Source organism: Phyllostomus discolor, chromosome 5 (assembly GCF_004126475.2).
Source record: "Phyllostomus discolor isolate MPI-MPIP mPhyDis1 chromosome 5, mPhyDis1.pri.v3, whole genome shotgun sequence".
Lineage (NCBI taxonomy): Eukaryota > Metazoa > Chordata > Mammalia > Chiroptera > Phyllostomidae > Phyllostomus > Phyllostomus discolor.
In genome coordinates, this window is record NC_040907.2 from 63356061 (window position 1) to 63500239 (window position 144179).

Genomic DNA, 144179 nt, shown 5'->3' on the forward strand with positions numbered 1-144179 from the left:
TTTTAAAGCTGAATTTTTTGCTTATTAATTTTTCAGAATGTAGTTTTGATGTATCTAACTCTGTAATCACTGTTAACTGTCTCCTTTGCAAATTAATGGTTTATTAAACAGATGGCTGCCCTTTTATTAGAGACCTAGAATTCAAAATTATATTAAGGATCAAATTATGCATTAACTGCTCTTGTATTATTAAAGCTGGTTTCTAAAAAGGCATACATTTTAAAACTCACCCCAATGAGGGCATTGTAAGAATTCCAGGATTCTAGAGAGGTATCTTCTAGAATAAAGTATATCAAAAAGATATCTTTAATTTGGTGTATATATATGATTTAATGCTATTTATTGAAGTTTCTATGTATGCTGGGCAAAATGTCACAACCACAACACAAAACTAAATGTGCTTTAAAAGAGATGACCCTGTTGCAACACTGGTGCATGCTGACACAGAATCTTACAACGAACTTCCCCAAGTAGTGAACTCATTGTGCATGTGCCTTTTCAAGTCAATGGGATTTCAAATGCAGAGAAAGCAATTTACCACAGAGTCAACAGGTTTCTTCTGATCAGCATGATGGTTAAAGGTCAGACTTTGGAGGCCAACTATCTAGGTTCAAATCTAGCTCCCATCAAATGCCGTATTTTGCCATGTATAACGCACACCCATGTTTTTGGCCCAAACTTTTAGGAAAAAACTCTTTCATTTTAATATTTCTAATTCCAATTTTTATTTAATTTAGAAACAAAACCAATTATCATATGCCAGGGTATTATTTTGCATACAGATATCATTATTGTTTTCTAGAGTTACACTTTTAACACATAAGCATAAATAAAATAAAAACATTTATATAGGTACGGAATTAGTATACCCATGTATAATGTGCATCCTTATTTTTCCCTCAAAAATTTGGGCAAAAAAGTATGTATTATATATGGCAAAATATGGTAGCTGTGTAACCTGGGCTAAGTTGCTTAACTTCTCTGTGTCTCAGTTTGCTTGTAAGTAAAATGTAGATAGTAAAGCAACATATAGAGTTCTTGAGTTACTATTTTTATAGTACTTAAAATATAGTATACATAATATAAACACTTGTTAAACTCATTTAACAGAATTGGTAGTAAAAAATAGCAGGAAGAGCTTACTGATACACTTCTATTATTACCATTCTGTCTTTGTCAGTAATGAAAAAGACTTTTTAAAAATTTTAAGGGGGATCCATGATGGCAGAGAAGTAGGTGGAAGGTACACTAACCTCCTCCCAGGACCAATATGGAATTACAATTAAATTATAGACGAATCATCCTGAACAACCAACTGAACATTAGCTGGAGAGAAGCCCTATAACCAAAGACAGAGAGAAGAAACCACATCACCACAGTGAGACTAATAGGAAGTGTGGAGGCAGGAGAGGGCTGGCTGGGTTCCCATGGGAATTTCAGGCAGCTGAAATTCTGGTGGGATAGTTCAGTGGCTGGCCAGGTGTACCCCTCAGAAGTGTAGGGTCTCAACCCCAAGCTGGGCCCCACAGGGTAGAATACCAGAACTGAGAAAGGAATCCAAATAACATCTGGTTGAGAAAAGCAGCAGGGTGTTTTCTCATCAGGGAGAGTTGGCTCGAGATGCAAAGAGCCTCTTCAAGGGCCAATGCACAAAATTTTGTTTGCAGCCACTTACCCTGGGCTCTGGCAGAGGTAGGGCAGAGTGGACTAGAGGCAAGTTAGTTAAGTCTGGGGAGAGAATTGAAGGGTCAGCTGCCAGAATCCCTGTGCTGAGTCATTCCCCATATTGCAGGAGCCATCTTTCTCAGGCAGAGCACTGCTCTCCAAATGTCATGGGCCTGACAGGAAGCAATAGCCCCACCAGCAGGAATCCTTATCACCCACTCTGTGGAGCTTACACCTGGAGAAGTAGAGCTGGAGGCTATTTCAATGACAAGCCAAGCATAAAGCCAGACCAAGGCTGATCTCTGGGAGCTCTGAGACTTTAGCTGACCCTACCCCACAGGGCCCAGTGCTGGCAATAGCCTTAATGAGCAACTTGGTCCTCTCACCACACACTCAAGTCCAGTAGAAGGAGCCACATGCAGTGGATTACTGATAGCTCAAACAGGTTGCCCAGAGCCAGTCACAGGCAGCATCTGTCTTAGATCTGTACTACAGTCTGTGCAGATCTACCCAATACATAGAAACAAACACAAAGATGCAGCCAAAATGGGAAGACAAGTAACAGATCCCAAATGAAAGAACAAGAGAGTTCTCCAGGAGAACTAAATGAAAGGGAGGTAAGCAATTTATCACATACAGACTTTAGAATAATGATTATAACAACACTCAACAGCATGAAAAGACAATAGAAACCATAAAAAAGAACCAGCCAGAAATAAGGAATGCAATATCTGAAATAAATAATATACTGGAAGGAATAAACAGTAGGTTAGATTAAGCAGAAGATCAAATCACTGATTTGGAAGACAAGGTAGAAAAAAACACTCAAGCAAAGCAGCAAAAATAAAAAAAAATTTTAAAATGAAGAGTTTAAGAAACCTTTGGGACAACATGAAGCATAACAGCATCCATATACCCACATTATGGGAACACCAGAAGGAGAAGAGAATGAACAAGCGATCAAGAACCTTTCTGAAGAAATAATGACCAAAAATTCCCTATCCTGGAGAAGGAAAAAAGTCACACAAGACCAGGAAGCATAGAGTCCCAAACAAGATGAATCCAAAGAAGCCCACACCCAGATACATTATAATTAAAATGATAAAGGCTAAAGACAGGGAGAGAATCTTAAAAGCTGCCAGAGAAAAGCAGTTAGTTACCCACAAGGGAGACTGTCATCTCATTTTTCAACAGAAACACTTCAGGCCATAAGGGTTTGGCATGGAAATATTCAAGGTGATGAAAAGCAAGGACTTACAACCAAAGCTGCCTCACCCAAATGGAGGCTATCATTTAAAATTGAAGGAGAAATAAAAAGCTCTCAGACAAGACAGGTATGTCTGTTTTTACCTCTTACTGAAGATAGTACTATAAGTCCTAGCCATAGCAATCAGAAAAGAAGAGGTAAAAGGTATCCAAATTGGAAAGAAGTAAAACTGTCTTTATTTGCAGATGATATGATACTATACATACAGAACCCTAAATATTCCACCAAGAAACTATTAGAACTGATAGATAAATTCAGTAAAGTAGCAGGATACAAAATGGATATCCAGAATCAGTTGCATTTTTATATGCCAATAATGAACTATTAGAAAAGGTGTTGGGAAAATTGGACAGATACATGCAGAAAAAATGAAACTAGACCACACACAAGAATAAATTCAAAAGGGATTAAAGACTTAAATGTTAGACCCAAAACCATAAAATTCCTAGAAGAAAATATAGGCAGTAAAATCTCAGATATTACTCGTAGCAATATTATTTCTAATATATCTCCTCAGGCAAGAAAAACAAAAGAAAAACATTACAAATTGGACTATATTAAACCAAACGGTTTTTGCACAGCAAAGGAAACTACTAATAAAATAGTCAACCCACTGAATGGAAGAACACATTCATCAATGTATCTGCTGTGGGGTTAATATCCAAAATTTATAAAGAACTTATAAAACTCAACACCAAAAAACCAGACGACCCATTTAAAATATGGGCAAAGGACCTAAATAGACACTTCTCCAAAGAGGACATACAGATGGCCAATAGACATATGAAAAGATGCTCAATGCCACTAATCATCAGAGAAATGCAAATTAAAACCATGAGATGTTGCCTCACATGAGTCATAGTGGTGATCATCAATAAATCAACAAACAAGTGCTGGCGAGGATGTGGAGAAAGGGGAACCCTTTTGTACTGCTGGTGGACTGCAGACTGGTACAACCACTGTGGAAAGCAGTATGGAGATACCTCAAAAAATTAAAAATGGAACTGCCTTATAACCTAGCCATTCCACCTCTGGGAATTTATCTGAAGAAACCTGAAACAACACTAATTCAAAAGAACATAAATAGCCCTACGTTCATTACAGCCTTATTTATAATCAACAAAACATGGAAGCAGCCCAAGTGTCCACCAGCAGATGAGTGGATAAAACAACTGTGGGACATTTACATAATGGAATACTATCAGCAATAAAAAAAGAAGATAATTTTACTCTCTGCAATAGCATGAATGGATCTGGACAACATTTTGCTAAGTGAAACAAGCCAGTCAGAGAAAGGCAAATGCCATATTATTTCTCTCATATGTGGAATCTATTGAACAAACTGAACTAACAAGTAAAATAGAGACAGACTCATAGATAGAGAGCTGGCTGACAGTTCTAGTACAGGGTTAGGGGTGGACAGACAGAGCAAAAAGGAAAAAGGACTCATGGATGTGGGCAGCAGTGTGATATTTGACAGGGGCAGTTATAAGGGGGATAAATGGTAATAGACAAAATACAACGAAAAAGTTGACATATTTCCTCGATTTACTTTCAAGTCACCAGGTATCCATTAAACACCTACTGCCTTGGGGACACAACATAATTTATGTGGTCTCTGTTCCTCGAGTAGTTAGTCTTTTTCTTTCTTCCCTTTTTTTAAAAAAAAAATTTAATTATGTATTTTTAGAGAGAGAGAACGGGAGGGAAAAAGAAAGGGAGAGAGAAACATCATGTGTCAGAGAAACATTGATGGATAGGTTGTCTCAAACATACGCTCCAACCAAAAAGCCGCAACCTATACTTGAGCCCTGATAGATTCCAACCAGAGACCTTTGGCTTTTAGGGATGATGCTCAACCATCGGAATCATGCTGGTCAGGGCGGGAAGTTATCTTTTTTACACTAAAGAGAAAATAAATGCTCAAAGTGCACAGTTCAAACAAACTTGCAACCAAAAATTAAGCTAGTGCCACAGAAATTACCTGTCAAGTAAAGCTGTTCGCAAATTTAAGTTCTCTAAGATGTATATTAATACAAACGCAACTACCAATTGGGAATGCGTTTATTTTGACATCTACACAGAAAACTGCTACATACAACGCAGGACATCAATAGGCATTCTGGAGAAATTGTACATTTTTTCCTTTGTCACCGCCTCAGATGTCTTACAAAACCTGTGACAAGGATCCGCGAAGCCAGGGCGAATGAAAACTTGCACTGGAGACATGAACTGACTCGTGTCTAAGAACTGGGAGGACAACGTGGTGGACTCAGCGAATACCTGCATCTGCGAGGCGAAGAGAAGCGCCGGATCACGATTATGAACGAGATTGTTTCCGCAGCTGCAGAGGCGGGAACCAGGGACGTCACCTCGAAACTGACCTACCCCACGGTGCGGTTATCTCTGGCAGAGGCTGTGGGCAGAAGGCGGCCTTTGGCGGGGGGTGGGGAGGAGCAACCGTGATGCGGGGCACAAAGCAACCCAAGTTCCTGCAAGGCTTCCTATGGCGCCGCTTCAGGGCATTGAAGACTCCAGGCTCTCGGGTCGTGCAGCCGGACACCAGCTCAGACGACAACATCCGGCTCGTCGGGCCCCGGACCACCCAGTCCAGCCTCCCCGGGTCCAGCTCCGCTGGGTCGACCCACCGCGGCCGGCTAGCCGCGTCCCGGGCCTGTGCGTCACTTCCGGTACACGCGCCCGCCGGCGGAGAGGGACCGGGCCGGGCCGGCGCGCGCCGCTGCTCTGGGGCGCGCAGGAGGGCGGGGCGGGGGAAGGGGGAGTGTCTGCTTGCGGCCACCGGTCGGTCCTTCGGCTGCTACCGCCGCTATCTGTGCCGCCGCCCGGGCTGGGGAGTTTGGGGAAGCTCCGCGCTCAGAACCAGCCCAGTGTTCCCGCTGGTACTCAGGGTATCAGCTCCTGGAGGACTCACCGCCCTGACCTGTGCTGAAGCGGGAGTTGCTTCTGCCTGTGGAGCGGCGGGGACAGCCCCAGCCCCCATTCCCCTTCCTGACCCCTTCTTTCTACTGCCCCAGTCATGGGGAACGCGGCAACCGCCAAGAAAGGCAGCGAGGTGGAGAGCGGTAAGTCAAGGGCCGGGACTGGGGACCCTCGGGACAGGCCGGCGCGGTGCGCTGAGCGCCCCCCTGGGTTGGTGCCTCGAGGCCGCCGGCATGGTCCAGGCCTCGCAGCCAGGATCGGGAGTTGCTTGAGGGGGCTTTAGCGACCAGCTACTTTCCTGGTCTACCTTCCTCCCCCCAGGCGTGAGGGCTGGCCGGGAAGGGCCACATGTAAAGAGGAGGGAGCGAAGTGGTCCCTGCGACCCTCTTCTCAGTAGAGAGAGGGGGGACTCACTCATTCTGAAACATTTCCCCAGATATGGTTCGAATAAAGAAGTACCTTGTACCATCCCGGCCCTCGCTTTCCCCGCCCCCCACCCCTTCTTTGGGAGCCACAGGTAGTGCTTTGGGCAGAATTGGCTCTTTTCCCTCCATCACTATTGCAACCCAACCTTATCACCTGGCTCTCGTAGGTGACGTTAATCCTGAATGTGAAACGATGTTTTAAAGATCCTCCCTCTTCAGAATAGGAATGGGAAATATGATAAAACTAAACTGGCAACTTTGTCAACTAGAGGGAAAAAAATGCAGTGCAGGCTTGTTTTTCTTCGGGCATTCAAGAATCTGCTACAACTTAAAGGTCACTGGGAGTTGAAGAGCTTCCAGAATACTGTGGATTTCTTCTGAGATCTGAAAGTGCAGAAGGCCACACTTTATATCAAACAGCAAAAAACAAAATGAAAAAAAAAAAACCATGGAAATGGAATTTTTGTACGGCTATACAGATACACAGTGGGAGTAAAAAAAAATAATTTTCCTGCCACCTTCTAAGTTCTCCTAACTGGGCTAATAAATTCACTTGAGACAGATCAACAGGAGAAAATCTCCAGGCTTTTTACTGATGTAGATTTGCAGGTACCATAACATATGAAACCTGAAGACACATCGGGCAGTTGAGGTTTATATGCCATTTTAGATAAAGAAGTGGGCAGAGATCTTGGATTTTAAAGGGAAAGTAGGCAGTTTACGGGTAGATGAAAAGAGCAAACGTGGTAAACAAATTCTTTCTGGGCCACCCAGAAACAGTGGGACATAGAGGGAAGTCTAACAAACAGGCTTTGCTACATTTCTCCCTGTCTGACACTTTTAGTTTATATTAGGATGCTAAGGTGATGCTCTTTTCCAGTGAGCGAGTTTTTGTATCTGAATTCCTTCAGTCAGGTAAAGTAGGAGGGTGAAACTTTCTCTCTGAGTCTTTTTTTCTTTATAACCAGCTTAAAATGTGCCTATATCCCAAAAGGCACATTTTGGAGTGGCAAAACTTTGGTCCCTCTCAATATATAGTAAGTATATCAGGATTATTGTGTAAAAAAATTTATTTGCCTTTGTTGGGTTCAGCTCAGATTTTAAAATTCAGAATGACCAAGTAACAAATCATATTTGTTATATCATGAGGAGTAAATCACATCTTAGCACCTGAGGGAATGCCCGATAATTTATTCAAGTTTGTGTAAACAGTATCTTTTAATGTTTCTATGTTTGTAACATGTTTAAGGCTAACTTTGTAATTTAGCATGAAAGAAATAGTTTTTTCTTTTTTTTTTTGGTATCGATAAAGCAAAATTGATTTGGGAAGATTTAGTCATTCATTTTGTTCAAATAATGAGATTAGATTACATGGTGTATGTTTCACTAATAAGGGGTTGGGGATAATTTTCAGGAGCTCCAGAAAAGTTGGATGTACAATCATACGAATTATCAATGAACACACTTTAGTATGTGATATGGGGATTTTAAAAAGCCATTGTAGAGGTAGAACTTTCATTATCTTTTTTCAATTGTACAAATGCAGAAACTAACTGTACTATATTATAAAATATAAAGAATGTAGAAAGTGTTGAGTCAATTGTGCCTGATGAGTTGTCATTTTCCCTTTTAATTTAAAGCTGTGTAAATTTAAGCTAAATCGTGTTAATTGTATTACAAAAAGTGTGATTGGTAATTGAGTCATATCAGTGATTTTTATCAGCAAGTGCTGGCCTGTACAGTGTTCATATTGATAGCAGACCCTTCTGTGACCTGTATACAGTAGCCTCACCTTATTGACAGTTGCTTTTTGTCAGTTACCCACGGTCAACCGCATCCCAAAAATATTAAGTAGGAAATTTCAAAAAAAAAAAGAAAAACAGTTGATAAGTGTTAAATTTGTCCTATTCTGAGTAGCATGGTGGAATTTTGCACCATCCCACCCAGAACACGAACCATTCCTCTTGTTCAGCGCACTCACTGGGAGTGGCCATCTTGGATATCAGGTTTACTGTTGTGATGCCACAGTACTTGTCTTCAAGTAACCCGTATAGCAGCCTAAAGCTGTGTCACAATACGTAGATCATTCCCCTCACTTCATCTCATCACATAGGCAGTGTACCATCTCATGGTATCACAAGAAGGGTGCATGTAGTATAATAAGATACTTTGAGAGACGGACCACATTCACCAAACTTTTATTACAGCATATTGTTGTTATTTTTATTTCATTATTAGTTACTGTTAATCATTATGCCTACTTTATCCATTAAACTTTATCATAGGTATGTATGTACAGGAAAAAATGGTATATATAGGGTTCAGTGCTACCCACAGTTTTGGGTACCCACTGGGGGTCTTGAGAATGTATACCGCATGGATAGGGGAAACCACTGTATTTCTGTCATTAAGTGACCAAATCAATTCTCCCCTAGATGGTAATAATCTGAAGCTCATAGCTATGGGATAATGTTGGATATTTGCAGAAAACCTAAGAGAAAAAATGTTTACCTAAATATTTTTAAATTGTTCCAGTGAATAACTTATTTCCTAAGATAACTATTAGTGATATCTTGGTACTTATGTTTGCCAGCTTTTTATGTAAGTTTATTAATGGAAACCAAATGTCATTTTAGTACTTTGAATAAATTCTGTGAGGTGATAATAGAAAATATTAAATAGTTGTCCCATAGTTGTCCCTATGAGACAACTATTTGAAATACAACAGGTTGATCTGTCATTTTTATTTGGGGCAGTGTTATCAGGTGCGTGTTGCTGCTGTTCTACTGTAGTGAACAAAGCCGTGTTATTGATATATATTGATATATTGAAAAGTTAATGAGAGAACTTGACCAATTATATGTTTGTGTTCTTTTAATTACTCTTGAAAATATATACCTTTCAAAATTTGAATGTACTTATTTAAACTTAAGTGGATACATAAAAGCATAAAGTTTTAGGAATGTAAGTGATCTCAGAGATCAGCCTATGTAATCATTCCATTTCAAAGCCAAAGAGCCTTACCTCTGAAGAAGCTGGAGTTGAGAACCTACTATTAGTGATATCGGAGTGAGGAATTGTCCTGACTCCATTCTGCATCACTAAATAATCAATTAATACGAGGTCTGTCCAAAAGGTATCCAGCCATGCAATATGAAAAATAGAGACATTTATTAAAGAAGATACAAGATACAAGAAATATTGTACATAGGACAATATGCCTCAGCCACCTTCAACATAGGTACCTTGTGATCTCACACAGTTCCCCCGGTCACCCTCAGCTGCCTCATTTTATTTTCCTGAATCTCATTGACAGTTTGAAAGCTCTTCCTTTTTAAAACTTTTTAAAGTTTTGGGAAAAGCCAGAGTCACAGGGTGCCAAATCTGGGCTTTAGGGTGCTAAATCACCTGAGTGATTTGATGTTTTGCCAAAAAATCCTGCACGAGATGTGATGCATAGGTGGGTGCGTTGTCATGATGAAGCTGCCAATCACCAGTTGCCCATTGCCCATAGCTGTGGCCTTCTGAATCATCGCAGAGGAATGTTCATACTTAACACAAAATTTGATGCAGATTCGTTACTTTACTTACTCAGTTATTTTGAATTGGGATGGCCACACAATACACATGCTCACTAAACTGGATCTTCTTCCCCTCTCCCCACTGACTAGTACAGTGAAGTCATCATTGTTCACACACACATTCCAGTCCACTCTCCTTGGCTGCCAGGTTACATCAGTGTCGTGCAAACGTTCTCTTTATATTAACAATGGCTGGACTTTTTCCAGACAGACCTCATACATATATTTTCAAAATGTCTACCAGGTATATTAGTTTCATTTGGGCATCCTGTGAGTAAAAGCTCAAGAAATTTTCTATCTAGTGTTAAGACTGAATATGAACATATAAAAGTTAACTGAAAAGCAATATATGATAGGTGCTAACCTCATAGAGAGTGAAGTTAGACCTCTGAAAACTACCGATAGGAAAATGTTTGATTTTAAAAACTGATATTAAAATATCAGGTTGATTGAGATTTGAGGTTTGATTTGGACTATGTTTCATATAGGTGACTCTGGAGCTTAATTTTTAAAAGTATTCCAGAAGACGAAACTGGGCATAAAAATATCTGAGAACAGTCTTGGTTATCTCAACAACCTGGTGCCTATATCGTATTCTGTTGAAATTTACTCCTCTGCTATTAAAATTAAACATTTTTTGGAGTACGACTTAAAAGCTGGAGAGATTCCATTCTCATCTCTACAATTTCAGGAGATGACATTAAGTTAGGCACCTGTGTACTGTAGTGAACTAGAAATTTGTATTGATATGTCTTAAAACTTAAAGAATAACTCTTATCATTACATGTTTGTCTTTTGTATTTTTAAAAAATTACTCTTGAAAATAAATATATGCATTTCAAATTTTAAATGTAGTTGTTTAAACTTCATCTAATATGGAAAAACATTAACATTAAAAAGCAAAGGGTCAAGTCAAGGAACATGTATAAAGGACCCATGGACAAAGACAAGGCAGGGGGAGGATTAAATGTGGGAGGTAGGGGTGGGTAAGGCAGGGGAGAGTAATGGGGGACAAATGGGGACAACTGTAATTGAACAGCAATAAAGAAATTTTTAAAGATATAAGTGAGTATATAATTTTCTGAGAAGTTTTAAGCTCTTGTCATTCAAAATTGTTTTGATTATCCAGTCTCTTTTTCATTTAGCCACAGTCACCAACATAAAAAAGACGTGCCACTTATTTTAACCTGTTTGTGTTTTTGTTAGTTTGTTTATTTCATTAAAAAAAAAATTATACCCCACAGTTTGCCTGTATGGCTTTATATTGCACTCTCATGACAAAGGTGTTAAGGTCTGTGGGTGAAGTGTTGGTAGAGATTTGGATGTAAATCCTCCTCCTGTGATTACAAGTGGTAGAGCACACTGTGTAACCTAGTGTTTACATAATGATCTTTGAATGTTTTCCAGAGTATCTCTCTGTCTTAAGAACTTAAAGAGAATAGAAATTAATCAGTGTCACCAGTAGACTAGGTTCAAACAAAATGCAAGTTTCATAACAACTACATTTTTAATTGATTCTGGAGGGATGGGAAGGAAGTAAGAAAGAGGGAGAATACATGGATTGGTCAGTCACCTTTGGCATGCTCCCCAACTGGGGACCAAAGCCGAAACTCTGGCATGTTCCCTGACTGGGAAGCAACCTTTCCGTTTGCAGGACAACTCCCATCCAACTAAGCCACACCAGCCAGGGTATAACAACTACATTTTTTTGAAGGCTTACTGTACACCAGGTTCTCTAAGTGTGGTGCATGAATAATTTCAGTTGATCTTTTTAATCCTATGAAGTAGTTTATTTATTTTTTTTATTTTATAGTTGAAGAAATGGAGGGTCAGAGAGCCTAAATGACATGCTTAAAGTTGCAGGTCTAGTAAGTCACGGTGCAGCACTTGAACCTAGGCAGCTGAGCCCCAGACCCTGAAATCCTAGATACTGTGCCAGACCGCTGGGTTCCCTGGTGGAAAAGCTGGCCCTGAGACACACAGCTTAGATTTTACGTTGTTTCAGTTCATCATCAATTATAGAAATTTTGGTTGTTTCAGTGGTGCCTGTTTTTGGATATATTAAATTAGAGTTGTTTTTTCCTTGTAGCATTCTCTAGATTCAACTTTTTTATCTGTACAATGAGGACAAAGAATTAAATTACCTTGAAAGTCTTTTCAGATTCAATATGCTATAATTTCAAATTAAGCCAGGTAAAATTAATTTTATATACTGAGTATATTTAGTACTATTTGTATTTAATTATTTTTTTTTGGTAAATGTATGCCTTTCCCTCCTGTTAAATACCCAATGAAAAAATTAGTATTTGAACTTGTATTGCTGTTTTTTAAGTATTTAGAAACTTGGTTTTTGCCATAGTTGAGAATAGCACTATTTGACTGACTTTCTGCTGTGATGGAAGTGGTCCTATCTGTGTTGTATAATGTGGCAGACACTCAGCAGCATGTAGCTATGGAGCACTTGAAATGTGACCAGGGTGACTGAGGAACTGAATTTTTAACTTATAGGTGGTTATTAGTATTTGGTATGTTGGACAGCACAGATGTAGAACACAGCTGTCTTTACATAAAATAAAAATGCCAATGCATCATTCCATCATTTTGGGGGATTTGTGGGTCCTTGTAAGTGTAGTGTAGATCAACAAAAATCTGGATTTGTATTTCCTTGTACTAGGAATTGACTTATTTCTTCAGCATTTTCTCTGAATAAGCATTTATAAGCTTAGTGAACAAATTATTATAGTTTAGTAATTTGTAAAGTTAATTATAGAATTACCTTTTGGGCTTTACTAGAATTAAAATTTTATAGCTTTTAATACTGAATCTCAGTGAATATATTTTTATTGAAAATTTTTGTAGATTTAAATGTTGATTAGGAACAAAGTGATCTCATAGCTTACTCATATCTTTAAACTTTTCAATTATAGACTTTTTTAAAAATGAAAATGAGTAGCAGGTATTTGTTCTAATTCACTGGATTAACAGAAGCATTTAGGAATAGTCTTCCTTGGGTTGCAAAATAAGAAAAAGAATAAAAAAGTCAAAACAAACAGCAGTGCAATTTCAATAATAAGTACATATTATCTCATCCAGTTTTGTAATTCATTTTGTGCATATTATCTACTTTATAAAGTTATTTTCTGTTCAGGATCCATTTTTCTTGTTCTCCTGGTCAGTGACCTCCACTTAGATATAAAAGATTTTGGTTTTTCACTGCCAGCAGCAGGGTGACTGGAGGCATGAAAGCCAGCTTAGGGAAGAAGCCAGCCCTGACTGAGTGGCAAAAGCTGCACATGAAAAGATCCTAGGTGAGACAGGGTACCTATTCAGATCCTGTCAGTCAGGAGTGGACCATAAACCATTCTGATATCCCATTGAATTAATAAAATAAAACAATTAGTGTAACTTATGAAATTATATACCTAGGTGATAATAAATGTTAGTACACATATGAGATCAGATTTCCTCGGGGGAAATAAATCTTGTTTTTAATGAAAAAATTATGTTAAATAGAAAAATATGGAATTTATGGGAGGTAAATATACCCGAGTCAATATATAATTTTGAGTATTTTGTCTTAATTTTAAAAATAATTCCTTCAAGAGTATCCTATATGGTTCTTTTCTTTGTCCATCTATTATTTATTCTACATAGTTGAGCTTCTAATATAACAGCTGTTACAGTGCTTTCATAGAAGTTCAGTGGGGGAACCTATTGGAAGTATGGTCATTTATACTGGGGTGGGGAGGGGAGGGTTCAAAATGACTTCAAAGAGGAGGTGAGCCCTGAATAAGAGCATTAAAAATGGTAAACGTTCAATAGCAGGACTGATGACAGGAGAAACGTGTTCTGAGTAGAGGGGGCACAGAGTGAGCAATGATGCAGAGGAGTGAAACAGCATGGCATCTTCAGGAAAAAGAAGTAAGCTGCCCATTAGGACGAAATGTTAGAGGATAGGGTCAGTGGTAGGGAAGAGGGGAGACTGTATGATAAAAGGTGAGACCAAAGATATGGACAGAGGCTGTGTAATGGAGTTCATCCCATAGACTGCAGGTGGCAAACACAAGGCCTGCGGGCCGAATCTGGCCCTCTACCTTGTTTTATCCCACCCAGCACCTTGTTTCTATCCGGTGGCAGCGCCAAGCTCCTTGCCCCTAGTTAAGGAGTAGTTACATTTATACAGTCCTAAAATTACATTCGACCCTTTGAAGGCAACCACGAGACTGATGTGGCCCCCAATGAAAATGAGTTTGACACCCTTGCCATAGACATTAGGGAGCTATTAGAGTCTTTGAAATAAGGGAGAGACATAAAATTTGGCTTTAGAGGGATTGCTTTGGTGGTAATGTGAAGATGAGTCACCATGGAAGGAGGTGTGTGGAGGCAGGAAGATTAATTAGCAGACTTTCTTACTCACAGGAGGGGCTTTCAGGGACTAAGTCAAGGTGTTAGAGGTAAGGATCTAAAATGTGGGAAATTTGGAAGAGTAAAGTGAGCAGACTGTACTTAACTGATAGCGTGTGGGGAGTTAGGAAAAGAAGGAATTAGAAATAGCTCCCAAGTTTTTAGCTTCTGTATCTTGGTGGGTGGATTGTGATTCCAATAGTGAAGTCAGAAATGAATATATCGGGAAGAGCAGATTTGGGGGGGGCATACTGAACTCAGGGTGCCGATGGCATTTTTGAGAAATTATATCTTATTGGTTATTTAAATTTTTAAAATTTTTTTTATTTATTTTGTTTTTAGCGGGGAAGGGAGGCAGACAGAGAGGGAGAGACACCAATGTGTACTTGCCTCTCGTGCATTTCTTCTGAGGACCTGGCCCGCAACCCAGGCATGTGCCCTGACTGGGAATTGAACTGGTGACCCTTTGGTTCACAGGCTGACACTCAGTTTACTGAGCCACACCCGCTAGGGTTGATTGTGGATGTTATTTTAGTTGCCCAACCATGGTCAAGGGGGTGTGACTTTGGATGGTCAAGGGTTCTTTTCTACATTTCACCCTCATTTTGTTCCCCTTTTTAAGTCCCCCTATTTAGAAACTATAAAACTATAATATCTGATATAAGTTCTATTAATATTAGTTAAGAACTATAGCTACTAAAGGTTTAACTTTTTTGTTTTGAAAGAGTAAAAGCTAAAGCACTGATGAGAACAGTATAAACTTTAAAGAATACAAATTAATTTAAAGTAAGATGAAATATTACTTTCATAATTAAAGTGTGCATCCTGTAAAATATTGAGCTTTGTAGTCACGTGGAATAGGGGAAAGAACATGTAAAATATAATACAAACATATATTAAGTAAATCAGTTTTCTTCCTCTAGAATCTTTTAAAATACATACTAAAAAGTTAAGGTGTAATTTAAGATGGAACATGAACTTAGACTAAGAAAAATCTACCTGTTTCCTAATACATTCTGTTACTTCATTTTGGACAAATATTTTAATGTCTCCAAGCTACACTATAAAATTAAGAAAGATGGGTTTGATAGAGGCTGTGATGTCTTTATAATCCAACGATTCCAGTGTATTTATTAAAAGAAAAAAATGTGCATTTTAAAAGGAGCAAGTCTTGGGAATAAATTATAGAAGGTTCTCATAAAATAATGCAGGTAGAGAAGTGGTAAACAAGTCTCAGTGTGAGCAAATATAAGTTAATTATTTAGGGAAATTTTTTGATGTACTTAAAGAATGATAGTCTCTAAATTTTGACTTAAGAAATTTCTGAATCACTGTCTTGGCCTTTGAAGCTAGTCTCATGTTCTACAGATAAAGGGACTATCTTTAATTTTTGGTCATTAGAGTGTACTAGAAATAAAACATAGCACATTCTACTCTTAATATAAACCTTTACAGTACAACGTGTAGTGTGATGTTTTGTGTATAACAGATCCAGAAAGTTAAGATAAGGGGCAGCTAATAGGAGCTAAGAGAAAGGAGGGTCTATTGTATGAGGATAAACTAAAGAAACAAAACAAAACAGAACAAAAAACTTCAATCTAGAAAGATTAGGGCTACATTATCAAAGTGTATAAATCAAGTAGTATAGGCAGAAAAATATACTACTTTAATAAATCAAGTAGCATATAAAAATATACTCCAAGGGCTTGTTCACCTAAATTTGAAACACTAGATCTCATAAGCTATTCCTCAAAATTTATAAAAGTTAGTTGTAGAGCAAATGAAAGGAAGTACAGTAAAACATAGATAAACTAAGCTTAGAAAATAAATATATTTAACTGTTTTGCAGTCATTTATGTGATAAGTAAAACATTTGTGCTTATACATTTTGTTAGTATTTTCAGCAATTGCTAGGAAAATTTATCGGGGTTTTTTTTTTCTCTTAACGGGTTTTGTTATCCCTTCAGCTTTTACAGCTACTGAGGGAGTTATAACTATTAAAAAATAGATCTTCACCTTTTTCTAATATTGAGGCTTATTATTATAATGCAAATAATAAATTTTTCCCTAATGTGGAGGTATAGCATAAATATTTATATTTTAATTTGCTATAATAAATCCATTTAATTATTTTTAAAAGTTTTTAGATGATGGGAGCTAAATAGTTGTCTTTATGTAGCTCATAGACTATTGGAAGATCTAGATAAGTAAATGAGAATTTTTAGGAAGTATAATATAGTATGTTTCTTATAGTAATAATATGTTTCATGTTTTGGTTGTAATGTAAATTAGCTTCAGAAATGCTCTGTATCAATGCAGATGGTTTTCTGAATCAAATGTGGGACTCATAAAAAGAAATATTCACTAGTTGATAATTCACAGTGATGAATGTATGACTCACTAGCATATTTGACAATAGGCTGCCTTAGGAAATCCAACATAGATATCAGGTCTTTGTCTGACTTGCTATAACCAGCTAGTAAGTTCCAAGCTTTATGGTCACGGTTTAAGGTTGTATTCTTTGTTGCCTACTATTTATATGGTGTTAACTTTTCAATGACTCCTGAAACTTTTCTTTTCCTGTAAGGCAACTGTTGAATCTAAATCTTGAAGTCTTTGGCAAATCTGTATTCCTATCTGGACTTTGTCTTCAAAAAAACTAAAGATACTGTCTTGAGAGCTCATTATTTTAGGGCTTTAACAAAATGAGTATTCAGTTTCTATACCATATTATTTTTAAGTATTTTACTACATAGCATCAGCAGACTATTGTGCTATGTGAGCCACAAACTTGAGAGAACATGTTTATACAGATATTACTTAGCTTCTTTTGTAGGAGCCAGTTCTACTGATAATTTAGCTCCTTCAACCTAATCCTAGCTCAACTCTCTAGATGAGTAAAAGACATGAAAAGTTAAACCGGGGAAGAATATGAATTCCTGTTTGGGCTGTAGTCTTGATGTTACTAAATAAACCATAGTTTGACAGATAGAATGACACAGAGACATAAAAGTCTATTGTTTGTTAGTCATTCAATCATCTTGTCCTTCTCAGCCAGTACTTACTGAGTGCCTACTTTGTACCAGGTGCTATGCTCATCTGGAAATGCAAACATGCAAATGAAAGTAAGACTTGGTTTCTTAAGCTGTGGGGCTAATACATACAGATATTTATGGTAAAGTTCACAATCATACGCAGGCACTTGAGATTGATACTTGGGTAAAAATAAAACAACAGCTTATATAGGAATAAGTATAGAATTTCTGAGATTGCGCTGGGAAGTAGGCTGTAATTGACTGAAATAGAAACTGGCTTTGAGTCCATTTTGGATATATTTACATCTGTAATTGTAGCACTTACACCAACATTGATTTCTCAGCTCTACCTCCTACTACACATTGTGATCTGTAAGGGGAGAGGCACTATCTACATTGTTTAATGCTTTGATCCCTAGAATTTGGCACAGTTCCTAGCTCATAGTGGAAGCTAAAATCATGGATAGTTAAGTGAATAAAAAGTTCAAGCCTATTTTAGAAGTATTTAGCCCCCACCCCTCAGTCGGCAGGTAATTTCTCTGTAATGTTGAGTATATTGATTATTTGAGTATAGTAGTCAATTTACTTGATAAGAGGATACCTCTTTCCTTCTCTTCTTAGCACAAAGTTTATTTGACATTTATATGTCAAAATTATATCACTCTTAATTGGTAGGGAGAGATTGGCCTCACTCTTCAGAGAGGAAGACATTAGATTAGGGAAAAGCATTGTATTCCTAATCGCTGGGAAAATTCCTGTTCACTTGAGGCCTGCTGTGGTCTGAATGTTTGTGTCTCCTGAAAATTCATGTGTTGAAATCCTAATCTTCAAGGTGATAGTATCAGAAGGTGGGACCTTTGAGAGGTGATTAAGTCATGAGGGCTCTGCCCTCATGGATGGAATTTGTGTCCTTGTTAAAGAGGCCTGAGAAAGTTCTCTTGCCCCTCCTGCCACATGAGGATACATTGAGAAGATGACTGTCAGTGAGAAAGTGGGCTTTCCCAGACACCCTGTCTGCCAACCCCATGACCTTGAACTTTAACCTCATCAGAACTATGAGAAATAAATTCCTGTTGTTTATAAGCCACCTAGTCTATGGTACTTTGTTATAGCAGCCTGAACAGATGAAGCTGCTAACCATTAGCGTACTACCACTGCTACGTTCCCATCCTGTTGCTGCCATTCACCAATCTTTTGCAGATTAACATACAACTGAGTTTAAATACCTATCTTTTCTTGAATGAAAAAAATATATATAATTGCATATTTAAGTGAGAATGTATTCTTACTGTCTGTGGAAATGTAGCATTTATTAACAGCAAATATTAATTTATCTAATTGAGAAAAACATCAAATTATTCCCCTTGCCCCCTTTTTAAAAAATAAATTAACTGACTGTCCTTTGAGAATTTAGAAGCTGGCTACACAGGTGATCAGAAGTTACTAACCCAGGTACTTAACATTGTTATCTGGATCACGCTGAGATTCAGAAAATAATAAAAGTGTTCTCAAAGAGGCAATAATGGGTGTTACAATGTATTTATATATGCTCACTGTTACTTTTAAAATCTTTCCTAACCTGCAAAGTAGAGATAGTGCTGAGCCGTGAGATTTAAGTATGTATGTTTCTGTTGGCACCTAGAATATGATAATAAATAGTAAATATAGCCCTGGCTGAGTGGCCCAGTTGGTTGGCACATTGTCCTATACATCAAAAGGTTGTGGGTTTGAGCTCCGGTCAGGGCACATGCCTAAGTTTCAGGTTTGGTCCCTGGTTGGGGCACATACGGGAGGCAACCAATCAATGTTTCTCACTCACATTGTTTTCCTCCCTTCCTGTCTAACATCAATAAATATCTTTGAGTGAGGATTAAAAAATAGTAAATATAATGTTTTAAGGGAAATCCTTAACCACTGTTTATATAGAGTGAACACATTTTTTAAACAAGTTTGATTGCCAGTCAATGGACAACTAGAAATAGTAAATACATCTAATGGAGTAATTACACATTATAAGGAGATAATTTATGTTCATAATCTCATGATCTCCTAGAATAAAAAGGTATAAAAATTCAGGGAGGAATTTTAGTTATCCATTAGAACTTTAAAAATTATATAAAATAGCTTATTTCTCACAATAACCTTATGTAATAGATACTATTATCATCATTTTTTTCTGGTAAGAAAACTAAGACTTAGAAAAGTTAAACAAGGTTACACAGCTAGTTATATGGCACAGCTTCATGTAATGCAGCTGAGTTGATCTGATTCTACTCATAATCAGTGTTACACTGTTCCCCTAACATGATGATGATAATTTTCTTTTAAAAATTGTGCATTTGAAATTGTTCTAGAATCCAAAGGGCCCTTAGAGGATCCTTGTACCTGCCTATCACCTTGTTGGAATATTAGTACTTAGCTTTCCCTGTGTGCCAGGCAGTGTTGTCAGTGCTGCATGATACCTCCTAATTTAACTGCATAATCTGTTGAGGTGCAAACTATGATTGGTTATTTTTTAAATTTTTTATTTATTGATTTCAGAGAGAGAAACATTGATTTGTTGTCCCTCTTCTTTACGCATTCATTAGTGGATTGTGCCCTGACAGGGGATTGGTTCCACAACCTTGTTCTAACCAACTGAGTATCTGGCCAGGGCCTGGTTTTATTTTTTATACAAGAGAAAATATAGGTGCAGAGAGGTTAAGTAGCTTTTCCAAAGCTACATAGTTAGTAAGTAGTAAAGCAGGGGTTTGAACCTAGGCAGTGTAACTCTGAAGTCTTTGTTCTTACCCGCATGCCATGTTGACTACTTTTTAAAAACTTGTACATTTTTTTACTTCATTTACTTATCTCTTTCATCATAATCTTTCCAGTGATAGTAAACTCATTACTCTACAAGGCAGTGTAGCAGCCGGGTTACACTAGAGAAATGATGTCAAACAAATATATATTAGCAGGTGTATTGCAAAGAATTGACTTAATGATTGTGAGGTCTGGCTAGGCAGGTCCAAAATTCACAGAACATGCTGTTAGGAAGGGCAAGCTGGAACTCGGGCACAGACTGAAGCTACAGTCCACAGCTCAATTTCTTTAGGGAGCCTTCAGTTTTAAGCAAAACTGAATCAGGCCTACTGAGATTATCTTGGATAATCTTTACTTAAAGTAAACTGATTATGAACTTTAATCACATCTACAAAATACCGTCAGAGCAAACCTAGGTTTGTGTTTGATTGAATTGCTGGAGACTGAACCCTAGTCATGCTGACAATGAAAACCAATCATCACATACTTTGGTTTCTCTTCAGATGGTAAAATCTTCTGCCTTTAAAACTGATCATCACAAATCAATAGATAAAACAGATTATCACAGGCATTTTTGTTTGTTTGTTTGTTTGTTTCAACCCCAGAGTGTGTATAGGGAAGAGTGGGGAAGTGGATTCATTTTCCCAAGCTAGAAATGGAATCTTTTATTTTCTTTTCGACCTTCATTTATTTCTTGATCACTCCTACCACCTCCTCAACTCCACCCTGACCACACAGTGTACATAAACCACATTACCTTTAAAAAAAAAAACACAAGCCTCAAAATAAAAGGTACAGAAATTACTGAACCAGGAAATCTATGCTGAAGCTACTGTGTTTGAACATAAAGTTGATCACTTTTTATATGGCAATGTAACTGGTTTTGATGTTCATGGATTTCTCCTAAGAAGCTAGAAATTGTGAGGAAATCCAGAGAAATTTCCAGGCAGATTTTATTTAGTTGATGCTCCAGCAGGAGAGAGTCAGCACAGAGGAAGGAAAGGCCCTCTGAACTGAATTGGGGGCTGGCTCTGCTTGGCTTGCTTTTATAAGATGGGGATGAAGCGGGCTTGGGTGAAAAGGCAGGCTTTTAGAAAAGGGCAGACTTCTGGAATTTTCCATTTCAGGGTTGGCGGTGTCCTTTCCTAGCTGTGCTGCCTGGTAACTATGGCAAGATGGCCGACTGCTCATTACCACCAACCTAGAAAATGTGGGTAGCATTAAAACCTTGATCAGCTGTGCATGTGGGTCAGCAGTTTAAGCGGGCAGTTAGAAGTGAGATAAAATCAGCTACCTCAGAGTTTTTGAGTAGAGAGTGGAGGGGTGATGACATTTTGTAGTCAGCTTATTCTGACCACCTGGTCTTAACTTGGCTTCCTGGCCACCAAGTATTTTGTGTTCCCTGCCCCAAGGCCTTATGTTGCCTCAGTAAGGGAGTCACACAGTGGAATGTCTTTCTGAATTCACTGACATTCTAACAGGAAGTTAGCATGGAATTCTTACAGGAATTTAACTTATTAAATACAAGGAGCATTGGCCCACATAATTGATGAGATAATTAGTGCTTAATAAAATACAGAATTCTCTCTAGATTTTTAGATGCAAGGAGGGTTTTAGAGAGCACTGCCTGCAGATATATATGTGTATATAAAATATTTATATCTTTATATTTATTATTTTGATAAATAAAATTTAAAATGCTCTAAGATTCTTTTTTTATTTTATCTTAATCATTGTTCAAGTACAGTTTTCTCCCTTTTACTCCCAATCCAGCCCCCTCTCCCAACCGTCCCCACTTCCCTCCCATTACCACCCTCCCCCTAGTTTTTGTCCATGTGTCCTTTAAGTTTGTTCCCGTGAACCCTTCTCATTGTCCCCTGAAATTCCCTCTTCTCCCCTGTGGTCACTGTCAACCTAAACAACAAAACAAAGAAACAAGCAAAATATAACCAAAGACACTGAAATAGAGGACAGGCTGACAGGCTCTTGGATTCTTTACTAAGACATAGATTTAAAGTGATGCAAAGCAATGTGTCATAAATTTTCAACTAGACTAAAAGGCTATAAGTTTAAGTGCCACACAGACCCTCTCTGTTAGACAGTTGGGGTTTCTAGAAACAAGGACATTGTTCTGTAGCAGTAGTAGCCTTACCTGTGGCTCAATGTAGAGATCTTCTCAGGAAAAAAATATAAGTGTGGCTTTTGTCTATTGGAGTTGATGTAATTTGATCATAAGGAACCTACAGAGTATTTAAAGGAATTTTATCACTCAGATTGAAAGGGGCAGAGAGCTCATAATGGAGGAAAAAAGTCTCAGGGACTTTAGCCTCCTGTGGACAGCAAAGAGGCTGAGAAGCTTGTCAGCTCTAAATATAGACCATTTCTTATGGAAAATGAAAAACGACTCAGGATGCAGTCTAGAAGCCACAGAGTGGAGCTGAGAGATGGAGAACCAACCCGGGACTAATCAGGGAACTGGTGACATGTGCCCCACTGGATCTCAGAATTGCTATTGACCAATGACTGTTATGTGCTTCTTGTTTCTCCCCTTTTGAATTTCCCATTGTGTTTTCTATTCTGGTCTCACTGTTGTATCATATATTTACTCTGTGTTGGGACGATAACTTGAATCTTTAGTTCACAGGTCTTCAGATTAGAAGAATCATTCCTGAGGAGCTGCATCTAAGAATCTACATCTGAAGGGCCTCATCTATACCTGTCTGCATCTGATGTAGACTAGACCCTGGACTTTGAGCCAATGTTGTAATGGGATGAGACTTGTAGGGGCTGGGGGGTTGAATATATTTCGAAAATGGAAGAGTGTAAACAGTATGTGGCCAGCGGGTAGACGGTGATAGAGTAGAGAAGACGGCAGATTTTTAACCACCCTTTTCAGTCAGAGGCATAGTTGATTTCTTCACCCCGTTGAATCTGGGCTTGGGCCATGATTGTTTATCCAGCAAAATATAGTATATATGATGCTGAATCAGTTGTAGGCTTATCCCTTTGAGATAACTGGCAGCCTCTGCTTTCAAAGAAGCTACCTCCTATGTAAGAAGTTTGGCTATTCTGAGACCAGCCTTTGTTAGAAGCTCAACTAGCCCCTTGGAGAGAAAGAGAGGAAAGTACACATGAGGGGAGAGAGAGATTGAGATTGAGAGAGATTGAGATTGGCCACATGAAATAGTAGCACCTGGCACTAGACAAGTGAGCGAAGCTTTCTTAGACCTTGCAGTCAGGTCAGCCTTCACCTGAAGCCAATTGAGTGAGCGGCTCAGCCAGCAGTGAGGATTGAGATTTGAGATATGACCTCAGTCGGGCTGTTCTAGCCATACTCTAGCTGTTTTAGCCACCAAGTTTGGACCCCAGACCCCAGAGAGAGATGAAAAATTCCTACTGTACCTTGTCCATTCTTGAGCCACAGAATTGTGAGCAAAATATAATTATTGTGTTAATAGTAAATTTTTGTATTTGTTACATAGCAATGGAAAACTGAAACACAAACGAAGAAACTGCAATACAGAAAAATTCTATTGCCTGCCCAGAGACAGTAAGAACTATTGTCATCAATTATATTTTGAACTGCCTATGTCCCTGTTCTTTCCAGAGGACCCTCCAGAACCTCTGTCCATCATTAGCAAACCTGTCTGTACCTACAGCTTTTCCATGTAATGGAAGTTTACTCCCTAGCACCTTACATTTGATAATTGGACAGTTATAGGTAGCATAATTCCTTGACTTAACTACAGAGTAATAATATAATTTGACTTATAGCTGGGTATTAGTTTTTAAAAATAGCACTGTTTTTAAAAATAGCTGTAGCTGGTGTGGCTTAGTGAATTGAGTGCCAGCCTGTGAACCAAAGGGTCACCAGTTCCATTCCCAGTCAGGGCACATGTCTGGGTTGTGGGCCAGGTCCCAAGTAGTGGCACTTGAGAGGCAACCACACATTGGTGTTTCCCTCTCTCTCTTTCTCCCTCCCTTCCCCTCTCTAAAAATAAATAAAATCTTTAAAATAAATAAATAAAATAAAATAGTGGTACCTTCTCTTCTGAGCTCTTTGAAAAACAGGTTCCTCACAAAAGCTTTTAGTTAGCATCTGACTTAAAATTTCTTACAGGAAATTCAAAATAATTTATATAATATATAAAAAAGTAAACAAGTTAGTACTCATAAAACATTGAAGTTTTTCATCAAATGTCCTTCTAATTGCACTGTTGATTAGAAGTCTTCTTCTTGACCATTCCTAGAACAGAATTCTACCCCAGTCACTTCTCCCTTCTGGATAGTTTCTTCTGGAACATCCAATTCCTTCCCACCTTCTTAATATGCAGAGAAACTTCTCTCACAGGAAAATCAATCTGATATCAAGGTACTGATACTTGACTTCTTTTAAAACCTGGAGTGAGTTTATTAAACTTTTTTTCTCAAAGGAACTTTCATAGTAACTATTATGAAAGTGAAAATTTCCACTTATCATTACTTATATATTAGAAAAAGAGAAGAAAATCTCAACCAGAATCCCACCATTCTCAGATAACCACTGTTAGCATTTTTTCTTCAATATAGTAGTCTCCCTTTATCGGCTGTTTCACTTTCCATGGTTTCAGTTACCCACAGTCAACCACATTCCAAAAACATTAAATGGAAAATTCCAGAAATAAACAGTTCATAAGTTTTAAATCTTGCACCATTCTGAGTGGGTGATGAAATCTACGTCCTTCCTGGGACGTGAATCATCCCTCTGTCCAGTGTGTCCATGCTGTGTATGCTCCCTGCCAGCGAGTCCCTGAGCAGCCGTCTCGGTTGTCAGATAGACTGTTGCAGGACTGTAGGGCTTGTGTTCAGGTCACCCTTATTTTACTTAACAATGGCCCAAGCACAGAGGTAGTAATGCTGGCAATTTGGATATGCCAAAGAGACACCATAAATTGCTTCCTTTAAGTAAAAAGGTTCGTATGGATGGGAAAAAACTTAGTATGTATAGGGTTTGGTGCTATCCTTGGTTTCAGGCATCCACTGGAATTCTTGGAATTTATCACCCATGTATAAGGGGGAACTACCATATATCCTTTTTAAAAATACATGGGTGAGTTTTAACAAAAATGGGATTATGATGATGATAGTATGTGCTCATTATGTGTCAGGCACTATTATAAATGCTTTAATCAGGTTTATTCCATATAATCTGTGTCATAGTCCAGTGAGCTCTATACTTTTATTAGCCTCTTTTGCAGGTGAAGAAAGTGAAACAGTTAAGTAGTTTGCCCAAGCTCACATAACTGGGATTCAAATGCAAGAAGTCTTAAATTTAGAGCCTGCACTTTTTAACCATTAACCTAACCTGCCATCTGTATTAATACAGTGACTTATACTTTAGTTTTATTTATTTTTTTTAAACAGATAATTTTTTTTAAAGATTTTATTCATTTATTTTTTTTAGAGAAGGAAGGGAGGGAGAGAGAGAGAGAGAGAGAGAGAGAGAGAGAGAGAGAGAGAGAAACATCAATGTGCGGTTGCTGGGGGTTATGGCCTGCAACCCAGGAATGTACCCTGGCTGGGAATCAAACCTGGGACACTTTGGTTCCCAGCCCGTGCTCAATCCACTGAGCTACGCCAGCCAGGGCCTATACTTTAGTTTTATTTTGTTTTCTTTTTATTTTTATGTTATGAATTTTTCCATGTAGTCAGATACTATTCTGTAGGAAATTTTTTACATTCAATATATTAATTTTTAAAAATAATAACATGTATAGAACTAATTTTTAAACTTCTACTTCAATAGTAACCATTCTGTCTACTTCCAGTAGCATTGGTCCATCAGTTTTGCTCGTTTTGTGAATTTAATCATATAGTACATACTCTTTCATGGCTGGGTTCTTTTGCCTGACAGTTTATAGAATTCATCCCTGTTATTGAGTGTAGTTGGAAATTGTCCGTTCTCTCTGCTGTGTGGTATTCTATTGTTGGAGTATATCACAACTTATCAATACTGTTGTGGGGTGTGATAAGTGTCCATTTGGAGTTAATATAAATGATGCTGCTGTAAACATTCTAGTACATGTATTTTGATCACTATACATGTGCATTTCTATTGAGTATAGTTGTAGACATTAAGCTTTAATACAAATAGTTTTCTAACGTGGTTATATCATTTTGTATTACTACCAGCAATGTGTGAGAGTTTCGTTGTGCTACATTTTTACCAACTTTCAGTTTTTCTTTCTTATTTGCTTTACTCATTGTGATAGGTGTTACAATGACATTTTAATGATACATGGTATTCCATTGTGTAGAGACGTACCATCTTTTTTAAAAAGCTCTTATTGCTAGACATTTAAGTTATCTCCATTTTTTGAAAAATATAAATATGAGGTTAATATTCTTGTAGATTTATTTCTTAAATTTCTGGTACATGTTTCTAATGCACATAATTGTACAAATAATATGACAGTTTGTTTCACTGATATAAGAATGAGTTATAACTTTTACAACTTCAGTTACTTGGTAAAAGATGATATCTCATACTTTATTTTTTAATTTTATCTTTAATGTATTTTTTACCATTACCATTTAGTTCCCTTAGGCCTGCCTCCTCCCAGCAATTACCACACTGTTGTTCATGTCTATGAGTCCCTTTTTCTTTTATCTCAATGCCTTCACCACCTAACCTCCTGCAAGCTGTTATCCTGTTCTCCATCTATGAGTCTGTCCCCATTTTCCTTATTTTATTAGTTCAGTTTGTTCCTTAGATCCACATATGAGTGAAATCATACAATGGCCAAGATTTTGAAGCAGCCCATGTGTCCATTAGTAGATGAGTGGCTAAAACAACTATGGGACATTTACACAATGGGATACTACTAGGTTGTAAAAAAGAAACAACATTTCACCCTTTGCAACAGTCTGGATGGACTTGGAGAACATTATGCCAAGTGAAATAAGCCAGTCAAAGAAAGTGAAATGAGATATCTCATATTTTAAATTTAAATTAATTTTATTTCCAGCAAAAGTTGAAGAATATATTTATTGGTAATTTTATATTTTTAATAAATAACCTGTTCTCTTCCAGTGCTTATATTTCTATTGAAATGGTTGTGAATGTCTATTTGTTACCACTGTCAACCCTTTCCTGGCTCTATATGTTAGAAACTTTTCCTATTTACCTTTAAATATTATAAAAAGTTAAGTTTTTATATAAGCAAGTTTATATCTTAAGTTTTTGTCTTTGATATCATACTTTAAAAGGCTTGTTAATATATTCAACTCTAACATTCTGCTCTCTCATTCCCATTAGTGTTGTATATTTGTACATATGCACGTTAGTTGTGTATTTAATTTTTTTTATTTGAAAAATAATATGAAAATGTCAACTTACTCCCTCTCTGCTATATTATTTTCTTTTTCTCAAATTCCTTTCAAAACAAACTTCGTAAGTAATAAGCAAACTTCACAGCTTCCACTTTCTTACTTTCTGTTTACACTTCACATCCTTAGTTTGATTTTTATTCCTACCTGCTCTGGCAAGCATCATCAGTGATCCTCAAGTTGTTTCTGTTTGCGAGGTTTTTTTCCTTTATAATAGAGTTTCTTCTTTGTTGTTGTTAAGAAAATTTTTGTGCTTTTATTGTGTCATGAGGCATTGAAACATCGGAACAAATCAATATCTGGGTGGTGAGGCAGCTTCTTCGTCCTTCACTTCTTTGGGTTACTAGAGCAACTTGTCAGTACATTAAAGAGAGAGAGAAGGAGAGAGAGAGCGAGAGAGAACTTTGTGCTGGTACAATACAAACCTCTCCTGTCAGCTGTAACTAGTGTAGCATCCAAACATCATGCACAATACCCAGGGAGCAGTGGCGCACTGCACCCACTCCCACTGCAGCCCTGCTCATTTATTCAGAGCGTCTGATATTTGGAGCATCTGGAGGAGTGTGAATAGTGTTGGGAAGAGGAGGGAACAGGAAACAGCCTGAATGCCTGGCTGGGAGGAGGCCAGGCAAAGTTGTGCGGGGCAAGCCTGAACATTGGTGCAAACCCAAGCATTGCTGATGTCCTTTAACAGGAACATCTGGTGGCACCTCATGATACGGTCTTCATCTGCCTTAAGCTGGCCCACAGCCATACTGATGGTACAGCTATCTGTAATGGGCTGATGGTCCTGTGCCACGATGCTCTGCTGGACTTTCTGGATTAGAAGGCTAGACAACTTCTCCACAATGGCAGCTTTCCCCTGGAATTGGTGTCCTTCCCACATAAGGGATGATGTGTCAGTGTAAATTGCACCTAGCTGGATTCTGTCATTGTCAGATAACTGATACTAATATTGAATGAAGCTGGATCCATTCTGCTCCCAAATTGGCCTGCCTCCCATTCCAGAGTGTCACCCAGCCTCACTGAGACCTGGGGAGCTGGCACAAGGCGGCGGTGGCAGCGGCAGCAACCCCATGAGTTTCCTTACTCTGTTGTGTTTCCCGAAATGAGTCATCCACACAAGTACTTCAACTACCGCTACATCGTGTTGCTGTATTCTCAACTTGGTGACCAGTTCATATCTTGTGTCTGTTCTCCAGGCATATCTGATTTTTACTGGGCATGTTCCTTGAAAAATCAAATTGAGGAAAGCATCTTTTCCCTAAATCTATAACCCCTATTTTGGTACAGATGGGGAAATTCCCTGTCATGTAAGTCAGAAATCTGGGAGTCCTTCTTAGACTTTTTCATTTTCCTTATCCCAACCTCTCATTGGTGATTGGCTGTTATTACTGATTTATCTCATCATTTCCAATTATACTTCTTCTAGTTTCGTTAAGATATTTATCATCTCTTTCCAAGATATCTAAAATAGTTGCTTAACATTCTCTCCACCTTTATCTTTACCATCTCCCTAATCTGATCTGGTTACTCCCTGCTTGCTTTTATGCTTTCACTGGGCCCGTATAGGATAGGGTTGACTGTGGTGTGTATAGGATAGGATTATTCTTAGCCTGGCATGTAAGGCCTGTCATGATTTGGCCTCTTTCTCTTGTTTGATTTCCTTCTTCCCTCCTTTTATAGTGCTTTTTACGACATGATTCCATGTGTTCTCATAAATATGTGGACTCTAATGAACAAAATAGAAACTGAGGTATAGATATGTGGAACAGACTGCCAGCTGTTGGAGGAGAGGGGAGGGGACTGGAAGAAAAAAGGCGAAGGGATTAGCCAAAGAATATATACACATGACCCATGGACATGAACAACAGTGTGGTGATGGCCTGAGGGAGGTGGGGAATGGAGGGCTAGGTGGAAGTGAAAAAAGGGGGGAAATGTGGGGACAACTGTAATAGCATAAAAAATTTAAAAAATAAAGAAAAAATATTAAAACTATTCTTTCCTGACTGATGTGACTTGGTTGAGTGTTACCTTGCGAGCAAAAAGTCACTGGTTGATTCCTGGTCAGGGCATATGCCTGGGTTAAGATTCATTCCCCAGTCAGGATCCGTGTGAGAGGTAACCAGTGTTGCTGTCCCTCTCTTTTTCCCGTCCCCCCCAAAAATAAATAAATTAAATTAGGCACATGCACACACAAAAGCACAATAAAATATCGTTGTTACTATGATTTCACTGGCATTGTTGCTGACTTTAACACTGAAAGTTGTGTTCAGAAATGTGCCCCAAACACAAAATTATTCTTTCTCTACTGCTAGTGAATGTTCATTCAGATATTACACATCAATTTTTACTAGTTTAAGTAAAACAAATCAATTTACTATTGGAAAAATATATGGGGTTAATTTAAAACTAAAAATGATTTTGTCTCTGGTTTCCTACTTGATGTTATCCATATTGATACCTTCCATTAGTATGGAATATTGAAGATTTGATTACTATGGATTATTGAAGAATAATCCATTAGTATGGATTATTGAGGATTACTGTACCTGATCTGTTCTTCCAGTATTTGACATTATAGAAAATCTCACAGGAATTAACCAAAGATATAAATAGTGTCTATGCATAATTACCAATTTATTTTATTTTACTTGGTAAATATGCTTCTTTTTAAGCTATAATTTTTGAAATGCACCCCCATTCTTTTCTTTCATAAGGCCTTTACCCGTCTTTTCTCCTATCTGGAAGTCACCTTATCTCCTCTCTTTCTGTGTAATTAACCCTTCGTCACATCCTTTGCATTTCATTCCAATCATTCTGTTTTCAGGAAGGTGCTCTCTGATCTTCCCACACTAGGTTAAGGTCCTTTCTTACATATTTTCATAGGATCATGCCACTCTTTTCATAGTACATTCTTTCTCACTGAACTGTTATGTCTGTTTTTTCTCTTCATGAAATGTAGCACATAGTACTGTGCTTGGCACATAGTGGGCACTTAAGAAATCCTCAGTAAGTAAAGAGCTTCTTGATAGGCAAAGGAAGATAATCAGAAATATTTTTCAGAGAGATGCTTTTTAAAAATATAGACATAACAAGACATATCTAAATGTTACTGTAAAAAAATCTCTACTCAACCTATGAAATGATATACCAACTGGTACTTATATTTTTTATTTTGTATTTACCTCTAATATAAGATTGGGAAGATTGTCATTAAAACACTTCTGCTTTGGTAGAGAATATTAATTATTTCCCTGGAGATAATTACAACTATGTACTTCAACTTCAGGCCAGGGTTTATTTGTTCTATTAAGAGCAATATGTTAATGAGAAACTAATATTATAAGGGAATTTGGCTCAAAGACAGTGAAATGGAGATTGTTTTGAAGAATTGAGAATATATTGGTATAGCACTGAATGTCTGTTGTCAGCATTGCTATCAGCATTGGAGCTGAGTGTCCATTTCATAGTAGATAATGTCTTAAATGGATTGCTTTGCAATGTGGCTTGCCTCGTTTGGCTTTTGCCTTAATCTCATTGTCCAGTCTCCCTAACCATTCTAGAATGTACGCATCTATTTCACATGTCCTCCCAAGAAAGGCAGCTAGGGGTCTTATTTGTATGTATATTTCATACAGTTCCCAGGAAACCAATGCAAAGTACTCCTAAGATGGATAATTAAGGTCCTAGGTACAGGATTCAAGGAGTATGTTCAGAGAAGTGTTCTGGCACAGAACTCAAAAAGATGGTGCTCCAAATTCTCTAAGAAAAGAAATTGACCGGAAATATTTTCAGTGCATAAAACTGACAGGATTAAGATCCAGAATAAAAAAATATAAGTTGATGAAAAATGAGGAAGAAAAATATAGTCAAGGATATGAAAAGATAAATTACTGAAGATAAAATTCAGATGATCAGTTGACTAATGAAAAATGTATTCTACTTATATCAGTGAAATATGACTTTAAGTGAGATGTCTTTTTTCATTTACTAGGATAAACAAGTCACACAATATCGTGTATGGCAAGCACATTGAGTGTAGACTGGGTAGCTGCTCCTGAGATGATTTGGTTGTATCTATTAAACTGAAAATGGCTATAAACTGTGACCCAGAAATTCACCTTTTAGGTATCTTCTGGTTAGAAACACATATATGTGCCCAAAACTGTGTGTTAAAAAATAAAGAAAATGTTAAGTATTGGTGAGAACATAAAGAAATCAAAACCCTGATACATTGCTGGTGGATATGTAAAATGATGCAGCCACTTTGGAAAACTTCTGGCAATTTGTCAAAATGTTAAGCATTAAATTACCATACCAAGCAGTTTTCCTCCTAAAAATTTATCCAGGAGAAATAAAAAACACGTTCACACAGCAATTTGTACATGGATGTTTATAGTAGCATTATTTATAATAGTCTTAAATTGGAAACAACTCAACTGGTGAAACAGAAGGTGGTTTATCCATATAATGGAATATTTTTAACCAATAAAAAGTAAAGTATTGGTACATGCTCTGACATGGACGAACCTCAAAAACAAGCTAATTGGAAGAAGTGAGACACAAAGGACTGCATGTTGTGTGATTTCACTTATATGAGAAAAACAAAACCTGTAAAGACAGATAGTAAATTAGTGGTTGCCCATGTCTAGTGGTGGGAATGCAGAAGGACCACAAATGGGCATGAGTTTCCTTTGGGGGTGATGGGAAATGGTCCAAAATTAAGTAATGGTGATGACTGCATAAATCTATAAATTTACTTTAAGAACCCCACTGGCCCTGACTGGTGTGGTGCAGTTGATTGGAACATCATCCTGCAGACCAAAAGGTCATGGGTTCAATTCCTGGTCAGAGCACATATTTAGGTTGCAGGTTCAGTCTCCAGTCAGGGCACATACAAGAGACAGCTGATCAGTGTTTCTGACATTGATGTTCCCTCCCTCTGTCTTCCTCTCTTACCCTTTTGCTAAAATCAATAAGCATGTCCTCATGTGAGGATAAAAATAACAACAATATTAAAATAAAAAGTTTAAAAGTTATACACTTAAAACTGGTTAATTTTATGGTATATAATTTAAAGCTCAATATAATTGTTAAAATGGTTAACAGTTGGAGATTTTATAAACACTGTAGCATGAGATAATAAGTCAACACTTGTACAAAGGAATAACTGAAAGAGATTATGACCAGAGACATATCATGACTTTCAGAAGAAATACAGATAATGGAACACAGGGAGTAGGGGAGAGATGGGTGGGCAGGTGGGGAGAAGGTGAGATACATATGTTCATTATCACATTCTTGGTAATAATGGAAACTGAAATAACCTCAAGACCCATTAATGGAGAACTAGCTAACTAAAATATGGTGCATTTGAAAAAAAATCTGGCAAAAGGATAGAAGGAAGAAGGTAGGGAAGTCAGGAGGAAGGGAGAGATTCAGATGTTGATTATCACATTGTTTGTAATAATAGAAACTGAAATATTCCAGCCAAGATGGAGGCATAGGTAGATACACTTTGCTTCCCCTCATAACCAAAAGAAGGACAACAAATTTAAAAACAAAAAACAACCAGAACTGCCAGAGAATCAAACTGTATGGAAATCTGACAACCAAGGAGTTGAAGAAACATTATCCAGACCATTAGGAGGGGCAGAGACAGGCAGCTGGGGTGGAGAGGATGCGTGGCAAGGAGTTGGCTTGGGGACTGGGTGGTCCCACATTCATGTGTGGATAAGCTGGGAGGAACAACTGGGGAGCAAGACTGACTGAACAACCCAGGGTTCCAGCACTGAAAACTAAAGTCTCAAAGCCTCTGGCAGTAAAAGTCTGTGGGGGTTACAGCTGCAGGAGAAACTACCAGCTTCACAGGAGAATTCATTGGGGAGACCCATGGGATCATAGAATATACACAAACCAACCCACCCAGGAATCAGCACCAGAAGGGCCCAATTTACTTGTGGGTAGTGGGGGAAGTGACATTGTTTTCTCTCTGACCCCTCTCCCACATATAGTACCACAATACAGTGAAGTGAGTTGCCTCGCCCTGGTGAATACCTAAGGCTCTGCCTCTTACCAATGTAACAGGCACATGGAGACAATGAAATAGGGCCCAAATGAAAGAACAGATCAAAAGTCCAGAAAAAACTAAATGACCAACCTATCAGATGCAGAGTTCAAAACAATGGTAATCAGGATGCTCAAAGAAATGATTGAGTATGGATGGAAAGTAGAGGAAGAAGTGAAGGCTACACAAAGTGAAATAAAGAAAAATACAAAAGGAACCAACAGTGAAGGGAAGGAAACCAGGACTCAAATTGATTTGGCACAGAAAGATAAACACTCAACAGGAACAGAATGAAGAAATAAGAATTCAAAAAAATAAAGAGAGACTTAGTAACCTCTGGAACAATTTTATATGTCCCAACATCCAAATCATAGGGGTGCCAGAAGGATAAGAGGAAGGACAAAAAATTGAAAACTTATTTGAACAAATAATGAAGGAATACCTGCTCAATCTGGCTAAGGAACTAGACATGCAAGTCCAGGATGCTCAGAGAGTCCCAAAGAAATTGGACCCAAGAAGAAACACACCAAGACACATCATAATTAAATTATCCAAGATTAAAGATAAGGAGAGAATCATAGAAACAGCAAGAGAAAAGGAGACAGTTACCTACTAAAGATTGCCCATAAGACTATCAGCTGATTTCTCAAAAGAAATATTGCAGGCAAGAAGGGGCTGGAAAGAAGTATTCCAAGTCATGAAAGGCAAGGACCTACATCCAAGATTACTCTATCCAGCAAAGCTATCACTTAAAATGGAAAGGAGGAAAAAGTGCTTCCTAGGCAAGGTCAAGTTAAAGGAGTTCATCATCACCAAACCCTTATATGAAATGTTAAAGGGACTTATCTAAGAAAAAGGAGATCAAAACTATGAACAGTAAAATGACAACAAACTCATGACTATCAACAACCGAACCTTAAAAAAAAAAAACTAACTAAGCAAACAACTACAATAGGAACATAATCACAGAAATGGAGATCACAAGGAGGGTTATCAGCAAGGAGAGGGTAGGGAAAGAATGAGGGAAAAAGTACAGGGAATAAGAAGCATAATTGGTAGGTACAAAACAGACAGGGGAAGTTAAGAGTGGCATAGAAAATGGAGAAGCCAAAAAACTTATGTGTGTGACCCATGGACATGAACTAAGGGGGGGGGGGGAATGCTTGTGGATGGGTGGTTGCAGGGAGGAGGCAGATAAAGAGGAGAGAAAATGGGACAAGTGTAATAGCATAATCAAAATATACTTAAAAATAAATAATAAATTTTATTTTTTTCTTAAAAAAAAAGAAACTGAAATAATATAAAAGTCTATCAGTAGAGAACCAGCTAAGTAAAATATGGTGTATTTGTAAAACGTAACTTGCAAAAGGATATATAGAGCATGATACCCTTCAGGTATATTTTTAAAAAGTAGTAGATATTTTTTCTGTAGAATTATGTAAAAAAGAGATTTGAAGGCCACAAGCAAATTTAGAGTAGTGCTTGTTTCCAGGGAGCAGAGCAGAGCAATCGGGATGAGGGTAGAAATCAGGAGGGCCTTTGGTATTGTATGTAATGTTTTAATTTCTGAATAGAGTCTGTGTTCAAAACCATGTAATTTTAAAAAGTATAAGCAGAAAAATAGACTTGAAGCAAATATTTTAAAATAACAATATTGGTCTTTCTGTGTGGTAGGAATAAAGATGAGAAAACCTAAAATCTAAGAAAGAAACACAAAAGAGCCATCCTTCTCTTTGGTTACCTAATATAGACCGATAAAAATATAAAAATTGAAAATATAAAGGCCCAAAAATGGCAGTGATCACTGTGTGAGCTACAGCACACCCAACAACAGAGCAGGAACAGAACAGCAGTTGACCATCAAGGTCACTGTATTTGGAAAAGAGCATCAGTAGCTACAACCAGAAAACCTAGGGCTCTGCCTGCAACCAGAATAGTCTTAGGGATCATGTATTTTATTGGTAGGAGCCATAATGTTATAAGCAAACTTTCCAGACCATAATACTTTGAACATGAGGCATACTTGCTATCCTCTTCTACTTCTCATTCAACAATAACCTTGCTTATAAAATTTGACCATGTCTTTCAAACTACACTATTCACTTCCTCATTTGAGGAATGGAGAAATTCAATTTTCTCATTACTTAGCTCTTAAAATGAGTTTACATATAGAAAACAGTTTACTTTTGTAAAACGTTGGATAATCCAAACAATTATAATTGTTTTGGTATATGTATTAAATGAGTGTCTTTGGGTTGCAAGAGGCAGAAACCCAGTTCAACCTGACTGAAACACAAAGAGAATTTTCTAAAGTAATTTTGAAGTTCAAGTGATGAAACTGACTTTAGGCCCTGAGTTACTTGGATTTTTCTGTCTCTGTCTTCCTGTGTGTTTCTTTTTCTGTCTCATGTTACTGATATGATTTCTTTCATGGTTAGAAGCTAGAGCTGGAAGTCACTGAAATACTGTTTCTGGGAAACTTTATTTCCATGACCATGCTTGCCATAAAAAAAATATACAAAAAAGGGCCCTCTATCTTCTAAATATTGTAGAAGTGTGTCTAATGGGGAGAATTTCACTTGCATCCCAAACTTGCAGAGGAGAGATCAGGAAATATATTTTGTGCTTTGCAGCCCCTCCTACTATTACAGCATAGAAAGGATGCCAGATGAGCCAATTTACAGCACTCAACATGGTCCACCTTGGCTGTTCACCTGTATGTACCCTTTCACTGACATTTCTAGACAACAACGGCAATCACAAAATGCTACGTCTAATTTAATGCTACTATCCTTCATCTGAAGGAAAACGTTCAGCTTCTACCTCCAAATCTGTCAGTCCCTGTATCAGTTTCTGGACAATACTCACCTCAGTTTAGCCATAATATCACAGTGATTCTCTGCTGCCCTAGTGCCAAATTATACAGTTGGCCACCACCGTCACACCTTTCATTTCTGTATCGTTCTCCAAATAATTGTGTTTTTATGACTGTCATGGCTAAAAAACTTGATGTAGTTTTAATATCAAATATCTGAAGAAACTCTAGTACTGTGGAAAAGCCAAAAGTAGTTGTATAAAATGTAAAAATTTGTGTGAAGCCTAAATGGCCCCATTCTGCCACCTTCTGGCTGACTTTGTATGTTATATTGCTATGAACTGAATGTCATATAACTGTTCTGCCATGGTTGGCACCAGGTCATATTTTAGGGCCTGGGGGATTTCAGATGGGGTCAGTCTAAGCTATAACATGGGTCTAATGACGTTTTCACATACATGTTTTTTAGTTCTATAATGTGTCAGAGTTTATAGAATCGGGTACCACATGATGATGTATGGCGTTGTTTCCTCTAGTTGTATGTAGTTACAGCTACTTTTGGCTTTTCCACAATACTAGAGTTTCTTCAGATATTATTTGATATTAAAACTGTGTTAAGTTTATTACCTATCACAGTCACAATAATAAAATATTTTGGCGAGTGATACAGACATGAAAGTTACTGAATCATTGCTAAGTTCTTATAAAGAAATTAATGTTGTATCCAACAATCACTTATTAGAACTCTAAAGGAGAAACCATATACACGTTAGTGAAATCTTAGTACTGCATGTCCTTAATTTTGTGACTCTTCAGTGTATTTTTATTCAAAAAGGAGGTTTATTCAAAACCTCTATTTTGATAGAGGTTTAAAACTGGAAAATGTAATTTGTTTAAAATAAGTATGATATACTTCTTGGGAGGAGGTAAGGGAAAAGAATTAGAATATATAATATTGCACTTTTGTGACCTTTTCAACACACTTTACATCTGTGTCTCTGGAAAATGAGACAATAATACTCACCTTAGAGGTAGATTGTTGTGAGAAATAAATATGTAATTTACTTCCTGTCAAATGCTTAGAATAATGCTCTATGTGTAATAAATTAGTGTTATCAATCTTACAACATTTAGAATTTATTACATATTCTTATATATATTATAAGTAAATATATTCCAAGATACCCTGAACAATGTTTTATATTTTTTACACTTTTATATCCAATGTTAAAATAAAGAAATTGAAGATAGTGGAAATGCATAGCCTTCTAAAGCAGAACCACGTATGATACACTGGGGCCTAACAAAGGCCCCTCTGTCTCTGTCTGGGACTCATCACTTGAGAAACTTGAAATTATCTCAGGAAAGAGCTATGGTTTCTCTTAAACATTTAATCAATTCAAAAATATATATTGAATGCTTACTGTGTGATCATTGTGTGGGATTTTAGAGGTAGACAATTATGGGTGAAACACACAATAAGAGCTAGATGTATAAACATGTAATTGTGCAGTGTGGTCAGTATAATAATGTGGCAATTAATGTATTTTAGGACCTAAAACAGGAAGTAACATCGAACTAGACTTTGAGTAACAAGTAGGAATTTATCAGGAGAAGGTCATCTTATATATAAAGTCATCTTTATATATATATATATAAAGATGTAAAAATATATACATGTATAAATATATATGTGTATGTGTATAAGTATATATGTACATATTATAAATGTGTGTGTGTACTTAAAAATAAAAGGCCAAAGAGAAAGGCAGCAAGTATTTGAGATCCAGAGAATAGCTATTCAAGAAGCAGTGATTGAGGCAGGAACCCATATAGTATTCTGCCGAAGAAGTGAAAGTAAGGAGATTTTATAAGAAAGGGAATGGGAATAAATTATATGAATAGAAAAAGAAAGGAATTTCTATTAGGGTTAATAAGTTAAGGAAGAAACTTCTATAGCTATACATGGTGGTGCTAACTCTAAAGAATGTCTTTTTCGGTTTGAAAGTCAAAGTGTCTGCTTTCCTGTCAGCTTTGCAAACAGCTGTTTGAAATGCAGTGTTGCTTTGGCCCAGCCCAGTGCTGGTTTGCTCAGTTCAAACATTCCAAAGGTTTGAGGAGTTAGACCCATATGGCACATCTGGGGTGGCAGTGCCGATTCCGTTTATATTATTTTTCACACATAAATTAGACTTTGGTGGTTGACTTTTAGCTACTAGTTTATCTGCACATTCTCACATTTTATATTGGTACAACTGTACTGCCTTTCATGTCCAGAATACTTTGACACCCATCTCCTGAAAAATCTTCAAGCTTTGGTATCTTAGTGAGGAAGACCAGGCTTCCTTCATGGTAATTCTTCATAAAGGTAAACTGTATTTTTCTGGGTGGGCATTTGTACTGCTGCCATCTGAGCCTATAGGCCCCTTTGTTCACTTTCCTATTCTGTGGAGCCACACCTCCCACTCTGCGGTCAGATACCTGATGCCTGGAGCTTGCTCTTGTCTGTACTGATGAGGACTCTTGTGTGAATGCAAGGAGTGACTCCATTGGTGTTGTGGTAATGAAAGTTGAAGGAATATGTTTCATCTTCCCTTCTGCATCAGGGGTTTATTTAGAAAATAAACCTCCTTGGAGATTTGGATATCCTGCCTGACCATAACATTGGCTAGTGAGTCAGTAGTGATTCAATAGGAAGGTTCCATCCATGTCAAGGGCTATAAGCTCTATAGGGGGACAGTGTCTGCATCAATCATGATTAGGAGTTTCATATTTTCGTATTTCATATATTTTAACACTCTGAAAATAGAATCCCACTTTTCTTACCCCTGTTACCTTATTACATTGAATCTTGTATTAGTGTTCTATCACTGCCATCAAAAGTGACCATAAATTTGGTGGTTTGAAACAATGTTCCTTTATTATCTCACAATTCTGTAGGTCAGAAATCTGGTCAGAACTCTTAGCTGTAATTTCTGGGGAAGAATCTACTTCAACCCTCATTCATAGTGTTGTCAGAATCTAGTTCCTTGTGGTTATAGAACTGAGGTCTGTGTGTCCTTGCTAGCTGTTATCTGGGGGCTGCCCCAAGCTCCTAGAGGCCTTTCTCTGGTCCTTGCACACAGACTCTAGAATCTCAGAGCCAGCAGTAAGGTGCTGAATCTTTTTTGTGCTTGGGATCTGATAGTTTCCTATCCTGGCTTGCTTCTGCTTCAGACTAAAAAGATTCTCTATTTCTAAGAGGTAATGTGATTAGATTGGGTACCCCTAGATAATCCATTAGAACCTATTTTAAGGTCATTAATTAGTAACCTCATTACATCTGCCAAGTCCTTGTAGTCATCTCTTGTAATGTATTTACAGATTTCAGGTAAGAGATGGAACAAATGGGTACAGAGGAGAGGGCATTCTGCCTATCACAAATCCCTTGTTTGATTTTCAAATATGGTTTTGAACCAAAGCTGGAGATCATATGTGCAAAGACATGGAGTTAAGAAAGAGCATGGTGTACTCAAGAAGTGAAAGTTAAGTTAGTATTATTGTTTGTGATATAAATTGGTGAGACAGAGCTGAATGGAGTCCTGTTTAAGGTTGGCAAAGGTCCTTGATTACTGTGCTAAGGGTTTGGACTTCATAGGCAATTGGAAAGCACTTGAGTTTGTTTTTCTTTGGAATGACAGAAGATTGTTTTAGAAATATGATTGTGTTTTTATAAGATGACAAATATGATGAGTGGGAACTAAGACATTGGTAATTTGGAGAGAAAAGCAAATACAGACAAACCGTGACCTTTGGTATTCATATCGGACTCTGTCAGCATTGAGAGGGGGATTTATTTAGTATTTAAAGTAAATTTAAGGTATTCTGTCTTCTCCTGGACAACCAGAAATATAAGAGTTAATAACAGATATGCATATGACTAAAATAGAATTTAGCATGCAGTGATGTGTTCCAGATTCATATCCAACTTTCTTTTTGAAATCTCCAATTTGATGTCTAATAAACATGTTCAACAAAATCTTTCTTTGACTTCCAGTCAAGATGGTTAAACACAGCTCACCTACTCACAAAACCACATCAAAACTACAACTGAAATATAGAACAACCCACTTGAAACAGTCAGATATTGAGTTGAATGGAAGTCTGATAACTATGGAATTAATGAAACCACATCCATCCAGACTGGTAAGAGGAGCAGAGACAAAGAATGGGCTAGTCCCACATCCATGTGTGGTGATAAAAATTTGGGAGGGATATCTCAGGAGCAAGGAGTCCCACACCAGGCCCCCCAGCTGAGGGTTCCAGTGCCAGGAGAATAAGTTTGCGTAAATTCTGGCTTCAGAACCAGTGGAGATTGAGTTGGTGGAAGAAACTTCAGGAGTCCCAAGCAGATCCCCTTAAAGAATCCACACAAGGACTTAATCAGACTCACTCCCTCTGAGTTCCAGCACTAGGATAGTAGCTTGAGAGGCACCAGTGGCATACAGGGAGGAACTGAAGTGTCTGACATCAAGGTAGGTGCTGGGGGACAACTTTCTCTCAGACACAAAGGTAGGCAGAGGCCATTGTCCCTTCTCTGAACCTGCCCCCAGTAAAACCACAGAGCCAGCAGGCAGGTATCTGGCTAACACTTGTTGGCCCCACCCTGGAGATTCCCTGTGACTCTATCCTATCCAATTTATGGGCCCACCCAAGCTGTTTACCCTGACTTTGCCATATGAATTGCTGGTCTTGGCTCATGCTTCACAACTTCCTAAAGCCTATCAAGCAAGCAATAGCCAGCCTCAGTCGTCCCCCAGCCTTCCAACCCCTTACTAAGTGGCCCCAGGCTTGGCACTAGGAGCAGCCAGCCTAGATTCAAAGCCTGGCTTCACCTGGGAATCTCCAAGCCCAGCACAAATAGCAGCCATCCCAGATTGCTTTATAGCTCAGGCAGGGTGTCTCTGGGTAGAACACAGGTGGCAGCTGACCTTGGCCTGCACCACCTGGGGAACCCTAGGGCCTGTGCAACCAATGGACAACTACAAACCATGTCAGAGCACCACTACTCTGCCCCTGCACAGCTGATTCTCCACGGAAGTCAGGGTTTGGTGGTCAGTGGTCACAGCCAGTCCTTGCAGCTGATTGACCTGGGTAAATCCCTCCCATTGACCTGCCAACAGCTATAAGGCTGTACTACAAAAGGAGGGTGTATTCAGCTCACACAAAGGGTGTGCCTCAAGTACGCAAGTAGAGTGATAGGAGAGGCTGTGCCACTGGGCCCTATAGGTTACCTACTATGTTAGGCCACACTACCAAAACAGGGAGTCATAGCAGCTCTATGTAATACATAAAAACAAACATAGTAAGGCTGCTAAAATGAGGAGACAGAAATATGGCCCATTTGAAAGAATAGATCAAAACTCCAGAAAAAAAAAACTAGACAACATGAAGTTAAGAAATCTATTAGGCACAGAATTGAAAGCACTAGTTATTAGGATATTCAAGGAACTTAGTGAAGACCTCAACAGCATAAAATGATCCAGTCAGAAACAAAAGATACAATAATCGAAATGAAGAATTTACTTAAGGTTGATTTTGAGATGAGATTATCCTGGGTTATCCAGGGCGCCCAATCTAATCATGAATCCTTAAAAGTGGAGAATGTTTCCCAGCTACAATCAGAGAGATGTGGTAAAGAAAGAAAGGCCAGAGAGATGTGATGTTTCTGGCTTTGATGATGGAGGAAGGGGCTACCAGCTAAGGCATGTTAGCGGTCTCTGGGAGCTGGAGAAGGCAAGGAAGCAAATTCTACTTTAGAGCCTTCATAGTGGAATGCAGCCCCGTCAACATTTTATTTTTATGAGACCCGTGTCAGGCTTCAAAACAATAGAACTGTGTGGGAATAACTTTGTGTTAAAAAAAAAAATAGAGGATGAAACCAAGAATCACATTAATGATTTGGAACATAAGGAAGAAAAAAAATCACAACAAGAAGAAAAAAGAATCCCCCCAAAAAATGAGGATCATGTAAGCACCCTTGGGACAACTTCAGGCATTCCAATATTTGCATCATAGGGGTGCCAGAAAGAAAAGAGAAAGAGCAAGAAATTGGAAATCTATTTGAAAAAAAAATAATGAAAGAAAACTTCCTTAATTTGGTGAAGGAAATAGACATGCAAGTCCAGGAAGCACAGGGAGTCCCAAACAAGATGCCTGCAAAGAGGTCCACTCCAAGACACATCATAATTAAAATGCCAAAGGTTAAAAATAATGAGATAATCTTAAAAGAAGCAAGAGAAAGGCAGTTAGTTGATGTGGACTCTGGCCAGTGGTGTCCATGGTGTTGTGGATGTGACGAACAAATTCACACGGACTGCAGAAGTCCTGTGTAGAAAAGGGACAGCATGACTACTCTCTGAGTGAGAGAGCGCCCCAACCCTTGCCTGGACAGGCTTTTATTGCTTTTCTGGGAGCATTACATCAAGGAAGGTCCTCATTCATTATGCACAGGTTTACTTTAGGTTATTAGTTTTTACAGATAACAAAGAAAAGGGTGTTGCAAAAGCAAGGGAAAAAGTGGTTGAACTGGTTACACTCCATCCTTGGGAGGTTTAGCATAGACTTTAGGAAGTTACTTCAAAGATAGGCATTAAACATTTGCTGCCTTAATTCAGAGTGAGGGAGTTTTAGCAAAAAGAAGCCTCAAAGAGTTCTAGATATAATGCAAGCCTGCTTTCCCAGGGGAAAGCTGATCTGTGGACCTGACTCCTGTGTGCTGCCTCTCTCCTGTTGGTTTTCCAAACCAGGGCTGAGCTACATTCACCACTGCCATGCGGACCAGTTCCCTATAGTTAGTTACCTGCAGAGGGGTTCTCATAAGACTGTCAGTTGCTTTCTCAAAAGAAACTTTGCAGGCTAGAAAAAATCAGCAAGAAATATTCAAAGTAATGAAAAGCAAGGACCTGCAGTCAAGATTGCTCTACCCAGCTAAGCTATCATTTAGAATGGAAGGGCAGATAAAGTGCTTCCCAGACAAGAAAAATTAAAGGAGTTCATCATCACCAAACCATTATTATATGAAATGTTAAAGGGACTTATTCAAGAAAAAAAAGATCAAAATTATAAACAATAAAGTGGCAATAAATTCATAGTTATCGACAATTGAATCTGAAAAACAAAGTAAGCAAACATGAAGAACAGACAGATTCATGGATATGGAGAGTGCTTTGATGGTTGCCATAGGGGAGAGGAGTGTGGAGGAATTGGTGAAGAGGTGAGGGGATTAAGAAGTATAAATAGCTAGTTACAGAATAGCCATGGGGATGTAAAGTACAGTATAGGAAATGCAGTAGCCGAAGAACTTATACACATGACCTATGGACACGAACAATGGTGTGGGGATGGCCTGAGGGGGTGCTGTGTGTAAGAGGACAAAGGGAAAAATTGGGACAACTGTAATAGCATAATCAATAAAATATAATTTAAAAAATAACCCCCCCCCCCCAAAAAAGAAGAGAAATACCTAAAATCAGTAAGGTATGTTTTCACTTTAGGAAACTAGAGAAAAAGGAGCAGTTTAAGCCCAATTCATGTGAAAGAAAAGAAAAACTACAAATTGAGGGAAAAATCAACAAAACAAAATGAATAACAACAAAGTTTAATACACAATATTTTGTTCTATAAATAGTAAGATAAAATTGTTAAACATTTAGCTAGTCTAATGAAGGGGGAAAAAGAGAGGACACATATTACCAATATCAGAAGTGAAAGCCATATTATCACTATGGCCCTTATGGGGTTAAAAAGTAATAGAGGAATACTATGAAACACTATGCCCACAAGGTTGATAAGTTAGATGAAATGGGCCAATTTCTTGAAAGACATAAATTATCAAAACTCACACAAATAGAAGTAAATAATCTGAATAAGTCTGTATCAAAATTAGAATACATCTTAAAATTATAATTAACCAATTTCCAAAAGAAACTCCAAAGCATCAGGAGCACATGGATTCACTGATGAATTCTACCAAACAAAAAATTGTAAGATAATCTTATTAAAAGGTGGGAAAAAGATCTGTACAGACTTCTCACCAGAGATACTGTTGACACATAAGCATGTGAAAATACACTCAACATTTGTTATTAAGGAATTGCAAATTAAGCAACAATGGAAAACCACCATACATCTTTTAGAATGGTTAAGTTTAATACACACAACTGACTGCCCATTGATGATGAGGATGCAGAGCAACAGGAGTTCATCATTGTCTGGGGTGATTAAAACAGCCACTTTGAAAGACTCTTCAGCAATTTCTTGCAAAGCTAAACACAGTCTCAGCATACAGTCCAGCAGTCACACTCCTAGGAGTTTACTCCACTGATTTAAAAACTATGCCCACAAAAACTTGCACATGACAGTTACAGCAGCTTTGTTCATAATTGCCCCAAACTGGAAACAGCCAAGATGCCCTTCAGTAGGTGAAGGACAAACTGTCATATCCCATGTAATGGAATATTATTCAGTGGTAAAAATAAATGAGCAATAAAGCCATAAAAAGGCATGCAACAATTTTAAATGCATATTACTAAGTGAGAAGAGTCTGAAAAGTCTGCATAATGTATGATTTCAGTTATATGATTTCAGTTGGAAAAGGCAGAACTCTAGCAATGGTAAAAATGTTGGAAAACATTGGGAGATGCCAAAGATCAGGGAAGCACAGATTGCTAAGGTGGTAAACTATTTTGTATGATATGTAATTGTGGATACATGACATCATGCAGTTTTTTCAAACACTCAACATTTACGTTATACAGAGTAAATCCTAATTATGCAAAACTTCCAATAATTATTTAGAATGTTGAGGACCCCAGAATGAAATGCAAAATGTGGCAGAACAATCTAACTGTATTACAAATATATGAAAGTGTCACAGAAAATGAGGCAAAAGGTGCTGCCCTAAGTAACTTTGAAAATGAGTGGAAGTCTGTAAGACTAGAGGCAAAAGAAACTGTTCATAGTAGTGTATTCTGGTTGACAAAGGTGTTCCCCAAGGGGATAAACATATTAAACTGTACCAGGCTAACAGCTCTGCTATTGCCAAATGTATATACTGAAATTGAACAAGTAAGTAAGTGTATGGTGGAAGCCAGATTGCTCACTGTCTGGAATGGGAGTTTTCGAATAAGCAAGAGGACAAAGCTAAAGTGAATCATGAAGTAATGAATAAAGTTGGAGACACCAGGAAGAACTTAGCATTACCCTTATTATAGACAAAGATGGTTACATGTAGAAATACTTATAGATATGGGTATGCACGGATACATGAGGCCTGTCCAGAAAGTATCCAGCCATGTAGTACGAAAGACACGTTTATTAAAGGAGGTACAAGAAACAGTATACATAGGACAATGATGCCTCAGTCCCCTTCAAAGTAGGCTCCTTGGGACCTCACACAGTTCTTCCCATCAGCTACCCTGTTGTATTTTCCTGTATCTCATTGACAGTCTGAAATCTCTTCTTTTCAGAGGTGATTTTAGTTTTCAGAAAAGCCAGAAGTCACAGAACACCAAATCTGGGCTGAATGGGGACTGGGTCACCTGGGAGATGAGATGTTTCCCAAAAACACTCTGCACAAGACATGATACATGATCAAGCACGTTGTGATGAAGCTGCCAATCACCAGTTGCCCATAGCTGTGGCCTTCTGAATCATCCTAATAGTTTCTGTGGAGGAATGTTCAGAATGTTCAAGCTTAAAGCAAAATTTGATGCAGATTCATTGCTCTCCCTTGCTCAGTCAGTTTGAATGTGACAGTCCACACACAGTACACATGCTAACTCAATGGTGTCTACCATCCCCACTGACTAATACAGTGAAGTTGTCATTGTTTACACATGTGCATTCCTGTCTACTCTCCTTGGCTACCAGGTTACATCGATGTCACTCAAACTGTCCTCATATTAACAATGGCTAGACTTTTTCCAGATAGACTTCATATTTCTTTGTCAGCTGAAAGGGCCTAGATGCAACAACATCCCACTAAACACACCTAGTTCCCAGGTCTTGGTTTCTAATACTATTCTTGAATAAACAGAATGAGGGTTCTTTGACTGGTTCTAGGACTGGGGCAGGAAGGACAGAGAATGAGCATGGGATTTTATCATGCTGGAAAAGTAAGTGCTCCAACACCCATGCCCATACATTACAAACAATTCAATATCAAAGGGATGTGAAGGCAGTCTGAAGAGTTACTTTATTGAGTATAAGAAACCAGTATTTTTTGGTATCTTATGGCAAGCAAAAGAGGTTCACTCTGAATATTCTTATAATTTCTAAAAATAATATAGAATGAATAATAAGGATTTTATAGCCTAAAGTTGAATACTCTCTAGTTTATCATACATATTTAATTAAACTATTAATAAAGTATAAGATCTATTACAGCAGATTTGGGGTACATGATTATACATCTTAGTACAAATTAAAGTTGTGAAAAAATCAGGGAGATTAACAAATAAAACACTACTTAAGATTAATTTGAATTATGAAGGAATTGTTTTAGTGAAAGCTGTAGTTGTTTCTTTCTAGCAGTAGATGCCAGTAGAGTTCTTTTTTAATAAAAAATCAAATGCCCAAGTACTTCCATAGCAACAGCTTCCTGGTCACATAGCCATATATAGAGACATTGCTCTGAGAACTGAAGATTCTTTCTGTAAGCACTTTGTAACAAATGGAAACTTTTTTTTTAAGTACAAATGTTAAATGTAGTGTTTTCTAGATAACCATCCAGTGAGGCTTACTTCCTTTTTTGTTTCTGTAGTAATTTTGTTGTAAAGTTTATATGTTTAAACAATTAATTAATCTTAGTGTCCTAGTTAGGAATCTGAAATATCTGTACTAAACTCAAGCAACATTGAATATAAGTCTGGCTAGACACGTTGTGTTAAAAGTGAATATGGTGAGGCTGAAATGTTAGGATTAGTTGGTGCATTTGCTGAGGGAATATGGTGAGTATAATATTTGGGGGAAGTTAATATGTCAGAGATGAGTGATTGAAAGGAATGACTAGAAGCAGAGAAGACAAGAAGTTATTTTAGAAATTCACATTTACACTAATAAAAATAAAACTCAAAGAATGAATAAAATTTAGTAACTGAATATAGGGAAAAAAGAGTTAAATGACATTATTTTTCTTATTGTTGTTTATGTATAAGAACAACTTGGTGCTTGTTGAATAATTTACAACTATGATCCTGTCAAATAAAATTAAAATATTTTTAAGTGTTTTATGATTTAACTTAGACCTTTAATTTATAAAAAATTGATACTTCAACATATATTTATTATGTAATACATGCATTGTATTTATGAATTTAAGTAATTCACTATTTGAGATATACGTTTATAAACAGCAAATTTTAACATGAAATTATAAGATCAGTGGAAACCAGAGAGAGCAGTTTATTTTTCTAGTAAGTATGTGGAAAACTTCAGTGAGGAGGTGACATTTGTGGTGAGCCTTGAGGGTGAATAGAATTTCTCGAGAGAGAGAGCAAGTCAAATAATTCAGGAATTTTATCTATTCCTGTCCATACAGAGTCAGTCCATGCTCTGTAGTTGTTTAAAGACTGCAGGCACTTGTTGGGTGTCTGTTTCGTGTTAAAGCACTGTCAGATGTTAAAACAGATTATCTGTTGTTATATACACATTTATAAAGAACGCTACAAATTTAAGTTTAGTCTTTGAGATACTGTTATTTGTTTAGATTAATATTAATTTTATTCTATAAAACAAAGTGTACATAAATGAGCTGTTAATTGGCAAAATTCATTTCACAATGTTTCGTGTGTTGTGTGTTGCTTTGTTTGGTTATATTTTTGTTTTTATGTATTCAGTTTGTCATTATTCCAATTTATTCTATTTGTCAAGTAGCTGGCAGGAAGCTTGGACTAAGATATTTTTTAGATACATTTTTTAAAAAGGTTCGTTCATGTTCTCTTCCTCCGTCTCTTCCTCCTTTCTCTCTTTCTCCCCCATTCTCTCCCTCTCACCCCATCTCTCCACCTACCTCTCTCCTCCCTTCCTTCCTTCCTTTCTTCCTTCTCTTATTTTGAGCTTCTAAAGAGAAAACCACACAAAACCTTTCATTTTTAAAAAAAGGTTTTATATATTTATTTTTAGAGAGAGGGGAAGGGAGGAAGAGAGAGAGAGAAACATCAATGTATGGTTGCCTCTTTTGTATCCCCTAATGGGGACCAGGACTGCATCCTAGGCATGTGCCCTGACTAGGAATTGAACCAGCAACCCTTTGGTTCACAAGGCAGACTCAGTCCACTGAGCCACACGAGCCAGGGCCAAACTTCTCATTGTGGAAAAAGGGCAAGTACTCAACATCATTGTCATATGTCACAGGTTACTTTTTTCCCCTACAAAGTGGACAGTAGTGAATTTTATTTACTTTTAATGAAAGGAGACGTTTCAGCCCTGGCTGGCGTACCTCAGTGGATTGAGCGCGGGCTGGGAACTAAAGTGTCCCAGGTTCGATTCCCAGCCAGGGTACATTCCTGGGTTGCAGGCAATAGCCCCCAGCAACCGCACATTGATGTTTCCCTCTCTCTCTCTCTCTCTCTCTCTCTCTCTCCCCCCCTCCCTTCCCTCCCTAAAAAATGGATGAATAAAATCTTTAAAAAAAATTAAAAAAAAAAAAAAAAAAAGAAAGGAGACGTTTCTAAGTGAGACTCCTAACTCACGGATAAGATAAGCTATAGTTTTCCATGTTACGTTTAAAAGTTAATATGTTTTTGTCAACTAGAATGATTTTTTTTCCTCTCAATTAAAATTCCTTGCTATGGCTGATTTTATATCATTTTAAATCTTATTTTGGTTCTTTAAAATTTTTTAAACTTTTGTCCTGGCTGGCATAGCCCAGTGGATTGAGCGCAGGCTGCGAACCAAAGCATTGCAGCTTCGATTCCCAGTCAGGGCACATGCCTGGGTTGCAGGCCACGTCCCTAATGGGGGCCACTTGAGAGGCAACCACACGCTGTTGTTTCTCTCTCTCTCTTTCTCCCTCCCTTCCCCTCTCTAAAAATAAATAAATATATTTTAAAAAATTTTTAAACTTTTAAAAATATGCCACTTACAGGATTTGTAAGCAGATTATAAATTTGATAAGCAATACTAACATACTTAGTTTTTGACATTCTTGTATGTATTAGACTTAAGTAAATGAGCTAGCAACATCCAGTTCTTCTTTAAGTGCTAGTTCAGATTTTTTCTTAGTTAAAATATGTGTATTATAAACTTGTTTGACAAGTTTTGTAATATCTATTCCATACCAGTTTTTCATGAAAAGTTAACTGCTTATAAGGATTCACAGAATCTATACATTAACTGCTTTTCTAGAAAAAAAAAACAATTTTAACATATTTTATTTGGAGGGTGGTTTGACCTTTAGTTGTTTGTATAAGGTTGTTATACATATTTAGCTAGTTTTTCTTTTTTAAAAAATAGCCATATACATATATATGTAAATATACATATACTTAAATATTTAAGTATAAGTATGTAAGTATATATATTTACATAATATGAAGTTTTATATTTAATGCTCTCATTAACTTGAATAGTAATAGTAAAACTGTCTTCAACACAGCATTTTTAGGTCAATATTTCAAGTCTTTCAAATCCTCATCTCTAGTTGAGATGAAGAGTTTTGCTAAGAAGGCTCAGTAATGTGCTGTTTTATATTAACAGGAAACAGAACAGCAGTAGTGGTTTGAATACCCTGCAAACAGGAAGTTTGACACATGCATAGCTCTTAGCTTCTGTGTAAGAAGTTGTTGAGCTCCTTCTGGAAAAATTTTTAGTTACTTTAAGTAAAGTGTAAATACACATGAATGGCAGCTTACAGAGAAGTCTCTGGTAACCAGTGTACAGGTACAACAGCTCTTCAGAAATTGGAAGGCTTTGCTAGCCGATTCTTTCATAGACACTCTAAAGGCACTGCACATGATCAGAAAACAGCTCTGGACAATGACAGCCTTCATTTCTCTGAATATACTGCCTTATGGGACAGATCAAGTAAGTTTTTTTTAATAATACATTATAACTAGAAGCTAAAATATTAATTGGAGTTTTAGGATCAAGTATAAAGAACTATGTTTTGTTTGTCTTTTTATGATTTGCACAAGGACATTTTGCAAGATGAAGTTGAAAAAGTTCCACAGAAACTTGATTATAAGTTGAGCCGAGCCACGTAGTTCATTGTTTTGTTTTATCTACAACTAGTTATGTCGAATAACAGTGGGAAAAGTCTGCAGAATGTTTATTACATCATTCCTGTTGTGTGTTTCTGGGTTTTTTGCTTTTTTTTGTTCTTATATAAAAGTGAAATGGCTAAATTTTAGAAACAATGATCAGTTTTGTTTTTTTTTAAGTGGGATGTAAATAAGTCTTAAAATTTGAAAGGAGCATAGGAGATTCTTAAATGTCCAATTTTGTTTGCCAACTTTTGTTTTTAAATATATGTGTGAAAGTTACTTCAGTTTTACAAGCAAGATTTCTAATAGCAAAGTATGGTATGATTAGTCTATGTGAAATTTTATAACATTTTAAAAATAAAAAACATAATTATATTTAATGTTACTTATAATTATGGTTAAATGGGGGAAAAGTTGTTTGTGCATGTATCACATTCTTTCCAGTCATGTTAAAATGTTTGGACTTATGCTTGCTTTGCTAAAATGGTGACATGTACTTTAAAAGATATATTTCACACATAAACAATACCAGTGCTTCCATTTCACATACCACTTTGAGTCCTCCCTGAGGTAGTTTGTCACAGATTAAAGGAACAGTAGAATTACCCTTAAGTACTCTATTGCTCTTTTTATGTTTGTTTGATCATCAAACAGCCGTGGGTTTTGCCTCTTTTTTTAAATTTATTCCATAGCAGTTGAGGAAGGAAACTCAGTTTTAACAAAAAACAAGACTGGTTTACAAAATTTACTTCTTGGTTTATATAGTACCTTCATAGATCTGTAGAAGCTTATTGAATCATTTTGTTTTACTCCATCAGAATTTTGTTTTCCCTTCAAGCTGTTTTAGGGAGAAAGTAAAGAATTTGTATCATATTTTTTTACTGTAGGGGTTTTTATTATTTGTAATTAATTCTTACTATACAGTAAGTTAATAGATGAGGAATCTCAAATATCTTCAAGTTAATGAACTAATGAATATTGAAATAATAGTTCATTATTAAAATTTTCCTTGCAACAAAAGTTTATTATTCATTCTGTTTGCCCTATTCTGTTAAATTGCCATCTCCTAGGGCCTTTTGGAAATCTTTTTTATACATTTCAAAAATCTTTAAAAGTTCAATGAGGAATGAGGACAATACTGAACTAATTTCTGTTCACTAAAATACCTGCTCCTCCAAATAGTGGATATTTAATAAATGTATCTTGAATGAATATCATGGGCTTTTAATAATTAAAGGTAATATTTGAACCATACTTTTACCATTTTTAAAATGTATGGGACCTCTGATGTTTTCTGAAGCACATTTTAAAATCTAACAGTGGAAGATAATATTTTGAGCCATGATGTCTTTTGGAAAAAAACTGATAATATACTGTTAACATTTTTAATTGTGATGTCACCAAATATAATAATTCAGAGCATGTACACAAGTAAAATTAGAGGAACCCTGTAATTTGCTATTAATAGTATGATATAAGAAATAAACAGAAGCTGAGTGTTCATTAACCAATATTGTTTAGCTCTCTTCTCTCTTTCATATCCCCAAAATATCGAATATACACAGTGACTTTGTATGTGTAATGTGTACAGTAAGCTTGGAGCTCTTGTTTCCGATTGTGGAATCTGTTGATGTAGAGGAGAAGACACTGATACAACAGAAACAGGAATTCTATCGTTGCAAAATTCGAAGATTTATTTTTGTGGCAAAAACACCCATTTTTATTCATTTATAGAAGTAGTTATGGAAGGAGTTTTGACTGTATGATGATTTTACACAAACCACATTCTCCAAAGCTACTCAAAGCAGCTTACTTGAATGACTTGTTTGACAAGAAAAAGTAATGTAATATCTTCTGATAAATAGCTTGAATATGATTGTTTCAAAAGTGCTATTTTAAGAAATAAACTAATCATAGAAGCTAAAAAATTAGGTTCATAAACTGTGGAGTAAAGATTAATTACCAATTTAGGCATGTTTGGAATGTAACAAGTTTTAATCCAAGTTTCTTCTGCAGTGACCTTAAATATAGAAAGAATGCACAATGAAGGCCACAGTGGTTTCCAGGTGTCTTAACTGTGTTTCATCTTTTACTAAATTAAGTAACAGGAATTCCTATTTGATAACATAAATATTTAACAGCTGATTCCATGCACATATAAGTACATAAAGTTGAAAAGAAAAACATGGAGGAATTCTGCTTTTTGTTCTGATTCAAAATGAATGGGAGTAGTCATTGAGTTCTCTTTCTAGCAGATTTATTACAGTGAACTTTTAATAATTCCTTTGATTGTAAATGGTGTATTTAAGTTATACAATAATGGATTTGATGGAGTTTTGTACATTTTAAATTTGGACTTTATACACTTACTGTCTAATTATAAGATATTTAAGGACTGACTAGGTGAATAGCATCAAAGCCTTATTCCTCATTTTCCATGAATTGGCAGACTATTTTTCTGGCAGATACAAATCCATATTAGTGAACCTTAGATTTAAATACTATATTGAACAAATGAGCAACTTTGTATATGGATTTCTTCAGGTAAAATCACTTAACTAAAATGTTATAACAGACCGCTTTATGTAGTCAGTTTTTCCTTTCCAAAGCTCATACAGTCTTTAAGACAATTCACTTCTATGCTTATTCCTTGGCCCACTGAATCTGTAGCATTGTAACTTCTAAGCTAGACGACCTCTCACATTACCTTTTTATCTGCCTTTTCCACCTGCAACTATTCCCTTAAGCTTCTGAATAATAATCAATTTTTATTCATTCAGTGAACTTTTTTGAGTATTTATTGTATCAGCCTATAAGCAAGTCTCTGGGAAAAATAAAACCTAGTTCTTATCCTCAAAAACAAGAGTAGGAGGAGCAAACACACAAACAGCAATTCAAGGCACAGTGAAATGGTTGCTTAAAAATGTGTAAATACAGCCCTGGCTGGCGTAGCTCAGTGGATTGAGTGTGGGCTGGGAACCAAAGTGTCCCAGGTTCAATTCCCAGCCAGGGTACATTCCTGGGTTGCAGGCTATAACCCCCAGCAACCGCACATTGATGTGTGTCTCTCTCTCTCTCCCCCTCTCTCCCTCCCTCCCTTCCCTCTCTAAAAATAAATAAATAAAATCTTTAAAAAAATGTGTAAATACTTTGCTGTGGGAGTTTAATGTAAGAAGGAATTAACACTGAAAAGATGGGGCCTTCAAGAACTTGAAGAATGGAATAGCATTTTCAGACTCAGGAGCAAAAGATTATTTTATCATAAGAAAATAACATAAATTTTTGAAAATATGAAAATTTAGCATTCTTAAAAGATAAGATATTGTCCAAAAAAGTAGTCTGAGGATATGATGTCAATACCATGGGGTATTGGGAAGGAACAGCCTTGACCCATCTTCATAAGACTAATTTTGTTAGAGCATTCCCCCAAGGTGACGGATGCCTACCAGCCTTGCATCTATGCAATTAAGTTGTCCACAGCAGTGATTCTTCCCAATAGTAAAGGTCTGCTTGAAGCCAACTGTCTCTAACTAGGTAGAGAAGCACTTTACAACTTTTTTTAATTGAAGTATAATTTACATATCATAAAACTTACTGTAAGTGTATAATTACTGATAAGTTTAACAATAAATTCATAGAATTGTGCACTTGTCACTGCAATTCAGTTTTGGAATATTTCCACCGCCTCAAAATTTCTTTTGTACCCTTTTGCAATCAATTTCCACTTTTCTCCCTGGCTGGCGTAGCTCAGTGGATTGAGCGTGGGCTGCTAACCAAAGTGTCACAGGTTCGATTCCCAGCCAGGGTACATGCCTGGGTTGCAGGCTATAACCCCCAGCAACCGCACATTGATGTTTCTCTCTCTATCTCCCTCCCTTCCCACTCTGAAAATAAATAAATAAAATCTTTAAAAAAAACAAATTTCCACTTTTACCTCAACCTCAGACAAACTCGGACCTGTTTTCTCTCCCTACAGACTTCTTTTCTGGACATTTTGTATACATGGAATTATGTAGTATGCATTCTGTTGTTTCTGTCTCTTTGTACTTAGAATTGCCTTTTGATATTCACCCATGTTACACAGCATTTCCATAGTTGGTTCCTTGTGTTACTGCTGAATTATACCATGTTGTTTGTATATAATACATTCTGTTTATCAACTCAGCAATCGATAAATTTAAAAGATTGTTTCTAGTTTGAGCTTATTTGCAAAACATTGCTACAAACATTTATATACAAGACTTAGTGGACATATGCTTTCATTTCTCTTGAGTACATATCTAGGAGTAGAATTGCTGGGTCATGTGGTAAGTTTATGTTTATCTTTTTAACTTCCAGTTTTGTTGTCTTTTTTTTTCCTAAGTGGGTTTACCATTTTACCTTCCTGCTGTTGGGGTTACAGTTTCTTCACTTCCTTGTTAATACTTGGTACCAGGAGCCTTTTTTATTACAGCTATTCTCATGTGTGTGAATTGATATTTCATTGTGGTTTTCAGTTTGTATTTCCCTAATGAGCAAGTTTCATTAAATTGATTCCTAAGAATTTTATTTCTATTAATACCATTGTGAATGAAGTTGTATCTTAATTTCATTTTTGGGTTGTTTGTTCCTACTGTGTTAAAATGTTATTGATTTTTGTATATTAGATCTTACATCCTGTAATGTTGATAAACTTACCTTTTAATTCTAGTAGATTCTTTGTAGATGCCATAGAATTTTCTATGTATAGACCTATGTTATCCACAAATAGACAGTTTTATTTTTCTCTTATCAATCTTTATGCCTTTAATATATGTTTTTCTAAGCACTGCACTAAGCACTCCCAACTGGTTAGAACCTCCGGTACAAAGGTGCTTTGAAGTGGTAAGTGCAGACATCCTGCCCTACTCCCAGTCTTTGGGGGAAATCATTCGTCTCTCACCATTATACAGGGGTAGGACAAAGGAGGTTTACAGTTGGGAGTACACAAAACATAGTTTACTCTTGTGTTAATATCTATTAATTATTGTATTATTTATTTGTGGGGAAACTGTAAGCCTGCTTTTGCCCACACCTTACATTTATGATGTAAGTTGTACCCATCCCCCACCACCATGCACACACAAACACACATGGCCTTTATCTGCTTGAGGAAGTTTCATTCTAGTCCTAGTTTGTTAAGAGGTATTATCACAGGTATTGGGTTTTCTGAATGCTTCTTCTAAATATATTGAGGTGATTATGTGGCTTTGTTTTTTATTCCATAATATGGTACATTCTATTAATTGATTTTCAGAGTTGAACTAATCTTGCCTTTCTGGGATAAATCCCACATGATCATGGTATATAATCCTTTTTATATACTGGTGTACTATGTTTGCTAATATTTTGATAACTATTTTTGCATTGTGATGTATTGGTCTATAATTTTCTTATTTACGTATTTATGTACTTTTAAGTTAAACTTATTGGGGTGACATTGGCTAATGAAATTATGTAGGCTTCAATAATTTCTATAAGTTCCAGAATACATCATCTGTATATTGCATTGAGTGTTTACCACCCAAAGTGAAACCCCTTTCTGTCACCATATATTGACCCCCTTTACCCTTTGCTGTCTTCCCCTCAACTCCCTTCCCTCTGGTAACCGCATACTGTTGTTTGTGTCTATTAGGTTTTTGTTTGTCTGCTTGTCTTTGTTGTTCATTTGTTGCTTCCAGATTTATATCCCACATATGAGTGAAACCTTATGGCTATTGACTTTTTCCATCTGACTGATTTCACTTAGCATGATATTTTCAAGATTCATCTGTATTGTCACAAAAGGAAACATCTTTTCTTATCGCTGAGTAGTATTCCATTATATATATTTATATATATATATATATATATATATATGCGCAATACCATGTCTTTATCCAATCATTTATCGAAGGATGCCTCAGTGGTTTCTATTTCTTGGCCACTGTGAGTGATGCTGCAGTGAACATAGGGGTACATACATCTTTACAAATAAATGTTTTCAAATTTGGGGGGTGGATACCCAGAAGAGAAGTTACTGGGTCATATAGTAACTCTATTAATTTTTTGAGGAATCTCTATATTATTTTCCGTAGTGGCTGCACCAGTTTATGTAGTTTTCTTTTGATCTTTGTCCAAGTTTGGTGTCAGTCATAGAATAAGTTGGGAAGTATTCCATCCTCCTCTATATCCAGAAAGTTTTTGTAGGATTGGTGGTATATCTTGGAATGTTTTATAGAGTTCCCCATGGAAGCCATATGGACCTAAGCTTTGTGGAACAAAATTTCATTACTAATTCAATATATTCATTTTTTTGTAGGTCTTTTCAGACTTTGTTTCTTCTTGGGTTCTTTTGGTAATTTGCGTCCTTCTATGAATATCTCCATTTTATCTAAGTTATCTAATTGGCATAAAGTTGTTCATAGTATCCCCTTATAATCCTTTTAATTCTTTAAAAAAAATTTTTATTTTTGTTCAAGTACAGTTGTCTCCATTTCCTTTCATCCCCCAGCCATCCCTACTTCCCAACCTTGATCCTCCCCTTTGGTTTTTGTCCATGTGTCCTTCATACATGTTCCTGAAAACCCTTCCCCTTCCCCCCCCCCCATTATTTTAATTCCTTTAGCATCAGTGGTGATGCTGTCTTTTCACTTCTAATATGGTAATTAGTTATTTCTCTGTTCTGTCTTATTTTGTCATGTTTTGTTTTAGTTTTTGGTCTGTCTAGCTAAATGTTTATCAGTAAGACTTTTGAACTCATTTTTTTCTGTTGTTTTTCTATTTTACTGAATTCCGCTCTGATCTTCTTCTTGGTCTTGGTTTTATTTGCTCCTCTTTCTTTGAGTTTCTTATGATGGGAGTTTCAATGATTGATTTGAGACCTGTTCTAATATAGGTATTTAAAGCTATGAATTTCCCTCTAAGCTCTGCTTTATCTATATCTCATAAATGATGATTCCCTGTAGGTTTTTTCCCATTCAGTTCAAAATATTTTCTCATTCTCTTTGGGATTTCTTTGTGTTTTAAATCCAAATATTTGGGGAAAATTTCTGTTGTTGATTCCTAGTTTATTTCTGCTATGATCAGAGAACACATTTTGAGTGGTTTTTTAATCATTTCAAATTAATTGAGATTTGTTATATTGCTTAGTATATGGTTAATATGGAGAATTTCCATGTGTGCTTGAAAAGAATGTATATTCTGTTGAGAAGGTACTATGTATTATAAATGTCCAGTTCTGATGGTATTATCCTTGTTGATTTTTCTGTCTGTTTTTTTCATGAATTATTGAGAAAGGAATATTGAGATCTTCAACTACAGTTTTGAATTATCTAGTTCTTTAAATTCTGTCATTTTTGTTTCAGTGTTTTGGGGACTCTTGTATTCAGTCTCTCTCAAATTGTTAACGCTCTCAGATGTATTGGCCATTTTGTCATTATGAAATGTCCTTTCTGTCTCTAGTAATATTTCTTGTGTTTAAAGTCTACTTTGTACTTATATAGTTGCTCCTGCTGTCTTATGGTTACTGTTTGCATGATACATCTTTTTCTCTCTTTTTAATTTCAACTTATTTATATTTTTAACTCTTAAGTGTGAGTCCTGTAGACAGCATATACTTGAACCTTACTTTTTTAAATCCAGTCTGATAATTACTGCCTCTTAATCTATATTTATTCCACTCACTTGTAGTACAGTTATCTTCCATTGTGCTGTTTGTTTTCTGTGTATTTTATAGGTTTTGCTATTGTTATTCCATTTTTTGTTAAATGAATATTTATAGGGTTTCATTTTAATTCTTTGATTTTTTAACTAAATAACTAAAAGTATTTTCTTAATAGTTCACTTAGTTATAATATGTATTTTATCTTATCATAATCTCCTTTAGAATAATACTACACTTAATTCTAGTAAAGTATAGCTACTTTGAGTTCGTATAGCTCAATTTCTTCTGTAATTTTGTCTCATTTTTACATATATTACATACATTTGTATAAACCTAGCAATGCCGTGTTATAATTACCTTATCTTAAAATGTTAAGTCCTTTGAGAAATTAAGATAAGAAAACATAAAAATATGTATTTATATAATCTTTTTTAAAAATTTTCACCCAAGGATATGTTTATTGATTTTAGAGAGAGAGAAAGAGAAACATCAGTGTGAGAGAGAAACATGGATCAGTTGCTTCCTGTACCAGCTCTGACTGGGGATCAAGCCTGCAACCTCTTGCTGTACAGGGCGACACTCCAACAAACTGAGCCACCCAGCCAGGGATTTCCATAACCTTCTACTCCCCTGTTTACCATTCCAGTCCTTTTCACTTATTCCTGTCGACTTGAATCTTGTCTAGTATCATGTCATTTTCTTTTAGACTGAAGGACTTTCTTAAGTATTTCTGCTTAACAAATATCCTCAGTTGTTGTTTATCTGGGAATTCTGTATTTCACCTTAGTTTTTGAAGGATAGTGTTCCCAGATAGAGAATTGTTGTAAACTAGTTTGTCTCTGTTTTTTTCTAGTACTTTGAGTATATCATTCCACTGCCTCCTGGTCGCTCTTATTTATGTTAAATTCATGATTAATTGTATTATTTTTTTCTTTTTATATGATTAGTCATTTTTCTCTTGCATCTTTCAAGATTGTCTCTTTTCAAGTCTATAATTTTTGTTTTTTTGTTTGTCTATAATTTGTTTTTTGAATAGTTTTTCTTTCTATATTAAATCTTTGTTATATCATTGCCATCATACTTTCCTTTAATTCCTTAAACACAATTTCCTTTTATTTTTTTGATATATTTATAATAATTGTTTTGAAATCTTTTGACTGCTAAATTCTATATCTGAGCCCATTCCAAGACATTTTCTATTGACTGCCTTTTTCCTACTTACGGGTTATATAATATTTGTGTAAAAAATTGACATTTTAAAATAATATTTTAGCAGCTCTGGTTTCTGACTTTTTTCTTCCCTGAAGGGTATTTGTTTTGTTTTGTTTTGTTTTGTTTTAATCTATGGACTGCATTTCCCATGGTGTCTGGCTGCTGAATTCTCTGCTAGGGACTACCCTGTGCCTGCATAGTTTTGTTGTTAGTCAGTGATTGACCAAGGGTTGTACTCATCTACTTTGAGCCAGTCTGTGCTGATGGAACGGTGTGGGTGGAGAAACACATTCAGGTTTCAGGCAACTTTAAAGTTTATACCAGCTGTAACTTTCTGCTGGGCTCTCCTGGGTTTCCCCTATGGGACAGCTTTCTTGTCATTCAGGAGTCTGAGGATATTCGGAGAGTTTGTCTGGGCCCTCTCTGCCTCTCTGATTTCCATTTTCTGTTAATTTCTTGCTAGACCACCAGTCTGCTGCTCACCCCAACCAAAACCATACTTCAGACTGCCAAAGCTGGAGAATTCCCTGTTCTTATCCTGCAATTTGCTTTTTTAAATTGACAATATCACTTATTGCGGGGCGGGCAGGGTTGGCCTCCTCTCCAAATCAAGTCAGCCCTCCGTGGCAGCAAAGCGGCTTGTGGTCATGGGCTCCCCCACCGTGAGAGGAAGGAGTAACGTACTGAACTAGCTGTGGGGGAAGAGGGACAGCACCAGGCAAGACCACCACAGGGCCCTACCATTCATTTGCAGACTTCAGCAGTTTTTCATGAATAAATGCCTCTCAATACATCATTTGTGATTGCTGAATTTCCAGAGCTATGAAGTTGTTTTTGACAATTTTGTCCAACGTTATAGTTGCCTCTTGGGGAGAAGATTTGCTGACGTACTTACTCTCCCATCAGTGAAAGTCCCGTCTCACTGACAACTTTTACAATGGCGAGTTCACTTGCTGAAGTGAACGGCACCATTCTGTGGATCATTTGGACCATTTTGGTACAAATTTTAGGACTCTAGGAGTCCAAAAAGTCTGTTCACCATTTTATCCAGTCTGCCCACCTTGCCATACCATCTGTCTTGCTATACAATTTTAATCCTGTGTGATGTAAGGAAATTTACACTTCAACAGGGATTGCCAGTAACTTTTTTGTGTATCCCCCCTCTTTTGAAAACTACCTATGTGGCATTTGACACTGTTTGTAATGCTGAATTTAATGCAAGTTTATAAATAAGTTATTTTAAGATCCCCTCTACAAATAAAAATATAAAGAATTATATTTTGTCTCGTCCATAATACAAAATGTTTAAATGGTTAACATTTGTGCTGCAGTATAGCTTTCTGGCTCATGAAAAATGAAAGCTATCAGCGATCTGGGCAATAAGATTCATCGCCAATAGTCACTAGCAACAGCACACAGCATTTTAATATCAGTGAGGTCCACGGCTAGCAGTAAGAGCTGGTGTGATTGAAAGACGTTTAGGTGCAATCATTCTGCTGTTTGTTCCTTGCCAGGTTCGACATGGGATTGTGTGAGTATTGGAGGAAAAGAGCATTTTTTTTATATCTTTGAAACTGTAAGGAGGATAGATAAGTGCTTAAATTTAAGAAATGTGGTAATTTTAAAATCATGTGGCTCTAAAATAAAGAGGCATTTTATTTGTCTTGTTTGATTAAAGCTTTAGAAAAGCTACTCCATGGTTACAAGTGAACCGATAATTCTGGTCTAATGTTGCCGTGGTAACAACTCATGCTGATATAATTGAGAACATCTTATACATCCTGGTTCGGATATTTTCTCTCTGCCATTTTGAGTTGTTCTAGTGGTATATAAGGAGGCTAGGGTAACTAGCTTGAAGGAAATTAAATCTAGCTATATATATATATCATTGGCATTAATTTGATGTTTACTAGTGATATCTCGTGCTGGGCAGTTATGCTTTGCTTCTAGGGGCTTTGCTTTCTAAAACAAAAGAAAGCTCTTTTCATTTGCTGTGTGCTGCATGTTCCAGTGTGTGTGTTTACACCATAGGCTTCTACCTCTAGAGATTAGCATAACTCCCTTTGCTGCTGGATTGTTGTTTTGAGCAATATGTTTTGGAAAGGTTGGTTTTCATCATGAGTGGTAAGTATGCTCTCTGAGACTCTGCGGCTATCTATTTTTTAGAAATGTTTAACCAAAGGAGGAAAAATATATTTCAAAGGAGCAGTTGTAAAGCCAGAGCTACAGTGAATTACATTTTCTGTTGATGCTTTTGCATTTAGGCATTATACAATTTGCTTTTAAAATCCGTTAAGTACTGGTGAACAGTTAACACTATTAATAGTCAATGCCAGTAATCAGCTCCTAAATTTCTTTAGGTTTGATTTGTTATACTTATTAGGTACTGTTGTTATTGTATTATAAATTAGTGAATGAAAGACCCACCAGGATAAGAGGCATTTTTTTTGTATCTGATCCTGAAGATAAACTTTTTTTATTAGCTATGTCATTCTAATACTAATTTCTGTGGCTTCTTTTTGATTATATAAAATATTAAAATATCTTGAATAAGACATTGGCAAAATTTTATTGATGTATTTATTGCCTTTATAAACAGTTCATTGAGACACAGATTTAATGATGAAATAAATATATTTTGTTTTTGGAGGCTTTGTTAAATGTTTAGATATAATAGTTTGGGGAAAATAATTTATTAGAATAAGTACTACTATGATAATTGGTTTCATTTTTCTTTTTATAACATGACTCATTTTAAAAAAAAATTCCAAAAATGTTTTTTGAGAATATATACTATCATATATGCTGCAGCTTATGATAGGGTAAAAGCTATTCACTTTAAGCCAAACCTGCAGCTAAAAATAGATATCCTGTTGTTAGTGTGAGGAATATTTGCTTAGAGCATAATTCATTAGTATCTTTGTGCTTAACTAGAAAAGAGAATATTGATAAGTTAACCTTTGAATCAGATTTTTAAAGGAAGTGTTATATGGTTTTTCTTATAACAGCCTATAATTTACACTTAAAAGATTTGGAATTGGAATTCAGAACCTGAGAGAGTTGAATTTTTGCTGTACAAAGATATAATTAAAAATAAAGGAACCTTTCTTTCATAACTGAAGATCATCTCATTATTGCCAATAAACACTTTTTATTCAGCTACAGTATAAATGTAAGCGTCATCCACACTGTTAAATGTTTGCTTAGAGAATGATATTAGATATTAAATGACCAATTTTATATGCAAGATATTAAGAATTATTGTTATTATCCTGTTAGATTGATATTTCTGATCTAGTACTTTAAATTTGGGCTAATATCACAAAGTCAACATGTTAACATTTCTTAGATTTCTATGAGTATCAAAATTGTATATACCCAGTAATCATATTTAAAATATTAGATTTCTCTGAATCTGGTCAATATGTATTTTCTCTTTTTAAAGTTCAGTGTATAACAGACTCTTAAGTAACCACTGAAGTGTTATAGAGGTTTGACAATTGGAAGTGTTGGTTTTAGCTGAAGAAAATTGTTGCTGCTTCTTTATTGCTTTATTTTCTTTCAAGAAAGTGTAAATTAGTCAAATAGAATTTGATATACTTGATCATATTGGCATATCTTTATAGCTCTTTCTACTAGAGGAAGAGTAATCATAACTAGACATTCTGACTTTTTCAGGATTGTTCGATTTTTACTCATGTTATAATTAGTGAAATATTTAGCCATTTCAAAATGTGGAACATTACAAATGGAGTGTGGTTCTGTTTGTAAACATAAGTAGATGCTAAGTCTACAGCTATACATGTGGTAGTGCATGTGGTACTCTTTTATTTAAAGAGCTATTCCTTTTCTCCTTCCTGACTAGTAAGTATTAGTTTTCTTAGGAATCTACCTTTGTCCCTCTTTTAAAGCTACATTCCTTCTGAATGATTTCATCCATGCTCACATCTTTATTCTCTCTTTTCATCCCAAGTCTGCTACTTTTTCATTGATTTTGATTTTTGTTAATGATATCATTGCCCCTGCAGAAACCGAAAACATAAACCTCATGGTCATTCTTAACTTGTATCTTACCTCCAAACACTCACGCAATCATTAGTTTCTGTTGAGCCTACGTCAGAAATGTCTCAGAAGTCCCTGTTTTCTCCAGCCTCACTGGCACTGGGAATGCTTTTAGATCAGCATTGTGTAGCTTCTCAATCCTATTGCAGCAAATGCTTCACTGCCTCTCAGCTTTTAGTTTTATATGCTTTCAACCATTTTCTATGCTACCATTTTTAAAATATAGATATACCCATTTCTTAACCCAGCATGAAATTTTAGTTACTCCTGTTGTCCCTCAGATAAAGGTTCAGTTCCTTAGTAGGGCATATAAGATCAATGACCAACCTTTCTGGCTTTATTTGCATCACTCATAAAATTCTGATATAGCTATATTATCCTACATATTATTATTCCTTGCTACCTTTCTATATTTATATCATATCATAAAAGTTCTGAAAATCACCTATGCTTAGTGCCTCTCTCATTGACTTTATAGAGTTGGATGCTCCCCCTGTATGCCCAAAGCAAGCTTGTAAACTGTAACAGTTGTTTATATTATATTGAAATTATATATCAGCATGTCAGTTTCCAATCTCCAACCTTTGAACTTAAGTAAGGGAGTGCCATGTTGATCTGTGTGTTTTCAGTAGTTACCCTTGTCCCCCAAACATAGCAATAAACTCATAAATTCTTGTAGTATAAGTGAATAACTAAATATTATTCATTTTTTACATATTTGAACACTTTTGTTAATATTATCAATGAAAAATATTGGCCATTTTTAATTTTTTATTTCTTTTTGGTTTATGATGCTTACTGAAACATAACTAGCATCATTATACCAACATTCCAGATGAGAACTCTGGCTAGTCTACCTGTAGATGAGGGCAAATGTCAAAAAAAGGCATTAAATTTTGCAAATTACAGAACATTATTAAGCACGAGCACTTAATTCCTGTTTCTAGATCTTGACCGAATATGAGAGAACACAAAACTGGGAAAACTGTATTAGTTCTGAAATTAAAGGACACTTGCCCAGAAATGTACAATGTCAGACTGATAATTAGATACCAAACTTTAACTAACAGTTTTACTTTGAGAAGCTTGCTTCATGGAAAAGAAATAAACAGTAGTTTTGCCCTCACTAACTTAGAGGGATGAGGCTTATAAGAAAGACTGTTAGGAAGAGAAGTGGCAGATCCAATATACTGATTACTTTCATTTAAAACAGTTAGGATGGGACAACCAAACATTTGTTAGGCTATTCCAAGTGGAAGAAGTGGTTTTCCTTCTTCTAGATGTGAGAGGGCTCTTCCTTGAAGTGGATGGGTATCACCACTAGTAAGGGATGCTTTGGCTTCATTCCCATTTTGGAAAGTCACTGTATTATTTTACTGATAATGTAAATATGTATCAACTAAAAGATCTGAGAAGTTGATTCTGACACCTCCTATTGGAGATGAGAGGATCCACTTTATTGGGAGGGAACAAAATGTAAAGTTTTGAAAGGCTTCTCATTGTTTATGAATGAATAAACAAGAAAAGCGACAACATGGAGCCTATGAAAGAGATGGTGTGTCATTAAAGGATAAAAATCACAGCCTTCATTGGAGGAGAGTGGAACCTATGTCTAGAAAATATTTGTGTGGGAGGGTTAAAAAATAAGAAATTATAGATAGCCTCTCTGTTGAATTCTTAAAATTTTCAAGTGAACATGGGATTTATGAAATAAGACAAGAAAGATAAGATAACACAAATGGCTAGAATGAAGAGAGAGCTGGTTAAGAGGCAGAAATAGAAAAGAAGCAGTAATGATATAAGATAAGATTATAAGAAAATGAACCTGGCATTTGGAGAATATAAAGCAGCATTAGAGGCAGTAAAGATTGAAGTAATCACTGCAGGAAAGGAAATTAATGATGTGAAGAACTAGCTTAAGAAAAATGAAAATGGAGGGGAAATGGACAGGATAGAAATGATGAGTGAAAATCATGTTAGATAAAAGTAGGAGACTCTACAAATGGAATGGGTAGCATTCCCAAAGGACAGAAAATGACTCAGAAGAGAAGCAACAACAAAATATATGTATGATTCAGGAAAACTTCATAGTTGAAGAAAAACTTGAATCATTAGATTGAAAGAACTCATTGTGTTTGACAAAGATTAGCAAAGAAAACCCAACAGCTAAATATATCCTGATGGAAGTGTTGAACTTCAAGGATAAAGCGAATTTCACAAACATTCAGGTATCTTTGCATCTTACACTTAACACAAACCTTGCCTTGTAAAGAAAAAAGAAATCCAGCCCTGGCTGAGTGCATCAGTTGGTTCAAGCATTGTCCTATATACATCAAGAAAAAAATTGCAGGTTCAGTCCCTGGTCAGGGCACATACCTAGGTTGTGGGTGTGATCCCCAGTCAGGGCATGTGTGAGAGCCAACTAACTGATCAGTGTTTCTCTCTCTCCCTTCCTGTCTTTCTTAAAAAAAAAAAAATCAATAAACATATCCTTGGGTGAGGGGAAATAAAGAAATTAGAGACTAGATAATTTGAAAATTCTTTTAGAGCAAAAATTAATGAAGATTGAACAGCACCTAGAAATGCAGAATAAAATATAGCAAGCATCCCTTTAAATGAATGCCTGAACTTACAAGAACACAATATGAACCCCCAGTGTGCAAAAAGTGAAATGATAACTGAAAAGCAGAACTACAAGAGAGAGCATACTTTGACTACTCCAAGGAGATTTTCATACCTTGGTAACTAAATGACTTTGGTTTTTAAATGGCTCACAGAGACAGAATACAACTTCTTTGATCCATGCAACATGGGATTTCTTAGACCCCTATATAAAGCCAGGATCCTCAAAGGATTACATCATCAGTAAGAGAATAGATTAGAAATTAAAACCTCTCCACTGACACAGGGAGAAAATAAGGAAGCTTGTATTTCCGGGCTTGAATTTCTAGGGACTGGGGAGGGGTGTGCATTCGTGGTGTGGAATGCCTCTCCTGAGAGTTTATAATCAATTGCCTCTCCTCCAGTACATTTCAGGTGTTAATCTATATTAATTGTGTGGTCTAGAATTGCCAATAAGATAAAAACAGATTTTCAGCCTTTTTCATCTCATGGCACATGTAAACTAATTACTAAAATTCTGCAGCACACCAAAGAATATATTGTATTTTTTTTGATCTGACAAAAAATAGATATAATTTTGATTCATTCACACTGGACAGCTATTGTTGTGTTGGTTGTTGTCACTTTTTAATTTGACAGTCTAAGGGAAAAGAGGTCAGTGCCCCTGGCTAGACAGTCAGGTACTGCATGTTTTAAAAATGCTTGTGGCACACCAGTGTTCCGTGGCACACCGGATGAAAACCGCTGAGATAAAATACACCATTGTGATAGGGTGCCAGACAGGAAAGTACAAAACATCTTCTGGTCAAGCCCTGCAGGTTTTTTAGATAAGGCCCCACTTTGGGGCCTATCTTTGTGAACTTTGAGTTCACAATCCAAAATCAAACACATATGCACACAAATCTATAAATGATATTAGACAGATACAACAGGATTAGACCCTCCCAAGAATATCAGAGAGTAGATTTGTCACACACACTACCATTTAAAACCAATAATCACATCAAAAAGAAATATAAATTATGAAAAAATTGTATGCATCTTTAGCAGAACCTCAAAATATGTAACACAAAATTGACCCATTTAGAAGGAAAAATTATAAATATATAAGATTTATAGATATATATAAAGAAGCCCAATCCAGTTATTGGAGAATATACAGAAAAATATAAAACACAGAATTGATAATACAATTCAAAAATTCAAAATATTTTAAAGAATTGATATATAGGCTGTGGTGTCTGATCACAAAGCAGTTAAGTTTAATGAATAATAAAAGACTAATTAAATAAACACACAAATGTTATATGTGAAGAACTAAAAAGCTCAAATAACTCACAGGTCAAGAATTAACTCAATATAAATTTAAAATTCAACTATGCAGCAAAACTTTCGGGGTGCAGCTAAATCGGATTTAGAGATAAGATTTTTTTTTAAAGGTTAGTTGTTTTTTTAAAAGATTTTATTTATTTATTTTTTAGAGAGGGAAGGGAGGGAGAAAGAGAGAGAGAGAGAAACATCAATGTGAGGTTGCTGGGGGTCATGGCCTGCAACCCAGGCATGTGCCCTGACTGGGAATCGAACCTGCGACACTTTGGTTCGCAGCCCGCGCTCAATCCACTGAGCTACGCCAGCCAGGGCTAAGATAAGATTTTTAATGCTTATATTAAGAAAGGAGAAAGATACTCATGATGTAAGTATTCAAGTAAACAAACTATAGAAAGCACATGGTTAGTCAAAAGAAAAAATACCTAATAAAGACATGAACAAAAATCAGTGGAATAAGAAGTAAAGAAGATACATGAGCGCCAAAGGTCAGTTCATGGAAAACAGTTAAAATAACTGACTAGTGCTTTACCTATTTAAGATTTAATCAGTTAAAAGCCTTACTCAAAACTTACTAAAATTAGGACAGGACTATTTTACAGTCAAATTCTAAGAAATATTCAAATAACAAAAATTGCAATATTGTACAAAATCTTCCAAAGAATTGAAAAAGAGAAGATATTCTTAATTTATTTGAGTCTAGTATAGTTTTATAAGGCAAGTGTTGAAAAAGAAAACTAGAAACATTTTCTCTCAAGTTAAAAATAGGAAAAGAATGTTCATTTTCTGTTCTGTAGTGTTAGCCATAACCTTCACATTAAGACAAGAAAAAGATGGGAAGGAACAAAATTGTCATTATTTAGAAGTGATATGTAATTTTCTATATAGAAAATTCAAGAGAACATACGAATTCTGTTTTAGAATTAATAACAGAATCTGGCAAGGTTGCCAGGTACAAGATCAGCATATAAACATCAACAATGTGCTGTACATCGGCAACAAACAGAAACAGTAATTTCAGAAAATCTCCCTTTTGCAGAATCAACCAAGCTCTTAAGAACCTATGTATAAATCTAATAAATGAGACCTTTAAGGGAAAATGATAAAATTAAAGATATTTACCTAATCTTTAACAAGAAGATATGATTAAGTAGCCATTAGATTAGCAGAAATTAGAAAGTCTGTGACATTTTGTGAGGACACAGAGCATCAAGATGTGGTAGTGATATAAATTGACATAACCATATATAGACCTACTTACTGCTATCTGGTCAAGTTGCAAATATGTATACCCTATCATGAGGGATCCATTCCTATTTCTATCCTGTCTATCAGCAAGACAAAATATTTGAATTTAGAACCAAATGGAAAATCTTTAGCATATGATGTGGTAGATGTACTATTCCTCTGAGAAAAAGCCTCAGTGAACAATTATGGAAGTAAAATGCATTTCAAAGAAAATTTTGAAGGTTGCCTGGGTCATTGGTTTTATGACTGTAAATTTAGTTTAAGTTTTATTACCAAATCCTATAGGGAACATCTCCAATCAAACATGGCTTGGATGGCCTAGAAAATCCACAGCATCGCTAAAAGAGAGCAAGTTGGGAGAGAAAGCATGCACATGTAATTAGTTGTGAATAGTGCGCCGTGGATTCATTGTGTATCTGTCCATGTAGATACTGGTAGTGTCAATGTGTTTCTTTTTATAATGTGGTCATTTTAATATATGTTTCACCAAAAGTTTTCTATGGTTTAGTGAAAGTTAGTCAATTATATTGTTCACTTGTAATTAAGACTTGATAAAGAACGGAGGAAAAAAGAATAAAGAGAGGAAAGAAAAGTAAAATAAATGTCACAATAGGAAATGTAAGCTTTTATTGCCTATATAAATTCCAGACTCATGTGTGATTTTGTGCATGACTAATATCTTAAATAACAAAAGTAGTTAAGGTCGCATCCACTGAACTACACAGAGTCATTTACAGTAATTAAAGTTTGTTGTACCCACTATCGTTTTTAAGGCTATGACCGAACTTGTTTGAAGATGGCGAAGCACATAAAGTATCCCTTCAGCAAAGTGAACACAATTGCTCTTTGGATTAAAGGAATGGAATGTGATAGATAGACAGACAGACAAATAAATGTCCAAAGAATGTGTGTAATTCTTGTATAAAACACTTTTGAATTTGTATGCTCAAATATTTTTCATTCTTTTTCTGTATGTAAATATTTTAATGAACATGGATGGGTGAATAACTTCTTCTGTGCCTGTTACTGTATGTGTTATTTATCTGTTTAATTCTTTTTATTCAAGCATGCAAATCATCAGAAGCATCTGGTAGGACACCACCTTTTACAAAAATTCTGTTACTTTGATTGCTATAAATTGGGTTTTTATGAGGGAATTTTGTGGCAACTAGAATGTTTTGTATTTGGTTTACTGAAAATATTTGTAGTGTAGCATGTGTTTGGGGGGATATTCTTAGTAACAAATGTGGAGCTCAAAAGAGGTGGAAGTTTGAAGTAAGGGAGGCAAAGAAACACTATTTTACTCTTGGCTAGATTTTCATTTTGCAGAAGTTTTGGAAGGGATTTTACTGTTCTTTATTGATAGAATTTATTATTTTCAGATGTAATTTATCTCAGTTTCCATCTTGTTTTTTGCTTTCTGACACACACTAAATAATTTTTAAATAGAATAATACTTTTATTAAGGTAAAGGATGAAAATAATTTAATCACAAAGTGATTAGGGAGCCCGTGAATTATAATCTGTTCAGTAAAAAAAAACTTTGAACTATGATTACAAAAAAGGTTACTATTAAGAAACATAATTGCTTTATTACCTCACATCTGCTCTTTCCTAACAGAAACGTTTAGAGGAATAGCCCCTTCCCTTATTCACTACATAGTCATCAGGGTTTGAAATACTCTGGCCTCTAAACCCCCAGCTATCCCTCCTTACACTGGCTCCTCTGTTCCTTAGCAAGTGATTTTGCCTCCTGTTTCCCAGAAGAAAACTCAATTGTGGAACTCAGTTTACTTCTGTTCCTCCCCACATGTTGACAAGTGTCACCATGGCAAACAATTGCCTTCACGATAGGGCACCTGCCTGCCTTTATACCTCACCTCCCATTGCTGCTGTACACTATACCTTGTGCTGCAGCTATCACAAGTCAGGTGCCTTCCTGGGTAAGCCATGCTTCTGCCTCCATGCCTTTTATACAAGACTATCCAGGCCTGGAATGTCTTCTTCATCAAGTCATGTGCCAAAGGACCTCTATCCTTCAAGCTTTATGATGCAATGCCTTACCTTTACCACCCAAGAATTTCCCCTTTCAAGCTTGCATAGCACCTTACAATTTTCTTGTCCTTGTCCTTGTGGCATTCCAGTATAATGGTTGCATCTCCCAGTCAGGTTCTCATCTCCTTAAATAGTGGAGATGCATTTATTCTTTGTAGTGTTCTCAGAACCTACATTGGTTTCTGGCACCACTCAACAATACTCAGTAAATGTTGAAAAGATTGTTAAACCAGCACCAAGAAAATAAAATGCCTGAAAGACACTAATGTCTTTCCGAAGGGTGTTAGAATGTCACAATTCAGAGTCTCTTTTCTCAGTAGAATTGTCAATAAATAACAAAAGTCCAGAGATAGTATTGCAATAGTTACAGGATGTGTACTGCAATACATGCTACTTAATATTTTTAGCACTATTACCATGAGAAGTTAAAGGTTTTGTTAGCAGTTTTAAGAAGAATTAAAATGGTATCGGTTTGAGCACTAAACTGTAATTATTGATTTTATTTCTTTACCATTTAATTTTTATATGTCCTATCTGAATATGTTCAGTCAAATAATTAAGTTTCTACATTATTATTTTACTTCTGTGTTTAATTATCTGAGGAAATGTATATAAGTGATTTCATGCTACTGTGTTGTTTTTATGAGTGTCATTTAATCACTGTTTAATTTTTTTTTTTTTTTTGGATACAAGCTTGCTCCTCTTCAGAAGTATCTGGTAGGCAACTAACTACTTTTTAATTTAACAAAAATGATACCAAGGTTTTTATTTGTTTGTTTACAAATTGTTATGCTCCTCATAAAGGTTCTATTTTTATAAGCTATATTGAGTTAATAAAACATTTTAGTTAAGGAAGGAAATGGTTTCTTTAGTTTTATGTTAAGTTTTCACTATAAAAGTGATTCACATTACAGTTTCTTGAGCGATGTTTTAGAAACAGCAAACACAGAGCCGCAGCAGTGGGAGTTGTGCAATGAGGCGGGAGACAGGCAAATATGCTCCCTTTAAACTCGGTACCCTAGGTTAAGGAGTGGTTTTCGAAAGAAAATATACTGCTGTAAATGTTGAATAAAATACCTGATATTTAATTGGGTATTTATGCTAGGAAGTTTATATTGTATTTTGTTCTATTTTTCTGTTTGTGTCTCTTCTACTTTTCTGACATCCATTAGAAAAGTTAAATAATGTCATGCTTTAAAGAGGTGTAAAAGATGGAGGTGACATTTATCTCCTTACAAGGAGACTGGAGAACTCAACATCTGGAGTAGTTGTAGTCTGTATAGTAATATTTTTTAAACTCTTCTTACAAAATACGAATGATAACCCCTTTTAAGCACTAGATGCTTAACTGGATGCCATGACTAACAGCATTCCCTTTTTATAATAAGCAGTAATGTAGTTTATTTAACACAGAACCCAAAGTACCTAATAAATAAATTTACTAAATTAATAAAGCATTCTTATTTATTGTAGAATTATATGAATAATGTGAAATAAAAGTGTACCATACTTCAGTTTTTAGTAAATTTCCTAATGTTTAAAATGAACTTTGTAATCTAATTCTTATACTATGTCCTATGTATAAACATATTCAAAAATAATTTGAAAGTGGTAAGAATTAAGTGTTTTAATGTACTTGTGGAAATGCATAAAAATTGGCAGTTTGTTTCTGCTTGCTTCATCTCGTGAATATGGGTAAACATTTGTACAAACCAGGCCTGAGCAAACGTAGAGATTCCATTGATAGGCTGATTTCTTTAGAACGCAGTGTGATACACCCTTTAACACAAAATGAAGAGAAAAGAAGTTCATTTGGAAAATAAAGATAGTTGAAATCTCAACTATCTCAGAAGTACACTTCTGAGAAGAAATCGTTTTGATATGCGGTATGTCCTCATTTTTGTGGTAGCTAGTTCGCTCCATTATTAATCGATACGAAACAAAATATATTTGCAGAAAAATTCTTTTGTAAGATATTTTTTCCTAATCATTGTTAGCTGCTTTGTAGATAGATACCCATGATTGTACAGCTAAGAAGTATTAGAGTCACATTCTAATTCAGTTGTACCTCAAGCTCCAAAACCTACACTCTTTTAGGGTATTGCATTGGTGTAAATGGTATAGATACAGCTTATATATTAAAACACAGTAAGAAAACCAAAAAAAAAGGGAGAACTTTTAATATATGCTTTATAGGGAACTCTGAATTAAATATGCCATAGTGTTTGAATTTGGCTGTCTCTCCCACCACTTATTTTATTAATTAGCTGCCAACACCTTATGTCAGTAGGTATAAATATTAAAACTAACCAGAGAAAAGCATTTAGAAAGCTCAGTTGACTACCGTCTAAAAATAATAAAATTCAAAGCAAATACATGTGGTTCTGGGCTGCCTGTTGTTTTGGAGTTATTCACAATCCATAATGTGAAATACTTTATTTTTGGTATCTGTGTTTATAAGATGTATATGTTTACGAAGAGTTAACTTTGTTCATCTTTGCATGTAAATGGTGCACCTATAAATGAGAGATTTCATGTGTCTGTACATACTTATCTGACAAAAAGTGCTTCAGGAACAGAGTTTTCTTCATGGAACTCTTTAATGATATAATTAATGCTTATCCTTTAAAAAGAAATCTCTTTATTGAAATAATTCACAAGATTTATATCCAAAAGATATGAATCTTTGATTCATATCCATTTCTGATAACTTTATACAAGACTTTTATGAGAACCATTCTTTACTTTTTACATTGCTACTTACCAGTAAACTTGGAATACTGATGCGTACAGAGAATAGTATCAAATTTCCTGAATACCCTGTTAGTGAATAAGATTAAGTAGTACCTGAAATTTTTCCTCTAGCTTATTCACCAAGTAGGGAAAAGGAAATGTCCTTCAACTTACCATCATTGGCCAATATTGCCTGTTCTTCCTTTGACCAGTCACATTTTCTTGCTCCATATCTACTGATCAGGAAGTGACAGGAGAAGCTAGAAGAGGATACTGGGGGATTTTTTTTTTTTTAAACTTTAATTTCTTCCTTGTCTCCAAATTATCTGTTAACTTGGATAGTTTATTCTGCAACTTGATATGCAAGTTCTATAAATAGAAGATAACTAAAAATATATATTTTTAAATCAGATTTCTATTTTGGGGATTACAAGTTGTTGTTTAAAAGCCATAGTTGCATTTAGCAATAAATTGTGTTTTTAATTTATGTCATAGGCATTGTTTCCACGTCAGTGCCATCCATACACAGATGTGTCTGCTCCATGACCCAAAAAATAAAATCTTACTTATAAAACCAATTGTAACAAGTATATTAACTTTTAGAAGTAGGATGACGTAAATCATCCTAAACTCAAGGAAGTGTAAGAATTTTCCACCCCCCCAAATCCACCTCCAGGAGAAATTAGATCATTTTGCATAATTAGGTACAATTATTTGATTCGTTGTTTTGGTGGATAAGATTTCCATACAATAAAAAATTCTAATTTTAAAAATTATTTTTCTCAAACCTTCTAAAGGAGGTATTCAGAGACTATTTTAACAGCAAAATACAAATGACAGTTTATATAAAGTAGTTAAATAACGTCTGCTCTTGGTGCCTGTCATCACCATTTTGAAATATCAAAAGATTTAGAATACCAATAGTAGCTCTTTGTCTAGGAGCAGTGTTTTGGGAAAAGTACTACACTGGGGATAAAAGGGAATAATTTTGTGTATCTTCAAATGCCTCACTTTAATAGTACTACATTGTTAGATGATCACGGCACAGAATTTGTGAGCACCTTGCTTCCACTTCTGTCTTTTCACTGTCATCATCACCCGCTACTGTTATGGTCATCACTACTGGGACGTCTGAAACAAAGGCCAGGCGGGCGCTGCTCTCGGTTCCCTCTGTATGCCTTTTTACTGTTCAACCATAATTTAAATGCTACTTTATGCTATTTTATTCTTTATTTACAGATTCACATATCAGAGAAGTATTGGTAACTTTCTGAACAAAAGACTAAAATAATTATTTATTGTATATTTAGGTTTTGCTTGCATAGAGCTAACTGGGAGCAAGAGTACATATTGTTTATGCCATTTTACCTGTCTGGAATTTCTTCTCTATTATGTGTTTTTAAACACCTGATGTTGAATGTAAACAGATCATTGTTAATAACTTTGTGGAAAGCCAATGAGAAGGAGGAATCTTTTAAATGATTCCTCATTTAACAAATCTAAAATTTCAAGCTGCAGCTCTGTAAAACAATGTGGCTATTACTAATCACTATATAAACATTTGGTTTGAATTTGCTTTACTTCACTGTACATTTAAAGTTAGTTATTAAGGCATTTTTTTGCTCCACATTTAGAATGAGATTTTTAAGCTCTTTAGAGGGCTTTTTGTTTGTTTGTTTGTTGAGTTTTGTTCTGTTTTGTTTTTAAGTCTCCATGGGTATTCTTTACATGTTAGTCCGTGGTAGAGAAAACACAAATCTAATAACGTAAATTCTTACTCTTATCCCTGAAAATAACTCTTTGTCAAAATCGATTATTCTTGAAACTCTGCAGATCAATAAATTCACATTCTCCAGATGTTTTCAGTTCTTATGTTTAAAGGCTCTGTTGTGCCTTTAAATTATCACTAATGGTTTATTTACAATGAGTATTTTGTTCTAGATTGTTCTATCCTTTTAATACTACTTTTGTGTATGTTTTCAGTTTTTTATTATTAGATTTGAAATGACCAGGGTGATCCATATAGAAAGATATTAGGGAATTTTAGAAGTTTGAGAAAATGTTTGCCTCCTGTTTGGAGAAACTGAACAGTTATTTAGTGTATCATGATCGTAAACACATGTTTTATAGCAGCCATAGTGGACATGAGTCTGTGTTTTTAAAGCATGTATATTTATATGTAATACGAATATTGTTACAAGACAATTTTTAAATTTTTTTTTTTTAGTGAAAGAATTTCTAGCCAAAGCCAAAGAAGACTTCTTAAGAAAATGGGAAAATCCTGCTCAGGTAAGGAGTATTTAAAATTTTCTATGATTTAAAAATCCTGTGTTAAGTAGGATTTAGGTAGGCAAGACTAGATAATTTACCACTTTCAGAAACTTTAATTTTCAAGTAGCATTAATAAATAGGGTTAACATGGGAATTTTTGCCATAGCATTGTTTTAATCTATTAATTAATAGTTTTGTGTATACATAAATTGGAGAAGGAACTAATTTCCAGTATAATACCTGATTATAAATATCGACACTAATTCCAAGCTGCTACAAACTCTTGATATTTTCTAATGTGATAGTTTTAATTTGTGCCTATGCTAGCATATTTATTATTTTTATTGATTGCAACAATAGCAATCCTGTTGTGCAGTTTCAAATTCATACTCACAAACACTTGGCTGTTGATAACTCCAAACACAGGGATCGTTTCATAACCATTTTCATGAGATCAGTTTTATATAATTTAAGTTCTTTATAGCTTAACTAAGATCTAGAAACTGTATATAAAAAGTCATCTATGCTTGCAAAAAATCTTTTTGAAGTTATGATTAACAAAATTTAATAGTGAGTTAAATTTTGAAAACCTCCGTAGCACAGAAATTTTTGACGTCAGTATTTTTTCACTCAAGAAATACTGATTTAAATAAATGTTATGCTTTATGAAGATTCCCTCATTATCAAGATTTATAGCATGACCTGTAATTTAAAACATAATCACTCAAGTGATAGATGTTATCTAACATGAAACATTAAGAGAGGCGAAGAAGATGGCATATTCTTGTATGAAAAGCAATGACTAGCAAGAAGGGATGGCCTGTGTCTACTAATGAAGTTTATTTTCATTATCTGGTTGGGAACTGTATTAACCATATCAATCCATCTGTGTTGATAAAACCAAAAATTAAATATTAATTCATAGATCTAAATAATTTAATAACAATTAGAGGGACATTTTTGTTTACATTGATGTAAAATCTCATGGCAATTTAAAATTATTGGAAATCTGAAATTAAAACAGGTGATGATGGAAACAGGTTTTGTAAGTAAAAACTTAAGAGTTGATTGTTCTCTCCATGATTCACCAAGAAGCTACGCTGTGTCTCCAAACACAAGGTTTGATTTTCAATAGAGATAAAATCCAACTACAGTGGACTTCCATAGCTGTCCAGATTCCTCACCTATACAAAAGTCATATCTTGCCACATTTTTCTGAGTGGAAATAATTTTTCTAAGATTTTCATGGAGATCTTTGTAATTAAAACCTATTAAACAAGTGGGTCAGCAATTACTACTTATTGCTATTTAGCATGCAATTTGTTCCTAGTATTTTTTTATTTTGTTGTAACAGCAACAAATTCAATAGATTGATGCTTCCAGTTCTTTGCTTCTGTGTTATAGTCAAAGGCAAACAAAGATGTTTGTTTATAACAAAGCATCTATTCAAAGGGAAAATAAAGAGTCTGATTATTGTTCCAGGACTATGACTCTCGGTTATCTTTGTGGGAATGAGGAACTCTTCTTTCCTTATTGTTACTGTTTTAGATAATACTGGGTTATTATAACATCAGAAAGAAAGCTATAAGAATCACTCATGCTGTTATTCTCTAGTTCTGTGAGCTCTTATAAAGATAGAAATGAAGTTACATGTGCTTTCTTCAGAGGTAACTCTAGTGAAAGGACTCTGATCCCTCAGCTTATCTGTTCATCCCAATTTTTTGCAAGTGCACTAAGACCGTATAGCTTTCACGATTGTCTTTGTCAGTATGCTCCTGGTCAGTTTGTAATAGTTAAAACATGAAACCAATTTGTTAGAATTCCAATACTAGGAATACATATTGGAATAGGACCTTTTAATATTTCAGCTGAAGCTCTTATTTCCTCCAGTTACTATTATGTTTTGTTTTGCAATATAATTCTCTTCTCAAATATTAAATCCTTTTTTATTCAAAGGAAAAAATAGCACCAATAACTTGGAATCTCAGTAGTCTTTTGTATTATTTTTAAATGGTTGACTATAAATTAAATTATCTGTTCTGATATTACCACTAAATCTATTACTGTTATGATAGTCTTCTTATGAGAATTTCTAATTTTAAAGATTTATTTATTTTTAGAGAGGGGGAGGGAGGGAGAAAAATGGGGAAAGAAGCATCGATGTGTGAGAGAAACATCGACTGGTTGCCTCTTACATGCCCCTAACTGTGGACCAGGCCCACAACCAGGCATGTGCCCTGATCAGAAATGGAACCATTGATCTTTTGGTTCATAGGCCAATGTTCAATACACTGAGCCACACCAGCCAGAACAGCAAATTTCTCATTTTAAAGTTTATTTGATTTTTTATGTATGTGTAGAATAATGCTGGCCTGGAAGATTTTGAAAGGAAAAAAACCCTCGGAACGGGTTCATTTGGAAGAGTCATGTTGGTGAAACATAAAGCCACTGAACAGTATTATGCCATGAAGATCTTAGATAAGCAGAAGGTTAGTGGTTTTGATTTACTTGAAGGGTAAACTTCAGTTTTATCAGCTAAATTATTAAATAGATGCAATGTAATGACTTAACCATTAACACTGTCAAATTTTATTGTTGCACTTCATTTTCATTATTGTTATGACTCTATGATGCATAATTATAGTTTTAGTATATAGGAGTACATTATTTCAATAATTATTTATATATAACAGGTATGTGTATGTTTACTAACAAAATATTGAATTTAGCATGTAAGGAACAGGCTTCTCTACTACATTCTGCCTTGTGGAAAAATGTAGGAATAAATTACTTGATCATTAGGTTGAGGTAACAGATATTCAGCGATTTTATGATTTATATTTTTTAATACTCACACAAGTATTTTTTAAAAGATTTTATTTATTTATTTTTAGAGAGAAGGGAAGGGAAAGGGAAAGGGAAAGAAACATCAATGTGTGGTTGCCTCTTTCGTGCCCCCTACTGGGGACCTGGCCTGCAAGTCACACAGGTGTGCTGATTGGGAATCAAATCAGCCACCCTGTGGTTTGCAGGCCAGCGCTCAGTCCATTGAGCCACACCACACACCAGCCAGGGCAATTGTACAACTTATTTTGATTGACAGTAGAAGCCTTTTTGTTTAACATGCTTGCTTAATTAAAAATACCAATTAAAGCAGGTAAAATTTGAAAACCTACATACTATTAAAAATCAAATCATTATGTTATACACTTGAAACAAATATAGCATTACCTGTTGATTATGTCTCAATAAAAATTTAAAAATAATTTTTAAGTGCTTATACATATTGTTATATCTAAAGAATCAGGATATCTCAGTTATTCATGCTTTATATATAAAGCTTCTATTTTTTTAGTAATCATTTGTAATTAAGGGAAAGTAAAAGAAAAATGACAAATCTTGATATATTATTATACAGATAGTATGTTCCCAAGAATGATATGTTGGCTTACTAGGATATATAGATGAGAAAATGTAGAGGAAACAGGGTTACAGATAGTGGCTAGACTGTTGATGCAATCTAATAAATATGAGCCACGTATGTAATTTAAAATTTTCTAGTAGCCTAATTTTTAAAAAGTAAAAAGAAATAGTTGAAATTAATGTTAATAATAGATACCATTGACCCCAGTGTATCCACAATATTATCATTGCTGTACATAATTAATATAAAATTACTAAGATATTTTAAATTCTTTTTCATAGCAAATCTTCAAAATTTGATGTGTATTTTATATTTATAATACACCTCCACTTGGGTTAGCCACATTTCCAGTGTTAGATAACCACATGTGGCTAGTGGCTACCATTTTAGACAGTACAGTTTTAAGACTGGTCTGTAGTTCTAATCCAATCTCTGTTTTATTTTTTTTCTGCTTCCCTCCCTCCCTCCCTCCCTCCCTCCCTCCCTCCCTCCCTCCCTCCCTTCCTCCCTTCCTTCCTTCCTTCCTTCCTTCCTTCCTTCCTTCCTTCCTTCCTTTTCATTTTTGGAGAGACAGGAAGGGAGGGAGAAAGAGAGGGAGAGAAACATTACTGTGTGGTTGCCTCTCATGCACCACTCACCAGGGACCTGGCCTGCAACCCAGGCATGTGCCCTGACTGGGAATTGAATCAGTGATCCTTTGGTTCACAGACCAGTCCTCAGTCCATTGAACCACACCAGCCAGGGCTCAATCTCTGCTTTAAAACAAAAATCAAAACTAAGCTCTAACATTAAAGGAGTAACGGCTTTTTAGGCTTCTGAAATTAAGTACACCCCATATAATTGTGCATCTTTGTCTCCTGCCCTCTTTCACATAGTAACTTTTTTCTTTTTTTAATATATTTTATTGATTATGCTATTACAGTTGTCCCATTTCCCCTTTTCACTCCCTTCATCATGCACACCCTCTCCCACCCATATCCCCCCTTTAGTTCATGTCCATGTGTCATAAGTTCTTTAGCTTCCACATTTTCCATACTATTCTTACTCTCCCCCTGTCTATTTTCTTTTTTTCAAAAGATTTATTTATTTATTTTTAGAGAGGGAAGGGAGGGAGAAAGAGAGAGAGAGAAACCTCAATGTGTGGTTGCTGGGGGCCGTGGCCTGCAACCCAGGCATGTGCCCTGGCTGGGAATCGAACCTGTGATACTTTGGTTCGCAGCCCACGCTCAATCCACTGAGCTACGCCAGCCAGGCCCCTGTCTATTTTCTACCTACCATCTATGCTACTTATTCTCTGTACCTTTTCCCCTTCTCTCCTCCTCCTACTCCCCTGTTGCTAACCCTCCATGTGATCTCCATTTCTGTGTTTCTGTTCTTGTTCTACTTGTTTGCTTAGTTTGCTTTTGTTTTTGTTTTAGGTGTGGTTGTTAATGACTATGAATTTGCTGTCATTTTACTGTTCATATTTTTAATCATTTTTTTCTTAGATAAGTCCCTTTAACATTTCATAAAATAAGGGCTTGGTGATGATGAACTCCTTTAACTTGACCTTATCTGAGAAGCAGTTTATCTGCCATTCCATTCTGAATGAAAGCTTTGCTGGATAGAGCAATGTTGGATATCAGTCTTTGCCTTTCATGACTTGGAATACTTTCCAGCCCCTTCTTATCCACAAGGTCTCTTTCAAGAAATCAGCTGACAGTCTGATGGAAACTCCTTTGTAGGTGACTGTCCCCTTATCTCTTGCTGCTTCTAGGATTCTCTCCTTCATTTTAATCTTGGCTAATGTAATTATGACATGCCTTGGTGTGTTTCTTCTTGGGTCCAACTTCTTTGGGACTCTCTGAGCTTCCTGGACTTCCTGGAAGTCTATTTCCTTTTCTAGATTGGGGAAGTTCTCCTTTATTATTTGTTCAAATAACTTTTTCACTTGTTGCTCTTCCTCTTCCCCTTCTCATACCCCTATAATTTAGATGTTGGAACGTGTAAAGTTGTCCTGGAGGTTCCTAAGCCTCTCCTCATTTTTTTGAATTCTTGTTGTTTCATTCTCTTCTGTTTGGTTATTTCTTTCTTCCTTCTGGTCCACTCCATTGATTTGAGTCCCAGTTTTCTTCCCATCACTATTGGTTTCCTGTGCATTTTCCTTCATTTCACTCATTGTAGCCTTCATTTTTTTCATCTAATTTGCAACCAAATTCAAACAATTCTGTGAGCATCCTGATCACCAGTGCTTTGAACTGTGCATCTGATAGGCCAGCTATCTCTTGGACACTTAATTGTATTTGCTGTGGAGGTTTGATCTGTTCTTCTGTTTGAGCCATTTTTTTTGTCTTGTCATGCCTGTTATGTATGAGGGGCATAGCCTTAGGTGTTCACCAGGGCGGAACAACCGAGTTGCTGGGTTGTGGTACTGTATGGGGGGGAGGGTCTGAGAGGGAACAATGGCACTTGCTCCGCTCTCGGGTTGGATTTCAGTCCCTTCCGTGCTTCCCGCAGCTAACTGGCCTTTCTGATGCTAATTCCTGTGTGGGTGGGCTTGTGCATGTTCTAGGACCCTGTGGGTCTCTCCAACGCACTCCTGTGAAGCTGGGAGTCCCTTCATGCACCTACACCCCCTCAGGTGTTTTCAATCAGTGCCTCGAGGCTCTATTTCCTGGCGCTGGGACCCTGGGTTGCGCAGTCAGTCTCACTGCCCAATTTCACCTGGTGTATCTGCGTGTGAATGTGGGACCACCCAGACAGCCAGGCGCCTTGCATGCAGTGCCTTGCTTCACAATCGCTGCCTTGCTGAGTCTGCCAGCTGCCTGCGTGCCCAGGGTCCACCCGCTGTGGTCTTGCGCCTGGGATGCCTTACACGCTGGGTGCCACTGCTTTTTGAGCCTCGACCCCTCTCCACCCAGCTGCCCAACCCCTCTCCTCCTACCAGTCTGGTAAATGTGTACATTTTAACTCCTTGGTTGTCTGACTTCCATGCAGTTCGATTTTTCTGTCAGATCTGGTTGTTATCTTGTTTCTAAATTGTTGCTGACCTTATTTTGGTTGTGTGAGGAGGCACGGTGTGTCTACCTATGCCTCCATCTTGACGGGAAGCCCCACATAGTAACTTTTCTAACCATGCTTCTTGAAAAAATAGTTTAGTCACTTTATACACTAACTCACTTTCTATTAATTATTTAATCCACAATAATTTAGCCGCCTCCTTGTTTATCGTCAACATCTTGCTACTCTACTAAAATGTCTCTGCCAAGGGTCATCAATCCAGTGGCTTAATCACCAAGTCCAGTGGACTCTTTTTGCTAGTCTTGTGTGACTTTTTTAGAGTTTACGATTGTGTTGACCTTTCTCTTGACACTGTCTCGTGCCTGGCCTTCTGGGTCCCTGTGCTCTTCTAATTACACTCCTAACTGCTCAGACTCTTCTTTTTTATGTGCCTTTTTCTGTTTAGTTTTATTTTTTTCCCTTCTGTCTACTCACTAAAGGTTGCTAATCCCAATATCTGGACTATTCCTTCTCATTTTTGTGTTCTGTACAGTCTCCCTATGTACTCTTACCCAAGCTTCAACTCACCCTGGAGCTCTATACTCCAACTTGTACAGGCTGAGCTTGGAGCTCTTAGAGAGCAACTAGTTCTTGTCCTAATTTTTACATAAGGTAATTGAGTCTCAGAGAGGATAAATGATTTGTATACTTGTGGTAGCAGTTCAACAACAACAAAATGCTTCGAATTTATGCTTTTGATTAAAATTGTCATTAAAATATATTGTCTGTATAGCCCCTAATATTTTATGTTATCTTTCTTAAGGAATTAACAGAATGTGTTGTAGTCATAAAATATTTGCAAAAAGTACTTTTATACTTGAAAATATATAAGGGAGAATTTTTAAAATTCTTTTTTGGTAAGACAGTGACTTGTTAAGTAAGTTACTGAGAAGGCTGCCTTGGGAATAAAGCATGACGAAAGAGTACTTCCCAGAAGAACAGCCGCCATTTTAAGTCATTTCTCTATGGCAGCGATTTTCAGCTGGTGTGCCGCAGGAATGTTTAAGGCATGCAATATCTGACTACTTAGGGGCACTGACCCCTTATCCCTTAGATTGTCAAATGAAAAAATGACAACAGCCAACACAATAGCCATCCAGTGTGAATGAATAAAAATTATACTTATTTTTTTGTCAGATCAGCAAACAATATTTTTTTGGTGTACTGTAGAATTTTAGCAATTAGTTTATGTATACCATGAGATGAAAAACATTGGAAATTGCTGCTCTATAGCAATGTTCTGGGTCTATTTAGAATTAAGACAAAGACTATATTCTGATTTTTTCAAGTTTATTTAATTTGCTAAAACAAAGTAATAAAATAATGCTCCATTATTTTCTTTTCTGTTAATAAAGTTACATATCTTTTAATTAGCTCTTTTTTGGCTTCTCCTATTTTAAGGTGTATGGAGTTAGGGGAAGAAAATCAGTACAAGAATTAAGGAAATCCCATTTTTTATTCCATACTGTGTGTCAAGCATTGCAAAGCACTTTATATTTATTGTATCAGTGAATCTTCACACAAACTTTGTGTGACATTAATCTCCCACTTAAAACAATTAAGTAATTTTTTTCAAAGTCAAACACGTAGCAAGAGAAACCAAGAATTTGACCTAGATTTTTCTCATTTCTATTCCTATACTCCGTATTAATTTTTCCTTTCAAATGTTTTTGTTATTCCTAAATCTTTTCTGCCACTACTTACTTTGTCCATCACTAATATTAACTGTGCTTTCACAATAACACCTTCATTAATTTCCACAATATCAGTTTTTACCTTCTACTGATTCACCTTCTTCATTGTTAACAAGTTCTTCTTACTGTAACATATCATCTCACTTACTCAGAAAGCTTCCTGATGTTTATTCAATGAAGTCAGAATTCCGCAGCCTACTTTCAAAGCTTTCTTAGTTTTCTTCCAAACTCGAGTCTTATCTCACACTATTCCCCTCCACGTCCTCCATACTCTACTCCTTTGCCTGAAATGACCCATAGAATTATATGCTGGGTCAGGTAGGAGAGTATGTGATGATATATGGCCTACCTTCCTTATTAATAACTCCTCAAGTGCTTGGCTGAAAAAATAAGTCTGCTGATAAGTAATCATTTATAAATGCTTTTAAATATATGTATTTAAACCAACAGAAATATTAACAAGTGAATATAAATGTTATATAAATTTTGAAATAAAACATGGACAAAAAATCCCAGGGGTGCTTGTTAATTTTCCTCTGTCATTTAGGGATACTTCATTACCAAAACATGAGCGGCACTGTCCTAAGCTCTAGCCAAATGGAACTAGCACTCTGACTTACCTTTGTATACTTTCCCCTCTGAACACTTATGACATACCTCTCATATGGCAGTTGTCCTGTGTTGCTATTCACATATTCATGCATCATACATCCAAATAGATTTTATGCCACATGAAGGCAGACATTCTCTTGGTTTTATCTCTCTTGCACTTATTATGTCTTGCATGTAGTAGATACATTTAAAATTAAAGTAGATTTTTGTTAGTTAGATTTTTAATTAAGTTAATTTAAAAATTAAGCATATTTGCTTTGCCAGTTCATATAAATATCTTGGAATCATTCCAATTTTTAATTATGTCCCACATATGCATGTGGTACAGTCAGACAATGGATATTATTCAGTGCTAAAAAGAAATGAACTATCCAGCCATGAAAAGACATGAAGGAGACTTAAGTGCATATTACTAAGTGAAAGAAGCTGCTCTGATAATGCCACCTACTGTATGATTCCAACTATATGACATTCTAGAAAAGGAAAAACTGGAGACAATAAAAATATCCATAGTTGCAAGGAGGTAATGGGGAGGGGAGGATAAATAGGTGGAGTACAGAGGGTTTTTAGGGCAGTGAAACTACCCTGTATGATATTGTAATGATAATACATGTCATTGTACATTTGTCCAAATCCATAGAATGTAGAATACCAAGAGTGAACCCTAACGTCCGCTGTAGACTCCTGGTGATCATGATGCATCAGTGTAGGTTCATTAGCTGTAACTGATGGGCCACTCTGGTGGGGAATGTTGGTAGTGGGGGAGGCTATGCATGTTTGGGGGAAGGAGGTTTATAGGAAATCTCTATAACTTCCACTCAGTTCTACTGTGAACCTGAAACTGCTAAAAAATATGGTCTATTAAAAAATAGTAAACACAAAGCAATACTAACCCTCCAGATAGAGTTATATAATTTATTGTGATATGTATGGACTAATTGGTTCTGTAACTAGTTAGAATACAGACAGTGCTGATCTAACCACTTCATGTTACAGATAAAATAAAACAAACAAACATACACAAAAAATAAACCCTGATCCTGATATCTTAAGAGCTGAAGTTACATTTCCAAAGTCACAAAACTGGTTGAATAGAAGACCTTGATTAGAACACAGATCTTTTTACTCTTAGTCAAATATTTTTATACTATATATACTAATTACTGGATGATATCTTTAATTGCCTTCTTATCCATGTTCAGCTTTGTGAATTCTGTCTTTACCCCACATTGACAATAAGCCTTTATTAAGAAAGAGTGCCACTTTCTAATGATTTATACACATACAAGACAATTATTTATATCTCCCTAAGATCAACTTTTCTTAAATTAAAAAATAGAATCACATTTGGGGTAGAATTGTGTTCTTCATGAAGTCAGGATAAGCTGCTTCTCCAGCTATGTCCGTAATTGAGTAGACAATCCAGTAGAAGCTTGATTGATCCTAAATGATCTGTTTGTTATAAAGATATAGGCATTTTTTACCAATATTTGGTGTGTCCTCTTTTGTGGCTGTGCAAATTGAATTTTTAGGACTTGTCCTTGTGTTTATTCAGGTATTATGAAATGAACAGATTGTTCATTTTTACCTACTGTTTTTCAGTTATTGGCTTTTCCTCAATTCTTTCTTTCTTTGCTGATCTGAGGATTTAAATCAATATCTACATATTACAGTGATTTGTGCTAGCTCCTTTAGTAGGCTGTAAGTCATTAGGAACTAAATATTTTAACATATGAATTTTTTAAGTAATTTATCATGAGTCTAGTTCTTCTTAGCTCTTCCTTCCTTACTGAAAATCATGCTGTAATATCTGAAGACCAAGTTTTAAATTCTGTGTAAGGTTTTTTCAGTTGAATCTGATAAGCCTCATTGGTAGTTATTACTAGCATCCTTGCGTGACTCTAGAAATTTTGTTTGATCTAAGTTCATTATTATATGGAAAACATTTATGTAATTTTCTTCTTATACAATGATAGTAGGTTTTAAACTTCATTTAAATTGATTTAATATGTTTATCTCTCAATTACAGGTTGTTAAACTGAAGCAAATAGAGCATACTTTGAATGAGAAAAGAATATTACAGGCAGTGAATTTTCCTTTTCTTGTTCGACTGGAGTATTCTTTTAAGGTAAATTTTATTAATATTCAAATAAAATATTTTTACCCTCATAATTTTCAAAATATAAAGCTATAATAGGATTCTAAACCAGATGTAAACCTGGAAAATGTTAAAAAAACAAGTAAATGTATTTAGATTTTATGTAATTAAATCCTATTGTATATATAAATTTAGGTAACATTTAAAAAGGTTTAGTTCTCCCTGGGGAATTGGCGAAAGGCAATGTATAATTATTTATGAGATGGTATTATAAAATCAAATATTTCAGTGTATCAGAATCCATAGTGATATTTTAATAAAGCAATTCTTACATTCCTGAAAATGAGTACACCTATATACCTTCTTTTCCTCCTGAAACTTTTCTGCCTAAATCTCACTATCTTCTTTCTGTTAGTAGTTTGTACTCTAGTTTTTTCATTTATATGAGTTAGAATAGACATTCACCCTCTCCTCAAGTGTCTCCTAAACTTGCAAAAGATCTATTCTATAAATTGTCAGCTTTTTAGTTCCTTCGACTGATAGTCGGCATTTCTCTGCGATATTCATAAGAAACGTTTTAGTCTTTTTTTGCTTTTTCCTCCTTTATTCTTTAAATCAAATAAAGACCTAATGAATTCTTGATGGTGTTAACAATCATTAATTTCTCTGACCTAAGGTACATAAAATGTAAATATTTTTAATAACTTTTTCAAATTGTTTTTTAACCTAGTTCTTCCTTTGCATATACTATAACATTAAGTTATTGTCACACTGTTTACTCATTTAAGAGTTAAATGTTCCCTGCAAGAGCAAGAATAACAAAAATCCCAGAGTAAATTGTAGCAAGAATATGGAGGATGGGGAAGAAGGGTGAGGAGGGAATGAGGGCCCCAGTGTAGAAAAAGTGAGAGCATTTTCTATTTATTCTCTGTTTCTGTTTGTTCTCAGTAATCTATCAGGAGGATTTTTAAATTTGCCTTTTTCTAATCGAACATGGCATTATCTTAAAATATTTTTTGAGAAATCTTAGTTTCATAATTTTGTTTTATTTATCCTTTATATTTGTTTATAGGATAATTCTAACTTATATATGGTTATGGAATATGTCCCTGGGGGTGAAATGTTTTCACATCTAAGAAGAATTGGAAGGTTCAGGTAACTGATACTTTATTCTCCTAAAATCTTGTGTTTATTTGTTTTAGACCAAATTTTTAAGTTATTATCAATGCTAAAAATTTATTTCATTTTATTTAGTAATGTTTTAGTATATGAAGAATTATGTGGAAACATTACTAAGAGGCTACATACTGAGTTTTAAAAATCAAATAAAAGCACTATGATAGCAGTGTAAATATTCTACCATTAGTAGGTATTATTTGAAATTCATGATTTGAAGAATTTCCAGAAATGCAAAAAATAATTGAATGTAAACATAACAGTATTTATTAAACAAATATTAATTACACAACTCTAGGGAAGAGGTATATGTAAGGATAAAGATAAAAAAGCAATATATAGAAAAGGTGATAATAGTATTATAGTGATGAGGTTATGAAAGTTAGTTTTGCACATATTTAATTCTCTGTAATTTTTTTTCTATGTTGAGGTTAAAATACGTACATAATTTTAAAAGAGTTTGTACCTCACAAGATTTTTTACTAATAAAGTCACACAGTTGTTAAAACAGACTACAGATTGTTATCTTTACCCATTTGTAATAGTTTGTAAGCTACTACTGTTCACTAATAATCACTAATGGAATGAAACTGAAACCAATATCAGGTACAACTTCATTCAGCACATTATATATTGGCGTAATTAACACGTAAGTATGAGTTCAAACAGGACTTATGATGGTAATTAGATTCACAAAAATATGATAGACTTGGATTATCATGACAGTTTATTCACTAGTGGCCAACATTAGAGCTGTTTTAGTTTCCTGAGGTCTAAGCCAGTATTCATTTATTGACATAATATATACAGGGCACCTAATATGTGTCAGGCACTATATTAGTGCAAAGTAACTTCTTTTTATCTTTAGTGATTTTTTTTCATCTCATATTGTCCTTTTATCCTACTACCTCTTGTCCAGGCAGGCCCAGAATCCTCCTATTGCCCTATAATAATTCAAAGTTTTACACCAAAGAACCACACCTACATCTGTCTTCAAAAAATAGAGCATTATGCTAAGTGAAATAAGCCAGGTGGCGAAAGACAAATACCACATGATCTCACCTGTGACAGGAACCTAATGAACAAAACAAACAAATGAGTGAAATAGAACCAGAGACATGGAAACAAGGAACAGACTGACAGGGACCAGAGGGGAGGGGGAAGAGATATGGGAGGAAAGAAGGGGAAGAGCCTAGTAAAGGAACAAGTACAAATGTCCCATGGACGACAGGGTGGGAATTGACTGTGGAGTGGGGAGGCAGGGCAGGGGAGAACAATGGGGGGAAATTGGGACAGCTGTAATAGAACAACAATAAAAAATGATTTTAAAAATATATTTTGTCCATACTCTTTAATTATGAACTTATTTGCAACTCCCATACTTTTATTTCTTTAATAGTTGACTTGGTACTAGGAGGAAAGCATACTGATTGACATAATTCATACTGAGGCACTATCTTTTCTAACCGTTCACACACACTACACATGGGGTTGGGCAAAAGTAGGTTACAGTTGTGAACATGCAAAACACAGAGTTTATTCCTATTATTTATTAATTATTGTATTATTTTCCTTATGAACAACTGTAAACCTACTTTTGCCCAGTCCTGTATACACTTGAAAGGTTGCTAACTCCCATCTTAGAAATTCTGAGGCAACAAGACTACTGAGTTATTGTTGAATATAGCTCTAACCAGAATCAGTGGAATCGTTATGATTCTCCATTACATAGCATCTGTCTAGACTTCAAGCTACTTTACATTAAATTTTCCCATAGAATATTTTGTCACCTTTCAACAATTCAATTGTAGACCTATGTACTGTGTTTCCCCAAACACTGGTGTATGGAAATAAATATAGAATGCTGAATGTAGCTTATATTTTTATGATAAATTTATATTTACTTATAAGATGGTAAGTGCATCTTATACTTACAGAGAAAATAGTAGAGACATTCGCAGACAAAATGTTTCAAAGTTTAGGAATGACTGGCCGAGGCAACTCTTCTGGTCTCCCTGCACAGTGTCCCCCTGCCTTGTCATTGTTTATAGGATGCAGATTGTTACAGTGTTGAGGTGGAGCTGAAACTGGAAGGGTATTATAAAATATTGCTCCCAAGTGTATTTTTCTTTTTCACATTTATTCATTCAACAAATATTTACTGAGCACCTGATGTGTATCAGTCTGGGGCCTAGGAAATACAGTAGCAAGCGAAATGAGCAGCATAGATAATCTTGGTTTGGAATCTCTGTTTCTGGTCCCACTAGATCAAATTCATGCCAGCCATCTTGAGGGAAATCCTGTTCATAGTTAAGGCTGTTCATTGATGACACAAATCTGAAAGTCATTGCAATTTGTCAGGCAGATTAGCAGAATTTGGTGTGTGCCCTAGAAGATGAAATATAAACTCAAACTAAAATGTCAGTACACCCTCAGAATAATTCTCAGAATGTGGCATCAAGATCACACTGACCTAATCTGTGCTTGTAAGGACTGTGCACATTTACACAAATACACAGCTTATTCCTGTGCTTGCATGTCTGTGTAAACATGCACAGTAGAATGTTTGGGAATTCAGACACCAGGATCGCATCTATGGCTTCTGGATGGGGTTAAGAATGTCTTGTTCTTCGTTACTGTTTTATGAATTTTTTTCTATAATGAGCATATATCATTTTTGTAATAGGAACAGCCTAGGTAAATGGCATTAATCCACAGATTACAGTTAAAGATCTTTTTAACTGTTGCAGTTAAAGATCTTTTTATATAATAAAATTCTGTAAGCACTTGAAATTTATGAGAGGTGTAAATGGAACGTATCAACAGTAGCAATGGTCTAATCGGCACATTTGCTTTTCAGTCATCCTCAAGGTCAGACAATTATTAACACATCAGTACCTTCTGCTATGGCCAATAATAATTTAAAATATGATGACAATTGGACCAATGTATGCTGCTCACTGAGTCTATCAAAGCATCATCTGAAGATAATTTAGAGATTTAAAATGTTAGAAAACTAACAAGATTTGTTACATATGTTTAAAAGAGAAAATATTTTTACTTCCAAAATACTTCAACCCCCTATTAATTTTTTTGTATAACCTACTAATTACTATGTGTTAACCCATTTTACAGAAATCCAATGTTTTGTCTCTTTGTAGCGAACCCCATGCACGGTTCTATGCAGCTCAGATAGTGCTAACATTCGAGTATCTCCATTCACTAGACCTCATCTACAGAGATCTGAAACCTGAGAATCTCCTAATTGACCACCAAGGTTATATCCAGGTATGAACTGAACATACTGTACTTGAGAAAGTACTAGGTAAAAAGTTACATGTATTTGACAACTACCAATATTAGAATTTTGTCTTTGAGGAGAAAATTACCTATCCCTAATAACTTCAACACAGTTTATAGGTCCACTGCTATTACAAAGAACAAAAAATCCCATGAAGGATAGTCCTTGTTTATGTCTCCTGTAATCTGTACTTGTGAACTGACCACAGGCTCTCGCATAAAGAATTAGTAATAGCTGAATTTGTGAGCACTCATTTAGTGCCACGCGCTATTCCAAGTGTTTTTATATGTATCATCTCTTTTAATCCTGACAACATCATGAAGGGTAAATACTGTTGTTATCTTCATTTGAAGGCTGATGAAACTAGGCACAGCAGGATCACACAGGTGGTGTCAGGGCCTAGTTAAGGGACATGTATAAAGGACCCAGGGACAATGGACAACAGGATGGGGATGGACTGGGGGGTGGGTGGGGCAGGGGAGAGCAATGGGGGAAAAATTGGGACAACGGTAATTGAACAACAATAAAATAAAGGAAAACAAAAAGGAATTGAATCCAGACAATCTGTCCCTGGAGTCCACACTTTTTAACATTACAACAGAGCTGCCAAAGGGTCCCTGCCTACCAATACTGGATTGGAGGCGGTGTTTTCATTCCACTTCCGCTGTTAATAGAGTGGGGGGTCCCTTTGGACAGTTACCAGATTTTCCCAATGACGGTTTCACCCTTCCGATAATATAATTAATGGCAGAGCACAATACTGGATTTAAGGGATACTTCTAGTGCTCCTTCATTTTTATGAAGACCATTTCTGTGGTTCATTTGTTTCTTTGTGTGAGTCAGGGAAAGGTTATTTAGCATGGGTGGTTCAACTACATTCACTAAACAGTGGCCCTCAGGGATTAGCCTCAATTCCATTGAATGAATTTGTTTTTTTTTCCTGGTTTTAATTTTAACTTTGATTTTAAATGTTCAACTTCAATACAGTAAATGCATTTCTTGTGAAATAATAACATTCACAGTTTTTCTTTTATAGGTCACAGACTTTGGGTTTGCCAAAAGAGTAAAAGGCAGGACCTGGACATTATGTGGCACTCCAGAATATTTGGCTCCAGAAATAATCCTCAGCAAGGTATGTTCACACTGTCGTTATGTAAGAAGTAGAAGAAATACAAGGCATGCATCCATGTGGACTTAAGAGATAACATGGTGACAGAATAAACACCAAGACTTATAAAGTGTATATATTTTGTAAAAGTAATAGATGTTCACTATACAAAATGTGGAAAATACAGGAAATATAGAAGCAATTAAAAACCTATAATCTCACAGTCTATTTTAAAAAAACACTAATATATTTTATATGTATATTATCATAGTTGAGATATAGTGAATGTACAATTTTTTATTCAGCTTTTTTCACTTGAATGATATGAAGCATGCAAACATCATTTAATGGCTTATTTGCAAATATAACCACAAAGTATTTTCACCATTCTTCTATTGTTGAATATTCTGGTTGTTTCCTTTTTGACTTTTTCCTGTTATTAATAGCTATGATAAATAGCTTATGCATCTTTGTGCATAAGCTTTTTCTTCATTTCAAGTTTTTTTTAGGACAAAGTCTTAAAAGTGAAATTAGTGAGTCAAAGAATATGAACATTCTTAAGGCTCTCCATATATGTTGCCAAAGTGCTTTTCAAAAAGATAGTAACATTTTGTACTCCTACCAGCAGTACATGAGAGTGCCTATTTTACCATACTCTCTCCAGCATTGGGTATTCTTGTTTTTTAAATCATTACAAATTTAATAGGCAATAAATGATATTAAGTCTCATATATTCATTAGATTTTTTAAATACAGCCATTTGGTATTTCTTTGTATGTGTATGAATTGTCCTTTGCCCATTTATTGTAAGTTAGGTTTTCTTATTGATTTGTGTTCATTCTGTATACTTAGTGTATTAAAAGCATCTGGCACATTTGTTGTGAACATTAGCATACAATCTAAAACATAGAAACGAAAGTTTAGTAATAATGATCTGGTTCAACATTATATGCTTTCATTATAATGAAAATATTGTAATGAATGACAGCATTAGTGAGTTAAAAGAGTTGAGCAAAATTGATGCCCATTTCCATTAACAAAACAGTGCTATTCCTATTATACTAGTCTTTCCCTTTAAAAAAATACAAGAGCAGAACAAAAAGGAAAAGAGAATCTCTGCATTGTAGTGTCATATTTTAGCTAATAATTTAAAAACTAAATAATTTGCAAAGCCAAAACTTTAAGAAAAGATTGAAATGTGGGAAGTAGTAAAGGTAGGACAACTTTGACCAAAGATCTGGCAAGAAGTCAGCTCATTCCTCTCCATAATGGAGTTATTTTTTATAATCTTTTGTGCCAATTGACACTGATCATGGTTGATAACAAACTTCATGTAAACATATTAATATTTTATTTTATTTTATAAATACTTCTACATCTTAGTTTCAATAAACAACCCAATTGAAAACACCCTTATGGTAATTTCAGGGGAAAAGGGGAAGAGTTTACAGGAACGAGTATAAAGGACACATGGATAAAAACTAGGGGCAGGTGGAAATGGGAGGGAGGAGGGGAGGGTTGGGTGGGTTAAAAATTGTACTGCAACAACAATTAAAATTTTTAAAAGATTTAAAAAAAGAAAACACCCTTAGATTGTACTTTTGGGTCCCAGGCCCTCTCAGTGAGTGTGCTGCTGCAGCAAGCACACTCATGCACATTCCACACCCGTATTTCCTTCCATTTGATGTCGTCCTCACAAAACCTCATGAATTGTCTTTTCTGTGTGCCTTCTAGAGATGAGAAGCAGAGCAATAGATAGCTATAGTAGAATGCACTTAAATATTTATATTTATAAGGTTCCAAATTAAGCATTTAGCTTTCATGAGATCCTGTGAAGTAGATGGGATTATCTTTAGTATATTTGCCATCCTGCAATCCAACAGTAAAGCGTATTTTGAAGTCAACTCCACTATTTATTGTGAAGTTCAATATCTACTATTTTGTTTTAAAAGTTTTGACATTCCTAAGCATTCTCCAGAAAACCTGGTTCATAACACCATAAACCTGAAATGGGCTTTAAGAGGTAATTTGGTCCTTCTCCCTATTGTTGAGCAGCAACTAAATTATCCCAAGTTTAAGGGGAAAGGTCAAGTCAAGGAACATGTATAAAGGACCCATGGACAAAGACAACAGGGGTTGAGGGGGGATTGAATGTGGGTTGTGGGGGATAGATAGGGCAGGGGAAAGTAATGGGGGGGATGGGGACAACTATAAATGAGCAACAATAAAATAAAGTAAATAAAATAAGGAATATTTTATTGTCCATAATATTCTTAATGATTTTCTAAAGGAGATTTAATAATATTTTCTGATATTCAATTTCAATATCGGGAAAGTCTCCCCTAATTTAATTTAAACCTGACCTGGTACATTTTATATCGGGTCATTGTTTCATTCTGTCCCGAATAACTCTAACTGCTTTTAAAAAAGATTGCCCTAACTAATATGGTTCAGTTGGTTGGGCGTAGTCCTGCAAAGCAAAACATTGCTAGTTTCATTCTCAGTCAGGGCACATGCCTGGGTTGTGGGTTCGATCCCTAGTCAGGGTGCATGCAAGAGCTGGTCAAAATTTCTCGTTCACATCAATGTTTCCCACCTCTTCTTTCTCCCTTCCTTCTCTTCTCTCTAAAAATGAATAAATAAAATATTTTTTAAAAAGAAGCATTTAAAAATAAAATAAACAATAAAAATTTCCTAGGCTTGAAGGTCCTTTTGAAGTCATATATGACTTCACTCTCTGCTGAGGGAATTACTAATTGATGTTGGGTATGGTTTCTCTTAGGGCTACAATAAGGCAGTGGATTGGTGGGCATTGGGAGTGTTAATCTATGAAATGGCAGCTGGCTACCCCCCGTTCTTTGCAGACCAACCAATTCAGATTTATGAAAAGATTGTTTCAGGAAAGGTAAGTAATACATTTTATTATTCCTCTACTATTCATTATTTCTATACAGGAATTTTAAGCTTTATAGATTGAAGCCATTTGATATTATATTATCCTAAATTCGGAAAAATATGGAAATATCCAGAGTTGCTGTCCTTGTAACAGACATTCACTAAAGATAACAGCATAAATGTTACATTATCAAAGTTTCTTAAGAAAAAAGAGACAGTTTTATAAACAAATTAGCAAAATAATAAAACCTTTTCCATTTTTAGTACTTTTATCACTTGCAAAACATAGCATTATAACCCATAGTTTGCTTCAAATAAGTAAAAATTGTTAGTCATTTCATGTAGATATCTCATTGGAGAGATGTTTTAGGGGCTTTTTTTTTATGTGCTCTTGCTTTTTTCAGGAGAGGCTTTTTATTTGGATTATGTTAGACACCACAAAGTTGAAAGTAAATATAAAATATTTTTAAGATAGAAATTCATAGGAATTATGTAAATAATTATTCCTGTTCATTGTGATAATTGCCATTTACTTTTAGCAAGTATGGAAATAACATTAATTTTTCTTGACCATGTGTCAAGTAAATGCTGCGCCACAGTATTTTACATTTTGTGATTACTCCATAAACCTTCCTTCTTTTACATTTATAATCCCTAGTTTTGTTTCCAGTAGTATTTGTTTAGAGTTAGTCATTTGCTCTTTGCCTTGGCCCAGACCTCAGGTCTTTTAAAAAAAATACTACAGTCAATTTTAATAGAGATGAGACTGTTTCTTCCTGCCATACAGTAAGAAAGGAGTAGGCTTTTTAGAATTCCCAGGAGGATGCCTTCTACATTTAAGGTAAAGTTTATGGGAAAGTTTTCTTATTTTCCCTTTTTGCTATTCTTACATGCAGTGTATTCTGTTTCTTTGTGGGTTTCTGTTTTGTTTTGTTTAGATTATTTAGCCCCATTTAGAATATGACCAGGAAATAGAGCGATAATTTTGACATGGATTACCTTGAGATGTGATGTAGTTGACTTTTTTGCATTCTACCTTTGAATGCAGAAATTAGCCTAATAGACCTAAAGAATTTGGAGGAGATAGAGGGGAAAGTCTCGATTTCTTTGTATCGCAGCCAGGTTTACACACTACGTTTAGTGTGAAAGCTGATAGTCAGGACCAATGAACTTAAAATTTACAGTCTTAAAAGTTACAATGTTAAGAAGATAACCTAAAAGCCAATAATCTAGTAATTTATCTTTTTTACCAGGACCCAAATTTAAATCGCGGACACTGCATAGCTTGGCTGTGAGAATAAGACTCATGAAATGAGTCTGACCGCAGACCCCAGGTCTTCACGCTCTGTGTTCCGTGTCTCATGGTGCATGTACCATCTGCTGGGGTCAGAGATTGTCCGTTATATTTCAGTGTATTTTATGAGAGAAGTTTTATGAAAAATAAACCTATTGCAGATAAGGAAACTAAAGCTAGCCATTGAAAAATTTACAGAAAGGCACAATGATGCATTTTAAGTAGTTAAGTACCAGTGCTATATCCTTGTTACTTTTGTAGCTCTCTAGGCTTCAGGTTTCTTATATTTGAAATTGTTTTCACTAAGCAGAATATTGAAGTAACAGTAAAAGAATATTTCAATGGAACAAAAGAAAACATCAAAAAATATTAGACAAGGAAGTGATTTATTTTTTAAGAATTTGAGAAGTGATTATGTAAACTCTCAAGACAGAATGATGAGAGAACTAAAATATACTTAAATCACTGATGGGAAGAAGTACATTTTACCAATACAAAGACTAAGAATGCAGAAATAGTAATAATTCCAAATAATTTAATCGTTGGTAATTACAAAGTTCCTGAATCTTCATTGCTTTTATTTATGCTTTGATTCCTATAAAAGGATGATGTCACAAGTAAATTTTATTACTTTGAAAAATTACTTTAGTAAAAATGAATATATATTCATCTGTATGAATTGGCCTCAGTTTCCCAATCATTCTATATTGCATAAAATTTTTCAGCTGTTTATGAATATGTTTTTATTTCATATCAGCTTTAACATTTAAGATCCAATATTATCTTAAAATTTAAATCAGCATATATTCTAGAATCTTAACAGGTTAAAATTGGTCACCTTATAAGAGTAGCAATATAATATCATATCACAGTATTTGATTTTTTTTAATTTATTTTGAAATATGATAGGGTGTTTTGCTTTTAATTAAAGGTGCCAGATTGCCTCTCCTCATATTGCGCATAGAGTTATTTACATTCCTTGTTCCTTTCCTCAAAGTAGAACTCATAAAATCAGAATATCACCATTACATGATCTCTAGGTTCTACATTACATAAATATAAAATCATATTCACCATTTCCCAATATAACCATCTGTTTCAGTACTCAGATCCATACTTGAACATCTCTCTCTCCACATTACAAAAATGTCCCTCTGCTTAGTAGCTAAAATCCAAATAGGAGACTAACTAGTTTTTAATATTTTTAAATTGTTCAAGTTATTAAAAATTCCATTATGGCTTTTTATTTATGAATCCTATTTGCATTTACATTTTTAATGGTTTTAATGATACAATATATCATGTAAAATATACTTCTCATTTAGAATTTTTCTAATTTTTAAAGCATATGCAGCAAAAATAAGCATATGCTTATTTTATGCAGCAACATTTTATGTTGATTATATCTTCTATTCTGAAACCATGTTATAAAGATTATAGGTATCTGTGACTTATCCAAGTTAAAATAAAATGTATTTAATGAAGTGATTAATTCACTAAAATACATATATTTGAGCATTAGATTGTTAATTACTTTCTCTATTACAGTATTGTAACTCAAACTGGTATTTTTAAATATACAGAAAAATAAATGATCAATCAGCTTGTTAGATTCTCTCCTACACATATTTTGCCTTTAAAAAACAAAGGAGGAGGTATTTAAATGTCAAATTATTCATGTAATATTAAGATTCAGGTTTAAAAATGCAGTTAATAGAAAAGTTTTATAATTCCCAAATTAACTATGCCTCATCCTAACAATGACTGTGCTTAGTTTCTGTAGTATTTAAATTTCATACCTCAGTGCCATGTACTTTGTGACAAGAATCAGTTCTGGTTTCCACAGCAACTCTATCTGGCTGAATTACTCTTGGAAATATGAAAGTCAATATTGTGTTCAAAAATGATACTTGCGAATAAGGCAGTCAAGTAACAGCTGTTACGGAAACCACAACTTTAGAGCCCTTGACTTATGTAATTTATTAAAATTGTTAGCTTCCTTGTATATAAAGTAAATATTATTCCACTTGTAATGAGCATCAGAAATGTACAAGGAAACAGGACACAAAATACAAAGTTTTAAACATCTGTGTACATAGGATAATCAAAGAGTTTTGGTTTATTTTTTCTTGAAAGGAAATTCACATTCACATGAAAGGTAATTAATTGATCAGCAGCCACGTGGCTATTCCTTGTGTGTGCAGGGTCTCTAACACCACTCCCAGGTTAGGAGATACACTAGGTGAACTGGGAGAACTTAGCATACAGTGACAACCAAGGAATGGATAGCTTACATTGTAACACACACCTGCATTGTAAGGTTCCTTACAAGGAAAAGGTACAAAGCAAAGTCAGCAAAGGGGAAAGGCACAGAGGGCTAAGTCCAGATGAAACCTGGCACAGACTTTCAAGAGTCCTCTCCCAATGTTAAAGCGTCTTTAAGAAGAAAAAAAAGATGAATAACATGAATAATAAAATGGCAGTGTATACATATCTGTCAATAATTACCTAAAATGCAAATAAATTAACTGCTGCAATCAAAAGATACACAGTGGCTGAACAGATAACAAAACAAGACCCTTAGATATGCTGTCTGCAAGAGACTCCCTTCAGATGGAAAGACACACACCAATTGAAAAGTAAAGGGATAGAAAAAGATATTTTATGAAAATTGAAACAAACAAGTTAACAAAAAGCTGGGGTAACAATACTCATACAAAATAGACTTTAAAACAAAGGCTATAACAAGAGACAAAGTACCCAGCAAATCCACTTCTGGGTATTTATCCAAAGAAACCCAAAACACCAAGCCAAAAAAAGGCATATATGTCTATTAATATAGGTTCATTGCAGTGTTATTTATAATAGCCAAGATATGGAAGCTACCTAAGTGACCATCAGTAGATGAGCGGACAAAGAAATGGGACATATGTACAGTGGAATATGACTCAGCATTAAAAAGAATGAAATCTCACTGTCTGCAACAACATGGGTGGATCCAGAGGGTATTGTGCTGAGTAAAATAAGTCAGACAGAGAAATATATATGCCACATGATTCCATTTACATGTGAGATCTAAAAAAGAAGATAAATGAATAAGCAGAACGGAAACAGACTCATAGATACAGAGAACATTCTGAAGGCTGCCAGAAGGGAGAGGGGTTGGGTAATGGGCGAAAAGGTGAAAGGATGAAGATGTGGAAGTTGGGCCCTGGCTGGTGTGGCTCCATGGATGGGGTCTGGTGTGTGAACCAAAGGGTCAGGTCTCCGGTTGGGGCTTGTGGGATGCAACTGGTTGATGTTTCTCTTCCTCTCTTTTTCCCTCCCTTCCTCTCTCTAAAAATAAGGAAAATCTTTTTACAAAAATGCACAGTGGTTGTTACAGAACGGTCATGGTGATATAAAGTACGTAGGGAAAGCTGTCAATAACATTGTTATAACTTGTGTGTGTGGTGTCAGATGGGTACTAGGTTTATTGGGTGATCACTTTGTAAGTCCTGTAAATGTCTAATGAGGTTGAACACCTGAAACTAATATATTGTGCATCACCTATAATTGAAAATTAAAAAATTATTTTTAAAAAAACTCTGAAGTAAAAAGAAAAATGAGTTCTCTTCCAACAGAGTCACGAGGGATGCACTTAATGTCCCCAGGAACAAACTGTGACACCACTGGTGAAGTGTTGTCTACCACGGACCCTCACTGGAGACGCAGTGCCCAAGGGTTTTATTGGACTCACACACACACCGTCTCCTAACACACACCAAAAAGCCAGACTCTCGGAGCAAAAGCAGATGTCCAGGATAAACCATGTGTACAAACAGCCTAGGGTCAGTGGGGCACTCATATCACTTCAAAAAAGTTTCATATCAGTGTAAGAACTGTTCCATTCCAATTCCTGGGTACCTGCCAAGGGCCAAACTTGCAAGCAGACCTTTCATAGCACTTACAGGCTTGCACAAGTTCTGTATCCCAAACAGCGTACATGTATGTGGATATACTACTCCACTTTTTCTATGATGCCATTGTTATGCTTTTTGGGAAATTAAAATGCCGTTTTCTAGTTAACTGTGGCTATAGTTAAACAGACTTAGACTACTCACGAGTCATTTTCATAAAATGTGAAAGCCTTTTTGTCTAATTGCATAAAACCCAGGGCCATTATTTTAACACCTTTCTGTGATCATTTAAAATTCTTCTTAATACCTGCTTCGAGATAGCTCTTTACTGGTCCTATGGACAAATGCTTGCAGCTTGTTTGGGTGGGGTGGGTAATAGCCCTCTGCAACCATCCAGCTTTGCTATATCTACCACGCTTTCTGCATATGTAAGAAAACATCTCGGAGAGTCCACAGTTGTGGTACCGATATTGATAAGTATTTTTTAATTGTCCTTGATATTTGTTCATAGATAGGACCCAGGTTGATTAAAGTTTCCCCAGGTCCTATGAAGCAGTAGAAGCTTGGCACCATATTTATAGAAAGCCTAATGTATGAAAAGTTGTTATGTCTTTTGAAAAAAATAACTATTGTATATGCTAGATAAATTTTTACTGGGATTATAGATTTCTGAGAACTATACCTAATTTATGAGAGATAATTTCTTTAATTTTATTCCAACATACTTGTGGACAGAAGTTGACAGATTATTTTTGTCAGCTGTTGTGCAAACTCTTTTGAGTTATGTTGGCCCAGTGAAATTTATCCTGATGCATAGGAGATAATGTACTAGCTAAACAATCTCACCCCGCCCCTTCCCCTCTGACTGCTGAAGAACAGCAGTAAAAACTTCCCCTTCTTCAATCAAAGGTCAACTTTCTAATTTCTGTAATTAAGCTGCATATAGGCAAATTTTATTTTGGTCTTATTTCTAAAAGAAAAAATAAATTCAGATAACTGATTAGTGACTTTAAATCACTCACTGCGGATACAATAACAACATGAACTGATTGGCCTTTGGAGGTAACTTCCTCTTAAATTTTTAGGAAATGATAGTCATTACTAAAGCCAAAATGTACAAGACTTTAAAATGGGTGCTGAAAACAGAACAAATATTTTGTTAAGTTGGCTTGATTCAGAGTTTCGTAGTTGGTTTAACATGTTACATAATGTAATTTGACAGCTGTTTAAGTCATCAGTCATATTCACCATGTTGTCCTTACAAAGCAGGGTCATAGTTGTCCATTTTCTCCCTCACTGAATCAAACTTTAAGCACATGCACAAAGAAGAAAGTGTTTTTCTATACAGTACTAGGTGAAGCATGACATAAGGAAGGAGAGCCTTCCGGCCCTCTCCAGGTGCTTCTTCCAGCACAAACCGCCCTTGGGCTGTGGGGAAGCACAGTGATAGATATTGCCGTCTTCCACATTCCCTCTGATTCAAAAATTCAGCTTCAGATTGTTACGTGTTGCTCTAATGGAAAGGCTGAAAAAAATGAAAAATGTATTGAATTAGTGCCTGCAAGATATTAGGCATGATGAAAAGTTATCTAGTTTCATTTCATAAAAGTTATCTAGTTTCTTTTCATACCTGCCAGATGAAACATACTCTCCTCGTCTTACAGATGCATTCACTGAGACTCAGAAGGCAAAAGGCTTTTTTTCTCCAAAGCACACAGCACGTGTGTAACTGGAGCTGTGGTTGGAGGCCAGGCCGTCTTTCTACAGAAGCTTAAAGAAATAGCTTGGCAGAATTTTTGACATGACAAGAGTGTTCAGTTTTATTTAGCTTAGCTCACTCATCCTATGTGTAGGTAAATCAAGACTCAAAATTGCCCAAAGACTAAAGGAACTTTGTGGCAAAGCAAGAAATAGAATTGAGTGCAGCAGTTCACTTGTTACTCCTTCACTTGGCTCTTCACAACCTTAGTTTTATTCTTGCATTACTGATTGTACCTCCTCACTCTCCTTGGCTTGGCCCGCTTCTCTTCTTTCTCTGCACTTTCTTCCCTGGTGGTCTCATCTGGTTTCATGACTTGTAATGCCGGCTGACAATTTCTAAGTTCATTTTCTTAGCCCATACCTGACTCATAAGGTACAGACTCGTGTATTCAGCTTCCTACCTGAGCTCTCCACTCTGATGTCTAATAAATATCTCAAATTCAACATAAGACTGGCAGATTTTTGTTTTCCGTAGCAAATGCATTCCTCCCACCAGCTTTCCCATTTTAGTTGATGATAACCCCATCCCTTGGGTTACTCAGGCCAAATACCCTGAAGTCCTCACTGCTACACAGGAAAACCATTTTGGCTCTATCTTTAGAAGATGTGCAGAATTCAACCACTTCCTACTCCCTCCACTGGTACCACTGTCTTTGGAGTCACTAGAGTAGGTCTTTAAAATGTTAAATCAGATCCTGCTACTCCTGTAGAACCTTGCAGTGGTTCTCCATTCTCTTCAGAGTACAAAATAAAGACCTTACAATGCAAGGTTTTCTGAGGAGTGCTGGGGGGACAGTTGTTAAAGTATCACTCTTATCACCAAGTTATCATCTGTCATCCTCACTAGGACATACACCCTGTGAAGACAGGAATCTTTGTCTTATTTTGTGTACCACTACATACAAAGCACATCAGTGCCTGGTACACTGAAGATGCTCATTCAGGATTTGTCAGATTTGAATATATGTATTCATTACGTATTTCTTGAGCTCATAAAATATGCCATGCCCCTGCTGAATACGGCAGATCACTGTGGTCTGTCTGCCTTCACGAAGCTTTCATGAGCAGTGCCCATGGTCAGGGATACTGATTCATTTGGTCTTATGTGTGTTACAAACATCTGTATTTTCTAAATTATCATAGACAGTTTTGATATCCACCATGTGTTTTATTTGTCCATACCTCACTGTAGAAATAGATTTATTCTCAAGAATATACCATGAGGAGACTCAGAAGTAACTTGGTGTCTAAAGGCTGGGCGGGGGGGGGGGCCCTAAATAGGAAATATTAAGGAAAAAGGATCAAATAAACACTCCAGGAAGTGTGTACTGCACAAACACCTCTTTCATGTTAAATAATTCTAGTTTCTAATCATCTTATCTCTTAGATTTAATGGTTGAATGGGTCTGGACTGTCTCTTGTCCACATCTGGCTCTTTACAGCTACCTGCATATTATTTGCCCTAGCGTGAACTGGCAGAAAAATGCAAGCATTAGATTTAAGTTATTTTCCCAACAATGAAACTGACTGAGTTGATAGCTTCACTGGCTTTCAGGTTCCTTATCTTTAAAATGAAGGTTTAGACTAAATTAAACTAAGCTTTCTCTAGCTTCCATATTCCACAATTTTGGTTTCAGTTTCTGCAGAAGTTATAATTGATAATGGTGACAGAAATAATACCATCTTTGATACAGTTTTGAAGGAAAAATCAGTCATTCTTTCCCTTATAAAAATCTTTGGTGTTCCCAGATTAATATACAGGGTGTGGCCAATGTAGGTTTACAGTTGTGAGTACAAAAAACCAGTTTATCCTTGTAGTATTATTTATTAATTATTATATTTTCCATACAAACTGTAAACCTACTTTTGTCCCACCCTGTACTAAAAATACAGGTCTTGCAATTAAAACATAATTGTAAGCTGTTTTCTGTTTTGCTTTTTGGTTTGGAGTTTGGGTTTTTGTTTTTTTTTTCCTAATTTCAGTTTGATGAATCAGCATGGCTCTACAGAAAGTTCAGTCAACAAAGGAACTGGGTTTCTGATTACATTTCAGAACAATCATGGGAAAAGGTCTTTCACAATGATTCTCATTATTTCTCCCTTAGTATACTTTAAGGCTATGACAGATTCCCTTTATTAACATGGATTACTATGAGAGTAGGCTACCTATCCAAATCACTGGGGAAGAAGAGGGTGTGATGTGGAGGTGAGGAGGATGTGACTACAATTTGAAAAGGTCCCTAAATGATTCTGCTGTCTACCATCACCTTCCCCCAGTACCCCTCCCCATCTGAGAGTCACTGTTCTGAAGATTAAACAGATACACATTAACTAATTCACGACCATCAGTTTATCTGCATTCCAAAGGAACACCTTTATTTAGGTGTGTATATTCTTCATGCATTGCAGTGCACATTACCTGAATTCAGAAGATAGTTTATATGCAGTTCATTACTGTCCATCATTCTGAACACCATGAAGGAGAGAATAACTAACACATTGCATTGAGCAATTCATGAGAACTATTCTAAACAAAGAGAGATCTACTTCAAATAAGTTATTTCTTTGGAATTTAACAAAGAATATAACCACTGTCTAGAGATAAATTGTGTTATTTTTCTTTTTTTTTTTTAAATATTTTATTTATTTATTTTTAGAGAGGGAAGGGAGGGAGAGAGAGAAAGAGAGAGAAACATCAATGTGCGGTTGCTGGGGGCTATGGCCTGCAACCCAGGAATGTAATGTACCCTGGCTGGGAATCGAACCTGGGACACTTCAGTTCCTAGCCCGCGCTCAATCCACTGAGCTACGCCAGCCAGGGCTAAATTGTGTTATTTTTCAAGTAGACAGTGAATACCCCATACACTCTAGTTTTTATTCGAACTAGGATAAATGAAGAAATGTATAGCAAATATTTTTAAGATTAAAATGTCAGCCTCTTATAAAGTACCTGACAATAACTATTGTCAGGTTATTGAATCTTGGAAATAGTATAGACTAATTAAAAGTTTACCTGCCGGACTCAGAGTACCTGGTGTGAAATTACAGGTTTACCAATTATTAGCTCTCTAGTATTGGGCAAATTACTTGTAATCACCTTTAAAATGGGAGTAATAACAGTACTTAACTCAGTGTTATGTTTTGGATTTTATGAGCCAGTGAATATAAACTGTTTAACACATGCCTAACTTCTAATAAGCCATTGTGTCCTTTGGGAACAAAAAACCTCTTATAGTCTGTGATAATACAGGCTTTTCAAAAATGAAGCTTTCAGTTGCTAATTTATATGAATTGACACCCAAATCCTGGGCATATACTAACTATTTAACCTTCAAATAGTCTTTGGTAGCTTGCTGCACAAATACTTCTTAGTTTTCCTCTGGTATGGTAATTTTAGTTTATTATTTACGTTAAATTTTTTACCTATCACTAGCAGAAAGACAAAATTTCTGCCTGAAGAAGTAAATAGAGTTGCAACTAGTGCTTCTCAAGCTTTCATGTACGTACATGTGAATCACTTGGAGATAGAAACTCAGATTTTCAGGCCCAAAGCCCTGTCACCTAAAGTAAGTCCCAGGAATCTTCATTTTTATCCTCTATTCTCCCAATTGATTTTATTTTTATTTATTTTTTTAAGATTTTATTTATTTTTAGAGCAAGGGGGAGGGAGGGAGAAAGAGAGAGAGAGAGAGAAACATTAGTATGTGGTTGCCTTTCACATGCCCCCACTGGGGACCGGGCCTGCAACCCAGGCATGTGCCTTGACTGGTAATTGAACTGGCGACCCTTTGGTTTGCAGCCTGCGCTCAATCCACTAAGCTACACAAGCCAAGGCTCCCAGTTGATTTTAATGGAAGTGGGTCCTAGGACCACACTTTGAGAAACATGTATCTGCAGAGTAGCATGAGAGTAGCAGTCAGAAGACTATGGTTATGACTCTAGCATTGCCATAGAATCTAGCTTTACATGCTCTTGACTTCTACTTTGAGAACATGAGAATATACAAGTATGTTGGGCTTTTTGAAAATCAGAGTTCTATATGTTTGAAGACAGTATAATAAAGAGCAAACTTTATGAGGCTAGGAATCATAAGACTTGGTATCTAATCCCAGCTCTGCCACTTTTATAGTCTAATGATTTGGTAAGCTATATAATGTCTCTGAATCTTAGTTTCTCCATCTTTAGAGTTAATACAAAATCCACTGACTATGTCATGTCTACCTAGGATATAAGCTCCATGAAGTCAGAGGCTTTGTTTTTGCTCACTGTTGTATGTCCAGCAGCTAGAACAGTGCCTGGTACATAGTAGATACTAAGTAAGTAATTGTAGAATTGATGAACTGCATTATTTGAAATGATCTAATGAATTCTGGGAATAAAAACACAAAAATGGCACAGTTCCCTACCTCCAGAAGCTCATAGTCTAGGGAAACAGACATGCACGAATGTCACAGCATAGTTAAATGAATGAATGCATTGTGGAAATCAGCCAAGGTGTCGTAATGCGTCACTTTGCAAGTTACACAATGATGGTGGTACTTGTAGGGAACCAACATAAAAGTGTGAGGAGTTCAGAAATGGATCTGTTAACCCTTTGAAGAATTATCTACAGAGGCCTGTGGCCAGTTCGAAGTCAATGCAATGATAGTCCAGAGAATAGTGTTTGTGTTTAGTGGGGGTGGAAATATGAAATAGGTCCAAGCAGTAAGTAATAGGAAAAGGGGATGAGAATAAAGGTGCATGTGAGCACACATGTACATACAAAGATATATGCACGTACATACCTTCATGTGTCATGGGGAAGAGGGCAACAAGTTGGAAAGGAGAGTGGAACAATGGTAGTACCCATTTTAACTTTTCAGTACCCATGTTAATAAAAAGGTGAGAACTGGGAATTATGTTGGAGTAGAGAATTAGAGGAGAAGAACCTATTAAAACAAAACAAAAAATAGCCCTAGGTCTTCTGTGCCTAATACTTTATTTTACTGATTGCTTAATACATAATAACATCTTCAGTTATTTTGGGAGGTTTTGTTTGTTTGGTTTTAAGGCTCAAGGCGAATCAATTAACTATAAAGTCTTCATAACTTAGGAAATAGAAAATGCTTTTAAACCAATCTAAATCATTTTTATACTTTTGCATAATAGAAAAATTATGCTTAAAAGTCACCAACAAATACATGAAAAATGGTTTCCAATGCTGTGAAAGGCGGTGTGGGTTTTACAATCATTTGTAGACTTCCCTTTTCAAAATGTGCATACTGATGTCTTTACATTCTGTGTTTTCTATTTAGATTACAAGTTTAAATTTGTATGTCTCTAAGACAGAAGTTTGTAATGTGGGACCCGAGGGGTCTCTCTTAAAGATGGGTGAACTTTCTGACATTGCCGGAAAAGTTTTGTATGTTACACACCTTTTTCTGGAGAGGGGCCTCTGTTCTTAAAGAGGGCTCCTGACCAAAACAAGGCCCTAAGAGAATAGTCTCATTCACCCAAATAATTCTCCTTAAGACTGCTGCAGGGACTGAAATGTGTAGTTAAGAGTATTTGAAGGTTATCACTACATATTTTTGTTAACATAATGACTTATCATCTTTAGAAAAAACAAACCTTTCTGAAATCAAAAGAGAAATGTCACGAGTCTTGGAATGTGTGGTTTATCACATGGTGTATTTGCACAGGTCCGATTCCCATCGCACTTCAGTTCAGATCTGAAGGACCTTCTCAGGAACTTGCTGCAGGTGGATCTGACGAAGCGGTTTGGAAATCTAAAGAATGGTGTGAGTGATATAAAAACTCACAAGTGGTTTGCCACAACCGATTGGATTGCTATTTACCAGAGGAAGGTGAGCCTTTCCCTTTTTAACTTGAGCTTTTTTAAAGTTGGCATTTATATTATATATAGTAGAAGTATTTTCAACTTAACAGTGGTTTTAATTTTTTTTTTACCTTTTTCATGAATCCTATTCAAGTCTTAAAGGAACTTTATATCACACAACTTAACAATGAGTTTTCTCCTTAATTAAAGGGAAAGCATATATTTTGTATTAGACAATATCCTAAGGGTTTGCATTTCCAAAATGATTTGAAGCCTCCTTAGAAAGGCTATATGTAAACAAATGTAGTCTGTAACCCAGAATTGGCACATAGCCAGATTTAATAACATTTAATTGCTAAATTCATCATTTATTATTCAGTTTTTATCAGTACCTTTGCAATAAATTGAGACATTTAATAAAAGGTTTTGCTTTGCTGAATTACCTTTATCTCTCCTTTTGCTTCTTGAATCAAGTTAAAGATAATTTGTATGAATAAAGTGTTTTTATCTTCAACATATTTAATTTTTTCCATTAAACCAAAACTTCTCATGCATCAGACTTGCCATATTTAATAATGCTTTGCAGTCACATGAGTGAATTTCCTTAGCAAAAAATGTAAATGCTCTAGTTAAGTATTAATAGCACAGTTTTTCTTATTTGTATCTCTTATAAAAGATTATGAAATCAAAGCACTACAAGAATTCTGAAGTGCAAGAAATAAAAAATATAGCAAGAACAAAACAATGTGAGTGTGGCACCACCTCTGTATCTCCTGAGGAGGGTTCAGAAAGCCTCCAGGCATTAAATTCACGAAACAGCCATTAGCATCCTTGTGTCAACTGGACGTGTTATGTCACTAAGAGCAAGGTTCTCGGCAATTTAAAGTAGATTTTAGATCTTACAAACACTTCAGATTTTCCTATTTTATTTATTTATTTACTTATTTATTTTTATTCCAAGGTATAGTTAGCATAAAATATTATATTCTTTTTCCCCCCTAGAACCAGTGAAGTACTTTATAATTTATTAAAAGCAACTCTCTGTTAAGTTCTCATTTTAATCTTTGAAGTAATCCTGCAGGACAGGTGCTACCATTCCCCCCATTTTACTGATAAAAAAAACGTCAGCCCAGAAAGGGTTAACTACTTTAAATATGATTGGATAGCTGCCAAACATCACCTGTATTGATCCCAGGTTCTTCGGATTTCTGATTGCAGGATCATGTGACTATTAAAGTGAAGCCCCAAACCACTGAACAATACATTTCTTCACAAGATTTTTACAGATTTTACATATCATCTGCTTAACTGCTATGCTTTCATCATATTGGCAGTAGGAAGACTGCCTCAAAGGCCGCAAAGAAAAACCATGAACCCTGCAGTTAGGTAGACATCAGTCCAAATCTTAAATTAACCGGCCATTAGCGGTGTGATCTTGAGCAAATGTTTACACTCTTGAAAGCATCCATTCTCTTATCCTGAAAATTTGGATTGAGGTAGAGAATGCAAAAGGAAAAGTAGTCTGGGGAGAAAGACTGGATGGATGAGTCCAGGCTCTATTTTTCTTTCTGGGTGAGGTATGTTTCATATAGTTATAATCAGGTAATTTGTTAAGAAAATGAATTTGAAACTCATAATCCCTCCATCCAGACAGCACCCCTGTGCTCTGTTTCACTGCGTGACCTCAGTAACCACCTCCGTTCCACTTCCTCCCGCACTTTCCCCTCACCTTCCCCTCACCTTCCGATTGTTAATATAACGATGCTGTTTGGGTGACTTATGTCATCTATATTTTCCTTTAGTGCTTTTGACCTATCTTTTTTGTCATTCTTTAATAATTAGCCAGTTATCCTCTCAGCATTTGTTGAATAATCCTTATATGACCCCATATTTGAACTTCCATGTTTACTAATAGAAAATCATTATATACTTCAGTCTGTTTCAGAACTTTTCTTTTTGTCTGTTTTTGTGCCATACACCAGGGGTCCCTAACCTCTGGGCCATGGAAAAGAATCATAATTCCATATTTTTCCAGCCTTTTTATTATGGCACTGTGCACACAACATAAAATTGATTGCTTTAACCATTTGCAAGTGTACAGGTCAGTAGTACTAAGTACACTCGTGTCATTGCACAGCCATCATCACCATCCATCTCCAGAGCCCTTCATCTCATGAAACTGAAACTGTACCCGTGAAACACGAGCTCCTCTGTTCTGTTAATCTTTCCAAACATGTATATGATATTTGGGACTCTTAATTGGGATCACAGTATATTCATTAGAAGAGAACCAAAATCTTGAGAGTTCTTTATACTGAACACATTATGTTTCTGCTTTTAGTCAAGTATTTTCTTTTATTTAGTAAAGTTTTAGAGACCCCCTTTCCCATTCAAGTCCAATTTCTTGCTTAAAGTTATTCCTTAAATTTGTATTGGCTGCTCTCCTGAATGGTTTCTTTCTCATTATGATAGAACAAAGGGGGTAAAAGACATTTCCATGTTTTCATTGTTACTGTCCCCTTACTAAGCTCTGTTACTGATTTCCGTAGCTTTTTCAGTGATTCCCTTGAACTCTATTGACAGATAATCACAGGGGGTGGAGGTATCATTTGATTCTTCTTTTTCAATATTTACATTTGTATTTCCATTTTGTTTTATTTTACATGCTAAAGTATAGAATAATATTTTAAGACAATAGTGATGTTGAGCTTCTTATTTTATTCTTCTTTGCACTATGAATCCTTTTCCTATTTTACCATCAAATACGAAGTTAGCTCTCTGTCTTGTATAAGTCTTCCTGATTGAGAAATACCCTTGATTGCTACCCAGTCTACTGTATTTTATCTTTGACATATTACTGTTGGTGAGATAGCCTCACATTCCTGCAGTGAACTTCATTTAATCCTGGGGTATTATTTTAAAGTCTGCCTGTAATCAATTTACTAAAATTTAATTTAGGATTTTTACTTCCATCATCATCAGTTTTATTGACCTCTAGATTTTGTTTTTCTGGAGTTGAGATTATGTGGATTCATAAAATGAGTTTGGAAATTTTCCATGTTTTTTATTCTTTAGGAAATTTAAGGAACATAGGAATCATCTTGTATTTATTCCTCAGGAGTTTTTACAAACTAATTCTTTGGATATTGGTCTCTTTGAGTTTCTGCCTCTTCTTGAGTCAGTTTTAGAAATGTATATCTTTCTATAAAATTAATCATATCCCTTTGTAATTATCACTGTTTACATTATCTTTATTGTTATATTTATAGTTAATGCTGCATATAGAAGTACTTACCAGGTTTGCTTAAGATTTGTCCATTTTATTAGTATTTTAAAGATTTATAGCATATTTTGAATCTATTCATATGGCAAAAAATTTACTAAACAATGCCCATCATTATTGTATTTTTAACAATTATTCTTAAAATGGTATACAACCATTCATTTAGAGTTCATATGTTTTCCAAAGGACTTGACTTGTCCCAGGTAGTAAAGAGCTTATCTGCCAAAAAGTAGCATACTATAACAAACAGGTTATATATAGTACTGGGCAAATTGATCAGCAGCAAATTTTGATTATCAGTAGAAGTGGACTTGGGCATCCCAGGATAATTTACAAATAGAAATGATTCAGTACTCAGCATAGCCGTTTATTTTAATATTGCCTCAACTGTAACTATGCAGAAAGACAGGAAACAGGAAGGTAGCCAGGAAACTCAGATTGTGCAATCATTTTCTACAAATGATTGTACCAATAGGCAGAGTGCTACATTGCCTCATGACTAGATGTGAGGCGACTGTCTCCTTAGCTCATTCTTATGCATGGTGCGAACAGCAGTCCCTTCACCAAAGCAGCACGTGCAAGCCACCCAGCTGACAAACACAAAGATGCTATCAGGCTCTGCAGTCCTACTTGTTTTTTACCTTATTCTTTTTAAATACCTTGTTTTATGTGTCTTATTATAGTCATGCATATAAATGATTTATAAATAAATACTATACATATATTGGTGGCATATACTCGGTGTTTTATTAAAAGTCATATAAATCAAAATACTTTGGAGACCACATGTATAGATATTAGAAAGGACTCTGGGCCACTAGTAGAGAATCATGAATTTGAGACCTATGTTAGCCATTTGTTAGTCATGTTAATTTAGTCAACTTTTGGTTTTATAATCTGTAAAATGGCAAGAAGATACCTGCCCTGCCTCTCTCGCAGTGTTGTATTGAGGAAGAAATGAAATAGCCATACGTATGATTATTTGTAAACACCATAAATGCTGTGTAAGGTGTATTATATTTTCAGCATTTAAAGTCTTTTCCTCAAACATATTAAATATACCACATAAATTTTATAAAGACCATATTTTAAATAATGGAAGGATTTTAGTTTTAGGATCCAAGGAGAGAAATGATCAGAATTTAACAATTCTATAAATTTAACAGAAATTTGTTTTTTTTTTTTTTCAACTTCCAGAAAGGTTTGATAGCTAGATATTTTAAACAAAATAAACTTGGGAACTTAAAAAGGAAGGAGATTAAAAGTAAGTCTAAGAGTTAATCTGTAACCACAGGAGAAAGAAATTAAGGGAAAGAGGATGGGAAAATAAAGGCTTTAGAAATAAGGAACTGATAAAAGAAAAACTGGAGCCCTATAACATTCAGTGCCAGCATTTGATGCCAACAGTTAATTATCTTATAAATCTCTAAAAGTATTCTGTTGGCCTGTACTATTCATTGAATGAAAATGTCGAGATTAAGAGCAAACCTACTTTTTGCTGCTTTTTTCTAATGCTGTTACCACTTAGGGACTTGCAGGCATTTAAAGACACCATTGTGTCTTAAGTGGGAATTTATTTTCCTTAGTGTTTAAAAACCCTCAGTCATTTGTTTTTCCTCTTATTCTAACATGTATGGTGTGTTTTTTTTATACCACCAAGCAATTAACTCAATTCTTATGGTCAGCCTGGAGATAGATAGCATCAGATCCCACAGGGCAAGAGCTCAGCACTGCAAAGCTCCCTCCTCCCCCAGTCACTCCAGACACCAGTCTCAAGTCCAGTTCATCACCATTGCTTCTGAATAACTACTTGTAGATTGCAGGTTCTCACGAACCCCTCTTGGGGTTCGATTAATTTGCTAGAGCGGCTCACAGAACTAAGAAACTTTCCTTACTACATTACCAGTTTATGGTAAAAGGATATAACTAGAAACAGCCAGGTGGAAAAGATATATAAGGCAAGGAATGTGGAAAGGGCGAAGAGCATGCTCTCCCAGAGCATGGCACCCTCCCTGTACCCCCCACCTGCTCAACAACCCAGAAGCTCTCCAGCCCCATCCTTTGGGGGTTTTAGGCGAGCTTCATTCCATAGGCATTATTGATTAAATCACTGACTTGGGTGACCAAACTCAATCTTCAGCCTCTCTGCCTCCCAGGGGTCTGAAGGTTCCTGTCCTCTAATCACTTAGCTGGTTTCCCTGGCAACCAGCCCCCACCCTTAGGTTACCCAGGGACTTTCCAAAAGTTGCCTCATTAACATAACAAAAGGCATCTTTACCACTCTGTATTCAGGAAATTCCAAGGGTTTTAGGACCTCTGTGCTACAAAATCAGGATGAAGACCAAATATATTTCTTGCTATAAATCACAATCTCACACTTATTTTTCCCTCTGTCTCAATTATAGGTTGAAGCTCCATTCATACCAAAGTTCAGAGGTTCTGGAGATACCAGCAACTTTGATGACTATGAAGAAGAAGATATCCGTGTCTCTATAACAGAAAAATGTGCAAAAGAATTTTGTGAATTTTAAATATGAGCAACAAGATGACATCAGAACTCACACTCAGTCTTTGCACTCTGTTGAGAGAGAGGGTAGAGCTGAGACGGTCCTTGTTGAAGCAGTTACCTAGTTCCTTCATCACAGCGACTGAGTGAGGTCTTGATTGCCATCATCTGTGTGCACTCTGCGTCCACCTGTGTCACAAGACACCGCTAAGTGAGCATTGTCTGTGCCATCACACAGAACTAGGCACTTTCCTGCTTCTCTTTGGTTCACCTTTCTCCTCTCCACCTGCATCCTTTTTCTTCCTTTTTCATTCATTAGTCTTTCTCCAAACAGTGCTCCACTTTATTTTGTTGGTGTTTGAAAAGGGCAGTGTTATGGCTATGTGATATTTGAAGGGAAGGAAAGTGTTCCTTCTAGTAGTTCTTGCCAATATTTGTGTTGGTCTGTGGCTCAAAGGTAGACTTTCTAATAATTATTCTTACTTTGAGTAAGAATAATTTGAGTAGTTCAGACTCAGTTTTGCCAGAACTCTTTGACAGTTTTTGAAGATAGAATGTTTTATTGTCAAGGAAATGTATACAAATTTAAAAAATAACTTTCTCAAAACTCACTGTTCTGGCAGTAAATTTGGGTGGACTAATATAAAGTAGCTAGAGACAACAACATAGGTTCCTGTAGATCAAAGATTCTATTTCTCTCACCTCTTTTTATATCCTCCTCCCCTCAAGTAATTAAGTGACCTCCCTGTGCATTGTGACAAGGGCGTCTCATTTACAGGAAAAACTAATGATATGGGTTGTGATCACCTAGACTCTGTCCCTTGGTGTCCATATTTCTGTAGGTATTAGAGAAGAGTTCTCAGATTTCTAAATCTTGACTCTTCCATAAGGGTTTTAGAAACAGTATTTTAATAAAATATGACTAATGAAGTGACAAAATTTTAAGTTTCTCAAATAAGTCCTCATTGTAAATTTTTAAAGGGAAAGAAACTAAAAAAGAACATAAATGTGGACAAATACTTTGCTAAACCAAACAAATGGCTTAATGCTTGTGAACAATATAGACACACTCTTATTTAAATAAGGGTATTCGTTTGTTTTTGCTCTGTTGTGTTTTGTCACAGTTGAGAACAAAGGAAGTTCTGGACAGGTTATTATTCCAGTGTACTATACTGTGTGTCAGCCTGTGGTAGAGGCGACCTTGGCTTCTACAGGCGACCTTGGCTTCTATCGAGTGCCTCGTCAGTGAGGAAAGGGGCAAACTTGATACAGCTGCCACAACTGCATTTTCATTTGAGGTGTGATATTTCCAGATACGTAATAATTTCCAGCCTCTCTTCTCCCAGTAAACAAAATGTGTGATCATTGGAGTTTAATTTTTTTATATGTTCTTTTGCCAACTGACTTAATAATGTTGTGGTCATGTGGAAATTTCAAGCACTTTTGCACATTTAGTTTAGTGTTTGTTGAGAATTCATGGCTTAACTCAGTTTTTTGAAATATTTTTATCTTTGCTTTTAAATCTTCCCATCTGGTTTTCTCTCTGTGAGTCAGTGACCTATCTTAAAAGAACACACCAAAATAGTTGAAAATAAACTGGCTCATTTTTTATGATCAATTTACATGCACATAAGATGTAGTTTTTAATCATACTGATCTTAATGTGTACACGTATTTCATCTGCTTCATTATCGGTGCGGGCAGGGCACTGACGCTCTTCTTTTCGTCTCCACTGCACCCTTGTGAACCCCTTGAAGACACTGAAACAGCCTGTCTGAGACGTTCTCTGGATTGATTGGTACATCTTTTGGTTGTCAAGTGTTTCTGCATGGTTATGTCATTTACAAGCTGGTATTGATTTCAGCTTTTGGTCCACCTATATTTAAAATGTGCAAAAAAATGAACTACTTTGCTATAGCAAGTTTTGATGTAACAAAAATATATCATCATGTTCATAAACTTACAAAATATCATTTGTATAAAATATTTTAATTAGTTTTTTTTTGTATTTCATTTAGACCCAAGAACACGCTGATCATTGTATTCTATATGTATGCTACAAATTCTATGGGAGCTTTGTTGTATATTATTGTAAAATTATTTTAATAAATCATGGGGATGACAATTTGATTATTACATTTTAGTTTTTGGTAATTAAAAAGATTTCTATGAATTCTAAAAATATTTTTTTTAATGAAATTGCTACTGTGCAGCACGACTTGCTGTAGAATCTATCTGGGTAGATGACGCCTACGCAATACATTGGTTTTGAGGGCTATTTAGCCATTGCATTTTACTCTCTATTTAAAGGACATGAGCAAGCTTTTAAATATATCCAGAGAATCTATTTTCAGCCAATCAAGTACACTGAATTAGAATATCTTAAAATTGTACAAAGTTTTCAGTTTCTGCCACAATTTAGCCAAGAACAATATAAAAACTTAAATAAGAAATAAGTGGCATGAATCAGTATTTAACCTCCAGTTACATTATTTGAAACAGAAGAAATTATGTTTTTATTTGGTAAATAAGAAGACAGCAGTGTGGAGGAAAGAGCCCTAGACTTAAATAAAGTCCAGACATCGGAGTTTCAGGCTGGCCTGTCACTACCTGCAGGACCTCGGCTGCAGGCCTCTCGGCTGTAACATGGAAGAGTTCCATCAGGCAGTTTCTAAAGTCCCTTCTAATGTTCACACGTGATAAGATTCTTTTTATAACATTCTGAAGGGATAACATGTTTGAAGTAAATCTTGTTAAGATGATCTTTTAGGGCATCTCTCTTTCTTCCAGTGTTCATAAAATTCCTTGAATATCATGAAAAGCTCATGTCTGTTTAGATTCCCTCCTCTTTCACTGATGCTCAATATCCAGTTAATATCAAACTGTCAACCTACCAAAAAAAGATATTGTGGCTTGTGGGTGTTGCTCTCATGTTTTTGATATGTTCTTGTACTGACTGCCCATTGGCCTGAAAATACTCATTGTAAGCTTGAAAAATAATCATTTTTCTTTCCCACTGATTGTTTTTTCTGCTTGTTATAAGAATCAAATGAAATAATGTATGTGAAAGCACCTTGTAACCTGTAACCTATCAATGTAAAATGTTAAGGTGTATTGTTATTTCACTAATTACTTCTTTGTTTAGAATGGAATTTCCTATGCACTACTGTAGCTAGGAAATGCTGAAAACAGCTGTGTTTTTTAATTAATCAGTAACTGTAAAATTAAAGTATCTTCAAGGGATGAAACAATTTATTGGGTATTGAATTGTGTTTCTTGCCCTTCTCTCCTGATTTCTTTCCTGTGGATACTGCAGGTGCTTAGAGATTCCTAATTTTTATCTGTTTGGGTTGGTCTTTTGCCGGTGGGAACAGAGCAACGGGGGAGGAGCGTCCACCCATCTATTCCAACTGGGGGTTTACTAAGAAACTACTAAATTCATTCCATAGTTTAAAAATGTGTTTCTGCTTCTTCCTCATGCTATTAGTTCAAATTGCTCTTAGTCTAATTATGAAAATATCCATCTTTAAAGGATTGTTGCTACAAGATTTCTCATCCTTTTATTATTACGGCAAACTGTGAATTTACACATTTTTCTCCAGAAGTGCGTTTGAGCTTCACATTACCTCTTCCAGTTTCAGCCAGGTTGATTAGTATGTCTTTCTATAGTTATCCTTGACCAAAAGAAATAATTTGTAGGTAATTATTTTAATAGCTTACCATTTATATTACTATGATTGTTACTACAAACATTTGTAAATATTGATGCATTTTAAAGCATGGTGTTTACTATTTTCATACCAGTGCTTACTTCATTTTATAATTGTTAGAGCTTAATGCAAATTCCAGTTTGCTTATTTCCTTATATTACTAATTATAAAAATCTGAACAGATAGATCTTTACTGAAGAACTGTCATTATTTGAACTCCATTTAACTTTTTTCTTATACACGAATATTGAATATGAAGTTAAATACTTCCATTTTTGCTTTCCTGAACATTTTCTACAGTTTTATTTAATAGCTTTTTGTGTTCTCTGATAGGGACAGAATTGTGTCCCGCCAAAATTCATATGTTGAAATTCTAAACCCTAGTGCTTAAGATTATGACTGTATTTGAAGATAGCGCCTTTAAAACGATAAGATAATTAAGGTAAAATGAGGTCATACGGATGGGCTCTCAGCCACTGTGATTGGTGTCCTTACAAGAAGAGGAAATCAGGACATAGAGAACGCACAGACCGAGGGAAGGCCCTGGGAAGACATAAGAAGAAGATGACCATCTACAAGCCAAGGAGAGAGGCCTCAAAAGAAGCTAAACTTGATGACACCTTGATCTTGGACTTTACCTTCAGAACTGTGAGAAAATAACTTCCTATTGTTTAAGCCACCCCGTGGTACTTTGTTATGGCAGCCGTATACCAACTGAGTATACTCCCCCGGTGTGCACTGTATTCCCATGGTGAAAGACTTGCATTAATCCTCCCCCAAATGCTTTCTACTTAGTCAAAACTAAACTAATTTACCATAAGCAAAATTTTTTTAAAAAGTCAGATGTCAGTAGCATGTGTGGTCACAAACCTCAGTGCACCTGCTATCTTGTTTCTGTTCTTTCCTGGAATGCAAGCAGGGAACAGGAAACTGTCAGGACTGAAAGTCGGGGGAAGCCTGGGTAACTGAAACCACTCCTGATGCCTGGTCAGTCTTAGCCTGGGCATCAAGCCATCCTCCTGGAGCACTGCTAGCACAACATGAAATTTAGAGTCTCAGCCCGTATCTTAGCGGTGGAGTTAATAAAGTGGCCAAAGGACTATGGGAACAGGTATAAAGGGTTGGGACAAAACCCTAGGTCGTTTGTCATCTGATTGTTCATTCGGTAGTAATGCTCACAGCAAATGATGCCCCTAATGTGTTAATTTTTTATTGTTATTGGAACAAATTGCCACAAACCTAGGGGCTGAAAACAACACTAATAGTATCTCACAGCTCCGAAAGTCTGAAAATTGAAGTGAGTCTCACTGGGTTAAAATCAAGGTGTCATGTGGGCTGCATTCCTTTCAAGAGCCTCTGGGGGAGACTCTGTTTCCCCATGTTTTCCAGCTTCTAGAGCCTGCTCACTTTCCTTGGCGCACAACCCCGTTCCTCCGCCTACGAAACCAGCAACATCGGGCTGAGTCCTCATGTTGTATCCCTCCGACTTCCTCTTGTGTCCCCTCTTCAACTTTTAAAGATCCTTGTAAAAATTGAGCCCACCTGGGTAATCCAGGATACTCTCCGCATGTTAAGATTAGCCAATGAGCAACCTCAATTCCTCATTTACTGTATAACCTTACATGTCCATAGTTTCTGGGGACTCAGACATGGACATCTTGAGGGGAGGAGTTGTACTGACTACCATGCTTAATAATGTCATTTTTGGTGGGAAATATTATCTGAAAAATGGGAGTCAGGACAGTCCTCACAATTCAAAGAGAACCAAGGCTTGAACTGAGATTTTCCTGCAGCATATGCTTAGTGTGCAATGAGTAGTCAACTACATTGTCACAGAATTTAATTGAGTAGCAATATCAGTTCTGTGTACCTTGAAAGATACTCATCATCACTATAAATCAGCAAATTGCAAATTAAAACTAATTAGATAACACTACATACCAATAGAGTGACTAAAATTAAAAACAAATAATGCCAAGTCTTAGTGAGGATCTTAGAGCAACTGGAACTGATATGCATTGCTAGTGGGAATAGAAAATGGCACAACCACTTCAGAAAACATTTAGGTAGTTTGTTATAAAATTTGTCATTCACTTTTATGGCTAGCTATTCTGCTTCTAGGTATTTACCCAAGATAATGAAAACATTTGTCCACACAAAGGCATGAGTGTTCACAGCATCTTTATCAGAGTCTGAAAACTGAAAATAATCCAGATGTCCAGCAACAGGTGAATGAGTCAACAAATGGTGGTATATCCATAGAATGGAATACGACTCACCAGTAAAAAGGAACAAGCTACGACCACAAGCTGCAACATGAGTTCACTTAAGCATTTTGATTGTATACATTTTCCAAAACTCATGAACCGTATACCTAAAACGAGTATATTATATCTTAGTAAACATGATTTTTTACAAAATAAGCAATTATGAAAAAAAATAAATTTTAGAATAGCTATAACTATAGTAGTAATTTCAAAGATACAGTCTGGGAAATCTCTGAATTGATATTTAAAATATAAAGAAAAAATATCCATGATAAGTAAAAAAATGGGAATTTAGCTTCAGGAGATGTGGTAATTGTGTAAAAGTGCTAAAAGAAAGAGACCCAAAAAATGGTAATGTCTTTAAAGTTCTGAATGATTGCTTTACTTAGGCTTTTACACACGGGAAACTATTGTTTCATTGTAAAATAGGGACTCTGGGACCCAGGCACCTAACCCTCAGGTATTAGATAGGCTTAGACAATGAGAATTGATGGTAAAAGACTGAAGGGAAGCCAAAAGGTATAATTAGAGTGTTTCCCTCCCTGTCTGTGATCTGTACCATTTCCCGAGTTCTCCATTGTCCCAGTTCCTGGTTACTACCCTCATTCCCTGTCCTCCCAGCTATCCCCAACTCCTGAGCTCTGTGAATGCCAGCTCTCTCTTTTTTCTAGTCCCAGGACTGAAAGAGCTCCCTAACGTTCCCCACCATTCTAATATTTGTCTCTACACTGGGCTGGTTTTATAAAATTTTTAGTAGTATTATGACTGGTACTTATTTTTGTTGTATGAAGTACAGCTGTTAAACTATTCTTCCATCACCTGGGTGACCAGTTTCTTCTATTGAATCTTTTCTGTTGGAATATCTAGAATCGTTTTTATTCTTCTGACTGGTCCCTGATTGATGTTCCCATTATCACCACTCCTATTTTACGTTCTACCAAAGGATCCTAGCCATCATAGTAAGAGAAGAATGGCTTTCAAAGGGTAGTCACAGCCTCCCCAGAAGTGTGAGCTGTCATTTCCCCTCCTTTTCCACTTCCTATTGCAATCAGTAAAGGCCATGCATAGCGTTGTGGAAAAAAAAAAAGAGGGGGAGAACAAAAGTGATCTTAGTCATCACTGTGAGAGAAGAAACAACAATGCTAAAATAAAGACCATTCCAAATAAGTTGTGAACATTTTCTATCATCTGATACTCAAAAAGGAACTTCTGAAAATGTATTTTAAGGAGAAAGAAAATGGTCCCAGAAAGAAGAAATAGCTTCTGGGAAGCCTAAAGGAAATAAAAGAGAAAAGGCCCTAAAGTAAATATCATTATGAATAAGAAATGAGAGACACAGAAGAGCTTAAAAATTAGAAGAAAATTCTAATCAGTCTGCAAGTTTAAGGACACATAAACCCTCCCCTTTTCCTCCCATTCTCCTCCCCAAACACAGAAGTGCGTAGTGCTAAGTGGGGGGTTGAAGCCACAGACTTACTAACATAGAAAAAAGGGGTTTGTTTGCTACAATGAGATAATTACTGTGCATGCAGAAGAAAAAGAGATTAAAGAAAATTCAGAGATGGTAATGGGCATTGAGAACAAAGATGATCCTCTATTGGCATCCTTGAATTAAGAATCTAATGAGTGAAATAGAAAAAGTATTCAAATATGTCATACAGAAATTTTTGCTAAAATAAAAAAACTGAATTTATGTATTGAAAGAATATACTGTTTTTCAGGAAAATAGGACACAGAGCTTTTAACACCAAGCCGTATCCCAGTGATGGTTTTGAACTTTAAGATTTTAAAACTTTATGTTTAAAGGTCAAGTCATTCCAAGGTGGAGACAGAATCAGGCTAGCCTCAGAAATCTTCGCAATGCTACTCAGTGCCAAAAGATAATTAAGCACTGGCTATAAAGTTCTACAGGAAGAAAGTATGAGCCAAGAGTATTATATACCCAGCCAAGCTGCATTTAATTTAAAGTCCTAAGACTGGCACCTTTGAACAACCAAAAGAAAGAAATAGAAAATCTCTGACCCCTTCACATGCAACTGAATATATGAATCAAAATTTTAAAAAGCTTTGGAATAGAGAAGCAGTGATAAAATCCTGTGGTGAACATTGAGTCTGTCCAAATGTCATACTAAATTATAAGCAACTATGGTCATTACAATTCTAGAACCAAGTGTAAATGTTTTAGACCTTGGAAAAATTAGAAAAACTAACAAAATTGGAAGGAGAGAATGGAAAGTGAGACTGGTAATTTCCTCACCTTTTATGGCAGAGAGTCAACTAATGTAGAATCTGAAGTTAGTAACATATGCTTGAATAATGATTCTCACTTCTAAATGACTTTTTAAATAAGTTTGCAATTCTTTTGTGGGGAAGGAACATTTATCAGCAGCTTCAATTTCTTTTATGTTAAATTCAATTACATTTATTTCAGTTTCTTTTGATAATTTAGATTTTATAATGTAAAATTAAATGAAGACTTTCTATTAAAAAGTATGATACGATGTTTAGAAAATTAGTGCTATGTAGTTGTCTCTCTCTGTCTCACACACACACACACACACACACACCCCTTCTGTCTCTGTATATGCGAAGGGAGAAGCCTGGAAAATGTTACTGATGGTATGGGCTATCTTATTTCTCCTCTGTACTTTGTCAAACTGCCCAAATAAAAAAAAACTTGCACCTAAACAGAGCATTGTTATTTTTTTTTAATTTTATCTATTTATTTTTAGAGAGGGAAGGGAGGGAGAGAGAGAGAGAAACATCAATGTGCGGTTGCTGGGGGTTATGGCCCGCAACCCAGGAATGTACCCTGGCTGGGAATCGAACCTGGGACACTTTGGTTCCCAGCCCGCACTCAATCCACTGAGCTACGCCAGCCAGGGCTGTTATTTTTATTTATGTAAAAAATCATCAAATATCATGAGATTTAGTCTTAGCAATTAAGACATTTTCACCAGTTAAGTCTTTTAAGAAATCCTGATCCCTTCCTTTCAAGATTAAAAATGAGATACTATTTCACTGATGATGCTTTTGAGCAAGTCACCAGATACCACTTAATTGGCCTCACTAGCATTATCGTTGTTACTTAAAAAATGCTTTCATCTCATTCCTCATGTCCAAGCTCATGAGCAGCCTTCCTTTAATAGCTAGACCAATGTCATGTGGGGAAAAAGCTCATCTTTGCCACCCATTTTATTTCTTCACACAGTATGCTAAAAACTCCTACTCAGTGATCACAACCAACTTACTAAATTTCTCACTACTTTGTGTAATAGTAATCCAAGTCAGGAAGCACAAGGCTGAACTAGTGAGGACTGTTCTCTGAATAAATCATACGGTTGCTGGCATCCCCCAAAAGACTTTCACTGAAGTAGCAATGTCTTTCTTTGTTGCTGACTCACCTGTGGATAACTCATTCTTGTCTGTATCATGACTCAGAAAACAATCACTATCCAAACAAAAGGTGTCTTCCATGTGATGAAAAATAAAAAGTTGCTGAGCGCTTCTCCTTCACAGATACACAACACTAAAACCCAGCGTAAGACTACTCCTCAGCAGTCCTAACTACACTGGTCTAGGCTGTATCCACCAAATTTTATTGCTCATTCTACTTTTATTCCACATATACTCATCTTTTGTTTGGGGCTGGTTTTGCACACCTCTCAGTATGGTGTGACTGGTACCATTTATTGATATAAGGAGGAAGACTGAATTTTGCATTTGTACTTTTGGAATTGATAGTAGTCAAGACTCTCTGATTAGCAAGTGATAGACTACACAAGACGAAGTGGTTTTAACAGAAAATGGAAGCAGTGAACTCACAAACCAGGAAATCTGAGCGTGGACTTCTGTCACAATAAGATCTAAAAGATCAAACCCTATCATCTGTACTCTGCCTCTCTCTGTCCAGTTCTTTGCCCTGCTTTCCTCAGAATTGACCTCATCTTCAACAGGCTCTCTCCATGGAGCAGAAATGAAAACTGCCCCCAACTCCAGGTCTGTGCATGCAAAAGAGTTTATGGTCCCAGATGAAGGAGAAAGAGGTCTTTTGTGTGTTATATTGATCCCCAAAGGGGATCTACATGATTGACAGCCTCACCAGAATTACACAGATTAGGGGAGGTGTGGCTTTCCAAAGAAAGATGTGCTGGTCAGAAGGGAAAATCAGCTCATGTTGACTAAAATCTCTTCTACATTTTCAACAATAAAATCCAACGACTTTGCATGGAAAAAAATTACTTTGTGTGTTCTGGAAAATATTTATGAGTTTACCAGAGTGGTAAGTGCAAAAACTTCACTGGTACTACTTATTAAGAAATCAACAACTTCACATACTACTTATTAAGAAATTATCCTAATAACATCACTGGCCAGAGGCAAATCCTACAGATAAATCCTACAAAATCTTATTATTTAGTTTTCTGGTTCTTCCCTCTTTCCAGTTTTATTTTTCTTCTGTTTGTGGGAAATCAGTAAACTCAGAGATTAATTTGTCCCAATATATAGATTCACAATAAATATTCTCATTGGAATCTACTTCACTATTTACATTCTTAAAGTTATTATGAAGTTTGTTATTTTATCCCTACTTTTGCCTTTCAATAAACTCTTTGGAGACATTAATACATTTCTAACAAAATGTGAAATTTAACAATAACATTTTATTAGTGGAAAATGTTATTTCAAACAAACTACACCCTGTTGACTGTTATTTTAGGGAAAATGACCAAACGACACTTGTGGGACATTTATGGTACTTATAAACATGTTCATGAATTCTTTGACCTGGTTCCCATTGAGAAGTGAGGTCTATGCCCTCTCCTTTTGAAACTGTACTGACTTTAGTGACTTGTTTCTAATCAATATTGTTATGAAAAGTGACAGTGTATGACTTCTAAGGCTGGGTCATAAAAGGCAATGGAGCTTCAACCTTGTTCACTGAGATACTCTGATTTGGAGGCCCAAGTCACCATGTAAAAAGGTTCATTTATCCTGGTGTGCTATGCTGTGAGGAAGCTCAGGCCACATGTGGAGACCGTACCTAGCTATTTGAGTCAATATCATCACCTGAGGTCCATGCCGACAGCCAGCACCAAGCACGTGAGTAATGCTGCCTCCCGATGATACCAGCCACCTCCATGGAGTCACTCCCGGCTGTTTAGTGTTCCCAGCTGAGGCTCCAGACATCTTGATGCAGAAGAAACAAGCCATTTCTGCTCTCATTTGTTTGAATTTGTGATCCATGAAATCTCTGAACTTAATAAACTGGTTATGTTAGAGGCTAAGTTTGGGGGTAATTTGATATGCAACAACAGATAACTGGAGCAGGTATACCCTTATAAAATATTAAGAATGTAATGCTTAAAAGCACAATAAGACTCTATTGTGTACACATCAGCTGGGCAAAAGCTAAAGAGCCTAAAAATATGGTTGTGGCAAAGATGTAGAGCAATCAAAACTCACATACATTGCTGCTGGAAATGTAAACTGGTCAACAATTACAAAAGTCAAACCTGGTAAAATCCAGTAAAATTGCCCACACACATGCCTAGTGACCCCAGTTTTACTCAGCAATACAGCCTAGAGAAACTCATTGGTTCGTGTGAAGATATGTATACAAAAATTCATTGCAAAATTACTTGTCATAGCAAAATAATTTAAAGCAATCTAAGTATCCAGCAAATTGAGAATAAATAAATAAACAGGTAAATTCACATGAGTGAATTCTATGTAGGACAGAAAATGAATCCGAGCTGCAAACATCAGCATGGGTGAAACTCAGGAACATAAAACAAAGGGAGGGGAAGGCAACTGCAGAAACATCTGTAAGTACGATACAGTTCACCCCAGCACAGTGGTTCATAGCAAAGGTTATGAAGCCAGACTAACTAATTGGGTACAAATTATACACACATGTCAACTGTGTGTCTCCGGGACGGTCACCTAACCCCTCTGGGATTCATTTTCCTTATTTGTAAAATGGGGAAATAGTAATTAAAATATTACCTATATCATAGAAGATTTTATGAAAATTTAGCACTTTTAATGCTCTTATAGGAGTGCCTGGAACATTGTAAGTGCTCATTTGGCTAATATTATTTACAAACTTAAAAGAGTACATGAAAATGATGACACCACATTCAGGATAATGATTACTTCTGGGACAGGGATGAAACGGAGGATGCAGGTGGAACCCAGGCGGAGAGCCCAAGGGGCTTCTGCTGTATCATCAGTGTTTCCCTTCTTAACCTGGATGGCACACGCATGAGTGTTTGTTATATTTTACACGTTCTTGTATATCTTAAATACTCCATAATTATTGAAAAGAACAAAGATTATCATGAAGATTTTCTGGGAAAACCTTCACTAAATATATATATATATATATATATATATATATATACTCTTTGAAATGACACTTCTGGACTAAGCCAATGTGGAAATGCCTCTTCTAGTCAATATACAATAGAAATGTTGAGCAGAACTGAACAACCATAATACAAAATCTCAGAGGATTTCAGTAGAAAATGAAGGAAATACTCAGGTGTTACATGGGAATTGTGGACTGGCTAGAGACCCCAAGCACTAGCCATTAAGAGTTTCGTTGCCCACTAATGTTGGGAGAGGAGATGTGGCCTTAGGCACATATGAAAAGAGCAGCAGATACTTCTGCATTAAGCCTAAAGTCTAAAGACTGAATATTAATGAAAAGGGTACTAGAAAAACTCCAGCCTACATCCTTGGCCAACAAGAGGCAAGGGCCTTATCATGGGGCGGAGACAGAAAGGGTACATGTAGAAAAAAAGAAAGACAGCGTAAGAAATCATGTCCCCGGGTCTGAAACTCATACAACTGTGAAGTCACAATGTGTGGGTTTGGAAACAAGCAAAGGAATTAACAGGGAAACTTGTCTAGAACTAAATTCCTTTGTCAGAGATAAATGAAAAACCATGCAATGGTGACATCTCCACAACCTAATAGTCTCCTTATGAAGAAAACCTAAAAGTGACATTTAGAAAATTATAAATCACATGAGGAAATCAACTGTCATGAGGGAGAGTTAGCAAATACTTGTACAACAAAATGGGATATTAGCAGTCCACAAACCAAAAATCAACAAGTAATCTATCCTCAAAAATTCAACTTTAAGAATATGGAAAGATTGGAAGATGAACTAAATAAAAATTATAGAAACAAAATATATACTCCCTGAGGGGAGAAGCGGTCGACTATCATTGCATAGGTGGCTGTGTACAGGGAAAGAGAAAACTTAAAAACCAGAAAGGAGAACTCAGAATGTGGCACAGAGAAATGAAAAAATGTGTAGGATAAAAGAAGATCCAAAATATATCAATGAGAGAGCAGTAGGTATTCATTTTTCAGAGCAACAATGACTGAGAATTATCTAGAATTAAAGAAACATGAGTTTCAGATTGGAAAGTACATCAAGACCATGAATAAGTGAATAAAAGCAAATGTATACTAGATACAGCAGAGAGAAACTGAAGATCATCAAAGAACATGAGAAAATCTTCAGAGGAACCAGAAAATAAGTTACCTACAAAGGATGACAATTAAATAAACTTTTCTTTAACAGCAAAAATAGGTGCTGAAAGATCACAGAATAGTAACTTCAAGAGCTGAGAAATAAATATCTGTTAACCTACAATCCCATTTTAAGTTAAACTTTTTTTTTAAGAGTGAGGGATGCAGAGAAGATGTTTTCAAAGTCAGCCCCTTACTTAGAGAAATATTTTTTTAATTTACTTCAGTAAGAAAGTAGGCCCACAAGAGTAAAATACAAGAGGCAATAATAACCAAAGGAATTAGAAAATATCTTAGTAAGCATTTACCATACATAAATAAAATAAAAATTTATGAAGTGATTATGAACAAGATCATTTCATGTATTTTTTTGAAGCCACAACCATTTCTAACTACACTTTGAAAAACACTAAAATAGGCTTTTCTCCAATAACTCAAAGGTAGTGCAACGTTCATAAATCAACCATTCTCTTATTATAATTCAATACATTAGCATCCATTCCTAATTTTAAAATTTAAAAAATAAATCAATTATAAATCAAAGAAAGCTGTAGTAATGTGGTAGTGATCATCCCCAAGAACCCTGTCACAAACACTTACTTTATAGTAAATATCAGAAGCATTTGTATTTAAGTGAAGAACAAGACACAATTTTTATTTAACCTTTTTTTGAGACCTTAACCAATGCAATAACATCAGAAAAATAAACAGGTTTGAATATTGGCAGTAAATGGGCAAAACATGTCTGCATTGAAAATCTAAGACAATAAATTAGAAAATGACTGGACTTAATAAGAGAGTGGCATAAGATATCTAAACACAGAATCAACATACCAAAATCAATAGTTTTCTTGTATGACTCAAATAAACAATTATAATTGGGAATATAATTTTTAAATCCCACTCATAATATCAACAAAACATTATCATACTAAAGAATAATTGTAACAAAACATGCTAAAGAGGATGTAGAGAAAATGGAACCCTCATGCATTCTATGGTGGGAATTCAGACTGGTGCAACCACTAAGGAAAACAGAATGGTAGGTCCTCAGAGAATTAAAAGTGGAACTGCCTTATGACCCAGTGAGTCACTTCTAGGTATATATCCAAAGAAACCCAAAGCACTAATTTCAAAGAATATATTCACCCTTATGTTCATTGTAGCATTACTTACTAATAGCCAAGACACGGAAGCAACCCAACTGCCCATCGATAGACAAGTGGATACATAGGCATGATGGAATATTACTCAGCCATAAAAAAGAACAAAACCTTATCATTTGAGACACAGAGTGGGTGGACCAAGGGGGCATTATGCTAAGTGAAATAAGTCAGTAAGAGAAAGGTAAACACTGTATGACTTCACTTGTATGTGGAACATAAAGAATAAAATAAATAAAATTGAAACAGATTCATAACATGGAGAATAGATGGACAGTTTCCAAAAGGGAAAGGGAGTTGGGAGACTGGGTAAAGAAAATGAAGGGATTAAGAAGTACAAACTGTTAATTACAAAAAAGTCACAGGATGTAAAGTACAGCATAGGGGATACAGTCAATAATATTGTAATAACTATGTATGGTTCCAGGTGGGTAGTGAAAATATCAGGGGGAATACTTTGTAAAGTATATAAATTGTCTAACCACTATGCTGTACACCCGAAACTAATACCAAATAGTAATAAATGTAACATAAAAGAAGGAAGACCTGATTGAAGAAAACTGTAAATCTTTATAGGAGAACATAGACTATAACTTCAATAATGTACAGAACCATTGTGTCCCTAAGATGGAAAGACTGATGAAGATTCTCTTTGACTAAACTTTAGACAGGCTCCTCTGAGCCCTCCTTTCTACTAGGGCTCATCTGTGGGCCCTGTCTTCAACCAGGCTAGTGCAGTTTTAGAAGAATCCTGCTAAGTCAGTTTAGCAAAATTCCCCCACCCTTAATATCTAATTATCATGGCCTTTCTTCAGCAAGAATCTTAAGTCAGTTTATCAAGAATCCCCTTATCCTTGATGTCTCCTCTTAGTACTTTTTTATCCATCAACCCCCCTCACTCTGCTTTTTGGCTATGAATCCCACTTGCCTTTGTTGTATTAGGTATGGAGACCAATCTCTCTTCCCTGCTGTGATAGTCTTGAGATCTACTGCAGTACAATAATCCTGAAGGAGGTCTTCTTACCAGTTTAACAAGCATCAGAATTTTTTTCTTTAACAAGCGCTGATATTGTAAAAAGACTCTTTAAATAATCTCTTAAATTTAATGATTTCCAATCAAAATCCTAGATAATTTTTATGGAGTTTATTAAATTTATTCCCAAAATTTCATGAAAGAGTACAAAGGTAAAGTTTTACAAAATGATTTTGAAAAATAACAAAAAGAGGTACATTGTCCTTTATGGTCCTACTACAATCAGAACGATATGGTACTGATGAGGGGAGAAATAGATCAATAGAGGGCAAGAGTTCAGAAATGTCCCAAAAATCTACAGGAGTTCATAACCTGATGCAGATTGCATTTCAAAGCATTGCAAGATGGGGGGAAGAAACTGATTTGTAAATGGTATTGAAAAAGCTGATTGTCCATTTGAAAATTTTAACACATTATAGCAAACATCGAAACAAATTCCAGGTGGAATAAAAATAAATATAAGCAACAAAACTACATATTTACTAAAAAGTCAGAATAACATCATATAATTTAGAATACGTTTTTGTAAGCAAAACCCCAAACTCAGAAGCAATAAAGGAGACTAAATACTACAAATTTAACCATGAAGTTGAAATATATGAAGGAAAGCCTCCCAAATAAGATTTTAAAATAAATAATATTCTGAAAAAAAATTGCAATGTGCATCACAAAGGATTAATCTCTACTACACGTAAAAATAGCTCTAACAAAAGACATCCCAACTAAAAGTTAGAAAAGATATGAATAGTTTATAGAAAAAGTATAATGGCTAATTTTTTAGAAAGCCCAATTATATATTATATTTCAAGGGAATACAAGATGGCAAAACAATGTAAAAGACTGGGAGGGGTCATTTTTCCTGTATAAGAACTCAGAAAACTTCATGGGAAGTTGTTTGGGGATTGACATGAAAAACGACAAAGACAAAGATGTGGAAGATGTGGGATATAAGAAATGGTGAGATTAAAGCAAGAGTTAAAGGACAAAAAATCCCAGGTGAAACAGAGCAGGCCTAGGAAACAATTGGTCCAAACTAGAACAAGAATTCAGAGACCTTTCCCAAAATTGCCTTTCATAGAAAAGGGTAAGATGGATCTCAATAATACATAGGGTAGAGGTGAGAAGCAAGAAGATATTATGGACTGAGCAAAAAGAAAATTTACTTTTTCTAACAAAAAAAGATAGAAAAACAACGACTTCACTAAAAACAACAAAAATCCTAACTAGGAAAACTGCAGCCCAGAATGAAGTACATTAGAACATGGTGTGGGATCTGAGCAACTGATGGAGCGCAACAGTTAGGATCCATTTTTTGCCCTACAGGAGGAACATTTTATTTCCTGTGGTAGGCAAAAGGATGACTTCTCAAAGACGCCCATGCCCTACTCCTCAGACCCAGTGTGTATGCTACCGTACAGGACTGACAAAGGGGACTTTGCAGATGTGATTGAGATTCTGAACTTGAGACAGGGAGATTATCCTGGATCATCCAGGTAAACCCAATCTAATCACATGAGTCCTTTACAGAGAACCTTTTCAGGCTGTTGTCAGAGAGAAATGTGAAGGTAGAAGAAGGATCAAAGAAATGCAATGTTTTTGGCTTTGAAAATGGAGAAAGGGACCATGAGCCAAAGAATGCAGGTGACCTTTAGTAGCCGGAAAAGGCAAGAAAATAAATTCTCCCCTGGAGCCTTCGGCAGAAGCCAGCCCTGCTGTCACCTTGGTTTTTTAGCTCAGGGAGACCCACGGAAGACTTCTGACTCCCAAAACAACAAATTTGCGCTGTTTGAGGAAACCACTAAGCAATCACATTACTTTTAGTACAGCTCTGGGTTTATGGGGATTGTTAGTTACAGCAGCAGCTGAGCACTGATGCATGCCACAAGGTGCAGGAGTCACGGTGTTGACAGCTGGCTCTGCAGACAAAGGTATCTCACAGAGTAGCATACATTTATTCTTGATTCTCAACCTGTTAGAATTAATCCACATATAATGTAAAATTAGATTAATCTGGTTAGGGAAGATAAACGTTAATTATTCAAATGACAGAAATTGGAAGGTGGAAGGACTAGTGGATGGAAGAGTGCTCTTCTCTTACAAAATAGGAACTCTTAGACATCACTGAAAGCTGACTGAACAAGGAAGACAGATCTATGTATAAAATTTGAAGTTACACAAAGATACCAATGGAAGAACTGAAAACAGTGTTATTAAATATCAAAAATTATAATGAAAAGGGGGAAGTAACATGGAGGTTATAAAACAGTATCTAAAATTGAAAAAACCTCAATTGCAATATAAATGTAATAGAGTCACAAACTTGAATTCATATCCCACTTGGGGTAGAGAACATGTAGCCCCTTTACTTTATCCTTATCAATCTAGTTCCACCCGCCCCCCCGCCCCCCACCTTTCCAATGTCCATCCTCTGGCTAAGGAAATCATTCTTATGCTATTGAATTTAATGTATGATCCAGACTAACAAATCAAGCTCTTCCTTACAGGGGTGTCCAACCTGCAGCCTGCAGGCTGCATGACGCCCAGGATGGCTATGAATGCGGCCCAATGCAAAATTGTAAATTTACTTAAAACCTTTTTTGGCTCACCAGTTTTCATTTGTGTTTGTGTATTTAATGTGTGGCCTGAGAGAAATTTTCTTCTTCCAGTGTGGCCCAGAGACACCAAAAGGTTGGACACCCCTACCAGTGAGTTTAGAAAGAAAATCAATCTCTCTAAGAGTGGTCACCTCCACCTGACATCTCTACCTCAGATAATGTGTCTGTGGGAAGACAGGGAGATGGTTTACCTGTGTGGTGTGTGCCCACTGCACTAGGGACAGGGGTTCCTGCCCCTTGTGCTGGCCCTCAGGTGTGACTGGACAGCCACTGCCCCTCTTAGCCATTTTTCCTCCATGTGTTAGGCACGATGCTGGCACTGAGTCTACGTCATCTGCTCTTTCGCATAAGAACCTCCAGTCTGCTCCAGCCTCGTTGAGTTCCCCCTCCTCTGAGCTCACAGCATATTTTGTCCATATTAGACATTTGGCTGACTTCTGCAATGATTCTCAGGAATTATAGATATAAACATGTGATGTATTATCATCTGTTATGAGATTGTAACTGGTACTTCGTTACTAATAATTGAAATACCAAAGATTCTCTGAGCTACTCATATTCTTTCAGCTACTTAAGGTCTAACACATGTTCTGGGGTGGGAAAAAGAGGAGAAGGGACAGCTATGGCCCCCCAGACACCCAGGGAGGGTGTCACCCATGAGATTATCTACATCATAGATGTCATGGTGGAGATGTCACGAATTGCTGACACACTTGCTTGTAGCAGCTCCTGGCCTATCACAGCGCTCTAGTATTTCTCCTTTCTTTTTTCATCTCACCAGACAGCCTATAATTCCTGGCAGGCATTGGACTGGGTTGTGTGCCCCTTGGAACCAACCTGGCAGTCTTATGACAGAAGGTGTGTTGATCGATTGCCCAAATGTCAGCCTGAAAAGACTGAACACATTAGCCCAGTAAAATCATAAATTAAATGGGCTCATGTAAACTGTCGGTTCTGGGACACAAGCACAAAAATTAGAGCTTACAGCTATTTTCCTCCATCAGCAGCATCACAAATGGACCAAGCAAGAGCTTTAAAATAACATCAACCCAAAATAATACCTTGGTCCTATCGTGTACAGGTTGTGTAGAACTGAGGAAGTTACTTGGCCTCGATGATCCTCAGTCTTCTCATTTGTGAAATAAAGATTCAAGAATGCAAATAAAATTAAAATTAGTTTAAAAAGTAAAGCATCTGAAGCATCTAACACACTTCCCGGTTCAGATAGGCATACAGTGGATGTTAATTATTTCTTCCTTGTCCCTTTCCCTCAAGGAGCAAAGGGAGGTTATATACCCAGGGACACAAGAAAAGAGAAAACCTGGGACATCAAAAGGTGCTGTCTGATAACTCTGTGGGTCCAGGAGCTGCCCCGCACCCCCTTGCCATCACTGTCTGTCCTGCTACAGTTGGGCAGATTGTGAGTGACCGTGGGCCTGCTGTTGAGGCCAGTCTTTGGGCTAACTCTCCAGTCCAGCTGTGGGCCTGGCTGGCTGAGCTCCTTGTGAAGACAAGTGCCCCTTTGTGCCTGTTCTTTCCATTTTTAGAAAGATGACTAATCTGTTCTCTGCCTGAGAGATAAATGCCTTGTAAACTGTTGTCCTTGCCCAGGTCTATGACTATATTGCAGGAGCCCTCAAGGTTCACAGGGTCCTGGCACTTACTGAAGTGGTGCCACCAGGCAATTAAAAACCTGGCTTAAGGTGGTCTTTCCCTGCACATCTCGACAGAGAGGAGTCTGCACACCTAGACAGGAACACGCAGGAACACCATGGCAAGCAGCAAAGATAATCTCCATTCTAGTTAACCTCTTTTCCTCTGGGGGGGAAAAACCCTTTTATAACATTAGCCAAGGGTTGTTCTTTTGTCTGGGTCATGTGGAAAATCACGCTATTCTAGAAAGGAAATGAAGTGGCATTTCTTGGCAGCCAATTTTGAATTCTGCATTTTAAATCAGTCAACGAGCTTCTGCAGCTGGCAGAAGATAGAATCTTATTTGAAAAGAAGAACGAGAAACTCATCAAAGAATTACAACTCCTTGGGGTAATTTTGATTATAAATAGGACGGATGCCATCTGTCTAGCATGGCTTCTTCATTCATTCATTTGCTCATTCAGAAATATTATTAGGCATGTCAGTTGTGAGGGCCCTCTGTTCAGTACTCAGGATACAAAGATGATAAGACACAAAGATGGGGGCATATAGTGAACAAGTAATTAAAGCCATGTGAGACAGGTGCAAAAGAAATGCATAAGCAAAGCACAGTGATAGCTGAGATGCAGAGCTGCAGAAAGGCTGTCAGAGAACATTTCCCAGTGTAAGCTCTGACCTTTGGTTTAAGGATGAGTTGGTCTCTAGGTATATCAATGGGGAAGGGTGTTCTAGTCAAAGGGAGCAGACCATTGGATTAGAAGTAAAGAACTCCCAAGTTTTAGGCTTGAGAAGCAGATTTTTGCAGGAATACCATGAGTCAGTGTGGCTTTTGAGAATGTGGTTGGCGTTCTCACCTGTATGGGCACACAGGTTTTGGAGCCATCACGTGTAGTGCAGGTGGGTAGTTGAATCCTCAGTGGGAACATACAGAGCAGAGGTCACAAATGGGCAGCTCAAGGCAATAAATACAGTAGTGGATGTGGTTGGTTTGGATTGCATAGTGCTTTTAAATATTTAAATGCATTGCCAACATTTAAAAGTTGGGAAGATATAACAAAGAAAGAAAATCTAAAATTTTCTGAAAACAAAAATCAGAATATCTGGCAACACTGAGCCCATGTTCTTGTAGTAACAGCTGGCCCTGTCTGATCAACTGCTCCCCCTTTAAAAGATGCACTCAGCTCATCTCTTTGTCTCTCTGTCCATTTTCACTCACATCACCTATTTCGTCCCTGAAGTCTGGAGTTCACAAAGAGAGGGCTAGAAAACTGCAACAATGAAGGGGCCTGCGACAGCAGAATCATGGCAAAGGGAAATGAGGGCTGCGGATGCAATTAAGGTTGTCCATCGCTGACCTTAAAACAGGGAGGGTATTGTGGATCGCCCAAGTGGGCCCAACATAATCACCAAAGTCTTTAATAGTGGAGGAGGGAGACAGAAGAGGTCAGGCAGTGTGAAGACTCAGCCCCGTGTTGCTTACTTTGCAAATAGGAGGATGGAAGAGTCCTTAAAAATGGGAGGGTGAGGAAGTGGAGGAGAGTCTGAGAAACGGGAGTGACTATTCAAGCATGGTCAGAATAATGCCATGTGAGAAAGACTCGACCAGCCATTACTGGCTTTGAACATGGGCGAGGCCCATGAGCCTCTAGAACCTGGAAAAGGCAAAAAACCAGATTCTCCCCAGTGCCTTGTTGACACCCCGATTTTAGCCCAGTGAGACTACCAACCTAAAAAGTGTACAAAAATAAATTTGTGTTATTTCAAGCCACTAAATTTGAAGGTTATGACAGCCACAAAAACTCATACTTGGCTGGTAGATAAGGAGTAGGCAGGGAAAGAGACTGCAAAAACCACAGAGATAGGAGAGAACCAGGGAGAGGCCAGTTAGATAATCAGAAGATGACCATTTTCAAGAAGGAGACGCTATCAAATGGCACTGAGATGTGAAATCCAACTCTGAAGGCAAAGCATGAAGTTTATCTAGGGGCAGTTAGAATTACCAAGGGACATTGTGAGAAATCCCAGTTCCCAGAGTTGACTCCAGGCTACTGTTTTAGGCTCTGATACAAAGACAAGTTTAGTTATTCCTAAATGTGATGGCTTGATGTTTTACTAGATTAAATAAGTACTTTTACTTGTTTACTTAACTCTTACTTCTAAGGCTCCTTGCAGACTTTCAACAGAAGAAAATCCATTTGAAATTTAATGGCACATTTTATTAAAGCTATTTATCTGCATGATTTCCGTCCCTATGCGGATAACAAACTCCTTGCAGAAGGTAATAGGTGCTTGCCAAATATTTGCTGAATGGATAAATGAAATGAATGTAGCCACTAAAAGACTCTGTTGTTTTCTAAAGCTAGAAGGATGGACAGAGATCATTTATCTCTTAAGCCTCCATAAATTAAATAATTCAGGTTACTAATGTACATTCGCCTTCATGTGGGTGAAGCTGTAATTTTCTACTTGGATGCCTGGAATCTTCCACTACTTCTCAGGTCATCAGAACCAGCCAGGATTAATGCCCAGGGGGCATGTGGATCAGAGTGACGAGGCACTAGCCTAGATACAGTGAAACTTTAGATAAAATGAAACCTATCCCTAACCTGGTCCTGGAGTTTGCAGAGAATACCCCCACTTACATACCTAAAAAGCTGACCTAGAAGACTGGCCTCTGAAAATTATCCAGCTACGAGTGCCAGCCTTGGATACTCTTGAGCCAGCCACAATGGCCCTCCTCCACTTGGTGTAACTCTGAAGTTCAAAACATGACATGCACGTGGATCCTGGACACACTAGATGACAGTGTGACAGAGACCAGATCTACTTCGCCATCTAGGGCAAGTTGCCAAGGCCAGGGAGAGACGGTGTTGTGCTGCTGCAGTTCCAATGGAAGAAAATAATTCCAAATGCTCTGTGTTTAATGGAAGGCTAGGATTCAAGGAGAACATTCAAACAGAAGGAAGGGCCATGAGCTGAGATCCAGAGGGCAGAATCAGAATCTGGGAGGTTTTGAGGGACATCTTCCTCCTAGGAAAAGGAAGATCAATAAACTGTGGGAATAGTAACAAGTGACTGACAGAGAGCGCTGACTCCGTATTTTCATTTCAGTGATGTCAGGAATGACTTGTGACAACGTTGAAACAGTTGGGACAGAAGCCAGGTTGCAATGAGTTAAGAAAACATTTTTGAAAATCTCAGCTGAGATGGGAAAGTGGATCAGGATGCTAGAAAGAAATGCCATAATGAAGGAGGATTTTAAAAATTTTGTTGTTGTGTGTTTGGTTCTATTTTTAGAATTAAGGGGACTTGAACATATATACTATCTGTGGGAGCCAGAGGTTTAAAACAAGGAAAGAAAATGATAAAGGAACAAAGATGGAGGTGAGGTGAAGAGATGGCATCATCCACACTAGCTGCAGGTAGATGAGTCAATCAATATTTATTGAGCTCTTACTATGTGCTGGGATGAACAACACAGACAGATACGGTCCTTTCCTAGTGATATTTACAGTCTAGAAGTGAGCGCGTTTTCTGTCACTTTAGTTGCAAGTGATAGAAGCCCAACAGCTTAAGAGAAAAAGAGTAACTTAGGTAACTGAAAAAATCCAGGCATGCCTGCCACCAAAAACTCAACAGAATGTCAGAATATTCTCTCTCTCTCTCGCTTGCGCGCTCTCTCTCTCTCTCTCTTTCCATGTGGTAGCAAATATGGTAGCCACTATTTTCATTATTATATAGTCCATAAGGCCCACAGTCTCAGTAAAATAAATAGACTGTATCTCAATCAACGGCTCTGTCAAGATTCTCTGGATTGACTCTGGTGCAGGTTTCAGTTATGTGTCCATTCTTACGCATTAACTGTGGCCAGGGAAATGAGGTGTTTTGATTTGCTCTAAACTGGTCACGTGTCCACCTCTAGAGCAGGAGTTGGGGTGGGATCAATATTAACTCACCACATGGACTAACAATACAAGAGAATGGTTCAAAAAGGGTAACTTTGGCCTCTTGGCAAGAAGAAGGGGTGCTGGGGAGTCCACTGCAGAGAGAATGCCCACGAAAAGAATAAAATGCCTCTCTTATTTCAGGCTGGAACAGAAGAGTGAAGGACTGGTGCCAAAGTGGACAGCTTTGAAGATGCAGGGGGAGAATGGGAAAGTCAGTACCTAGCAGACTGGCTTTCTTGCAAATGTGGAGGCCAGTGCATGTACAGCGAGGACAGGGCAGTGGAAAAGGGTTAAGGTTTGGAAGAGCAGCTGGGGAAAATAAGAAAAGGAGCTGACTCATGACAAAAGGATCATTAAGTTTAACTGATTTTGTAAACCATAAATTTGTCATGGCCCTCATTTGCACAGTTATACAATTTTCTCCACAGGTTCAGCCCTGAATAATCATAGCTATGTCCATTTGTGTAGAAAGGCACAGTGAGGAGCCCAATCTTCCTACCCATTCTGGGACAATTCAGCTATCAGGCAGACCCCCAGGAGTGGTGTTTGTACAAGGGCTTTAGAAGCCTTTTGGGAGAAGTGGTGCAGAAGGAGGTAGAGTGGGCCTGCATGACACTGACTGTAGGTGGCACAACCCTCCCACCTCTCAGGAAACCACGTGCTAAGACAGGTCACTCCCTGGATGGCATGGGGATACCCAGTGCTCGGACCGCTCCCAGTTCCTGGCCCCTTGGGGATGGAGAAAGTGCAGGCTGTCCCTGTGGCTGCCCCTGGCAAGTGCTTCATAGCCCAGTCCCTGGTACTTTTCTCCACCTCTAAGCTGTTGAAGAACTAATTTTGGTGCAGCTCCTCCTGAATACCAGGCACTTTAAGACTGATACCTCATTTAGCCTCTCATCACACTGAAAAGTGGGTATCATTATAGTAATTTTATAGAAGACGATATAGAAACTCAAGATGTCGATAAACTTTCCCAAAGTGACACAACTAAGAAGAGCGTGTGGGTGGATAAAGGGCTTGGCTTTCTCCGTCACATGCCTTCCCATTTTCTGCTGTTTGGTGTCCTGGAACACTGCTCATATACTAGGGTCCAAAGATTTCTGAAGGGCCTCAAATGTATTGTCACAGCCTATGGGATTGTTTCCTCCTTTAAAAGGCCTATAATTTGCTTGAATTTCAGACTTTGGCCTGGAGAACAAGGAGACACCTCTCAGCCCTGAGTGGGTGTGGACAGCAGCTTCAGCAGTAAGTACTGAGCTTGTTGTGGTGTGGGTTACAAAGGACAGGGCCACCCTGGCTAACCACAGCAGTGCCTTTGCCAGAGATGTGTCACAGAGGGATGGCGGTGGCTTTCAAGAAAGCCAGGAGGAGGCATGCAAGCTGCCAAGTGGAAAATGTTAAGGACAACAATGGTTACAGCTGAAAAAACTTCATTGGCCTTTAAAGGGCAAGGTCCAGGGGGGTTGGCATGAGTTACAATACTCAAAGAGGTCCACCCAAACCCTACTGCACTATTAACAGCTCCCATGCTTGTGCCCAAACCAGGAGGACATGGAAAAATGAGTTTAAAAGAAAGCACTGCACAGAACATTATTTTTAATAAAACACACTTTAAAAAGAAAAAGCTTTTAGCCCTTCCAAAACCTACTGGATGGAGGTGTTATTAAGCTCATCTTATAGGGGCAGAAAACAGAGCTCGGAGCGGAAGGTCACAGCAAAATACTAACAAGGGCAGAAATCAATCCTAGGACCTTCCAGTCCAGGGCGTCTCACTGAGCCCACTTGAAGCACCTTTCCCAGCAGCACTGGAGGAGGTCAGCCTGGAGGTTGCTTGCTGTCTTCTTGAATTATCTAGTTTCATACCAATGTGCTATTTTCTCCTCTTGTAAACAGTGAATGAGTGAATGCATGTTTTACAAAGGAGTATTCTTCAGTGAAACATTGTACAATGGAACAGAGGTCTTCAGTGCTTCACGTTCAGTTATTGGGAAGTTTTCTCTGACTCCTCGCCAGGTGAGCCCCCCTTTAAATAAAGTCAATATGTCATTTGCTTCCATTGTTGGGGTAAACACAGGCAGGGCATATGGATTTTGTCTTTGGTAATAAAAGGGAAGGAAATGGGACTTTGGTGATGCTACATGTTAACCTGTGACTGTTCTTCACTGGGTCGTTTCCACCTGTACCCGTCCCAGGCAGAGGCGGCGCTTGGCCAGAGCCACTTACCTGGTGTGGCTTGGCCACCACAGCTTTGTTATTGTGCTCATGGGCTTTAAGACAAATGTGTACCTAGTAACCAATGTTTACCATTTGGGGAAGACCATTAAACAAATCAGATTCCTGACCTAACTCAAAAACAAATAATTCTACTTAAAAAATGAACAAAGGACGTGAACAGACATTTCTCCAAAAAAGATATACAAATGATCAATAAGCACATGAAAAAGTGCACTGCATCATTAGTCATTAGGGAAATAACAATCACAACCACAATGAGATACCGCTTTACACCCGTAAAGAGCAAGGAAAGAAAGAAAAGAAAGAAAAAAAGAGGGTTAAATTTTATGTTATATATATTTTACCACAGTAATAAATAAATAGTCAGATATCCATTTTTCTTTGAAAAAATAGACTGAGACTATGCAGACATAGGAGGCCCACATTCTCAGACAGCACGTTCATGGCAGTAGAGGCCTCCGAGCAGAGGCTCTTGTGAGCTCGCATCAGAGTCGTAGATTACTGTGTTACCCAAGAAGCCCCCAAGCACCAGAGTCTCAGGAAGATTAAAAGGATTTATGCAGTAAAGGGGGATACAAATGACAAAGCTAAGGGACCAGGTGTTATTTCTGGGAAGTAAATGGCTCTACCAAGGTTCATTGGACTGGTGACTGGCCAGGTGAGCATTCATTGCCTGGACCACACCATATCTATGTGTCCCTGTGGCACATAGGTCTCAGCTCAGGCAGGACTCCATCATATTTTCTGAGCAGGAAACAGTCTTCTGCGTATGAGTGTTTGTTGGGGGGTCTGTCTGGTCAGACAAAAGACCACTTATAGCACACGCTATTTCTCACCTCGTACCCAGATAGCCTGGAGATACACAAATTCCTCCAGCCAGAGCAAGAAACCCAGGAGAATGATTTCTAGTTGTTGGGGGATCAGCTGGGAGTGCAAGAAAACATACTAATAATAACTTCCCTCCCACCTTTCTAAGATCTTCTGGCTAGGCTAATAGTCAAATTAAAATAAGACAGATTAACAGGAGAAAAAGTCCAAAATGTATCACGAATATATGCAGGGATACCATAAGATATTGGGAACTGAAGATGCCTTGAGCAGGTGAGAGTGCCATTTTGGACAAAACAGAAGGAGGCAGGAGTCTGAGATTTCAAAGGGAAAGCAGGCAATTTACAGGTAGAGGAGAAAGAGCAAACATGATAAATTCTTGCTGGGCCACCAGAAACAATGGGATATAGGGAAGTCCAAACAGGCTTTGGTAGATTTTCTCCTTGTCTGCTACATTTAGCAGGCAATTATAATTGTCTGCTATATTATGGTGCTGAAGTGATGCTCCTTTCCTTTATGTAGGCATTTGCATATGAACTGCTTCAAGAAGATAAGAGATTCTGAGTCTTTTGTTTCTTAATAAGAAGTTTAGAATCAATATACCCAAAAGCATATGGGGACTGCCAAACTTTGGTCCTCTTCATAGTTCGGCCTATAAAGAGCTTTAAGATTGCCACTCTGCCCTAATGACAAAACTCTGAACACACTGAAACAGAAACAATTCTTCTTAGATTCAAAAGAAAGGGGAAGACCCAGGGCAAACTACTGTCCCTAATGTTGGTGAGGCAGGCAGACAAGCATAGGGAGTCATAATTTACCGAGCAGAGACTGGGGAGTGGTTGCTGCTGTGGGTTCCAGTGCCAGGTGAGGAAAACCAGGACTGTCCTTAATGAATTAAAGAAGGTCCAACACGGGTAAGTCTGTGAATTAAACACTCCTAGGGAACCAGTCTTAGGGGGTGGGGAGTGGGTGGCACACTTCTGTGATTTTTATCTCCAAGAACTTTGCCAGGTTTTCACAGTAAATATCTGAGAAATATTACCTCGGGTTTTCAGCAGGGAGAGGTAAAAGGGAACCATTTTGAAATACGCCAGAGTGGGATGCTCTGTTCTTAACAAAGCCTGCCCTCAGGGGAAACTAGTTATTCAAAGGCCACTGTGCTGAGGTACCATCAGAGTTCGCCTGTCCTGGGGGAAGGTAAACACCTAACTGGGGCTGACTGTAGTCATTTGTTAGACCTAAGGGGGTGATGATTCCTATGACCTAACTGTGATATTTTAAAGATGCAATAAGAGCCCTGTATTGGGCAGGGGGGAGCCATATGAAAAGATGCTCCACATCATATGTCATCAGAGAAATGCAAATTAAAATGAGATACCACTACATATCAATTAGGATGGCTAAAGTTCAGCACCCTGACAACTCCAAAAGCCAGTGAAGATGCGGAGAAACAGGAACTCTCATTCATTGCTGATGGGAATGCAAAAGGGAATAAAAATCTTGTACTACTCTGACTTACTATAAAACGGAATTAGAATAAGACGTACTGACAAACTGATAAAAAGAACTCACATACCGACAGTTTCTTTGTCAGCATGTTGTGAGTGCCAGCAGTTCCAGTTCCTGCTTGTACAAGAAACGGCCTTGACCATGACTTCGGGTGACACAGGTCACCCAACTGCAGGCATTTGGCCGGTATGAACCAGCTCCAGGATGTTGACATTAAAGATCTATATCAGGACCACCAAGGACACTGCCAGCAAACCCACAGCCTCCCCCCAGTCTCTTTGTTCTGCTTGTGCCTCTCCCTCCCTATAAAAACCCCTTCCTGCACTGAGATGGAAAGATGGGCTTTGAGACTCAGGTCCCCATCTTCCAGGTGGCTGCACTTGAATAAAACCACTTTCCTTTACATCAGCACCTGCCTCCCAAGTATTGGCTTTCAAAGTGACAGGCAGCTGGACCTGCATTCGGTTACAGGAATGCAAAGTGTACAGCCAGTTTGAAACATGGTTTGGCAGTTTCTTACAGAGCTATGCATATTTTATCACATGATCCAGTAATTGTGTTCCTTGATATTTACCCAAAGGAAGTAAAAAGTTATGTACACAGAAAAACCTGAATGTGAGTGTTTATGGCAGCTTTATTTATAATTGTCAAAACTTGGAAGCAACCATTATGTCCTTCTACAGGTGAATAGATAAATAAATTATGGTACATCCAGGCAATGGAATATCATTCATCACTAAAGGGAAATGAGTTATCAAGTCATGAAATTATGTAGAGGAAGCTTAAGTGCATATTATTAATTGAAAGAAGCCTTTTTGGAAAGGCTACATATAGTATGATTCCAACTATATTCCAACATTCTAGAACAGGCAAAACTATAGATATGGTAGCTGCTAGGAGCTAGTAAGGAGAGAGAGATAAACAGGTGGACCACAGAGGATCTTTAGGGCAGTGAAAATACTCTGTATGATACCTGTCATACATTTGTCCAAACCCATAGAATGCACAACACCAAGAATGAACCCTAATGTAAGCTATGAACTTTGATTATGATGTGTCAATGTAGACACATGTGTCTACAATGTAGACATGTAGTACAATTCATCCATTGTAACAACTGTACCACTCTGGTGGGCAATGTTAACAGAGGAGGATATGCATGTACTGAGGCAGGACATAGATGGGAAATCTCTACACTTTCCTCTCAATTTTCCTCTCAATTTTTTGGAATCTAAAATACTCCAAAAAAAGTCCTTAAAGCACCCCAGGAGCTGGCTGCGGTCTCCTCCGTGATCACTGAGGTGGTCCTCAGAGAGGCAAGTCTGCAGCCTGCTGCAGCAGCACTCCCAACAAAACTGGAAAAGCGGTGTTCCTACTGCCTATCACATACCAGACCCAATAAGCAGAGACAGGGATTGAATCATTGTGGGCATTTTATTCAGATGGCTGGCAGTCTAAGAAAATGGCGGGTTTGTACCCTAATGGACTGTCTCACACTTCCAAGCCAGCCTTTTTATAACAGAGAACAAAGTGCAGCAAGGGGTTTTGAAATTCAGGGGAAATTAGATTCAAAACTGCCGCACTCTTGCCCTGGGTGGTTAGCTGTTTCTGACCCGCGGTGTCTGTCTCTCCCTGCAACACCATGGCTCCCATGTCTCCAGCTGTGCCCCAGGAGGTCGGCTGTCTCTCCTGGGAGTGGTGGGCCATACCTGCAGTTCCTGAAACAATGGCTTTAATATATGCATTATCTACTAGGCTTATTAACTATTTACTAAAATTTTCTAACTCTTGAGTCCCCTATCACCAGGAGAGGTCAGTGACCAAGACTGGTGTCTGCAACAAGCACCAGATCAAAGGATAGGAGACAAAACAGACAGAGGATATTGACAAAGCTAGAAGAAGGAAGCCCATCGGTTGGAATGGAGTTATTAAACTGGGAGAACTAATGAGATG

At 36.6% G+C, this 144179-nt stretch overlaps 1 protein-coding gene, 1 long non-coding RNA gene and 1 pseudogene across 9 annotated transcripts; 1 reads left to right on the top strand and 2 right to left on the bottom strand.

Moving 5' to 3' along the window:
- Positions 1-5671: 5671 nt before the first annotated feature.
- PRKACB (protein kinase cAMP-activated catalytic subunit beta) lies at positions 5672-116969 on the top strand. Of its 8 annotated transcripts, none has more exons than XM_036026343.1 (12): positions 5824-6015; positions 69818-69841; positions 71500-71523; positions 75767-75828; positions 78171-78299; positions 86609-86707; positions 87750-87832; positions 91015-91141; positions 92191-92286; positions 95045-95167; positions 107793-107957; positions 113618-116969. In XM_036026343.1, the coding sequence occupies exons 1-12, from the start codon at positions 5970-5972 to the stop codon at positions 113741-113743; spliced, it is 1104 nt and encodes a 367-aa protein (XP_035882236.1). In that variant the 5' UTR covers positions 5824-5969; the 3' UTR covers positions 113744-116969. The 8 variants fall into 8 exon arrangements, with proteins under 8 accessions (XP_028367284.1, XP_035882236.1, XP_028367281.1 ...); XM_028511481.2 differs by lacking the exon at positions 5824-6015 and adding an exon at positions 60930-61024; XM_028511482.1 differs by lacking the exon at positions 5824-6015 and adding an exon at positions 61288-61617.
- On the bottom strand, positions 27134-29381 carry LOC118500667 (annotated as a pseudogene).
- Positions 84843-109284, bottom strand: LOC118500668. The gene is made up of 3 exons (XR_004903244.1): positions 109159-109284; positions 100274-100276; positions 84843-84856 (listed from the first exon to the last, which is right to left on the bottom strand). It is a non-coding gene; the product is annotated as an uncharacterized LOC118500668 (long non-coding RNA).
- Positions 116970-144179: the final 27210 nt, after the last annotated feature.

Bases quoted from the DNA above. Each gene is read 5' to 3' on its own strand.
- PRKACB (XM_028511480.2), top strand. From the start codon at position 50,256: ATGGCAGCTTACAGAGAAGTCTCTGGTAACCAGTGTACAGGTACAACA. The intron at 78,300-86,608 runs GTTAGTGGTTTT...TCTCAATTACAG, and splicing joins AGATCTTAGATAAGCAGAAG to GTTGTTAAACTGAAGCAAAT. The intron at 91,142-92,190 runs GTATGAACTGAA...TTTCTTTTATAG, and splicing joins ACCACCAAGGTTATATCCAG to GTCACAGACTTTGGGTTTGC.